Source organism: Musca domestica, unplaced genomic scaffold, assembly GCF_030504385.1.
Source record: "Musca domestica strain aabys unplaced genomic scaffold, Musca_domestica.polishedcontigs.V.1.1 15, whole genome shotgun sequence".
Lineage (NCBI taxonomy): Eukaryota > Metazoa > Arthropoda > Insecta > Diptera > Muscidae > Musca > Musca domestica.
The window spans coordinates 11,718,917-11,860,522 of NW_026712207.1; the positions used below are offsets into that span (position 1 = coordinate 11,718,917).

The window sequence follows — 141,606 nt, forward strand, 5'->3', positions numbered from 1 at the left end:
TATTTTTCTGCAAATAGTTTTTTTTTCCTTCAGTTCTGCTTCTTATATTGAGACATGTGTGGCCACTGGAGGCGTATGAAAGTTCAATGTATTGGAAAAAGGTTTACTATCACAATTTTATTTGTTTTTACTAGTTCCACCCATTTAGCACTTCATTACCAAGGATACGTACCGCATGTCCAACACTTCTCGGCAGAGGCCTTAAGGGCAATACGAGCGTGTGTGTGCTGGTTGGGGTGTGAAATGTTTCGGTTCTGCCAAGGCCTTTGAAGTTGACCCATATTAAAACTTAAGTAAATTCCTAAAAATTTAGAAATACAATTTTTGGGAAGATGATGATGCTTGTAGAATGAAATTGTAGTTGAAATATAATAAATGCTTTTTTTTCCTCCTACTTCCCTGCTACTTTGAGAATTGTGGAAAAAAAGTGAAAATGTTTTTTTTTTCTCCACCACCTGAGGCACTTTATCTCGTTTTCAAGAATCGGGTGGGTGGAGTGGAGTGGAGGAGGAAAGTAAAACGGAAACTTAATCATTTTTCCGGGCATGCTTACACAGCATCTTATTGACATTGACTTGTGGTGCAATGACACAACCACACCGGCCATAGGCATAGGAAGGACGACAATCATCGGGCTTTGCCATCACCATGCCCGAAAGATAAAAACGGCATTTGCCTAAATTACCACATCATCAGATTTTACATTGAGATTTGTACGAAAATACCTAGTGGTGTTGGAGGGCAACAAGTCGTCACCTAGAATTGGTTTTAACACATACGAATGGTGGTGGACACTGCTTCACTTGCTATCAGCAAAATTCTTATCGAAATGTTGCCAGTAATGGCACTGCCCGTTTGTATCCGCAAGGAAGCATCATTTAGGCAAATGATCTTAAGCGTCATTGCCAGAGATAGAAATCGCCAAGTTGATTCATTTTAAAATACCACCTCCATTGACGAGAAAGAAATCTATTACTATAACGACCGGTAGATAGTATTTAACTGTCCTCGCTCATAGCATTGAACATAATAATAGGTATTAGAGAAGAATTACATTTTACTCGTGAAGCTTGTGAGACTTTTAATACCATCCACCACACCTAGTATGGAGGGTATATTAAATTCGTCGTTCCGTTGCAATTCTGTAACCCTGTCCGTCCGTCCGCCTCTCTGTTGTAATCACGCTTGAGTCAAAACGAATAAAGATAACAAGCTATAATTTTCCACTGATCAGTCTTATGTCTTCAGGCGGGTCAAGTTCGAAGATGGGCTATATCTGTCCACGATATCGTATAGCCACCCTTTTAATGTACCCCGATATTCGGTATTTTGATGATTTTAGCCACGTTTTTCAATGGAATTGTGCAAAATTCTACATTCCACTCTTTGTGAGTAATTTACCCCTTAAAAGGGAATTGTCTATATAATCTACGATATCGTTCATACCTTATATACAGTACCTTTCAAAATTCAGTACTTTCAGGATTGTAGCCAATTTTTTCAAAGGAATTGTCTACATATCCACACAAGGAATCCTTCCGAGTACTTTACCCCCTGAAAAAGTATTGTCAATGTAGGTCCACGTTGTCGTATATCCCTCACGAAACGGTACCTCCCGATTTTCGGTATTTTGATTATTTTATCATATTTTTTTGTTTCAAATTTCGCATTTGAAGCTTGTAATAGGTATCTCACCCTATGTCAGGGTGAGATGAAAAACTGCAACCAATTTCAGACCGGTATCATTTCTAAGCCACTCGTCCGACAGCTGTTAAAATTATTCCAGTGAGAGCTCATTATATTGTTTACAAGCGTACAAAAGCATTTTGGTGAGAATTTTCCAGAAAAAAAAAAGTTATTCGTGATGGAATTCAAGCGTGATAATGTGATTTCTTTAAATTTGGCTGGAAAACCACAGGTGGCTATTGTTAGAGAACTTCAGCATTTAAATACGAATTAATCTTTTGTGGCTCGTAGCATCGCTTGTAACCGTGATACTGGCAGCGTAGCCCGACGTCAAGAAAGTGGACGAAAGAAAACAGCAACATCAGCAGAAATGGTTCGTAAAGTAAAGAAGCGACTTGATCGAAATGCGCGTCGCAGCGGCCGAAAAATGGCTCGCGAGCTGAACATATCGCAATATTCCAATCGGCAAATATTGAAAAATGAGCTTGGGGTAAAGCCATTAAAATTCCAAAAAGTGCAAGAACTTACACAGAAAGAAAATAGACTCAAAAGAACTAAAGAGTAGATTCGCTTGGTCGAAAGTGGTGAACTGCCTAATATGGTTTTCTCCGTCTCCGATGAGAAAACATTCGTTGTCCAGCAGTTTGTAAACAAACAAAATGATCGTGTTTACTTGCCAAAGAGGTCAGCTGACAATGTGCACCTTCGGTTGGCCACCAGAACACAAGCGCAGGCCATGGTGATGGTGTGGGTCGCCATAACAGCCGATGGTCGCTCTCCGCTCGTATTAATCGACCGTGGCATTAGAATAAATGCCTAATATTATTGTGAAAATATTCTAGAGGGTGTATTAAAGCCTTGGGCACAAACATTTTGACCGCAGACCTTGGACATTCCAACAGGTCTCAGGACTATACTCGGTTCAAATTTAGATATAGCTCTCATATATATTTGCAACCGATTCCGAATTCAGTCTACAAGAAAGTACATCAAATCGATTCAGATATAAGGTACAGATATAACTATAGATGTTACATATAAGTTGCATCCGATTCGGGGGTTTGGGTCCCTCGCATGCGTAATATGCACTGACTGATATTTGGTAACAGATAACTTCTGGAGCTCAAAAATACCTCTGTCACATTTTCGACATCGGATCAGATTAGAATTAACTCCCATATGCATATTTATCCGATGTAAGTTTTATTGTGCACTTAATTGCTAGTATCAGCCCAAATGCAATGAATTTTGGCACTTCGGACAGAATACAGCCTAAGAACAAGTGCTTCAAATTTGGGGAAAATCGGTTCAGATGTAGCTATAGCTCCATCGCATTCATAATAGGCACTACACAAGAATGATATTGGGTACCAGATATCAGATACACCTCTAAATATACCTCTGCCAAATATTATCAAGATCGATTCCGATTTGGATATAGCTCCTATATATATCGTTATCCTATTTCATGTTTATGTATGACAAAAAATTTAACATCAGCCCAAATTAAATATATTTTTTCATATTCAACCGAATTTTACCATTTGATGATACTCGGTCCGGTATACCTATTGCTAAAATAAATATTTTTTAATATCATCATTATCGAAGTCAATTTTATTTTATTTTTGGTATGTAGTTGCTACGATCTACTTCACATAAATTCCCAATATATATTTTATTCGTTATGAGAGCTCTACTAAAAACGCATGTATGTGTAGGGTATTATAAAGTCGGCCTTTTTTGAACTTTCCTTACTGGTTTTTGACATAATCTTATGATATTCTCTGGAATGAACTTCTGCACATTTATGAGAAGTTCTTCTGATCTTCTACGGAAATATTTTCTGGTGTTCTCCGAGAAGACCGCTTCTAAAAAAAACTTTCTTCAACTTCTCGTTCTGTATCAAAAACCGTACTTTATACAAAGCAATGAAAAATATTAAAAACAAAACTTACAAATATTTCGTGTTCATTGCCAAAAAATTCACCACATTAAAGCGTTTGCGATCTGTTTAGTATATGTAGGTGTTCAGTTTGGAACACAAACCATAAAAAGAAAACAAGGGCACTTAACTGTAACAAATTGTAAAACAAGTAGCAGACATTACCACTTGGCATCATGCCTTCGTCATGTTCATAATGATGATTATATACGTACATATATTTGAATGGAATGGAGGGAAGATTTTATGTGTGTTGGAGGTTAAAAAAAAATAAATAAACCTGGTATGGGGGAGAGAGGAAGCTATGTTGCTCTCCCTTACATTTCACCCTGAATGGGGGGATGGTTTGTTGCGACCAAATGTGTTAATATGTCTACGTTCGTCCTCTTAAAACAGTTATATATTTATGTTATACGTATTTCACCATAACATTTGTAACAAACGCAGCGATAAACATTAAAGACGGCACATTTATGGGCCATCATCTTGCGTTATGCCTCGATGATATGATGTTTGAGTATTATGCCTAATTTATGACTGACAAACAAGAAAAAAAAAACAACAACAAACTTCTTAAGGCAAGCAGCGTGTATGCATACACCTGTTATGTTTGACGACTTTTAGACTTAGTCACAATGTCTATATTATGAAGAATCATTACATATTTTATGTTTAAATAAACTCTTGGATAGATTTACTTTAGAAAAAGCCAAAACGGTATTTAAATAGTGTCTAAGGCTAAATAGTGTTATATATGCTACTTACCTATATAAAACTACTAGCTGAACCCGGCGTGCTTCGCTACTCCTTTCGATTTATAAATATTGGTTGGTTTAAAGAAAAATAAACAAAACAAATTCAAAAAGTAAGAAAATGTAATTATTGAAATACTTTAATGCACAAACAAACAAATAGCTCGGTCTTTTAACGCGCGAACATGCCTGGAACAGCTGACCATGAGAAAAGCAGGAACATGCTAAATTTAGTCCACATACACGATGAGTTTGTCCTTCGGATTTATTAATTTCATAGCAAATGCCAAGCGTGCAGGAAACTTCAACCTTTTGAAGCTGAGTGGTATTTCTGTTGCAATTAGTGAATTCGAGGTAGCAACATACTTCCCCGTGAAAATCGTATTAAATTGTTGTGTAGTTTTTTTACTGTTAGGCTAATACAGGCGTTGTGGATCAATGCTTCTTAATAAAATCACATCGCAATCTGAAACGATTTCAAAATAATTTGACAAAATTTACTTTTGTACCAAATTCCGCCAGACCTTCACTATTTCATTGAAATTGGAGGTACATACATACCGTGTTCGGAGAATCAAATATGTCAAATCGGCCGAGAATATATATGAGAGCTATATCCAAATCTTAACAGATTTTTAATTAATTTCACAAATTTATTATTGTAACCAAATTCCGCCACACATTCTAAATTTCATTGGACATACATATCGTATTTGGTACATAACATACATGAGATCGACTGAAAAATATATATGGGAGATATAACCAAACCTCAACCGAATTCAATATAATTTGGCAAATTTATTTTTCTGCCAAATTTAGTCACTCATGCCGAATTTCATTGGAATCGAACATACATATCGTGTTTGGTGCATTAAATATGTGAAATCGGCCGAAAATATATATGGGAGCTATATCCAAATCTGAACCGATTTCAATATAATTTGACCATTTTTTTTTTTTTTTTTTTCTAATAAAATCCCATCACACATTTCAAATTTCATTGGAATCGAACATGCATATCGTGTTTGGTGCATCAAATAAACGAAATCGGTCAAAAATATATATGGGAACTATATCCAAATCTAAACCGATTCAGGAAATAAATTTGTTAGACAAATTCCATTACACGTTCCAAATTTCATTGGGATTGGGGATACATATCTTGTTTGGTGCATCAAATGCTTGAAATCAACCGAAAATATATATAGGAGCTATATCGAAATCTGAACGGATTTCAATATAATTTAGCAAATTCCAAATTCCTTTCCACATACCAAATTTGGAGACTGTATCTGCAATCGATCAATAGATTTGTGCATATATCAAATTTAAAATTTTGGGAAGTACCTCCGATTCTGATGCTGTATCTCCAATTCCAAGTGGAATTTCATAAAATAATATAACCTATGTTACTTTCAGGCGATGTTGTAGTGTACTTGGAAATTTTCATTATAATCTGTTCAGCGATTTCCATATATTATAAACAAACAAACATACAAACATTTTCCTCTTTTCTAGATATAGAAGAAGACTAGCTGACCCCTTCCACGTTGCTGGCCCGACGCTTTAGTTTGTAATAACCACATTTAATTCATATAATATTTCAGGTTTAATAGACCTATACTTGGTTCGATAATTATGGCTTGCAACTGAAAACAATCAAACAGTTCCTTGTAGACTTTTCATCCAATTATCGCAAGGGCACAATAGTCAAGATGTATTCTTAATACATAACTGTTATAAGAATATCATCAGGGGTATTAGCTCTGTGAGGTAGCTCTTTCTCCTCATGAATTAGTTTTGGGCTCCTGGTCCCCCATGGCTACGTCGTTGAAACACTCCATATTAAAGAGACATATTAATTTTACTATTCAGATTTTGAAACACCGAAATCTTCGTACGAAGATGTTGTATATTCTTGATCAGAGTAAAATTCTATGTTGATTTACTTGTTTAAAATTCGCAATACAAATTTAACGTGAGTAAAATTTGACGGCATCGTCCAGTACCGGGAATATTAAAAAATGTCCCCAAATACCAAATTTTAGATTTCCATTTCAATAGCTTCCCCAATAACAAAATTTAGGACTTTTTAGTACTTTTCATAGTTTCTTTATGAAATTCAGCAAAAGTAACACCAATGCTAAATTTCCGATTTCAATTTCTGATAATGCCAAATTTCTGATTTCAAGAACCCAACTCCAAATTTTGCTCCATTTAGCATTTTTCGAATCCTTGTAGAACTCATTTTTGGAACTACGTCTTTATTTTAACCATATCCACCAGAAGTGAGACCAATAGCAACATTTAAAATTTCCAACTCTATTCGTTCACCCAAAACCAAATTCCGTACCACTTAGTACAATTCTTACACTCAGTACATATTTCCAAAACCACCTCCTTATATTAAACATACTTCCAAACTTATCTCTTATACCAAATTTAGCTCAATTCGTTCACTTAATACCAAATGGTACCAAATTTATTGTTTTCTAAATTTCTAAAATCTAATTGGTATGTCTAGTACACCCCATCAGCGATCCTCGTTTCAAATGTCCGAATTGTAACCTAATACCATGGATTAATTTTTAAGCACTCGTTTGAATTTCCAAAAGCCCCTCACCTGTTCACACCAACATTAACCGTCATGCAAAAGTTTTTAGGTTGTCCAAATTTTTTAGTAAGAATTGGAGATTTTTCCACTTGGAAAAGTATTTAAAGCAATATCACGCGAAATTCTTTATTAAATAAAAACTTTTAATTTTTCCAATTTGTCAACTTTTTTGTAAGACTTTCTAGAAATTTTATTTCGTGGAAACCTTTCCACTGCAAGTATAAACAACTAAAGGGAACATTTGACTCAAATGGGTCCATCCGATCTCAATTAATAAGTTGCTGTATATATTTCAAACCATTTCTTAATATATACATTTCATAAAGTAGGCGTGGCATCACTTTCTGAGTCGATTTATACATGCCAGTCCGTCTGTCCATGTATTTTTGAATTTGAATGGAAATCGAGTTTTTTATCCGATTGGGATAAAATTTTCCAAACAATATTTGTTTGGCTCAAGGATATAGATCCCATATATATCTTCAATATTAGCCCAAATAACCTGCATTTTGGCACATCCGACCGTATTCAGTCAAGAAGCAAGTACATCAAATTTTGTGAGAATCGGTTCAGATATAGTTAGAGCTCCCATATATATATATATATGTGTCATCTAATTTGAGGTTTTAAGCCCCCTTACATTCCTAATATGCACTCCACAAGAATGATATTTGATACCATATATCAGATACATCCCACAAATACCTCTGTCAAATTTTATCGAGATTAGATCAAGTTTGGATATAGCTCCCATATATATTTTTCCGATATCAGGTTTCTTGTGCACCAAATGGCTAATATCAGCCCAAATGGACTGTACTTTAGCGCTTCCCACGATCAAGTGCTTCAAATTTTGGTGAAAATCGATTTAGATATAGCAATAGCTCCCATATATGTTTTATCCGATTTGGTATTGAAGTCCTTCACATGCGTTATATAATGTTGTAATATAAAAAGTCATATAATGTACTATAATTTGGTATTAGAGATACAAATTTTTTTGTAACTGAAGCTCTACTAAATACGAATAATGGTGAAAGGTATCATATATTCGCTCACACCCCGATGTTCGACCTTTCCTTACTGGTTTTAATGTTGTCATTATTCAAAATGTTAACCAAAAAGAGTGGAGTAATATTTAGGATAATATTTTTAATCTTGCAGTTGCTGAGCCTTTCGAAAGTCAGGCTGAATTTCGCTTCAAGTCTTTAAAGTCCTCCTTCAGAAAAAATATCTGTTTGTAACGAAACGTATTTATCTTATAAGTAAACTTATTGAATGGGACGATTGTACACAGAGTCCTAGTACTATATACACATTTTCTAGCTGTTCAGGTCCTCAGCAAAATATCACTCAGAGGGTTAGAAAATATTTACTTAAATAACCGCTGGATCGTTCACAAACTTTCTGCACCCAAGATCTTAAAAATAGTAGAATTCGGACGTAAGATAATTATTTTAATGTGGTAAGCATTTTAGACTATTATTTGGATGGATACATTAAGTGGCCATATATGTCTCCTCCTTTCTTATTTTTATACCCTCAGCCATATGGCTACAGAGGGTATATATCATTTGATACGGTCAAAACGTGCCTAGTCGAAATAACGGTTTTAGACCCTAGGTCTCTTTGGACCAAATCCGTTTCAGAACATTTGGAGTCGATCTACCAATGTCCGTCCGTCCGTCTGTCTGTCTGTCTGGCTGGCTGGTGCGCACGATAACTCTCGAAGGGAGTAGCCGATTTGATTCAAACTTAGTACATCATAATATTTTTGTCAAACTTAGATCGAGTTCGGAGATGGGCAATATCGGTCCACTCCTTCTGGTACCTCCCACACAAAATGTCAAAATTTTCAAAGAAAATCATTTGTTGCACAGAAAGAATAAGGATAATCCGATTTTGCTCCAACTTTGCATATACTAATATTTGCGTCCGAGCTAAGTTAAGTCTAAAAATAGACAATATCGGTCCACTCCATGAAGTACCTCCCCCACAAATGGTCAAAATTTTGAATAATTACAACTCTCATAAAATTTGATGTAAGAGCCCGATTGTCTTCAAATTTCACACAACCCAATATTTATATTAACCCAAGGTCTGGTGTTAAGAAGGACAATATCGGTCCACACCTTCTGGTACCTCCCCCACAAAAGGTCGAAATTTTCAAAAAATATATTTTATTATGCACAGAAAGAGAAAAGATAATCCGATTTTGCTCGAACTTTGCACATCCTAATATTTATGTTAGTGCTAAGTCCGGTGTGAAAATGGACAATACCGGTCCACTCCATCAAATACCTCCCCCACAAATGGTTAAAATTTTGAATAATTATAATGTTGTGTTAGAATCCGATTGTCTTAAAATTTCACACATTTCAATATTTTTTTTAAATCTAAGATCTGGTGTTAAGATAGAATATATCTGCCCACTCCTTCTGGTATCTCCCCCACAAGGGGTCAAAGTTTTGAATAACCAAGATATCAGGTTCTCTTTATATTTCACACATCCCATTATTTCCACTAACAAAAGATCCGTTGTGAAGATGGGATATATCGATTTGATCAATCTAACCAGAAGTCAAAAGATTTTAAAATAATCGAACATTGGCTGAGGGTATACATCTGTCGGCAAAACCGACCGAAACTTTTTAACTTGTTTTAATATATTCCCATTTATCATATACACATACATACATACATATATTTCGTCAATGAATTGCAACTTTGCATTAGAAAACTCAATAACATAAAAAATTCAACTGCACAAAAATACCCTTTGGGATGGGTATGCCCATTGTTTATTCAAGTGTTCAATTTACAAAATTGACTTTTGGCATTTTACTACATTTTAGTTCCGCACACTCACACTAACCTACACTCACATAGTTTATAATGCAAATCACTCAAGTGGAACTAAAATACTGCAATAGACTTTCGCAGTAATGAGCTTTGAATGAACATGTTCACCCACGCATAATAAACATACATAGATATATATATATTTTTTTTTTATTTTATACTAAATTTAATTGATTCCAAATAAATTTTAATGAAAAATTGCTCATGTTTAGTGCTAATGGCGTGTTCGTTTTATTTAACATTCTAATATTGTGGAGCAATAAAATTAAAACTATTATCAACAATATGTGTGTGTGTGTGTGTGATATAAATAGGGCAAGCAGTAATGTTTAATTGGGTGATGTGAAATTTCCAACAAAGTGGTATTGTAATAATATACTTTTATTTTCCAATGAAATTGGAAATTCCGTGTTGGGTGCTGTAGTAGAAAGGGAATACATGGAAAACACGAACACTCTATTCTAAAAAAAAAACTTGATTTAGGTGAATATTTGTATCAGACTAAGGTCAGGTATAGAAATAGACAAAAAGGGCACACTTTTTCTGATACCTCCCCAAAATCGGTCAAAATTCATTGTCCGGTTTAATAAAAAATAGGCGGCTTCCAATGTTTCTTTCAAAACAAGATGTAGAGTAAAGATAGAACATACAGGATGAGATGAAAAAACTGTAACCAACTTCAGACTGCTGTCATTTCTAAGCCACTTGTCCGACAGCTGTTAAAATTATTCCAGTGAAAGCTCATTAAATTGTTTACAAGCGTACAAAAGCATTTTGGTGAGAATTTTCCAGGAAAAAAGTTATGCGTGATGTAATTCAAGGGTGATAGTGTGATTTCTTTATATTTGACTGGAAAACCACAAGTGGCTATCGTTAGAGCACTCCAGCATTTGAATGTTACCGTGATACTGGTCAAGGAAGTGGACTGAAGAAAACAGCAACATCAGCAAAAATGGTTCGAAAAGTAAAGCAGCGACTTGATCGAAACCCGCGTCGCAGTGGCCGAAAAATGGCTCGTGAGCTAAACATCTCGTAATAGTCCATCCGGCAAATACTAAAAAATGAGGTGGGGGTACAGCCATTGAAATACCAAAAAGTGCAAGAACTTACACCGCAACAGAAAGACAGATAGACTCAAAAGAGCTAAAGAGTTGCTTCGCTTGGCCGAAAGTGGTGAACTGCCGAATTTGGTTTTCTCCGATGAGAAAACGTTCGTTGTCCAGCAGTTTGTAAACAAACAAAATGATCGTGTTTTCTTGCCAAAGAGGTCAGCTGAAAATGTGCACCTTCGGTTGGCCACCAGAACTCAAGCGCCGGCCATGGTGACGGTGTGAACCGCCATAACAGCCGATTGTCGCTCTCCGCTCGTATTAATCGATAGTGGCATCAGAATAAATGTCAAATATTGTCGCGAAAATATTCTGGAGGGTGTATTAAAGCCTTGGGCACGCCTTGGCGCACTCCAACAGGACTCAGCACCATCGCACTCAGCACGCACCACCCATAGTTACAAAATGAGGTTCCTCTTTTCATTTCCAGAACACAATGGCCGCCAAAATCTCGAATGCAAATCCATTGGACTATTATGTCTAGAGTATTTTGGAAAGCAAAATTGGCACTACAACGTGCGGGCAGCATGTAACGGTTTGATTGGGCGTTTGAAGGCCATAATTCGTGTCAAAGGTGATCAATTCGAACAAATCTAAACTTATTCTAAAATTGGATGATATTTCCGACCTTTTTTTTAATTTCATTCAATAAAATTAAAAAAGAAAAAAAAAACAAGTAAAAAAGCTGTAAATTTGGCCGGGCCGAACTTCAAATACCCTCCATCATTTGAAACAAATTTTGTAATTTTCTCAAAAAAGTAAATTCCGTTAAAAATTCTGTTAAAATCTTAAAAAATATTTAATGTGGCCGTATATTAGGATCTATACGAGGCCGTGGACCTGTGTAGGCAACTTTTGTCGTAAGATTTTACAAAATTCAAATGCGAAACTTGAAAAAAATCTGTTTATAACGTAGCTAAAATCATCAAAATACCGTATATCGGGAGGTACCGGTATATGGGGGCTATACGAAGACGTGGACCTGCACGGACAATTTTCTTCATTTCGTTCGGAAGCTAGAGTGATTTCCATAGACGGATAGAGGGACAGACGGCGCTAAATCGACATAGGATTTTATACTGATAGTGGGGTCTAAAATGTATATTTCTAGGTGTTACAAACGGAATGACAAACTTAATATACACTCCATACTATGGTAGATAGTATAAAAATGTCAAAATTATGGTGTTTGACTTTGTTGGAGTTTTTTTATCTCACCCTGTATATACTTTATGGGATCTACAACGAATGATTAGGGATATTACAAATGGAATGACAAAGTTAATATGCCCCCCTTTCCAAAGTGGAGGGTATAAAAAAATAAAATTTACTGATGGAATGAATTGAGTTCAACGATTAAAAAAGCAGCAAAGTCCGGCTGGGCCGATGTCGCTAAAATCATCAAAATACCGAATATCTGAAGGTACGGTTATATGTGGGCTATACCAAAACGGAGACCTGCATGGCCCATTTACGAACTTAACCTGCCTATTACTAAACTATGCATGCATGCAAAATTTAAGCCTTCTATCTCAATTCGTTCGACAGACGGACAGACAAACAGACGGTCATCGCTAGATCGTCTTAGAATTTTATGCTGATCCAGAATGTAAATATACTGTGTAGGGCATATTATGAACATTTCGAGGAGTTACAAACGGAATAATATACTCTCCATAAAATAATGGAGGGTATTATAAAAAAATCAGAATTAAATAAGAGAAGTACTGAATATTTACTAATATTTTACTATTGTCCTATCACAAACAGTGTGTATTAAATGTATTTCACTCTTTGTAAATCTAAAATCTATAAAAAAAATCCTGACCATCAGCCCAATGGCAGTCCATTAGTCACTACTACCAACAGAAGTTGTGGGTTGGTTAGAGTATATCGAAGAATTTCCTTTCCTGAGTAAAAAGTATATACATTCGCACACATACACTGATAGTATAACGTGTTTTATGCAATTCCTCCTCCTCCCACCTCCACCCCCCACTCACAAAAATAAAATCTTAATGAATCTGTCTTTGTAAAGTCAAATTGCACAGATGCACTTAGTTCAAGGTTCGCTAAAAGGCAAATGCGTGCCAGCCAGTTTGTGTGTGAATGAACGTGTGTTTGTGTGCGAATATAAAAGGCAAATGAGTTAATGGACAACGAACATTCCTCTGCACTTCCACTACTGCCCTTGGCATGTCATGTCATGGCAGCAGCAGCGGCAGCTAGAGAGAGAAAAAACAGTGTTGCAAAAGCAGCTATTAAATATGTAAAAACGGTTTTAATTAAGGTTGTCAAAACCATAAACAGGAGTTACTTTAAGACAGCCAACAAAATGAAAAGCAACTAAAGAACATGACATGAATTAATACGATAGGAGGATCAAGTAATAACAGGCCAAGGAAATCACTTGGAAAGACGGCGGAAAAAATAAAGTGTTTTTTAGTCACTACTTGCACGTCTTTATCACGTAACTGAGATGTGGTGCAAAAAATTTTGATTTACCTACTTCTGAATTCTATACCCTCCACCATAATATGGAGGGTATATTAAGTTTGTGATTCCGTTTGTAACACCTCCAAATATACATTTTAGACCCCACGAAGTATATTTATTCTTGATCAGCCTAAAATTCTATGTCTATCCGTCTGTCCATCTGTGGAAATCACTCTAGCTTCCGAACGAAATGAAGTAGATTGATAACATTTTACTCAAATGTATATTATGTCTGCAGGACTTTTGGTATTGAAAATGGGCCATGTAGATCCACGTCTTCGTATAGGCCCCATATAACGGTACCTCCCGATATTCGGTATTTTGATGATTTTTGCGACATTATTTAGCGGAACTGTTTCAAAATTAGTATTTGAAATTCGTAATGACTACTATAACCTATTACAGAAAATTGTCTGTGCAGGTCCACGTCTTCGTATAGCCCCATATAACGATACCTCCCGATATTCGGTATTTTGATCATTTTAGCGACATTAGTTACCGGAACTATTTCAAATTTGGTATTTAAAGTTCGTAATGACTACTACAACCTATGACAGAAAATTGTCTGTGTAGGCCCACGTCTTTGTATAGCCCTCATATAACAGTACCTCCCGATATTCGGTATTTTGATTATTTTAGAGACATTATTTGCCGGAACTATTTCATATTTGGTATTTGAAGTTCGTAATGACTACTACAACCTATGGCAGAAAATTGGCTGTGCAGGTCAACGTCTTCGTATAGCCCCGATATAACGGTACCCCCCGATATTCGGTATTTTGATGATTTCAGCGATATTATTTACCGGAATTGTTTCAAATTTGGTATTTGAACTTTGTATTGGATACTACAGCCTAAGGCAGAAAATTATCTGTGCAGGTCCACGTCTTCGTATAGCCCCCATATAACGACACCTCCCGATATTCGGTATTTTAATGATTTTAGCGATATTATTAACCGGAACTGTTTCAATATTGGTATTTGAAGGTCGTAATGGATACTAAGACAGAAAATGAGTCATATAGATCCACGTCTTCGTTTAGCCCCCATATAACGGAACCTCCCGATATTGGGCATTTTGATTATTTTAGAGACATTATTCACCGGAACTTATTCAAATTTGGTATTTAAAGTTCGAAATGACTGCTACAACCTGTGACAGAAAATTGTCCGTTTAGGTTTACGTCTTCGTATAGCCCCCATATAACGGTACCTCCCGATATTCGGTATTTTGATGATTTTAGCGTAATTATTAACCGGAATCGTTTCAAATTACGCATTTAGAGTTCGTGATGGGAACTACAGTCTGTGACAGAAAAGTGTCTATGCAGGTCCAGGTCTTCGTATTGGCCCCATATATCAGTACCTCCCTATATTCGGTATTTTGACGATTTTAGGTACAATACCCACCGAAATAGTTTGAGATGTCGTATTTGAAGTTCTTAATGGATATTGCAGCCTGTGACAGAAAATTGTCTATGCTGGTCCAGGTCTTCGCATAGCTCCGATATAACGGTACCTCCCTACATACGACATTTTGATGATTTTAGCTACATTATTCACCGTTTATTTCAAGTTTCGAATTTGAATATGGTAATGGCTTATGACAAAGTTACCTACGCAAGTTCATAGCTCCATTCGGCATTTTTAAGATTTTAATAGAATTTTTAACGGATTTTATTGTTTTTGAGAATTGCCAAATTTGTTCCAAATGGTGGAGCGTATTCAAAGTTCGGCCCGGCCGAACTTACAGCCTTTTTTTTTTTGGGAAAAAGCAAAATAAACTCCCTCTCCGAGCTGTTTTAATTAAAATTTGTTAATTTATTACATGTAATCGAATGTATGAATCAAAAGCATACATAAATATTTCATACAATTTCACATTTGATTTATACCAATCAGCAGCTGGTTGGCAGCAGCAGCGGTGGCGTCAGTAGACAACTGAGCAAAAGATAACATAAAAGGATATCCCCCAAAACGAAATACTTTTCAATTATCATATTGAAAATGTTTCGAAACAATTTTCACACTCAGCTAACGAAAATTCAATTAACTTAAATAAATATTCGACAGATATACATTTTTAATTTGCAATGTAAATAATGAAATCTTCGTCATCGTACATTTGTTTTGTTGGAGTGTATGTGTGTGTGTGTGAGAATGCATGTGTAGCATACAAGTGAAATGTAATTGCTTGATGTGTGTGTGTGTGTGAAATCCCAAAATACAATTTTATACAAATGTTCATACATTGTTTCAATATGTATCCACTGTAATTATTGAGAGAGGGGGATGCATTGCCCCCCCACACCCATCCTCTTTCAAATCCCATTTAGATAACGGAAAAGGAACATTTCGAACAACAATAAAAATAGAGTCTCTGGACAAATTTGTTACATTTGCAAAAATAAAAACTGCATTCTTTAAAAAAAAAGTCACATTTTCCCAGAATATAAATACTTAATTGCATATGAATTGTTTTTCGTTTGCAAAGAGAATTTCAAATGTGTTTCACAATCGTTTTTGCTTTATTTTGTTGTTGCAAAATCGTCAGGCGAAATCCCATTATTGTTGTTTTTATAAAAACAACGTTTGTTTATGAGTGGAGAACGATGGTAATGTTTACCAGGGGGTAAGGCAGGGAATACCTAGGTTTCGGAAAGAGCCACCAATCCTCATCAGTTCCCTTGTTTCTTGTCTGGGATATTCTCCCCAGAAGTTATTTAAAAAAAAAATAACTTCTATGACAAAAAACATTTTTTACCCAAGTGACGAGATCGTAAGCTCAATAGAAGATTTTCCAAAAGAATTTTAGTTTTATGTAATTCTTTTGTTCCTCTTCTATTGAGCTTACGATCTCGTCACTTGGGTAAAAAATGTTTTTTGTCATAGAAGTTATTTTTTAAATAACTTCTGGGGAGAATATCCCAGACAAGAAACAAGGGAACTGATGAGGATTGGTGGCTCTTTCCGAAACCTAGGTATTCCCTGCCTTACCCCCTGGTAAACATTACCATCGTTCTCCACTCATAAACAAACGTTGTTTTTATAAAAACAACAATAATGGGATTTCGCCTGACGATTTTGCAACAACAAAATACTATGGTATCCCAAACAAGCAAGCCAAACTCTGTTTTTGCTTTATTTTATTTTGAATAAATAAATTATGCCATTAACCAAATATTGAGTTGTATTAAATATTGTGAATAATTTACTTGTTTGTATCAGTAGAGATTAATATTTTTTTTAAATATAATGGACAACACTACTTCGATTCTACTGCATCAAAAAAGCGATATTAAAATATTATTACTAATAAAATTAGAATCATAAAAAAACAATGCTTAAATGAGAATCCACCACAACGAAAATATATATAATTATAATAAATTTTCAAATAATTTTATAAATAAATACTATAAAGAGGATTCTTCTTTTGTAATATGTTGGCTTTGATTTTAATATGTTGACATTAAATGTACCATGGCCAGCCTTCTGAAAATTTCAATGGAAAGCATTTCTTTTTGTTTTTCTCGAAGATTCTATCGAATTTAGACCCGACTTTTTAGAAGTGAAAAAAAGTTGAATACTTAATGCCCCGATTTTTATATCAATCTCCCATGAAATAAAAGCAAACTTACCAATTACGCCCTTAGGACCAAATATATATTAAGGCAATCAGTAAAAATACCTAAATTCCGGCAGATATATGGACCTACTACGACGAGTCTCACCAAAGCCAATTATTTGGCCCTTCAAACTACTTATATCAGGGATACCATTATATGAGGGATATAACAAACGTGGACTTGTAAGGAATATTAATTGCAGTGGGGATGAATACCTGCTAAGAATACTAAAAAGAAAACCACCAGAAATCGAAGAAATCGGAGATTCTTAATTGTGCCAATCTAGCTTGATCGCTAGATCACGGTGGCGCTAAAGTAATCCTTCTATAAGAAAATATTATCAATTTTAAGATTGGCCTCTAAATTACAACCAAAAAAAACATCAGAAGTCTACTTTTGACATGTATACAGGGTGAGATGAAAAACCTGCAACTAACTTCAGACTGCTGTCATTTCTAATCCACTCCTCCGGCAGCTGTTAACATTATTCCAGTGACAGCTCATCACATTGTTTACAAGCGTACTTTGGTGAGAATTTTCCAGAAAAACATTTTTTCGTGATGGAATTCAAGCGTGATAGTGTGATTTCTTTGTATTTGGCTGGAAAACCACAATTAGCTAACGTTAGAGCACTTCAGTATTTAAATTTAAATAAATCTTTTGTGTCTCCTACCATCGCTCTTTACCGTGATAGCGTAGCCCGACGATAAGGAAGTGGACGGAAGAAAACAGCAACATCAGCAGAAATGTTTCGAAAAGTAAAGAAGCGAATTCATCGACACCCGCGTCTTATTGGCCGAAAAATGGCTCGTGAGCTGAACATATCGCAATATTCCATTTAGCAAATATTGAAATTGAGCTCGGGGTAAAGCCATTGAAATTCAAAAAAGTGCGAGAACTTACACCGCAACAGAAAGAAAGTAGACTCAAAAGAGCTAAAGAGTTGCTTCGCTTGGTCGAAAGTGGTGAACTGCCGAATTTGGTTTTCTCCGATGAGAGAACATTCGTTGTCCAGCAGTTTGTAAACAAGCAAAATGACCGTGTTGACTTGCCAAAGAGGTCAGCTAAAAATGTGCACCTTCGGTTGGTCACCAGAACTCAAGCGCCGGCTATGGTGATGGTGTAGGCCGCCATAACAGCCGATGGTCGCTCTTCGACTTTCTTTGAACAATTTTAGGACCTGTATTGATAAACCTCTTAAAAAAATTTTAATTCCAAAATTATGGGGGATGTACCAGAAAAATTGACCGATCTCTACTATCTTTATAACAGAACTTGTGTTAGTAGAAATAATGGGATGTGTGAAATATGAAGAGATCCGGATGTTTATTTCATATTTAATATTCGTTTTGGTTATTCAAAACTTTGACCCTTTGTGGGGGAGTTACCAGAATTAATGGTCGGATCTGTACCATCTTCATAAAAGATATTGTGTTGATGGAAATATTGAGATTTTTAAAGTCTGAATGGAATGGATGTTAACTTCGCCTTTATGAGCTTCATGGATATTGAAAATGTTGACCCTTTGTGAGGCAGGTACCAGAAGGAATGGACCGATATATTCCATCTTCAAACCAGACCTTGGGATAAAAAAAAAAATATTTTGATGAGTGTAATTTGAAGACAATCGGACACTTACATCACATTTTATAAAAGTTATAATTATTCAAAATGTTTCGCATCGCTGATGAAAATATTAGGATTCACAAAGTTGGGAAAAAGTAGGATTATCCTTTCTCTTTCTGTGCAGTGAATTATTTTCTTTGAAAATTTTGATATTTTGTGTGGGGGTACCAGAAAGAGTGGACCGATATTGCCGAACTTGATCTACATTTATTAATAATATTACGATGTACCAAGTTATGATCAAATCGAGAGTTATCGTGCGTACCAGCTAGACAGACGGATGGACGGACATCGCTAGATTGACTACAAATGTCCTGAAACGGATTTGGCCCAAAGAGACCTGGGGTCTAAAACCGTTATTTCTCTAGCCATATGGCTGAGTGTATAAAAAATTGTTCATTGAAATAGCAGTGTGCAGACAATTTTATTAAATTGTTTAAACCCCAGAAATCGCTGTCTTTACTCAAATACAGGCATTCTCTCCAGAAATCGTAGAGATCGCAGTCTTTAAATTACCTTTCAAAATACCAAAAGTTACTAAAAGGCAGGCGGATATCATTTATTCGATACAGAATTTTAAGCCGGATATGATATAATGTACTTTGTCAGTTTCTGATAGATTACACTGTGCAATAAAATTATTTTTTTTTCCAAATTACCAAAAAACAGTAAATTAGGTCGAGCCGAACTTTGAATACCCTCCAGCATTTGAACGAAATTTGGAATTCTTAAAACAATATTATGAAAAATATGGATAAAATCACAAAAATACCGAATGTAGGGAGTTACAGTTATATTGGAGTCTGTACGAAGACGTGGACCTGCATAGTCAAGCTTTGTCATATGTCATTACAATATCAAAATAGAAAACTTGAAAAAATTCGGGTGAATAATGTCGCTAAAACCATCGAAATACCGAATATAGTGGGGTACCGTTACATGGGACCTATACGAAGACATGAACCTGTAATACGAAATATGAAACAATTCCGGTGAATAATGTCGTTAAAATCATCAGAATACGTAATGCAGGGAGATAGAGTTATATGGGGCCTATACGAGAACGTAGACCTGCATAGTGAATTTTCTGTCACAAGCTGTATCACCCTTTATGAACTGCAAATACGAAACTTAAAGCAATTCCGGAGAATGATGTTGCAAAAATCTTAAAAATACCCAATATAGGGAGATATCATTATGTGGAGGCTATACGAACACCTGGACTTGTATAGTCAATTTTATGTCACAATTCCGGTGAATAATACCGCTAAAATTTTCAAAATACCGGGAGGTATTGTTGTAACAAACACACATTTGAGTACAATGTTTTTCCTTCGGAAGCTAGAGTTATTTCCACAGACGGCTAGACAGACCGACATCGCTAAATCAACATAGAATTTTATGCTCATCAAAAGTGTATATACTCTGTGGGATCTACTTAATGTTTTTGGCAATTTAACTCTAAATTCGAAATAAGCATCGTACTCTCCCAAAATATTTTTATTAACCCAAGGACTGGTGAAAACGGAATATGTTGGACCACTCCTTGTGGTACCTCCCCCACAGAAGGGTCAACATTTTGAATAACCACGAAGCTCGTAAAACGCGAACACTTGGTACACCCCAATATTTCTATCAATACAAAATCTGGTGTGAAGATGAAATTTATCTGTCCACTCCTCATTGTATCTTCCCCACACATTGTATATGCGAAATACACATCCTATTCTCTTAAAATTTCACACTACCCAATATTTTTTACGAACGCAAGATTCGGTGTGAAGATGGATATCGGAGATGTCTTTCCTACAAACGGTCACACTATTCACTATATATCACATAATTTTCAAAACTTGGTATATTTGAATATTTCTCCCAACCTGAGATCTGATATGAATATGCAATTCATCGGTCCAATCGCTTCTATTCCTTTCCACACAAAACAACAAAATTATTCGCATTGAATTGAAAATGTATGTAATGTGTCCATTCCTTTAAAATTCTTTATAGCACGAAGGTTCATCTTCCTTTAAAGGTCACCACTTGAGGCATTTTTTATTCTGGCCATCATTAAATAGAAACGAGTTGTTCTTATTTCATCCAGAGCAAAGCAACATTTCCATTTGTATTTTTTGCTACCACAAAAGGATTATAGCCTTAGAAGGTATTTAACACCGAAATGCAAGAAAACCATAAACATTTCAAAGGATTTAACACCCAAAGAATTTTTAACAAAAAAACACACATTTTTTTCTCAACCAGACAGCCTAGGAGGCAAAAAATCCTTAGAAACAGGGTTTCCTTGAAATGAAGAAGGAACAATAATAATAAATGTAAAATGTTTCTTTGCTTTCCGTTGTGGTTTTTAGAGAATGGAGGAAGGAACAAATGAAATCGTTAACAATATGAACATAATGTGATGGTCCAAAAATAGACGAGGTTCAATGGAAATTAAACAAAAAAAAAAACTTTTGTAGATTTATCTTAATATTTCTCGCCTGCTCTCAGTCATCGGATGGAGGATAAATTATGGATTTTCTATTTAAAACTCTTCGAAAAAATCTTGATTTTTTCACGATTCAAACACAAATTTATTAACTTAACTTATTTATTCACTCTTTTCCAAGAAAAAAATTCAAAATTATTCCTAAAACAAGTAAGCAAATGCTACAGTCGAGCGGAGCCGACCGTTGAATATCCTACAACACTATAATAAAATACAGTTTATATAGGCCAGATACTCGAAAGAATTCCACAAGATATTGTGACAAATAATAAAAGAAAACCATCAGGTTTTCGAATAATGGAAACTTGAACTAATTTGCTCATTTCCAATTTATTGGTAGATGTTGCACGTAAATGGTCTTCCTAGATCTGGAACCAATATTTCCCAAAGACCTATAATCTCTCAGAAGTGGCAAAAGATTAACATTTATTATTGGTTTTTGACTAAAACGCATTTATATGAGATACAGACATTTGACTATATTCTTCAACAAAATCAGCGTTAACGAAATAGTCAGAAGTGCGTCCTTCCTCTATTTGTGATTTCTCCAAAAAGTCACTGGAATGGACATTTTCGTATTTTGTCTACAAAAGTTGGCAAACTATTTCGCACATTGAATATTTTTGGATGGCCATCCAAAACTGCTTGGCTTTTTGCAATGCGCGTAACCCCCATTCTAATGTGCGTGAGGATCGGGCAATAATTACAACCTGCTGACAATTTTGCAGTTTTTTGGTCCATTTCAACCCCTAAATATATGGCGATCATCTTCAAAAAAAATAGGCTTCTATTCTGATCCTCATCTTATCCCCATGCAAAATTTCGTAAGGATCGGGCCATAAATGCGATCTCTATATGATATCCTGATATCCTAACTACTTAGTTTTGTTAGCTGTAGAAATATTACCAAATGTTTAATTCAAAATGAAAATATGCCAAAAATATGACAAAATTAAAGAAAATATGAGAAAATTTTACAAAATCAATATTTTCATCTTTAGAGAGATATTTTTATGCGATTTTTTAGACGTTTTTTCTTTCCTGCCAAGAGGCCATTCTGAATTAATGAGAACTGTCGAAATCAGTTCAGCCGTTCTCGACAAATAAGAGATCTTTCAATCATATCTTCTTTGATAGACATATATATCGCATATATATTGCTATATATCCGATTTGTTGGATGTTAACACCAATGTAAAGATCAGAAGTAACCTTGTCGTGGTTTTGTGATTTCGCCGGGATTTAAAATATTCGCGGTTTAATGAAAAATTTTGAATTTTTTCAACACAAAAGATATGGTCTATTTTACCCGCTAAATATTATCCGATGATCACCCAAATTGGTAGGTTTCTTCCCAGCCCTAAACTCTAGCTACATGCGTAATTCCGCGTCGATTGGTCTATAATTGCGACCTGTAGAGCAACTGCAAAATCAGGAATTTTTTCAGTTTTTGGTCCATTTCAACCCCTAAATATTATGCGATCATCTCCAAAAGAAATAGGGTTCTATTCTGGCCTTAACCCCACCTACATTCTAAATTTCGTAAAGATCGGGCCAGATCCATATGTACTTTCATATATGGGAAACCAATATTTCGAGGTGTTACATAAATTCTGGCCCAATCAAACTTATAATACCCCCAACACATAGTGTTGTAGGGTATAAAAATGAAAATGTCTCCCATTATTAATTATAGGTTAACTTAAAACTGCAGAGACAACAATGAAACAACTCTAAAACTTTCCATTATTTAATTTGCAACTTTTTTACGTTTGTTTTTTAGTTCCATGACAAACATCTTGCGGCATCAGGAAAATGTTCTTCGAGATGCGTTCACAAGCACTTGACACAACATAAAATTAAGACTTCTTTTCTCGCAATTTCACAGACAACTTTCTCTCCCTCATTTCAGTGCCTTGGCGTACTCTTTAATTTCTCAAGTGGCTTAATGGTTGCAAACTTTGTTTGATAGTTTTGGTTGGGAAGGCGGTGCTCGTGGTCTGCAGGCGTGAAACTTGGGTTTCTGGTTTATTGCAACTAATAATTAGAGTTGTATTTATTCGTAATGTACTAAGTACAGGGTTGCCCATATTCGACGGACCCATCTGGCAACGCCATAACTTTTGACAGAGATGTCACATCGCTTAATGACATACCGCGTTTGGAGCGTCAGTCCAAGCAGATTTTTACCATGAATCGCCACGCGAGCCCTCTGAAGTATTTGAAATTTACATTCAACAGAAGAAGTCAATTGTGAAAAAAAAATGTTATAAGTGCGCCTTCTGAGAACACCTTTAAGCGTTTATACGAAAAATTTTCGACTGGTAAGGCTCTTTCTAATCCGAAGAGGCTACATAAAAGTCGACCAAGGCGATCGGCCGAAAATATCGCTGCCGTACAAGCCAGTGTTGAGAGGACCCCAAGAACATCCCAAAAACGCCGTTCTCAGCAGTTGGGCATGGCTCGGTCCACTTTACAACGGATTATTCGCATTGATTTGCATTTGTTCCCGTACAAAATTCAATTGACGCAAAGAATGTTGCCTGCGGACAAGCCTCATCGATTGGAATGGGCCCAAAGGTCCGTCGAATATGGCAACCCTGTATGTATGTATTAAATTTTTTAATATTAAAATTTTTTGTTTTAGGTATATTGTCAATTTTCGGGATTTAACGATTACATATATTTAGTGAAAAATAACCTCATTTCAGAATAACTATTATTTTTTAATTGCTTACTTATAAAAAGTAGGAATATGATTTAGCTTGTACTTGCTTTTATAGTTCAATTTTCAGTTTAGTTCATGGAGAGAAAATAAGTTAAAATGTTTCAATCGGTTTTGCCAACAGATGTATAACCTCAGTCAATGTTCGATTATTTAAATATATTTTGACTTCCGTTATGATTATTCAAAGTGTTGACCGTCTATGGAGTAGGTACCGAAGGAATAGGAAAATGTTGTCAATTTTATATCGGACCTAAATAAATATGATATTGCGACATGCCAGGTATGGACTATTTCTCCTTCACTTTATATCAGAAATGTGATAATTTTTATAATATTCTGAAAATGTGCGTGAGATATAATCGATTGAATTATTCGATCTTCATACTTCATCTAATGCAGATAAAGATATTGGTGTGGTATCATAAATTCTATATTAATCTCAGGTTTCTGTTTGAGAAAAATATTTAGATATAGCAGGTTGTAAAGAATCGCTGACATTTTTCGCAAGCTATTGATAATCATGACCCTTTTTGAGTGAGGTACCAGAAGAGATTCGCAGATATATCATCTTCACAACAGATCTTGTATTAGCAAAAATGTTTGCAATTGGAAGAGAGTTGGATGCTTATTTTGCTTTCTTTGAGTGTTTTGTTCTTCAAAATCTTGAACCCTATGTGGGGGAGGTACCAGAAGAATATGTTCGATCTCTACCATCTTTACAACAGATCTTGTGTTGATGGAAATGTTAAGAGGTACCACGTATGAATGGAATCGGATGCCTTTTTTGTGAGTTTTATGGATATTCAATATGTTGACCCCATGTGGGGGAGGTACTTGATGGAGTAGACCAATACGTGTCATCTTCACAGCAGATCTTGTTTTAGCATAAATAATGGGATGTGTGAAATATGAAGATAACCTTATGTTTATTTCGGATTTTAAAAACGTTTTAGTTATTCAAAACTTTGACTATTTGTGGGGGAGGTACCAGAAATAATGGTCCGATCTCTACCGTCTTCATAACAGATCCTGTGTTGATGGAAATACTCAGATGTGCCAAGTTTAAATGGCATCGGATGTTAATTTCGCGTTTTATGAGCTCAATGGGTATTCAAAATTTCGACCTTTTGTTTGGGAGGTACCAGAAGGAGTGGACCGATATATTCCGTGTTACTACCAGATCTTACTAGTAGGATGTGTGAAATTTGAAGACAATCTGACTCCTACATCATATTTTATAAGAGTTATAATTATTAAAAATTTTGACCCATTGTGATAGAGGCACTTGATAGAGTGGACCGACATATCTATTTTTGCACCTGACCTAAAAGTGACGCAAATATTAGGATTTGAAAAGTTAGAGCAAAATTAAATTAATGCTTCTTTTTCTGTACAGATTTTTTATTTATTTATAATTTATTTATTTATTTATTTTTTTTTTTTTTGAAAAATTTGACCTCTGGGGGAGAAGGAGTGGACTGACATATTCCATCTTATCACCAGACCTTGGGCTAATAAAATTATTGGGATGTGCAAAATTTGAAGACAATCGGACTCTTACATCACATCTTATGAGAGTTGCAATTATTTAAAATGTTGACCCTTTGTGGGAGAGGTACTTGATAGAGTAGATCGATTTTGTCCATTTCCGCACCAGACCTAGCACTGACGCATATACAAGGATATGCATAATTGGAGCAAAATCGTGTAATCGTTTCTCTTTCTGTCCAAAAAAATATATATTTTTGAAAATGTCGACCTTTTGTGGGGGAGGTGCCAGAAGGAGGGGACCGATATATTCCATCTTAACACCAGACTTTGGATTAATATAAATATAGGGATGTGCGAAATTTGAAGGCAATCGGACTCTTACATCAGATTTTATGAGAGTTGTAATTATTTTGACCATTTGTGGGGGAGGTATTTAATGGAGTGGACCGATATTGTCCATATTCACACCTGATCTAGCACTGACGCAAATATTAGGATTCGCTGAGTTAGAGCAAAATCTGACTATCCTCTTTTTCTGTGCAAAAAAAATAAATAAAAAAATGTCGACCAGAAGGAGTTGACCTATATTGCCTATCTTCGAACTCTATCTAAGTTTGACGAAAATATTACGATGTACCAAGCTTAAACCAAATCGGATACTCCCTTCGAGAGTTATCGTGCGTCCGCCAGACAGACAGACGGACGGGGGAGGTACCAGAAGGAGTTGACCTATATTGCCCATCTCCGAACTCGATCTAAGGTTGACAAAAATTTTATCAAATGAATGTTTTGGTAGAAAATGTGAAAGACAAGCAAAAAAGGGAAAATTTTTTTATATTATTTTCATATCCATTAATTACTAGATTAAATAATTTGCAGGTATTGTTGTGCCATCAAGGTTTCTACAAACTACATGGTCATTTCACGTTTACTTTACAATATTTCTACATTCCAGTGTTTGCCACCGCTTTCAAAGAGAAAATTTATGAAAAACCAACCACACTGCACTCATATCGCCAATTGCTATAAAATATGAAATTAAATTTAATATAAATCTATTTTGCGTTAAAATAAATAAAACTCACATGACGTTAAGAAAAACACTCAAACTGTTGTTTGTTTGCACCATATCATTTTAAAACCCAAGAACACTTATGACAGATTTCAGCCGCAGTAACTATATATTTGGCTTATGTGTGACAGGAAGCACAACAAAGGGATTACTTGCGACATTTTACACGATTTTGCGGTACGTGAGCTACCCATAAACAGCCACAAAAGTTATATTAAAATTGAACAGGAAACTGGAAACAAATTTTATGCCTTTACATTCGCTTTGTCGCATGGGAAAATAGTTGAAATGTTGTAAATCCCCTTTGATTTATTTCTCATTATTAACCAAAGGAGATATAAGTCAAAATAATGTGGACAATTTCCGCATTTACTTGAAATAAAATTTTGTGGACAACTCAGAGAGAGGGAGAGAGAGAGAAGTAGAAAAGGTTTCTTATTAACACCCACAACTGTTTTTTTTTTTTTTTTTTCTTAACAAAATCTACGATTTAAGAAATACGATGATATCTGACTTGAAAGAAATTACATTATATATTAGTTGGCAGAAGGAAACAGGAAGTGCAGGCAGAAGGAAACAAGATACACCCATAGGTTTTTGAGGATCTGCATGCAATCTCATTATGAGTCGAATCTCATTATGATGACCGTCCGTCTGTCCATGTATATTTGTAAACAAAGTACAGGTCCAGGCGAAATTTTGCACAAATAATTCGTTTGACCCTAGGACGAACCCTATTGAAATTAGAAATAAATGGTCAAAATTTAGATATAGCTCCCATATATATTTCCAACCGATTTCAGGTTAATTGTGCACCAAATGGCCCATATCAGTACAAAATACCTGAATTTTGGAACATCCAACCAAATTGAATCTAGAAGCCAGTACATCAACTTTGGTGAAAATACGCTTCATCAGATCATTAGATTTGGGGTTTTAAACCCCACATATTCGTAATATGTACTGCACAACAATGACCTCTTGTACCAGATAAATTATGGAGCTCGAAAATAACTCTCTCAAATTTTATCGAGATCAGCTCAGATTTGGATATAGCTTCCATATATCTTCAACCGATTTCGGATTAATTATACATCAAATCGCCAATATCAGCCCAAATTAGCTGAATTTTGGCACATCCGACCGTCAAATTTGGTGAAAAAGTTTCAGGTATAGCTAAAGGTCCCATATATATGTTTCATCCGATTTGAAGTTTTATGTTTCTCACATTCGTAATATGTACTCCACAAGAATAATATTTGGTACCAGATATCTTATAGAGCAGGGAAATACATTTGCCAAAATTACAGGATGAGAGAAAAAAACTGCAACCAACTTCAGACTGCTGTCATTTCTAAGCCAATCGCGCTACAGCTGTTAAAATAATTCCAGTGACAGCCCATTATATTGTTTACAAGCGTACAAAAGCATTTTGGCGAGCATTTTCCAGAAAAAAAGTTATTCGTGATGGAATTCAAGCGTGATAGTGTGATCTCTTTATATTTAGCTGGAAAACCACAAGTGGCTATTGTTAGAGAACTCCAGCAGTTCAATGTGAATAAATCTTTTGTGTCTCATACCATCGCTCGTTACCGTGATACTGGTAGCGTAGCCCGACGTCAAGGAAGTGGACGGAAGAAAACAGCAGCCGAAATCAGCGTTGCAGTGGCTGAAAAATGGATTGCGAGCTGAACACATCGCAATATTTCAATCGGCAAATATTGGAAAATGAACTCGGGCTAAAGCCATTGAAATTCCAAATTGTGCAAGAACTTACACCGCAACAAAAAGAAAATAGACCCAAAAGAGTTAAAGAGTTGCTTCGCTTGGGCGAAAGTGGTGAACTGCCGAATTTGGTTTTCTCCGATGAGAAAACATTCGTTGTCAAGCAGTTTTTAAACAAACACAATGATCGTGTTTACTTGTCAAAGAGGTCAGTTGAAAATGTGCACCTACGGTCTGACACCAGAACTCAACCGCCGGCCATGGTGATGGTGTGAGCTGCCAAACAGCCGATGGCGATCGATTAATCGACAGTGTCATCAGAATATTATGACGAAAATATTCTGGAGGGTGTGTTAAAGCCTTGGAGGTACAAATATTTTGGCCGCAGACCTTGGACATTCCAACAGGACTCAGCACCATCCAGGATTGGTTACAAAATGAGGTTCCTCGCTTTATTTCCAGCACACAATGGCCACCAAAATCTGCGGATACCAATCCTCTGAACTATTGTGTCTTGAGTATTTTTGAAAACAAGGTTGGCACTAAAAATACCAAAGTGTCGATCACCTCAAGCAAGCGCTTCACCGGGAATGGGCCAAAATACCGCAGAGCAACATTCGGTCAGCGTCTGACGGTTTCATTGACCGTTTGTAGGCCATAATTCGTGCCAAAAGAAACCAATTTAAATAAATCTAAACACATTCTAGAATTTGACGCTATTTCCGACATTTTTTGTTCTCATTCAACAAAATTACAAAAAAAACTTAAAAATTATTGCATTTGACTTCATCATGGCTCATATCAGCCCAAATGAAGTGCACTTCGGACATGAGTTACCATTTGGCGAAACTTGGCTCCGAAGTATATTTTTTTAATATAATCCTTCTCGAAGTGATGGCATGCACTCCATAACAGTTTTGTTTGGTATAAAAGATAAAAATGTCTTCCTCAAATTTTTGCGAAAATCGATTCGGAATTTTATATGCCTCCAATATAATAGTTTACTCTGAAAACAAATTACAACTTTTCTAAAGCCAAATGTTGATAGGTGGTATGATCTACTTAAAATAAATTATTTTGTTCGGGAGCTCTACTAAATATGCATAGTGGGGTAGGATATCATATAGACGGCCCCGCCCGACTTTTGACTTTTCCCTAACTGCTTTTTACTTGATTTCATATTACAAAAACATCCAATCTAATATTTCCATGTCCTGCAATTTAAGTAAAGAAGGTCGTGAACAAATTTTACTATTAACATAAATATATGTTTAATCTTCGCATTCAAATCGAGCTGAAAACAAACATAAATATTGGCTTACCACTCACTCAACACCCTTGCAGAGCGTCATATCAAGCGTTCCAAGATAAAAATGTTCTTAACCTGTTGACAAAACATGGCACGTCAACAGACAAATGCAAATGTGGGGTAGCTTTAATCCACATAATTTTCCCATAATGTAGACACTCTTGAGAAGGGTTGGAAGTATCCTGCATTCATGTGCATAATGGCATTTTATTTTCCAACATAGGGAAAGGTAACGAAAAACAGTAGACGAGTGTTATTAGAACAGGCCTTTTACTTGTAGTACCATTTATGGAACACCTATAACTGGTGGCGTAATTTTTCAATTCAGTTTTGAAAATTGTACAATTTGTTTTGGAAACAAAAAAATAAATTTAAATACCGTTTTGATTAAGGATACATGAAAATACCATATGGTTAGTTATTTTCCTGGACCTAGACCTTAATTTCAATATTATGCATTAATTACAAGCATTTCTATAGGCTACCATTAATCACTTTAAAAATTCAAAAAAATAACCTCTTCTTAATACTATTTAAATTTTGAAATGCCTACCAAAGGACTCGCTTCTTGCAATTCATTTCATTTCAATGAAAAACAAAAAAAGAACTAGTCACTCACCCCTCAGCTTCGGCTATCGTACGCAGAATTTTTCATTTCCTTGAGTGCCACCTCAAACGCAATCTTCGCTTCAAGGTATTAACTTTCCTATCCTGTAAGAGACAGTAAGTGCAATTTGCAGATTTTTTGATTCCAATAAAAGACGCAAAGATAGAAACACAGCAGCAATGGCAGCAATAAATGAAAGAGGATAGTTCGTAGGTTGCAGCTCAATGGAGCGCTCCATGTCGATTATGTTTGCAAATGTCATGCCAAGTTTTGCCCACGCTGTCAATATTAACAACGTTCAGGCATTTTAGAAAAATGACAAACAAAGCCGGAGCATGGATGTTTACTATCGACTGGGCTCGGTCTGATGTTAAAGATGGTGGGAAAGTTGTGAAAGCGATTTGCAGAATGACACTATTTGACTAGCATTCACTCAAATGTCAGGTGAACAAGAGTTAGTGACTGACAAATTGAGACTTTCGAACGGCATGTGACACTTATTAGACATCATATCAATTAGTGTGTGAAGTGTCCAATGCACGATGGATACAGTTTTTGGATGCTTAGATTTAACAGCAGCTCAAAAACCATAAAGTCTTAGTACGAGTGTTACTTTTGCATCCTCCTTGTACAAAGAATGCAATATCAGTTGTGGCACAAAACTTCTAGAGTCAAACGCCATAATTTTTACATTTTTTTTAATTTTATTGAATGAAATTGAATGTCGGAAATAGCATAAAATTTTAGAATAAATTTAGATTTGTTCGACTTGGTCACCTTTGGCACGAAATATGGGCTTCAAACGGCCATGAAACCGTCACACGCTGCCCGAATGTTGCTCTGCGGTATTTTGGACCATTCCCGGCGAAGCGCTTGATTGAGGTGATCGACACTTTGGTATTTATACCCTACACCACATAGTGGTAAGGGTATTATGTCTTTGTGCATTTGTTTGTAACATGGAGAAGGAAGCGAGATAGTTACTTTTGAGGATCTCCATAAAATCACTTTCTAAGTTGATTTATGCATGTCAGTCCGTCTGACCGTCCGTCCGTCCGTCCGTCTGTGCATGTATTTTTGTGAACAAAATGCAGATCGCAATTATTATCAGATTGAGATGAAATTATCCAAATTTTGGCCCAAGGACGAACCCTATTGAAAGTGGAGATAATCGGTAAAAATTTAGATATAGCTATATATCTTCGTCGATTTGCTTTTTATTGTGTACCAAACGTGTAATATCAGCCCGAATTGTATGGAATTTTGCACATATACCCAAATTAAGCCTGAAAATAAGTGTGCCAAATTTGATCGAAATCGGTTCAGATATAGCTATAGCTCCCATACATATTGTTCATCCGATTTATTATTTTTGTCCTCCACAGCCGTTATATGCACTTTGTAACCACAATATTTGGGGAAATATATATCAAATGCATCTCAGAAATACCTTTGTTAAATTTAATCGAGGTCGGTTCAGATTTGGATATAGCTCCCATATATAACTTCGTCCGATTTACTTTTATTGTGCACCAAACGTCTAATATTTGCCCAAATTGGATGACCGAATTGAGTCTAGAAGCTAGTATGTCAAATTTGGTGAAGATCGGTTCAGATATAGCTATAGCTCCCATATATATTTTTCATCCGATTTGTTGTATTTATTACCCAGAGCCGTAATATGCACTCCGTAACAACGATATTCAGGGAAATATATCAAATACAGCTTAGAAATATCTTTGCCAAATTTTATCGAGATCGGTTCAGATTTCATTTTTATCTTTATCTGATTTCTCATCGGAGACTCAGAAAACCAAATTCGGCAGTTCACCACTTTCGGCCAAGCGAAGCAACTCTTTAGCTCTTTTGAGTCTAATTTCTTTCTGTTGCGGTGAAAGTTCTTGCACTTTTGGAATTTCAATGGTTTTGTCCCGAGCCTGTTTTTAAATATTTGCCGAATGGAATATTGCGATATATTCAGCTCACGAGCCATTTTTGGGCCACTGCAACCAAGGTTTGATAAAAGTCTAATTATGCCTCATATTTGGACTAAATATCGAGCGCACCAGCCAGCTAGACGGCCGGATATGGTTAAATCTGTTCAAAAAGTCCTGGAACGGATTCGTCCAAAGAGACATGGGTCTTAACCCTTATTTCGATAATGCTCAGATTCACCGTTTCCAATGAGAGCACCTCTGCAGCCATAATGTGCAGATCACCGACGCAGCCAGAAATACCTTTCAAAACATTTTCGGGAAGACCCATCTCACAAAAATAGATTTTTAATAAAAATTGTCTTAAATGATGTAAAACAGACCGGGACCACGCCTTGGCTGCGTCGCGACGTGTCGTTGGTTAAGAGTATAAGAAGGGTATGGCATAGAAAAAATCAGTGCTTTTATTAGATTTATTACAATCTTTATCCGCATTTATGAGTAAATAAAAGGCTGTCCAAAGATAACGTCTGTTTTTCAATATTTTGAACAAGTCAAGAACAATTCTGACTGATTTAATTTCAATTTGAATTTAGAGGATTTCCACCACTGATGATTTGCCGTTTTGAAATATTTTAATATAATATTTTCTTTTTACATAAGATTTTGAAAATCCAAAATTTCGTCGAAAATCTATTATTTTGGAAAAAAAATATTCATGTTACAGTGCAATAGCAAAGCGTATTTCCCACTCGCAATAAGAAAATAATTTCCCATCTCTTTATATTTATTATTGCCCAGTTGGTGGTAGCCAAATGCTATGGCTAGACAATAAACTTGCCGTGGTATTAAATTCCCCTTTGTGGTACTTTTGCCTTTGTTGTTGCAGTCATAATCATATTTTTTCCTTTTGACATCTTCAATTATTTTGTAGACAATATAAATTGCTTTCACCGTTAAGAGCTAAGTGGTGAATATTATTCGCTTTCATTTTTTTGGGGAGATTTTATGAAGATTACAGAGAACAATTGTTTTTTTTTTTTTTTGGCAAAGGTAACATGAGCTGGGAACATGGAACTCAAAGGAGAAGAAGCTTCGGTTTTCCTTTTAAATGGATACATTAAAATATGAAATATGGCAAAGCAAAAGGAAGAAAGAAATTGTTGGTCCACTTACTGAAGAACATTTAAATGCCTCACTCATTGGCAGAATCATTAACATTCTTTGTGGTTTTTAATGGTATTCGGCACACTTCAGTTGCACAAACACACACACACACACTCACGTACGCTCGCACACACCAAAGTATTTCCAATAGGAATGCACTTCATGTGCGTTGACCCAAAAAAAAAAAATCCAACCACAAGTGACCCCCGAATTTGGTTGATGTTGTTGCTCTTCTTGTCTGTTTGGTCAATGTATACGAAATGTGAGCAATAAAATCTGCCAGTCAAGGCTGGGTATAGTGTTCGAGCATAAATCCTTAATGGGTTTTTGCAACTTAATAATTACGTTTGGCTTTTTTAAGGATCTTGCCTTGTAACTACAATCGCGTTTTATTTTCATTTGTATGGGGGTTTTCGGTTTTCCTTGCAATGGCATACAAAATATATGTATAGGTACATAAATAAAGGTGGATTTTAATTTTCACATTAAATACTTGTGCAATGATTAATTGTGAACATAATTGGAATATAGATGGAATATTTTAAGACCAAAGAACCCCACTAATTTGGGAATGCAAGGTGTCTAATTTTCCTCTTCTTAGTTTAGAAATGTTCGTAATAAACAGATTATAACCAAATTAGAACTAAATGGCGTTAAATGAATTGCTGCAGTATTAAATGGGGTTAATTGGATTCTAATAAGGCTCTGATTAATTTCGTTTATTACCTCACAATTGATGGCGATTCCTTGTAACGGAATGTAAACAAAGCTTTGTGAAATTTCAAGATTTTCAAATAATATTCCATGAAACTCAAAACCTTGTAATTGTGGGAGCTCCAAAATAAAATTCCAAGAACTTAATTAAAAATCAAATCGGTTGTTTACGTGAACCTGGGATGTACCTTTATATGGGGGCCAGTTTCTAAAGGTAATGGCCCATAGGTAGCTAGCCATTATGGCATGACATATTTGGTGACATATCGTAAAAGGATGGCAGAGCAGCACCTGCATCGCCGTCGTTTACCCTTATTATTTGACACTAAAAAAACTGCAACCAACTTCAGACTGCTGTCATTTCTAAGCTACTCGTCCGACAGCTGCTAAAATTATTCCAGTGACAGCTCATTATATTGTTTAGAAGCGTACAAAATCATTTTGGTGACAATTTTCCAGAAAATAAGTTATTCGTGATGGAATTCAAGCGTGATAATATGATTTTTTTATATTTGTCTGGAAAACCACAAGTGGCTATGGTTAGAGCACTTCAGCATTTAAATATGAATACATCTTTTGTGTCTCGTACGATCGCTCGTTACCGTGGTCCTGGTAGCGTAACCCGACGTCAAGGAAGTAGACGAAAAAAACATGTCACGGTTAAATGGATGGGCCGCCATAAGATCCGATGGTCGTTCTCCGCTTGTATTAATCGACAGTGGCATCAGAATAAATTCCGAATATTATCGTGAAAATATTCTGGAGGGTGTATTAAAGCCTTGGGCACGCGAACATTTTGGCCGCAGACCTCGGACATTCCAACAGGACTGAGCACCATCGCACTCAGCACGCGGCACAAATGAGGTTCCTCGCTTCATTTCCAGCGCATAATAGCCACCAAAATCTCCGGATGCCAATCCGATGTACTATTGTTTCTGGAGTATTTTGCAAAGCAAGGTTGGCACTAAAAATACCAAAGTGTCGATCACCTCAAGCAAGCGCTTCGCCGCAGATGGTATCATTGGCCGTTTGAAGGCCATAATTCGTGCCAAAGGTGACCAATTCGAACAAATCTAAACTTATTCTTAAATTTTATGTTATTTTTGTCATATTTTGCTTGCATTCAATAAAATTAAAAAAAGATAAAAATTATGGCGTTTGACTTTGTTGCAGTTTTTTTATCTCACACTGTATGTGCGCTATAGGAAAACGTGGATCTATATATACTATATTCCGCCACCGGATCTAGAACCCATTATGAACTACAAATACCAAGTTTTAGGCAAATCCGTGGGAAAAAATCGTCAAAATACTGAATATCGTGAGGTACCGTTATGTGGGGACTATACAAAAACGTGAACATATACAAACAATGTTTCGCCACCTGAGCTAGAACCCATTGTGACCAACAAATACCAATTTTTAGACAAATCCGTTGAAAAATGTGGCAAAATTCATCAAAATAATGAATATCGGGAGGTATCTTCCTAGACACAATACAAATTGTTCTGCCGAATTTTGAAGCTCTTCGTGAAATAATGTGGGCTGTATCGTGATTAAAAGAGACAGACACACAGACGAATAGATAGACATACATTGTTAAATCGACTTAGATTTTTATGCTGATTATGAATATATATATTTTATGGGGTCTACGACGAATATTTAGGGATGTTACAAACGGAATGACAAAATGGATAAAAATCGATTTTGGAAATTTTGGCAACATTGATGTCAATATGTTCTTGACATATAATGAAAATATGGGTTCGTTTCCTTTGGTGACTTATATAAAAATTTGAGGAAAAATATTTTTGTCTTTGACGTCATTCATCAAAAGTGATGGTTTATAGGGGATTTTTTCATAACCCCACATAAAGTGCAGTTTTAAACCTAAAATTAGTTTTAGATATATGAATTCCTATCGTTTAGACTATTGATATATTCCAGGTCCTATAGTAGAATTTTATGACAAATAATTCCAAGAAATCTTAATCTGAAAATGTTGAAAATAGTGAAAAGGGAAATCGTGATCTGTCTATTTAAGTCACTTTGCGATACAAACTTTCAAAACGCCGATATATGCATGGTACAATGAATTCAAGGTAGGGCAGAACTACCATATTATTTCAATTTTTTTATTTTCTTGGCTTAATATGTCATCTTTATTTGTTTATGTATGTGTTTTCTTTTCAATAATAAAAAAATTGTTCAGAAAATATTCAAATTCGGGTGTTTTCAAAATGTTTATTTCAACGTATGCATCTACAAAATCTAGGGTTTTTGTAGCGAAATAATCCTATAGAGATATGTAGTACATGATTTTGAAAAGAAGTTTTGACCTTTCATTCAGTTATCGCGTTTTTCAATTATTTATTCAAAACAAATGCAACAAGTTGTTTGATTTTTTATTGTTTTGATACTAATTCTGACATTACAAGCCAAACAGGTAGACCTCTATACTTGCAATTTTTTCAAAGTTGACCTACCTTCTCTTCATTGTACCATGGATATATGTGTCTTTTATTTTTAACTTCACTTTCAGAATCAGCTGATTTTTTCTATAATTGTTTATATATTTATTTTCTTTTTTCCCCCTTAATACCGATTTCAAAAGAAATCCAAAAGTCTCCATCAGCTTTAAATTTTCTTAGTTTTTGGGTAAGCTTAAAATAAGGTTCCTAGAAAATTGTTGGCCTGAGAAAGTAGTAAACCGATTTGGAATGAGGATGTTGCGAGGATATTCGCCGCAACATTTTAGATGTTTATTATTATCATTCCGTTTTTATTTTGGCATATAAACTAGAATAAAATGTTGTATTTTTAATTTAATGTAAAAAACAAAAAAAAACACCAATTGGCTGACATTTAAAATATAACACGTCATCATTATCACTATTGTACGCAATGCTGTTGAATGACGTTAACACATCCATTGCCATCATCCGATTTGAATTTTCAATTCAATTAAATGTTAGTATGTGGTAGTAAAACATAAAAAGCTATTAACCCTTAAAAACCCTGGTAAAGTTTTCTTTAGATTACAATTTAATTTTAATGAAAATGACAAAGATACCAAAAAAAAAATTATAAAAATATAACATCATTTATAGTCAAGCATTATCTGTTGTTGATTTCATATAAAGTTGTTTAAGGGTTAAACGGAGGCATTTAAACAATGATTTTCCAAAGAATTGCCTGAACTTTAAACAATGACGACATCAGCAATTGTTGAGAAATTCATTAACAAAAAAATAATGTTATTAAATTTGCATTCTTCCCACGCATTTATCGAGGCAAACGGCAATTTAAAACAGTGATATAACTTAAATGTGGATAACATATATACAGATGTGAGTACTCAAGTTTTGAAATAGTTGATTTAAATCGAAAGGGTCTAGTAAAATGCAAAACACACACAAATTAATCCTGTGCGAAAAAATGGCGTATCAGTAATCAATGTCTACTTTGTAAAGGTTCCACCGTAAATATTAATGCTTTTATAAAATGCAATCAATAGGTGCTAATTTAAATCACTTCTAACAGTTAAATAATATATTTCAATATAAATCAACAATATTTTTTTTTTCTAGAAAACAATCACATAGTTATTTTAATTTCCAAGTTAATTAAGAAAAGTTAATTAAATATTGTTGAACATTAAATGTTAATTGCAAACCAAATTTTCCCATTGTATAAATATTGGAGAGGTTGGAAGTTCATTCACTAATTTCAATTCAGGGATTAGAGTCATTTGAAAAATATATTTTATTTATTTAAATAAATAAAACATATTAACACCAGTAAGGAAAAATAAATAAAATACCGAATATATGTAGGTACCGTTATATGGAGGCTAAAAAAATATATATCTCATTTCCGATACTAAACATTCTAGATAAAATACAAATTATTCTGCCAATAATGTATCGGCTGTATCGTGATTTCAACAGACAGACGGACATCCCTTTATCGACATAGATTTTTATGCTGATCCTGAATATATATATATACTTCATGGAGTCTAAAAGAATATTCAGGGATGTTACTAATGGCATGACAAAGTTAACATACCCTCCTTTTCAAGGTGGAGGTCATAAAAATTTGGAATAAAACATATTAAGCAAGTTAAAAAGCAGCTACGGTCGTCCAAACTTTTAATACCTTCATCATTTGAAAAGAAATTGAAAATGTTCAAAAAATCCGAAAACTACTACTTAAATAAAAACTGTTATATTGGGACTATACAACGACGTGGAACTGCATACGAAATTTTTTGTCATAGGAGGTAGTACCCACTACGAACTTTAAATACGAAATTTGTTACAATTATTGTGAATAATGTTGCAAAATTCATAAAAATACCAAATATAGGGAGGTACCGTCATATCGGGGCTATACGAAGACGTGTAGTAACCGTTAAGATTTTCTAATATGAAATTTGAAAAGATTCCGGTGAATAATGTTGCTGAAATCATCTAAATATCGAATATCGGCAGGTACCATTATATGGGGCCACACGAAGATGTGGACCTGCATACAAAATTTTTTTTCATAGGCTGTTGTGCCCACTACGAACTTTAAGTACGAAATTTGAAATAATTTCGGCAAATAATGTCGCTAAATCATCAAAATACCGAATACCTGGGGTATCGTTATATGGGGGCTCTACGAAAACGTAGACCGACATGGCCCATTTAGGAACTTAACCTGCCTTCTGGTAAATTATGCATGTGAGAAAAATTGTAGCCTTCTATATAAATTCGTTCGAAAGAAAGCGTGACTACAACAGACGGACAGACAGACGGACATCGCTAGATCGTCTTGATATTTCACGCTGATCCGGAATATATTATACTTTGTAGGGTCTATTATGAATATTTGGAGAAGTCACAGAATGGTGGAGGGTGTAAAAAGCTGAAAACTAGAAAAATTATCTGAGAAATGAAAAATAGTTTTTAAAATCAATCTAAAAACCAGGGAAAGTCATTTTTTAAGAAGTAAAAGCCAATTCAATTTTTGGGCTGAGAAAGTAGTAAACCCATTTGGAATGAGGATGTATTGATCTTTTAATAAAACCTAACAAAGAAAACCTGCTAAAACGCCGAACAGTCTCTATGTAAGGAGTTATAGCCAATAAAATGTTTTGTTTCATTTTCAAAAAAAAATTAAATAAAAAAAAAATTTTAAAAAATATGCAACAAGCGAACTTTGCAACTAAATTCACACTCCAACCATACCTACATGGTCATATAACAACTTAACAAATGTTTGTGGATTATTTTTGGCGAACTTGTTTTATTTATTTATCTGTGTGAGTCACATAATATGCAATCATAAATTTGTATTAAAATTGTATTGGTATAATAACAATTTATTAAAAGCTTTTTTTGCAATTCAGAGATTTATTTATTAAATGATAGTTTATAGTCTCAGGATAATAAATGTAGCAAATTGTTTAATTCATGGAGAGTTCGGAAATAAATTTAAATTCTATTTAAGGGCGCAATGAAAAAAAATGAATGAATGTATGCAATATTCTACCAAATATTAATGATTTATCGTTGTTAATATTAAAGGAATAAAATTTAAAATATGACGACTATTCCGATACATAAAAACATATTTTCGGATTTGCTGACAGCATTTTATCCCAAGCCTACGATTATAAGAAGCCCGGCCATTACTCCAAAAATGATTTTAAAACTTATGCCAATCAATAACATATATCGTGCCTTTCAAACATTTTTGGGCTTTATGTGCGTCATGTGTTCAGAATACAGTTATCAAAAGAACTTAAATTTAACCATATTTGAGAGAGGTACCAGAAGAAGTGGAGCTACAGGTGTGACGATCTAAGTTACAGCGGACATAACCACCAAAAATATTTTGAAAGTTATGTCCGCCTTTGAAATTCGCAGAAATTTTTTTTTGGAATCGATCTGACCGCCTATCAATCTGTTTATTTGGTATTCACTCTCGAATGAAGTATCCAGTTTATTTTCAACTTGGCAGATCATAATATCTTTATAAAATGTAGATCGAGATTGTAATGTTTGTCCATGGAATCGTGGAATTTTATAATATTTGTCACAACCGTGATAACAAAAATTTTGTACTATTTTAATACATTTTTGACAATCCTCCTGCTACGTAAATTCAATATTTTGAGAAACATTCTTTCAATATTTTTCTAAACAAAATCTCAAATTTTTTTAAAAATAATTTTACGAAGTCATACACGAATCTTTATGACGATTTCTAAAAGATTTCGATCCAAAAAAATTTTTATTATTTTTTGAAGAACCTCTGACCACAATATCTTAGATTCCTTGCCTTGAATGGCCGTAAAAACGGTGGGGCCAAAATTTTTTTCTTTCGTTTTTGAGAAATACTACTATGTCATTATCCATGGATTTTTTAATATTTGTCAAAACCTCCACGTTAAATATGTTGGATTATTTCGAAATAATATGTCAAGCTACACTTAAAATATTCTGAAATGTCTTTATGGACATAAGTCGTGGATTTTCAAGATCATTTTTGAACTGTATTATTGAGATTTTTTACGAAGTATTTGTAAGTAAACTTTTTTCTATTATCCTAGATTCTAAAAAAATACGTAAAAAATCATAAACTACTCATGAAAAGCTTGTTTAAGGACAATTCGAATAAAACTTTCAGGTATTTACAAAAACTGTTTGAAGGACATGCGTCCAAAAATTATGCGTATATCGCAATATATTGAAGGACCATCAATAATAAATCGTGTTTTTTAGGGAAATATTTTTGTAGGAACCACGTGCATTTTGTAATCATAAGACTAGCGTCTATACAGGGTTGGATAAAAAACTGCAACAAAGTCAAAGGCCATAATTTTTTCTTTTTTTTAATTTATTGAATGAAGCAAAAAATGTCGGTAATAGCATCACATTTTAGAAAAGTTCATTGGTCACTTTTGGCACGAATTATGACCTTAAAACGGCCAATGAAACCGTCACACCCTGTCCTAATGTTGCTCTGAGGTATTTTGGCCCATTTCCGGCGACGAGCTTGCTTGGGGTGACCGACACTTTGGTATTTTTTGGTGCCAACCTTGCTTTCCAAAATATAACGTGCCCAAGGCTTTAATACACCCTCCAGAATATTTTCGTAATAATATTCGGCATTTATCCTGATGAATTGTGGATTTAAAGTAAGATTTTCTGAAGAGCCTATATCTGAACATGCAATCGGAAATTGTACATTTTTACGAGTTTTTATTTTTGATTTTTTCAGGAATGTACAATAACTATATAACTATTAATTTTTAATCAAAATTAAATTTGTTTAAAGAATATTTTAAAAAATAGTTTTTTTAATGGGGGGTTCCAGAAATAGTAGGCATTCAATGCATGCTTGATATAAATTATTATGTTGGTCAAAGTTTGAACTAATTATTACCCGATACTTTATTCGATTACGAATACTTCCTTCTATAGTCAATGTGCGTGACGGCCAGGCTCACGAATGCACTTCCCAAATTTCCTGAACAGGATTACGCCTATGGGTCGTAAAACCGTTACTTCTTTATTGCAGATTTCGACCCAAAAATATTTAGCTTCTACTCAAAAATTCTATCCAAAAGTTTTATTATACATATATGATTAAATGTATATATTATTTCTCCAATTTGTCTTTATGACTTCATTAAATACATTATTTAAATTATTTTAGTTATCCATCGAACTATGCAATCCTTTTTAGTTTTTTACGCCATTTTTTTTAACTCCAGCTCGTTAGTAGATCTCTTATTTTACTAAAAACCAATGACCATTTCATCAAAAAGTAATTTCCCACTTTTACTACCTATCATCATCCAGGAGTCTTTATGTAAATGTGTACTATATTATATTTCATTTGGACTCTGCAAAATTAATAACACATATGACAACAAAAACTATTGAATTTAAATTCCTTTTGAATATTTATAAAACAATTACTGATTATTCTGGGAAATGAAATCCCTCGAAAGAGAAATTAAAATTTATTTATTTTACATTCATTAAAAAACGCATGGAAGACATGGGTGTAATTTGTAAAATTTATGACATTTTTCGAAAGGGATTAACAAAGATGTTCATATGTATATGTATATGCTCCCAATTTAATTTTTGAAAAGGGAACCGCAACAACCCAAAATTGACAGCTTGCTTGGTAGGAGTTGTAGGCTTAGAAAGGGTATTTGACTAACTTATTGTAAAAACGAAAGCTTGCAGCTTGATTTGTTATGAGTTGTAAACTTTGGTAGGCTTTCTGGCTAATTTATTGTAAAAGCGAAAGATTTATGCAAATTTAATTATGATATCATATCCACAAACTGTCACCAGTAAGCTGTCATTTAAAAGTTGAACTAAATACGAAAAAAGTCAAAAATTTCAAACATTATGAAGGTATTGTTAGTAAATTCTTCTTTCGAAATCGTCACGCCTTCCAACCTATTGTTGTGTTGTAGGGTATCACATGATCGGCCTCGTACGACTATAGCCGTATGCTTACTTGTTTTCTGATCATTTAAAAAAATTCTAGACAGCTGTCTTGGAATTTTTAAATTATCAATTTTTTGTCCAATCTCCAATACTTGTCTTTTCCAAATAATTTCTTAAAAAAAATTAAAATTTTCTACACCATTCTTTGCTAGGATGCCTTAAATTTTCATTGTCACAGAACGTAGAACGCTACAAAAAAATTGCGCCATAAAACGAGTTCTGGTAATAATATTTTGTTGATAAGACTAAAGCTGTTGACAATGTTTAAAACATAAATTGCCGCACAATAAACTTAGGGCACGATACTCGCTTGTCTGTGAACGCCAGTGCATGAACTTTTCACTTTTTGTTCATAAAAGTGGTGGTGGTGAGGCAAAAAAGCGTAGCGCACAAAAAAACCCAAATCCGCGGAGTGACAATACGTTAGCCGGGAAAAGGAAAATAAAAGTTAGGAAATTATGTAAATTTAAGTGTTTTTTAACAGGCATGCCCACGCCCAATTGAAGATGAGCCAAACCGAAAGTACCCCGGCCGGCAACAATGGTGGTGTGGCCATAAAAATATGACACGAATGTCATCAGGACCAGAAAAAAAATTTGGATTGGACTTTTTATACCCCGCACGTGAAGAGGATAATGTTTTTGTGTTTTTTTTTTTTTTTTTTTTTTTTTTTGCATAATACAGTGACAAAATAAGTTGAATCCAAAATGTTTGATATTTTCCTGTTCATTGTTCGAAGAATTGTTTGATGGCATGGTGGGCGTATGAGCATTAGTATTTCTTTGGAATTGATAAACCATACGCCCCAATGTACAGCCTTACAGATCACAGTGAATGTAAGCCCAATCTTTTAAATCCGTAGTATATCCATGGAAAAACAAGTAAAAATATTTATAGAAGACTACAAGGTAGGAAACTTAAATGGAAAATCAGCCAAAGACATATTTTTTTATAAAAATGTTATTAACATTAAAAATAAATCCAAACAAATTTTTCTAAAGAAGCGTAAGAAAATTTAATTAAAAATCAGAAAAAGACACGCTTTTGTGTAAAAAAGTAAAAATTCTAAAAATAATTCCTATTAATTTTTACAAGGAAGAGATTCTTAAAATGTACCATAAGAAATACCACAATTATCCTTAAATTTAGTTTTATATTTAAAAATGTATTTAACAATTAAAATAATCACCTTTAAGGCTTTATTATAAGGAACCTGGTGTGTTAGTTTTAACACAATTCTTAAAAACAAAACAAAAATCTTAACAAAGTCAAAGCAAATAAAGGACGGCCACTACAAACACCACACATTTTTCTCTCACAGCCCTGTGACCAGCACAAAAAATATATTTATATACATATTTATTTTGTACATAAACGCGCCATAACAAAACATAAACATGTAGACAACTTATTTTTTTGGTAGCCTGCGTGCGTAACACTTGTGGGATCATCATCTGCATTAAAACTGTGGGGAATATTTTAATAGCTTCCTGTGCAAATAAACTTTATTAACATTTAAAAGAGCAATTATCTTTATTTAAGTAGTCCAGACGGACTTTGAGGCAAAAACAAAAAATGTTTGTCGATTATACGCACACGTCTAAGAAAAAAGTCCTTGTTCCTCTAACAGTCATTTGACAGGGGCAATGTAAAAATGTAGGACGTTTAAATCTTGACAAAATTTATTTAAATATTATACTTAAAGAACTACCAGGATTTGTTGAAATTTTAAATTATAAGTTTCTACACTAATAAATAATCGTTGTTTTTAAAGCACCTGACTATTTTGCAAAAACATTCTAAATTCTTTTCTTCTATGAGTTTAACAATGCTGGCTAAATATTATCTTTAACATTACAATTTTCAAAAATTTATCGCAATTGAGACCCTTTGTTTGGTAAAAAAAAATACCATGATAAAAACTTATTACTTTACTCTGCCAGAGAAAAGATCCATGATATTTAAAAAATAATTTTTATTAACGAATCCACGACTTTTTGACCAGAACATTCTTAGATAAGAGCAAACTTACGTTTTTTATAAAATCCATATTCCTAAAAAAATCACGATTTTTGTTATGGATTTCCTTATTTTTTTTTTTTTTTTTTTCAAATGCATCTTCAAGAATTTCTTTACCAATTTCTTTAATTCAAAAAAATAAAAAAATGTCAAAATAACATTTTCTGTTCAGGAGTTCATCGAGAGGTCTATGAAGATATCTTTTACAAAATCCACAATAAAAAACCTTGAAATAAAAAATTTGGTCAGAATGTCCATTACATTTTTAGCAACTAATTAATTTAATTTTTCGCAAAATATACAATTGTTTAAAAAGGTGGTCACAAACATTATACAAAAAATCTCAAAATCATCACTAGTTTTTGGTCAGATGATTCTTGAGAAAATATTTTAACAAAAAACAAGATTTTTATTCAGAAGGAAAATATTTTAAAAATCCCCTATTTTTCTCGGGAAGTCCCTGAGCAATCTTCTCACAATTTCCCAGATTTTAACTCAAAAATTCGTCAAAAAATTGTTGTCAAAAAGTCCGCATTTTTTTTTTTTTTTTTTTTTGAAATGTCCTTAAAATCAAACGCTTTTGTTTCAAAAAAACTTACAAATTTCAATATTTATAGTTCACGATTTTCAGTTTTAAAGTCATTGATGTTTAAAACAATACATGAATACAAAAATATTTTCCAAGAATTGTTCCAAACTATACACGAAATTTTAAATTTACTCGAACTTTTTATCTAAAGAAATCTCCGATTTTGTCAGAAAAATGGTTATAAATATCGACGATTTTTAGCCAAAAAGTTCAGATTTTGTAAGTACCTTCTTTTGTCCACGAATACTTTGAGAAAATATTCTAAAAAAATCAAAGGTTTTTGGTCAAATGGTTCTTTAAAAGTGCCCAAAAAAGGGCGATTTTTGGGCACCTTCTCTTAGAAGGCCGTCTTTTGGTCATAAAGTCCTAAAAATAAGATATTCGGTCAAAAAGACCCTAAAAGACTATTTTCAAAAAATTCAGTTTTTTATCAAAAAAAAAAAAAAAAATCCCGATTATCGGTCAGGAAAAAGTAGAAAAAGTTGTAACAAATTTAAAAAAAAAAAAAAATAAGATTTTTGGTTACAGGATCTATATTTTTGATATTTTTGGATTTAGGATATGTGTTAAAATTGTGATGACTTAAAAATTAATGGTTGTATGGAAGCTATACCAAAACTCTGACCTATATAGCCTATTTTTAATACCAAAAGTTCTACTGATATATAACCATCTGAGTGAAATTACATCAAACTACTTCTTTTTCTTCGCTAAATCGACATAAGATTTTATGCTGATAAAGAATATATACTAAAATGTATATTCTTATATATTACAAACGGAATCTAACCCTCCATATTATGGTGAAGGATATACAAAATTTATAATTTTTGATCAGAAAAAATCTTATATAATTAACTACTTTTGCTGTCGTTAAACAGATATTCCTAAAAAAGCTCGATTTAATTTTTAAAAGGTGATTTTCGATTTCGCCGATTTTTATTTATTTATTTATTAATTTTATTTATTTATTTTTTTTTTTTTTTTGTTATGTGTCTTTGAAAAATGTCCATCGGAATTCATGACTACTATATATACCAATCTTTAGCCAAATATTAAAAAAAAAAACACACAATCATCCACTACTTATTATCCGGAGATTTACTTACTGCAAACACTCTCTTAATTTCAGGCAATCTTCAAACAATGTTCTTCAACAATCCAAGATTTTTTGGGAAACGTTCCTTAAAGAACATTTTTAAATTCTAGAATCTTCTACAAATTGCTTCACGACTTTACAAAATCCATGACTTTATAGCAATAAGACCTATAACATTTTCTCTCTGAAATTAAATTCTTACATTTCTTTTAAAAAGTCCATAAAGCACCATGACTTTATTGGGAATTCCGATATACATTTTTTTGGAAAGATATATTCCATTTCGGGTCGAGATTTTCCTCAAAAAAAAAAAAAAAAATATACAAGCCCGAACATTTCTTAGCCGAGAAGTTAATCAAACAATCCATAATTTGACTACGATTTATAAATGGGAAGACCGAACTCGAAAAATTATTTTAAAAATTTACCTTAAATAAAAAACTAAGTTCATTAACAATTCTAAGTCAGCAAGTGCGAAAAACATCTACGATACTCATGATAGTTTCAGATTTTGACAAACGTTTAAGGATGCGTAAAAATTGGACCTATTGGAGGATCTGATGGCACCATACGAGATTAGTATTTTTTCAAAATCTTCCACTGTCGTTGGGAGGTAGCAGAAAAAAATAATTTATCAAATCTTGATATAAAAGTGATCGAAATATTATAACCAAGGATTTTCAATATAGCAGAGAAGGTATCAGATGGATTAGATTGATATTTAACATTTCCCACGTGATCTAATATTAATAAGATTATTTGCCGGTCTGAAGTTAAAGAACTATTTTTATTCAATATAAAATAAATATTTGAAACTCTTGATCCCTCGACGCTGTTTTTTTCTTTGGTTTTTTAATTTATTTTTTGTTCGAAATCTTATAAATCTTGAAATAAAATAAAAAACTAACCTTTAAGAAAACTATTAAAAACTATTAGTGTTGTTGGACAGATACGGGTTGAATAGTGGAAAACCTGCTCACAAATATTTTTTACACATTGTTGCACATCACCAAAAAAACAATACTGCCAAAAGGAATGGCAACATACATAGATATTGTAGCTCCAACGATTTGCCAAGTTGTTGAAATATGAAAAGGATATGCCGAGTGGACCATATCATGCCACAAACACACACACACGTTGTTCATCGCTGAATGTAAGTGGATACCGCCAAAAAGACTTCAACATCGTGAGGGAAATATGATGATTTGTATTGGCCCGAGGATAACGAATAAAAAAAGGATATAAACTTCAGAGATGTTACAGAATCTGCTGAAATTGCCTGCGGTCATGTATGTTTGTGTGTTTGTTTATCTGCTAAAGTGGAACAAAGAAAATATCTATGATATTCACAGAGAACAAAAACAACTAGAAAAGACAAGGATACATGGTTATGCTTCTGATGATGATAAATAATTGTATTCACATATACATATGGAAAACATATATAACGAACTGACAAAAGACAAGGCATGCTGAGCAACAATAAAAAAATCAGAGCAGAAGAATAAATATTTATATAACCATAAAATGAAATTAAATCAAAGCATAAGCATAAGCAAGTCTGAATGAATTGTTTTCTGGTTTTTTTGTTCATCCTTAGGGGTGGATGCAATGAAATAGTTTTGTTGTTATTGTAAAAATAATTGCAATTAAAACACGGCAAAATACATATTAACAAAAGGATATTCGTGAGCTCCTGCAACATTTTCCTTTGCACAACCAGATTTTTATGTTTTTATAAAAAGTCTATATCTAATTTTACGACCACTTATTTAAATTTCGGTTTTCCGCAATTGTAAAATTTAAAGGAGAAATTTGAATCACATTATATTCCAATTGTTTTTTATATCCTCCACCTTGGAAAGGAGGGTTTATTAACTTTTTCATTCCGTTTGTAACACCCCTAAATATTCGTCGTAGACCTCATAAAGTATATATATTCATAATCAGCATAAAATTCTATGTCGATTTAACGATGTCCGTATGTCTGCCCGTCTGTCTGTTTGTTGAAATCACGATACATCCCACATTATTTGACGTGGAGCGTCAAAATTTTGCAGAAAATTTTGTATTGTATCTAGGATGGTTGGTATTGAAAATGGGATATATCGGTCCACGTTAACGGTAGCTCACGATATTCGGTATTTTGATGATTTTTGCCACATTTTTCCACGGATTTATCTGAAAATTGATAATTGTAGTTGAATATTGACCGTAATGGATTCTAGCTCGTATGGCGAAACATTGTATGGTATAGCCCCCCATATAACGGTACCTCCCAATATTCGGTATTTTGATGATTTTTGCCACATTTTTTCACAGATTTGTCTAAAAATTGGTATTTGTAGGTCATATTTGCTATATCTCCCATATATTGGTACCTACCGATATTTGGTGTTTTGATAATTTTTGCCATATTTTTAACGGATTCGTCCAGAAACTGGTATTTGTAGTTCATAATGGGTTCTAGCGCTTGTGGCGAAACATTGTATGTATAGGTTCACGTTTTATTATAGCCCCCACGGTACCTGCCGATTTTCAATATTTTGATGATTTTTGCACAAATTTTTCCAAGTATTTATGTAAGAATTGTTATTTGTATTTCTTATTGGGTTCAAGCTCGGTGGCAGAACATTAACCTTATACACTGCACTCCATCAATGACTCTCATTCCAAATTTCAGAATTCCAGCACCATCGGTTCATCACAATTCCAATTTGTGCCAAATTTAGTACCATTTAGTACATATAAGTACGAATTTCCAAAGCTTCCTACATACCTCCAGTAATCCCAAATCCATTTTAGGATTCCACCCCTGTTGGTTCGCCCAAATACAAATTGTACTTTATTTAGTACATTTTAGTACATATAAGTAGAAATTTCCAAAGCTACCTACCTATCCCAATCCTACACTTTAATAGTTATCTTATTGCCAATTTTCAGGATACCAGTTCTATTGGTTCACACAAATCCAAATTGTACCAAATTTAGTACCATTAAGTACACCTAAGTACAAATTTTCATAACTAGCTACATCGCACAGTCCAATAGAATTTTTTTTTTCAAATTTCAGTATTCCAACGCTACCGGTTCACCCAAAATTTAAATTGTACCAAATTGAGTTCTATTTAGAACACATAAGTGCAAATTTCGAAAACTTCCTCCATATCCCAATCCTACACTCCGCTAGTAATGTTAATTTCAAATTTCAGGATTTCAGCTCCATCCTTTCCTTTAAATTCAAATTGTGCTAAATTTAGTACCGTTTAGTACTTATCGTAGGCATGAGTACACACTTCAAAAAATACCTCCTTACATCGGTCATACTGCACAACCTTAAATCCCATTCCAAATTTCAGTTCTTAGCTCTAACCATTCCCATGATGCGAAATGGTACTAAATATAGTACATTTTAGTACTTTTTGTACACTTATAGTGAGGATTTTAAAAAATCTTGCAATACATCTAGCCTACACTCCACCAGTGCCACCCAATCCAAATTTTAAAGTGCTAGCTCTACAGCTTTCTCAAATACAAAGGGTAGAAATGTTAATTCCAAATTTCATGACTCCACCTTAGGGTAAAGGAAACATTAGAACCCATTATGACCCAAAAATACCAATTTTTAGACATATTCGGAAGGTACCGCTATATGGAGATATACAAAAACGTGAACCTATACATACAATGTTTCGCCAACGGAGCTGGAACCCATCAGGACACTCAAATACCAATTTTTAGATAACTCCGCGAAGAAATGTGCTAAAATCATCTAAACAATGTTTCGCCACCGCAGCCAGAACCCATTATGACCAACAAATACCATTTTTTAGACAAATCTATGAAAAAATGTGGCAAAAATCATCAAAATATCGAATATCGGGAGGTAGCGTTATATGGAGACTAGACCAAAACGTCGACCGATATATCTCATTTTCAATACCAACCATCCTAGACACAATACAAATTGTTCTGCTAAATTTTGACGCTCTACGTCAAATAATATGGGGCGTATCGTGATTTCAACAGACAGACGGACATCGTTAAATCGACTTAGAATTTTATGCTGATTATGAATATATGTATTCTATGGGGTCTACAACGAATATTTAGGGATGTTACAAACGGAATGACAACGTTAATATGCCCTCCTTTCCAAGGTGGAGGTATAAAAATTATGGCGTTTTACCTTGTTGCAGTTTTGTATCTCACCCTGTAGATATGTTTTTCTTTGAGCCAGTTGATACATACTCACTTGTTTAGTATTACAAACATACATAACTGCATAATTTTAATCAAATGCATATAATAATCATATTCAAAAGTATCCCTTTTACGAAAAGTTTGCTAACTTCAAGCTTTTCGACGTTTTCGTAATAAATGGCCACCCACTTTCCTACAATCGTATGTGAAGAGAGAGAAAGTAAGTGTTGGAATTCTAAGAATACATCCACTTGTACCATTTTCACATTTATATATTTTAGCATGCATGAATGTAACAAAAAGATACGAAAGTAAAATTTCATTGCATTTATGGAAGATGCGCTTTGAAACGAATTCCATTTAAATTTGCTCATCAAAGCTGTTTCTTCTTTTTCCTTTTTTTTTTGTGAAAATCTGTTTACAAGAAATTGCCTTGCAATTTACTTTAAATGATGTGCAATTCTCTAATGTGAATTATATGTGCATTTGCACATATGTATATGTTTTCACAAATACATAGATGTATCTACAGTACATACAATTTCTAGAGAAAATACACATTAAGAGGAATATGTTCTAGGTTCGTTGCATTGCACACATAAAACTAGAATAACACGATATTTATATGTATCAGTTTCACACATACACATTAACACTTCAATAAATGTAAATGGAAACAAAATAATTAAATTATCATCTTCAAAGAAAATAATTTATTGAATAAAGTTACACATGTGAATATATCTTCCGAAAATTTAAAGTGTTGATCTCAATTTCAATACAAACTGCACCAGGATACATTGTTTAATCAGAAATTATTGTTTATTAACCTCTTGCATTGGATTCATGTTTAATTAAAATGTATTTTAATTCATGCACATTCAGCATGTCAGTAATCTAATATTTTTAGGATAATCATACCCTGAGGAAGTATAAATTTTAAGAAAGTGTTTGGTAAGCCTTCACAATTATAATTATAGATTTCATCAAATGATTGTCTATTCTCAGTCTATGATTGTATGGATATGTGCGTCAAATGCCAATATTAAGTTACCATGCCTACACTCCATAAATTTGTAAAATATATCAAATCTATGTGAATTCCCAGAATTGGGCCGGAAGGGTCAGTGCACCAAAGGTCAGTACACCAAAGCCCAAAGATTTTCAAGGATTTGATTTCAATTTTACAAAACATTTATGTATAAGGAATGGGAGAGATATACCAAAAATGTAGAAATATATTGATGTATAATATTTGATCAATTCCGTAACTGTCTTCTATTTTTGGTGCCGAAATAAGTTGACCGATGAAGTCCATGTTGAAAATTAAGCTGATTTGTTCCAAAAATTTGTTAAATTTTTAATTCTATGTCAGGGAGATCCAATAAAAATTATTATATAACATGAAAAAAATTGCGGGTCGATTGAAGTAATCCCTACGAAAGTTACAGCGCATATATAACACTCAAACAGATATGTGACCTAATATCACGAAAATAGATATTCCAAAACCTGAATCCACATTCAAAAATTTGTACGAGATTTCAAAATATTAAATTAAAACATTAAAAGTACTGACAACACTTTGCGACAAGTTTCGAGTCATGCTCTGATGAGGTTGGGAGTGGAGTATTCGTTTAGTAGATCAAAAATCTCAAAACGGTTTTGGGATCCAAGACCAAACTATTTTCAGGACATTGACTATACACAAAGGACCTCAAACATTTTGCTCTATACCTCGCAAAATGCAAGATAAAGATAAATTAAATTTGATACAGAACTTTGGGTTACACGTACATTCATTTGTACAAAATATGAGTCATGCCGGTCCTCTTTTTTTTTGTATCGACCCACCCCTTCCCCCCTGTAGGGGATATACAGGTCTGAAATGTTCTTTTGTTTACATTTTTGCCATATTTTTCAATTTACTTGTGCACATTTTAGTAATTTAAGTCTTAAATAACAAGTAAACAACTCTTAAAAAAAGTACCCGTATAGGTCCGCGTTTTGGTATAAACCTCATATGAAGGAATCCCATGATTTCAACTATTTCAGAAAACTTCTTGTCAATTTCGGTCAATATTTCTTAGCAGAGCTCATATAAAAATACCTACTTATTCTATGTATTTCAAAAGTCTCGACCCAATTACGTTGGAGGTATAGAATTTTTATACCCTACAACACTATGTGTTGTGGGTTATTATAAGTTTGATTGGACCAAAAATTATGTAACCCCTCGGACCAAAAATTATGTAACACCTTGGTCTCCGACATAGGAAACTATATATGGATCTTCCTATCTCCCCGAGTTGAGTCGATCTAGCTTTGTATGTCCGTCCGTCTGTCTGTACAAGTTAATTTGTAATCACGCTACAGGCCCAATTCTCACGAAATTGAAAATGTAGGTGGAGCTAGGGTCAGAATAGAAGTCTATTGTTTTTGGAGCTGATCGCAAATAATAAAAAAAATTGTGGCTCTACAGGCCACAATTACAATTTTAGCGGGTAAAACAAACCACAACTTTTATGTCAAAAATACGAAAATTTCCACTGAACCGCGAATATTTTTAATCCTGGCAAAATAACAAATACATTTAAAGATCGCATCTGACGTAAAAGAAATATATCTCATTCATTCCGCTTATAAGTAAAGAACCCCTGGGCCTGGATTCGTGTTCCATGAAAATATGGAATAAAAAAATATATTCTTTATAGAATTTTTCATTTGACATTTCTTTCCTTTATAAAAGCTTTCATTTCACATTTTCACAGAACAAAAATTGAGGCCACTGGACAGATTTTCACAATTCTCAGCAATTCGGAATGGCCTTTTCCCAGAAAAGGAAATACTATTAGAAAATCACGTAAAAATATGACAATACAAAATGGAATATTTTTTGTTAAATTGATTCAATTTTTGTCATATTTTTTATCGCATGCGATTTTTTCTTAAAAAATTTTGAAATTAAATTTTCTACAGTTTTTCTACATCCTGCAACACTATGTTTGAGGGTATTATGTGCAGGTCGTAATTATCGTCCGATCCTCATGAAATTTTACATGGTTTGGGATAGGGTTAGAATTAAAGGCTATTATTTTTGAAGATGTACATTTTGGGGTTCAAACCAAACCAAACTGGACCAAAAACTAAACATTTTCGTGATTTTGCAGTCTCTCTACAGGCCACAATTGAAAACGAATCGACACGGAATTTGCGTGAGAAGAGAGTTAAGGAAGAAGTCCAGCATTTTGGATAGCCATTAGACTATATTTAGCTGTAAAATGTGCAATTGTTTTGAATACCTAACAACACGACAGAGTGCGTAAATATTGGGAAAATGTTTCCGATCAAAAAGGTAAGGCTAACATCTGGGCAGGGCTCTATGACATCATTTCAAAAACGAAATCTGCTAAAATGGATTTGGACATAAGGGGACTTCCAACAAATTGTAGTGTTTGTACGGTATCACATGGTCGGCCCCGCACGGCCATAGCCTTTGCTTATTTTGAAAATTTCAAAAACTATATCTTATCAAAAATTGACACCAAAGCTACTTCCCCGTGCATTATCTGGTTCAAATCAAAAAATGTATAAAATACCGGGCCAAACTTTAAATACCCTCCACTATTCTGAAGCAACTTAAAAAATTTCCAAAATAAAAATCCGTCGAAAAAAAGTTTACCCGTTATATTTTTTACTTTACGAATACGTGGTCCTGCATATGTATTTTTTTTTTTTTTTTCGTAGCCTTTATGACCTTTAAATAAGAAATTGGAAACAATTCCGGCAAAAAACGTAGTTAATATCATGAAACTAGAAACATAATGCCGCTAATATCATCAAAATATTGAATAAAGGGAGTTGCCCTTATATGTGGGCTATACGAAAATGTGAACCTGCATACGTAATTTTGGTCACAGGCTGTAGTACCCATTACCATTTTTAAATACGAAATTTTTAACAAGTCCGGAAAACAAGTAGCTAAAATCATCAAAATACCGGATATAGGGAGGTACCGCTTTATGGGTGCTATACGATATAGTGGACCTATATAGACAAATATCTTCCAGGGAGTAAAGTACTCACAAAGAATTTTTTTTGTAGAATTCAGGTTTCTACCGAAAGACCTTGTTTAAAAAAAAAAAAATAAAATTTTTACGTAGAGACTATTTGTGTTCAAAACGAAAATACTCCAGTTTATTGATGCGAAAAAACCCTATTTTTAAAATTCCAATAATGAAATAATTATTCCGGATTTAATCCTAAATTACTTCTTTATTTCATATTCACTCAGATTTAAATAAAATATATAAAACATATTACCCTTTGATACTACTTGATGCTTCTCAAATCACAATAAAATAATTTACTCACATTACTATCAACTACCCTTCACCAACGTCATTTACATATCCAACATGCCAAATATCAATAGGCTAAACACAAAGCCTACCCATATATCAAAAATGCTTAACAACTAATCATATGTCTATGTTAAATGCGCAGTGTCGTTGATATGCTTCCTAAGACAGCTATTTTTTCCGTCACAAACAACCAATTAGATTTATGCTTATTTCCATGGATAGGCCATGTGCAATATTGTTATGATATTAGGCTGTGTTTTACATTTTTCTCTACTTTTCTTTTTGGTACTTCGTCGGTATGATTTCTTTGTAAATTTTACTCTAAGATTTTGAGTGCCTACTATAAAGCAAAATGCAATGCAATAACACATTGTAAAGAGCATTTGCTTTCTACACATGCGCAGAAAACAGTCACTCTCTCATGCTCTGTTTGTTAGACCGGTAATGTATTTGTTACTGTTACATCTAGGTCTTAAGGTAGGTCATGATTAAAAATGTTAACAGAAGAACTTAACGAAAAAATGTTATCTAGCATTGAGTGTTAAGTAACATAGTCTACATTTCATTCAAATATAAGGAAGATTTAATAAATCACAAATATTTCAACTGTTAGTACTACGAGAGGCAGTAGTTGTCATAATGATGTTAGTTCGCAGCATTGGTGTCTTGAATTGATTAGTTAATGATTAAATAATTAAATTAATAATTAATTATTGTGTTTTAAAGAAATTCGAAATGTAATTGTAAAAATTGAAATGGAGATTTGCACAACTTCTTCGCTTCACAACTTCCACCGATATTTTAATCATTCTGTCTTTCATATAGAAAAAATTTGCAATCACTCACCACTATTTCAAAATATTGAAAAAAATGGTAAAAAATTAAAAAAAATGTATTAAAAGCCAACAAATAAAAATTTTTAAATTAATTTCGGAAATCTTCATTTTTTGGAAAAATCGTTGTGGGACTACATCAGCTCTTATTGCAACTAATCTGCTCCTGTTGAAATTGTACTTTTGTCACTGTTGTTTTATCTGATCAGTCGTTGCGTAGCTGATAAGGCAAGCTGATGAAATACCTGATCAGATGTAGTAGCAACAGATCAGCTCGTGTTTCAACTGATCACCTGCCAAAGTATCTAAAATAACCTCTCGGAACTTATTCCTAGTTTAAAATACAGGCTGAGTTAAAAAAAAACTGCAATAAAGACAAACGCCATATTTTTTACATTTTTTTAGATGAAAGCAAAAAATGTCGGAAATTGCATCAAATTTTAGAATCAGCTTAGATTTGTTCGAATTGGTCACCTTTGACACGAATTTAATACACCCCCAGAATATTTTCGCGATAATATTCGGCATTTATTGTGATCCAACGGTCGATTAATACGAGCGGAGAGCGACCATCAGCTGTTATGGCGGCCCACATGGCCACTTGAGTTCTGGTGGCCAACCGAATGTGCACATTTAATCACAACAGACCTCTTTGGCAAGTAAACACTATAATTTTGTTTGTTTACAAACTGCTGAACAACGAATTTTTTCTCATCTCTCAGCGAAGAAAACCAAATTCGGCAGTTGACCACTTTCGGCCCAGCGGAGCAACTCTTTAGCTCTTTTGAGTCTATTCTTTTTCTGTTGCGGTGTAAGTTCTTGCACTTTTTGGAATTTCATAGGTTTTACCCCGAACTCATTTTTAATATTTGCCGAATGGAATATTGCGATATGTTCAGCTCACTCGCCATTTTTCGGCCACTGCAATACGGGTTTCGGTCAAGTCGCTTCTTTACTTTTCGAATCATTTCTACTGTTGTTGCTTTTTTCTTCCGCCCACTTCCTTGACGTAGCCCTACGATACCAGCATCACGGTAACGAGCGATGGTACGAGACACAAAAGAATAGTCCAGATTGAAATGCTGGAGTGCTCTAACGATAGCCATTTGTGGTTTTCCAGCCAAATATAAAAAAATCACACTATCACGCTTCAATTCCATCACGAATAACTTTTTTTCGGGAAAATTCTTACCAAAATGCTTTTATACGCTTTTAAACAATATAATGAGCTGGAATAATTTTAACAGCTGCCGGACGAGTGGCATAGAAATGACATGAAAGTTGGTTGCAGTTTTTTCATCTCACCTTGTATACCCTCTCTAGCCATATGGCTGCCGGTATAGAAATATTTTGAAAATTTACATACGAAATTATTTAGCTACGAATCTCTATATGCTATTTTTCTGCCAAATTTATTTTTTTTACATAGCCTAAAGTTTTAAAACTTAGAACTTCTCTTTTACATTTTTTTTAATTTATTATTAACAGTTCACACAAAATTTAAAATAAGTTTTGTCTGTAAATCATAACTTATGATTGTTTAGTGAACAGAATCATCATGCAAATATTGTTCAATAGAGGTCCAGGGTTTGGCCCACGTACAGAAGTTTGCGACAGTTTTTATATTTTGAAAGTAGAAACCTATTTTTAATTCAGGGAAAGGATAACACTTTCTTGCCTCCATATTTCCGTAAAAACAAAATTATTAAATTGTATCAATGGAAACCCTGAAATAATTGCCCCTCCAGCAAGAATTGGTTCTAATCACCCCAAATAGAATATCTTGTATTTAATTCCTGTCCATGTTAACAATCCATATCATTACCATTTGCCACAACATCTCATTTGTATTCAAAACCACTTCGGTATGAAACCCAGTTATTTTGTGATATCAATGCCATCATCATTTACATTTTACTACGGCCATCCATGTTCTTTCGCAACTGGACTCTCAGAACTGTTAGTCGGGGCAAGGCAACAATTAAGAAATCTCAACATTTCTACAAAATTACAGGTTATGTTCTTAAGAAAACAAATAAACAAGTTGGCAAAACAAAAGTTAATTGAAATGTTGTTTGGGGGGTAGATGGGAATGAGTGTTTCGAACAACACGATGTTGGAAGTAGCGACTAGCTCTTTGAAGAGAGACGGAGGAAGTTATTATAAGGTTATCCTAGCTGTGCCTAATTCTATACTTTTTGAGGGAGGATGGTTTGACCCTCCCAAATGAAAACGAAATTTGTGACCGAGTCTATTATCGTTTAGTTTGGTTTTAATCGCCATCGGAGGAGGCCTTGGCTCGACAAAGAGCACAAGGCCCAAGTGAATGTGATACATGTGTCGTGATACTGTAATTAGCAGACCAGTGTTTCAAACTTGCTGTATGTAGCAAGTCCAGAAAGATAATTTGGCCATGACTCTTGAATCTAATAATGAAATATAATAGAGCAATAATATTTGAGGGAAAGTTAAAATGTTTTTAAGTTCGGCTGAGGCGACATTTCAATGGCCTTAACACTTAGGAATAACAATTGCTAAGACAAAATTGATATTACTTAAAAAATAAGCTGATAAAATGACTAAAATTTAAAAATGTAACAGAGCAATTGAATTATTTTGTATTTAACACACAACATAGCGATGAATATTAAGTACATAATTCGTAAAATTAAAAGATTTTCCAAAAAAAAAAAAAATCCGAAACAAAGTTAAAAATAAGCCAGGCCAGAATGTGACTTTTATAGAAAAATTATGTATGATGTGATAAATCCGGAGATCTTCTTATAGAAGATCAAAAAAAAAAAGTAAATCTTCTTAAAGGCGATCAATAGGTTTTAAAAAAATAAAAAATTTATTCTTATACAAATACAAAAAGTCGTCCAATATTGTCCATTTTCGTACCTGACCTAAGTCTTATCTAAAGTATTTGTACGGTGCTCCAAGTTTGAACAATTGTTCATTTTGAGATTTGTATTTTTTCACAGAATTTTTAAATGTTGTCAGAGAAGTATCAAATGGAGTAGAACGAACTAAGACTGAAAAACATTACCACTCAGATGCTAATCTCGAGAGTTATCAAGCTCACAGACAGGCATTTTTGTCGTAACGAATGATGCTCGTAAGTTCTATATGGCTGAAGATATGATGAGCTGCGAGTACATATTAGGCGATTTCTTGATGCACTTCAGGAGTATCATCGAAGTTGTTAAAACAATTAGTAAATCTTCTTAAAGACGATCAATAGATTTTTTTTTAAGTAAAAAGTTACTTTTATTATACGATTTCTTAAGGAATACATTTCACTATGCGGTTCACTTCATAAGGAAACAGCAGCGGACCTCAATAAAAACGTTTAGATAAGATCGGAATGTTGTCTTGGAACAGATCAACAGATCTTTTCAGATAGATCACTAGATCTGATCAGAGAAAATCGGAAGTTTTTCTAAGATAAGATTAGAAGATCATTTATGAGATAATAATTAGATCTTTTCAGAGGAGATTAGTGTATCATTTAAGACTAGAACCATATTTCTTCTCAGAGAAGATCAGTGTATCTCCTAAGAGAATATCAGTCGATTTATAAGAGATAATAACTAGAATTTCTCAGAGAAAATTATTGAAGAATATATTAAACTTCTTGTTATCTCAGCGAAAATGTGGGAGAACCTAGAAGACATATTTATCTTCTCTGAGAAGATCTACTTATTTTCTCTTCCTTTCTAAGAGAAACTATAGATCTCCTTAGGGAATAGTATTAACTAGTAGATCTTCCTAGTTAAAACTATTAGATCTTCTGAGAGGCTTATCTTTTTTAATAAAATGTGAAAGAATCTGCCACAATAACTCCCGAAGGGAGTATCGAATTTGGTTCAAACTTGGAGTATAGTTATATTTTTACCAAAGGATATTATTCAAACTTAACTCACAGTAATATTTGGATGAGACTTTATTCAGATGCGAAAATTGTAAACATTAGTCCATTGCTTCTTGAACATTTCTTCAAAAGATCAAAAAATTGAAAAATAAAATATCTCGTTAAATGTGAACAAATTTCCGGTTTTCATAAAACTTAGAACTTTCCATTATATTTTCGGTCTGCTCTTTTTCTGGTACTTTCCCAAAAAATGTTTAAAAAAATAAAAATCTCATATTGAGCGAAGAAGTGCCTATTATCGTTCAAACTTAGCCCATAATAATATTTGGACAAGAATTGTTCAGGGCCAAAATAACCAATATTGGTCAGCGCAGCCTTGTATTCTCCCCATACAAGGTCAACATTTTGAAAAATGAAATAAGTCTCTTAAGATTGGAAATCACTGTCAAGTTTTCTGCAAATGTTGAACACTCCAATATTTTTGACCACGTCAGAGAAAGTAGAAAAATGGAACCGGTCTACTTTTTCTTGTACCTTGCACGCAGAAGCTAAGAATCAAATTCCCGATAAAGTATTAAGTATTACAGAAGTAGGTAAGTGGATAAATTTATAGCAGACATAGGTCAGTAACGAACATTTTCTTCAAACTCCACACATCAAAATTTTCTGTCATTAACAATTATACCTACTCTAAAAATGACCGATCCATCCCCATGAAAATGGATAATATCTGCATGCTCCTTCCTAAACACATTTTGAATAGCCTTAACCAGGCTAATAAGTCGCCTATTTTCTTCGAACGTTCAAATTTTAAAATTTTAATCCGGCTCTTGCAATTGGATGCATAGGTACCTCTATCTGGTACCTACCATACAAATATTCAATATTTTCTAAAAATAGTCAAATAGCCCATATACTGAGCAGGTAGTACCGGATGAAGACCATGTATCATAATACTTTAATAAAAGTATCGCAGCAAAGGCAACAAGAGTAAACGATTTCAGGAGTTGAGTATCTCACAAAGCTTCTCAATCTGTCGTTAGCCACCCTAGTAGTTCCCGATGCCTGGAAAATGGGCAGGGTGGTGCCGATACTGAAGCCAGGCAAGGATGCCAGGAAAAGTGATTCATACAGGCCGATATCACTTTTGTCACCAGTAGCAAAGACGCTTGAGCGCAACGCCTCCGGCCAAATTTGAAACGTTGGATAGTAAACTACATGTGTGGACGCCAATCGTACGTGGAATTCAGAACCAAAAAGTCGAGCATCCGTAGAGTTTATTTTAATTTCTATTGAAAACACTAACCCCAAGGTGGGGTGATATCTCCGGAACTGTTTAACCTCTACCTTTCGACATTCCACGCCCTCCAAACGGCATAGAGATTATAACGTACGCAGATGATTGCACGCTTGTGGCGTCCGGACCCATTTGCAACATTTCGAAATAGTAGTCGGAGCCCCAAAAAGCATATATATTCTTGATCAGAATAAAATTATATGGCGATTTAGCGACGTTTGTCTGTCTGTGGAAATCACGATAGAGTCCATATTATTTAATCTAGAGCTTTAAAATTTTAAAATTTGCCAGCTGATTGGTATTGAAAATCAGTTATATATTCTTGATCAGGATAAAATTCTATATCGATTTAGCGCTGTCCGTCCGTCTGTCCGGCTGTGGAAATCACTCTAGCTTCCGAATGAAATGAAGTAGATTGATAAAATCTTACTCAAATGTATATTATGTCTACAGGACTTTTGGTATTGAAAATGGGCCATGTAGGTCCCCTTTTTGGTATAGGTCCCATATAACGGTACTTCCATAATTTCGATATTTTTATGATTTAAGCCACATTATTCACCGGAAATGTTTCAAATTTGGTATTTGATGTTCGTAATGGATACTACAGCCTGTGAGAGAAAATTGTTCGTGCAGGTCTACGCCTTCGTATAGCCCCCATATAACGGCACCTCCCGATATTTGGGATTTTGATGATTTAAGCAATATTACTCACCGGAATTGGCTCAAGTTTGGTATTTGAAGTTCGTAATGGATATTACAGCATATTACAGAAAATTGTCTGTGTAGGTCCACGTTTTGGTATAGCCCCAATATAATGGTACCTCCCTATATTCGGTATTTTTATGATTTTAGCTACATTATTCACCGATTTTGTTTAGATTTTGTTTAGTTTTGTAATGACTTATTACAAAAGTTACCTATGCAGGCCCACGTCGTAGTATAAACCCTAATATAACGGCTACATTCGGTGTTTTTAACATTTAAACAGAATTTTGTTTTTTTTTTTTTTTTTTTTTGAAAATTGCCAAATTCGGGGACCGCATTCAAAGCTCGCCCCGGCCGAACTTACATCTTTTTTTCCTTACTTTTTGATTCGTTACCTGATAGTCTAAAATTGAAGAAAACTGTATTCATTCTATGCAGACTATGGAATTTGTTTCCAGATGCCTCAAACAGAGTGAAAAATCAGATATACCCACCATTTTATGGTAGACGTCTCAGAAAACCACAACGTCACACAAACATAACCGCAAAGGACACCACCAACAAAGCAACAACTGAAAGCCCTTGATTATAACAGCTCAACGAAAAAAAAAACAACAACAACCATTTCAAAAACAAACAAATAAAATGTCCTCCATTCAATTATTATTTCTATTCTTATATTGATGTCCTTAAGTCCTTATTTCTTCTAGATTGTCCTTAATGTTGTTATTTCTTGTATTGTTGTTGTTGGTGTTTTTTATTTTTCTTGGCTCTTCCTCTTCAATTATTTCTTGAAACAGATAAGCCTAAAATGACATTTGACCGAGAAACATTGGTTGTGAAAGCCATGCCGCAGTGATGAGCAACACATTAGTAACCCATTAGAGGGAAAATACAGAAAAAAAAAAATACAAGAAATGAACTTTGAACAGTATTTTCTCGACATTACAGATACAATACTCAATAATATTTCACTGAATGGAAGACATGGCCAAGTAAGATGTCCCTTGTTGCCAGTGAGGGTATAAATAAAAAAATTGTGCCTGGCAACTTTAAAGGGCAAACCGAATATAACTGAAGTGTAAAAATACAAATAATAAAAAGGAGGTTACAATTGGCATTTAAGGAGTATTTACAATACTAACCCAGGACAAAAAAGGAACCATCATAAAACTCTAAATTTTGCCTTTTTATGCTTATTCTTACTGCTATCTTAGGGAACCGAAAAACTCCAATGCTTAACTCAATGTAATTACAACCCACCACCATCACCGACCACCACCAATTCCACTTTATTACAAATCAACTGACAAACCCAATATTTCCCCGAACCACACAGGAAGAGGCCAACAAATAATTGTGACATTTCTATGAACTTGAGTTGGTGGGTGGATGGTTGGTAGGACATCGTGTGGTTGCAGACAACAAAAACACTTAACTGTAACAAATTGTAGAACAAGTAACAAAATTGCCATTTGGCATCGTGCCTTAGCAAATGTTCAGAGCTGTGATTGCTGTTAGACGGCATGTTCTGTGTGCCGTTAAGGTTCAAAGGAACATTGCAATGAAATGAAGGTGACATGGGGTCACAACAGCCATATCCTGGGTGCCACACAAAGAGATACTTTGCTGTGTTAAATTTGTAATTTATTAATCATTACATTTACAACAAATCGCAATGACATCAACGGCATCGTTATATATTTTTATTATGCTTGTATTATGACCAAATTATACCATCTTCAGTGGTTTTCTTGGTCTATGGTGGCGTATGATAAATATTGAATGTTGTGGTTGGTAATCATCATACGCAACATGGTGTTATTTTGAATAAAAAATGGCATGACTTACAACAGAATAAAATATTCTGTTATGTTAAATGCATAACCTCTGCTATAAGCAAAAAATATAATTTGAAGGTATAAGCTTGAAATGTTCTTCCAATTCCCCATGATTTATAGATATGTATATTATAGATCAGGGTAAATTTCTTCTGCGTTTTAAACAAACCCACATACAGAAGACAATATTTAGGATTGTTCACGTTTCAGGACGACCAGATATTTTAACTGACCCGGTCTAGCCGACCCATATTAGGTATTTCAATGCTTCTAACCCTATTTCAACTTTATTTTTTAGAAACTCAACAGGTAATTTTGTTTGCAAACGTTTTTATAAAAAACTACATTGCACCACATCCTTAACATAACGATAGGGTGGGGGTCCGGTCCCCTCCGATATGACTAATTTTCTTTTTATATACATTTATGTATGCGTGCCATAAGCATTTTGAAAGCCCTAACCTATTCTGACTATTTTCCCTAAGTACGAGTGCTACTCACAATGAACATAAACTGAAGAAGTAAAAAATCACCTACATTCAACCTGGCCGATCTTTTAATACCCTCCACCATTTGGAAGGAACTTGGAAAAAAAAACTCGTTATATGGGGGCTATACGAAGACATGGATCTGCATATATAATTCTCTATCATAGGTTCAAGTATCTATTACGTACATCAAATACGTAATGTGAAAAATTTCCTGTGAATAACATCGCTAAAATGATCAAAATACCGAATATCGGAAGATGTCGGGGCTAGGCGAAGACGTAACCTTCCATACAAATGATTGTCATAGACTGTATTACCCCTTACGAACTTCAAATATGAAATTTAAATAATACAGAATATGGGGATATACAGTTATATAGGGGCTATACGAAGACGTGGACCTGCATAAGTAATTTTCTATCATAAGTTGTAGTACCCATTGAGACCTTCACATACAAATAATTTAAAATACCGAAAAAGGACCGTTATATGTGAGGCATACGAAGACGTGCACCTGCATACGCAATTTTTCGTCATAGGCTGTAGTATCCATTTATATCTGCCAATACGAAATTCGAAACAACTCCGGTTTTATAGCTAAAATCATAGAAATGGCGAATATTAAGAGCGGCGACGTGGCCGACATGACCCATTTCCGAGCCTACTGCCAAATTTACATCTAAATTCGTTCGTGACAGATAGACAGACATCGTGTGTGATAAAATGTTGTTTCAAACTTGGTGTTTAATATTCGTAATGGCTACTACAGCATGTGACAGAAAATTGTCGGTGAAGGTCCGCGTCTTCATATAGCCCCCGTATAACGGTACCTCCCGATACTCGGTAATTTGATGGTTTTAGTGACGTTATTCACCGGAATTGTTTCAAATTGGGTATTTCAAATTTGTAATGGATACTACAGCCTAAAACAGACAATTGTGTGTGTAGGTCCACGTTTTCATATAGCCCCAATATAACGGTACCTCCAGATATTCGGTATTTTGATGATTTTAGCGGTCCCCGTCTTCGTATAGCCCCACATAACGGTACCTCCCGATATTCGGTATTTTGATAATATTAGCGACATTATTAACGAGAAGTGTTTTAAATTTGGTATTTAAAGTTAGTAATGAATACCACAGAAAAGTGTCTGTGCAGATTCTCGTCTTTGTATAGCCCCCATATAACGGTACCTTCCTATATTCGGTATTTTGATGATTTTGGCGACATTATTAATTGGAATTGTTTGAAATTTGGTATTTAACGTTCGTAATGGCTACTGCACGGAACGGAAAATTGTCTGTGCAGCCCCACATTTTGGTATAGCCCCCATATAATAGTACCTCCCTATATTGATGATTTTAGCTACATTATTCACCGAAGTTTTTTTCAAGTTTCGCATTTGAATATTTTTTTAATGGCTTATGACAAAAATTGCCTATGTAGGCCCATGTCGTCGTTTAGACCCTAATATGATGGCAACATTTGATATTTATAAGATTTTAACAGAAATTTTAACGCATTTTATTTTTTTAATATTGCCAAATTCGTTTCAAATCGTGGAGAGTATTCAAAGTTCGGCCCGACTGAACTTACAATATTTTCACTTGTTTTTATTTGCAATATTGGCAACGACACTATATGCCTAAAATGTATAGGAATACAAAAATTCAAAATCCGAAAATTTCCCTAAGTGTTGAGAAGGGGGAATTTCCCCTCCTCTAATTTGATTACTTTGCAATGAAAACTTTGAAAACGCCGATACACATGTCTATTTTTATCTCTTATTTCATATTCTGCAGGATTGTCCCTGTAATTAATGGAAAAAATGAAGACGGTTGATTGGCACGCACAAAACGTGCTCGTGCTGAATTTACAGTGTTGCCAAAAATATAGTAGCTAAAAAATTGCTCTTTACAACATTTTGAGTAAAGACATGCGGGACTTGTCCCAACTACTTGAATTTTTCCACCGATTTCTGTATTGCGTTCCGACAAGATGTCCATGTGCGTCCAATGGGCAGATTCAACATGGGTCGTCCGAAGGAGTAGGGCAATGTTGTCAATTGCATATCTGATATAAATATAACAACGTGCCAGATTTAGAATATATGGATTGCTTGCTTCATTTTATGAGATATTTGAAAATATTTGGAAAATTTTGAAACGAGGGTGAAGTACCAGATATAGAAAGCCGAAGTATTCCACTTTATCTTAGACAGCTAAAAGCATTAGCATGTGCCAAATTTAAAGAAAATCTAATCTTTCCAATTTATTCAAAATTTTAATCTTTTGTGGGGGTGGTACTAAAAGGAGTGGGCCAATAAATTTCATATTCACATCAGAATTCTGGTTTAGAGAAATATTTAGATTTACCAAGTTTGAAAAGTATCGCTGTCTTGTTTCGCAAAAATAAGTATTGCGAAAAATAAGTATTGAAAATTGTGACCCTTTGTGGAGGAGGTACCGGAAGGGGTGGACCCATATCCACCAGCTTATCACCAAATCTTGCAGAAGAAACAATATTGGGATAAGCAAAGTTTAGAACGAAACAGAGACTCATTACGTTTTATGAAGGTTTTCTTCTTCAAAATTTCCCCTCTTTGTTTGGGGGTGCCAGAAGGAGTGAACCGATATTGCACGTTTAAGTTCGTCAATAATATTATCATGTCCCAAGTTTCGGATACACCCTTCGAGATTTATCGCGCTCACCAACTATTAGGACAGACAAACATACAGAAACGCAGATGGACACCCCTAACTTGACTCCAAATGTCCTGAAACGGATTTGGTCCACAGGGACCAAGAATCTGAAGCCGTTTATTCGATACCCTCGAACCCTGTGACTGAGGGTATAAAAATGGAAATGGAAAAAATTATTCCAACCGCTCTTAAAGTTATTAATACTTCTCTTGTGCATATTTAAAATTGAACCTTTGATCCCGCCGACCACTGCTACTTAGTTCTTATATAATTTTTTCTTATTTTTTTAATATGCAAAAGAACAACAATAGTACAGTAAAAGAAGAGAATGAATTCGAATCGATTCCAAGTAAGTTATTCCAACCCAATAACGATGAAAAGAGAAAGAGAGAGGGATAAAACAACCATAAACACGAATATATCAAAGGACACGGAACGTAAAAGAAAAACACAATAGTGGTTTTATTGCAATGGTTTTATAAAAAAATTTCATAAATTCAATATTTTGCATATATTTCCCCGAAGTAGCATAACACACAACGAAATGTTTCTTTTGTTCTTCTCAAGCTCGCTCTCTGTGCTTTTGTTTTATTTTATTTCATAATATTTTATTTTGTGTGTGTGTGTGCATTATTTATTATTCATATACAAATATAGGATAGGATAATTCTCTCTGCCACATGGCACGTTCTGTTTTGGGCCTTATGATGCTAAGGGGAAATTTAAAACTCCAAATGCATTAGTATGGATCGACCGTTCCAGATATTAGTATATATATATATTTTTTTTTTCTGTTGTGCAAGAAACTACTTGGCATAGGATTTTTTTTGAAGAGAATAGACCAGTGGTGTAGCTACAATCTTTTAGAGCTGAAAGAAAACAAATAAGAGCACAATACAATGAGACAAAGAAAACTGCAACCAACTTCAAATTTCATTTCTAAGCCACTCATCCGATAGCTGTTAAAATTATTCCAGTGACAGCTCATTATATTCTTTACAGGCGTACAAAAGCATTTTGGTGAGAATTTTCCAGAGAAAAAGTTATTCGTGATCCATTTCAAGCGTAATAGTGTAATTTCTTTATATTGGGCTGGAAACCTCCTAGTGGCTATCGTTAGAGCACTCCAGCATTTAAATGTAAATAAATCTTTTGTGTCTTGTACCATCGCTCGTTAACGTGATACTGGTTGTGTAGCCCGACGTCAAGGAATTGGATGGAAGAAAACAGCAACATCGGCGGAAATGGTTCAAAAATAACGAAGCGATTTTATTGAATCCCGCGTCGCAGTGGCCGAAAAATGGCTCATAAGCTGAACATATCGAAATATTCCATTTGACAAATATTGAAAAATGAGCTCGGGGTAAAGCCCTTGAAATTCCAAATAATGCAAGAATTTACACCGTATCTGGAAGAAAATAGACTCAAAAGAGCTAAAGAGTTGCTTCGCTTGGCCGAATGTGGTGCACTGCCGAATTTGGGTATCTCCGATGAGAAAACATTCGTTGTCCAGCAGATTGTAAACAAACAAAATGATCGTGCTTACTTGCCAAAGAAGTCAGCTGAAAATGTGAACCTTTGGTTGGCCACCAGAACTCAAGCGCCGTCCATGGTGATGGTGTGGGCTGCCATATCAGGCAAAGCTTTGGATGCAACTACCGTGAGTGCGATGGTGGACAATTTGCTCTGTAGAGCCCAAGCAAAATCCAAGACCAGACCTTGAACGTTGTAGCTAGCAGAAACGTTGAAAACTCCGCTCGACCGTGGCATCAGAATAAATGCCGAATATTACGGCGAAAATATTCTGGAGGGCGTATTAACAACAGGAACTCAGCACTCGTCACCCAAGAATGGTTACAAAATGAGGTTCCTCACTTTATTTCCAGCGCTCAATGGCACCCAAAATCTCCGGATACCAATCCGTTGGACCATTGTGTCTGGAGTATTTTGGAAAGCAAGGTTGGCACTAAAAATACCAAAGTGTCGATCACCTCAAGCAAGCGATTCGCCGAGAATAGGCCAAACTACCGCAGAGCAACATTCGGGCAACGTGTAAGGGTTTCATTGACCGTTTGATGGCCATAATTCGTGTCAAAGGTGACCAATTCGAACCAAATTTATATTTATTCTAAAATTTCATGCTATTTCCGACATTTTTATACCGCCCACTATAGTATGGGGGGTATATTAAGTTTGTCATTCCGTTTGTCACACCTCGAAATATACATTTTAGACCCCATAAAGTGTCTATATTCTTAATCAGCATAAAATTCTATATCTATTTATCAATGTCCGTCCGTTTGTCCGTCTATCCGTCTGTGGAAATCACTCTACCTTCCGAACGAAATGAAGTAGGTTGATAAAATTTTACTCAAATGTGTATTATGTCTGCAGGACTTTTGGTATTGAAAATAAGCCATGTAGGTCTACGTCTTCGTGTAGGCCCCATATAACAGTACCCCCGATATTCGGTATTTTGATGATTTTAGCGGAATTGTTTCACAATTCGCATTTGAAGTTCTTAATGAATACTACAGCCTATGACAGAAAATTGTCTGTGTAGGCTTATGACAAAAGTTGCGTATGCAGGTCCACGTCGTCTTATAGACCTTAACATACGGCTACATTTGGTATTTTTAGGATTTTAACAGAATTTTTAACGGATTTTATTTTTTTGAAAATTTTTAAATTTGTACCGAACTTGCAGCTTTCATTCAATAAAATTAAAGAAAGTAAATAAAAACTATGGCGTTTGACCTTGTTACAGTTTTTTATCTCACCCTGTATATGGAGAACATTTCAACGATTTCTCTCGAATGTGGTAAATTTTCATAAATATTTGTCTTGCCCCTCCATTGCTGTCCCTCTACGCCACTGATTTATGTTTAGTGCTATATTTGTCCATAATTGAGAGTTTATTTGTTTAAGAGCCATTGAGAGCCCTTTCCATTTTTTTTTTTCATAAATATTTAACAAATGCCCACAAACATTGAGTGATTCTTAGCATTGAATAAAAATATTACAAAACAAAGAGGAAACAAAAAAAAAAAACATCTACAACAAACAAATTTACAAATAAGCCGACCGACCGACCAAACAAAGAGAATAACATTAGCAAATATTACAAAAAAGGGAATAACAAAAAACGATTAACATATTTGAAATGGATATAAATCGCCCGGTTTTTCCAACGAAACAGCAACGACGGCTTTGTTAAACTTTCAACGGAAAGTAAATGTGAAAAAAAAAGAAATGGAAAGAACAGAGGAAATCCCTAAAATAAAGAACAAACATGAAATTTGAAATATTCACAATGGTATTTATTTGCAAATGTTCTTACCTCATTTTATTCGGTTGTTGTTCTTGTTAGTGTTGTTGTTATCGGCATTGTTAATGTTGTTGTTGTAGTTGTATATTGTTGCCACATTCGATGATGCATAATCTCCAGGGATAAGATAAGGCCACTGACCAAGATACCAAACATCAGAACCAAAAGAGCAGATGTAAATGTTTGCATATCAACCTGGGGGGGGGGGGATATTTAATGGCCGGATTTGTTTGTAAATATTTATGGATAACACACTGAAGACACATATTATCAAAGAAATTAGCAAATATTTGCTTGTTATCACCACCATATGCACATCGTCTAGATTGTCAGGAATATGATAACTTATAAATAATATTATGAAGGTAGTTCATATCTTGAACAAAGCATCACGTTAAAACACAATTTTAACTTTCGACCCTAAAATAGGTCGAAAGTTGTTTTTTATTTTATTTGAACTATTAAATAAGTAAAAGATGTCGAAAACGTAGAAACGTCAGGCCAATAAAAAAAATTGTAAACACAATACACATCTAGAAGTCGGCAAGCAAGCTTAAAATTGGAAAATACGAAGAGTTCAGAATTTAATAAAAGGTAAAAGTAGGAAGTTTTATAAGTAAACATAACTTTTTCTTTTGAAAATGATATATAGAAAGAACTACTCCATCCTGTTGAAACTGTTTTTGCCAATATTCTTTGATTTTTGTGAACAAAAAAAATCGTTCAACATGATCTGATAACTTAGCGGCCATTCCTTGATCATTTTCGAAGGAAAATGTCCCTATTTTGTCTCAGGACCAAAGTCAAAGTTGGACGATATTGATCTGCAATGTTATCTCTCAAAATGGTAATCAATTGGCCACGGAGATCTTATGATTTAAAACCTAACAACTTTTTGTGATTTTACACTTTGTGTAAATCCAAGAACTGAAAGGTGGAATTCATGAGGCTGTCGGGAACATAGACCAGCCGCTATTCAATTTGATTATGGAAAATACAGGGTTGCCCATATTCGACGGACCTTTGGGCCCTTTGGGCCCATTCCAATCGACGAGGTTTGTCCGCAGGCAACATTCTTTGTGTCAATTGAATTTCGTACGGGAACAAATGCAAATCAATCCGAATAATCCGTTGTAAAGTGGACCGAACCATGCCCAACGGCGTTTTTGGGATGTTCTTGGGGACCTCTCAACACTGGCTCGTACGGCAGCGATATTCTCGGCCGATCGCCTTGGTCGACTTTTATATGGCCTCTTCGGATTAGAAAGAGCCTTACCAGTCGAAAATTTTTCGTATAAACGCTTAGTGGTGTCCTTAGAAGGCGCACTTCTCACATTTTTTAAAACCACATTGAGTTTTCACAATTGTCTTCTTCTGTTGAATGTAAATTTCAACTATTTCAGAGTGCTCGCGAGGCGTGTATTGATTCATGGTAAAAATCTGCTTGGACTGACGCTTCAAACGCGGTATGTCATTAAGCGATGTAACATCTCTGTCAAAAGTTATGGCGTTGCCAGATGGGTCCGTCGAATATGGGCAACCCTGTATGTGTAATATAGAAGCTATACGAAAATATGACCTATAAAGATAATTATCTATCGAAGAATACAGTACCTAATGTCAATACCAAATACCAGCTTTTAAATAATATACGAAGACGTGCACCTGTACAAGGAATTTAACGATCTCCAAGTATCAAATTTGAAACCATTCCGGTTGAAAATGTGGCACAAATCATCGAAATACGGAATATCAGTTGGTATCGATCGTTATATGGGGACTACACGAAGATGAGAACCTGTACAGGCAATTTTCTGTCATAGGAAGCAGAACCTATTACGAACTCCAAACACAAAATTTGAAACAATTCAATTTAAAAGTGTGACACAAACCATCAAAATTCCGATTATATGGAGGTACAGTTATATGGGTACTATACCACAACTTAGACATATATATAAAGTTCTCTGCAATGATGTTTCCTACATCCTGATTTCCTACAAACTCTCAATTTACTGCAAATTTGGTTCGAAATTGTAACTAAAACGCCCAAAATAACTTAAATCTGGCGGTACAGTTGTATGGCGACTATTCCAAAACGTGAACCTATATGGCTCATTATACCCAGTGTCAAATGGCTACAGAGGGTATATATCACTTGATATAGCCAAAACGTGCCTCATCAAAATAACGGTTTTAGACCCTGGGTCTCTTTGGAGACCAAATGTGCGTTTCAGGACATTTGGAGTCGATCTAGGGATATCCGTCCATCTGTTTGTCCGTCGGTCTGTCTGGCTGGTGCTCACGATAACTCTCGAAGGGAGTAATTGATTATGTCCAAACTTGGTGCATCAAGATATTATTGTCAAATTTAGATCGAGTTCGGAGATGGGCAACATCGGACCACTGCTTCTGGTACTTTCCAACAACAGGTCCAAAATTTTCAGAGAGAAAAATTTATGTGATAAAAAGAAAAAGAATCATTCGATTTTGTTCAAACTTTACAAATCCAAATATTTTACCAGGGGTTGGTCAGGTGCGAAAATGGACAATAACGGCCCACTCAAGTACCTACCCCACAAAAGGTCAAAATAATAATAATAATAACTCTTATAAAATTTGAAATAAGAGTCTGATTGTCTTCAAATTTTACACATCGCAACATTTTAATTGACACAAAATATGGTGGAAGGTTGGATATATCGATTCGTTGGTACGTTCCTCAGAATGGGTCAAAATTTTGAATAACCATGAGGCTCGTAAAAGGGGAAATAAGCGTCCGATTCCTTTCAAAATCGGCACATTTAAATATTCCCATCAACTCAGGATATTTTGTGAAAATGGTAGATATCGACCCACTTCTTCTAATACCTCACCACAAAGGGTCAAAATTGTAAATAATCAAAACGAAAAAAAATCCAAAACTAGCATCCGATTAATTCTAGGTTTCACGCATTCTAATATTTCCACTAATACAAGATCTGGTATGGAGATGGAATATATCGGTTCACTTCTTTTGGTACATTCAACCCCCATCCCCAACAAGGGGTCAACATTTCAAATAATTATAACCTATACAACATGCGAAACAAGTGCGCGATCAAACTTTCATTTAACCACTCTGAGTAAACTTTTAACTAACAATTATTCTTATAGAATTATAAATACATTTTCGATATTCTTTAAATTTTGCACATCCCAATATTTTTTATCAGTATAACGTGAAGTAGAATAATTTGGTCCACTGCATCTGGTACATTGAGGTCATTTGAACATTTTCCAAAAATTATCACATATCTCATATAATGTGGCGTTTCCACTGCACTTGATTCGCTCTCTATTCGTTGTTTGACCCTTAACTATGAAAAAACTACTTAATTCTTCACACAAAATTTCCTGAGCGAACACTCATATTTGTACATTGTTCAAATCAAATCACTCTCAGAACAACGAAAAAATGTGTCCCATTACTAACAAATGAGAGCATTTATCGAAAAAATAAATTATGACATTTAAAAATTGAAAATAGAAAAATTTAATGAAATTTTGATCATTTTTGGGAAGACTGAAAATTATGAATGAAAACTACAATGTTGAATAGCGTATGTACATTCAAACGAAAGTAAATTTTGTTTTCTCTCTCATCCGAGGTACGCATTTTGTCCACGAGTTGAAATTTCCACAGGAAACTGGAAACAAAAGAGGCAATACTTTCAAAATGTTTGTATCGGCAGAAAAAATATTTGACAAGTGTCTCTCCAGCAAAATTAAAAAAACAGAAAAATACAAAAATATGTTAAAAATGTCAACATTTACACAAAAAGTTGAAAACGTGAATGAAAATTATAAAATTAATGATATAATAAAACTTTGGGAGAAAAACAATCATTTCTTCTACTCATATTACTGAGAATTTAATGTATTTTAGTATAAATTAAAATTAAAATCAACAAACAAAATTTTTGAAAAAATTAATTATTTTACTATGAATTACGAATCGTGCCGTATGAACGGGTTAATTCGTGTACCTAATTCTGAGAGCGAACAACGTTGTTCGGTTTTCAATGGAAACATGCTATAAAGTAGAGGTAGTAATCGATATTGGTCAGATTTGATACCTTGTATTTATATCAGACTTACGTCAGATACAAAATTGACAATATTGGCCGACCCTTTTGGTACCTCCCTCATAAAGAGTCAAAAGTATGAATGAATAAAAACAGACATTGGCTGTTTTTAACTTGTTTTCAATACCAAATGTCCAGCTTTCAATCATATTTTGAAAAAGGTTGTCCAAATTAACACTCGTATAATGATATTGCCGAAGACACTACATACCTAAACTGTAAGAACTTTAAGAAATCTTAATCCGACGTATTCCAAAAATGTGGTTATGGGGAGAACTTGCCCCCTTTGTATTGGTTACTTTGCTATGTGAACTTTGATACACATGTCTTCTATTTTGTCTCTACTTTCTGCTGGATTTTTCCTGTAGATATCTATTTATGTATAATTTTTAAATACCTACCCGTAGATCATCCGTGTGCAATTGCTTGACACAACGTGGTCTGGGGGAATGCCAAATTTTGTGCTCATAATCCATAAGACCAACCTCGGTGACACGTCTTAAGCTGAAATTGAAAATATTTATAACGAATGATCAATAAATTCTAATCATAACACAAACTTGCCCATATGTTATAGGTTTACGCAGTGGTGAACCCTTCTGAACAATGCTAACCATTTTCTGGGGTGGAAATAGCTGGATCTCCGTTAAATCGCAAATTTCCTTTTCGGTAAATGTATCGGCCATGATTTTATAGGCCGTGGCAACATCAACGTGAAAGGCAAAATCTAAAACTCGATTTTCAATTTCTTATGAATTTGTAAATGGTTTGAGTATACTCACGTCCTTTTTTGATTTTAGCCACCCCATACTCGGGTTCATACCAATTGGAGGCCTCATTGGTCTTTGCATGGGCACCCGTCTCATGGCTATGTAAAATATCACGATAGGCCTTGGCCTTCTGGGCCTCAGTCATGGGAATAATGGATGTGGGTAGAACAACATTATCGGGAGGGGCATCCACAAACCCTGTACCATCTGCTGTCGGCATGCTGGTTACCTTTTTGGCATACAACTCCTGGGCATCGGGGTCTTTGGTACGCTAAATTAAGAATTTTCGTAAAAATATCTAAAATATTTTTTTTCTAATTTTTAAATAACTAAAAATCAAAGAATTATAAAAATCTGAAATTCGACCTTCATTTTTAAATTATTTCAAATGTAAATTTAATAAAATTGACTTCGAAGTCTTTTTATACCGTACAACACTATGTGTTGGGGTATTATAAGTTTGATTGGGCCAAAAATTATGTAACACCACGAAATATTGATTTCCCACATAGGAAAGTATATATGGATCTTCCTATCTCGCCGAGCTGAGTCGATCTAGCTATGTATGTCCGTCCGTCCGTCTGCCCATGTTAATTTGTAATCACTCTACAGGTCGCAATTATGGTCCGATCTTCACGAAATTTAAAATGGAGGTGGGGCTAGGGTCAGAATAGAACCCTATTTCTTTTGGTGATAATCGCATAATATTTAGGGGTTGAAATGGACCAAAAACTGAAAAAATTCCTGATTTTGCACTTGCTCTACAGGTCGCAATTATTGACCAATCGACGCGGAATTTCGCATGTAGGTAGAGGTTAGGGCTGGCCAGAAGCCTACCCATTTGGGTGGTCATCGGATAATATTTAGCGGGTAAAATAGACCATATCTTTTTTGTTGAAAAAATTCAAAAATTTTCATTAAACCGCGAATATTTTAAATCCCGGCGAAATCACAAAGCCATGACAAGGTTACTTCTGATCTTTACATTGATGTTAACATCCAACAAAACGGATATATAGCAAAATATGTGCGATGTATATGTTTATCAAAGAAGATATGCTTGAAAAATCTCTTATATGTCGAGAACGGCTGAACTGATTTCGACAGTTCTCATTAATTCAGAATGGCCTCTTGGCAGGAAACATAAAACATCTAAAAAATCGCATAAAAATAACTCTCTAAAGATGAAAATATTGATTTTGTAAAATTTTCTCATATTTTTTCCATTTTGTCATATTTTTGGCATATTTTCATTTTGAATTAAACATTTGGTAATATTTCTACAGCTAAAAAAAACTGAGTAGTTAGGATATCAGGATATCATATATAGATCGCATTTATGGCCCGATCCTTACGAAATTTTGCATGGAGATAAGATGAGGGTCAGAATAAAGGCCTATTCTTTTTGGAGATGATCGCCATATATTTAGGGGTTGAAATGGACCAAAAAACTGCAAAATTGGCAGCAGGTCGTAATTATAGGGGTTACTGGGCATTGCAAAAGCCAAGCAGTTTTGGATGGCCATCCAAAAATATTCAATGTGTGAAATAGATTGCCAACTTTTATAGACAAAATACGAAAATGTCCATTCCAGTGACTTTTTGGAGAATTCACAAATACAGGAAAGACGCACTTCTGACTATTTCGTTAAAGCTGATTTCGTTGAAGAATATAGTAAAATGGCTGTATCTCATATAGATGCGTTTCAGTCAAAAAACAATAATAAATATTAATCTTTTGCCACTTCTTAGAGATTATAGGTCTTTGGGAAATATTGGTTCTAGATCTAGGAAGACCACTTACATGCAACATCTACCAATAAATTGGAAATGAGCAAATGAGTTTAAGTTGCTATTATCCGAAAATTAGAGAACGAAACCTGATGATTTTCTTTTATCATTTGTCACAATATCTTGTGGAATTCTTTCGAGTATCTCGCCTATATAAACTGTATCGTTTATTATAGTGTTGTAGGGTATTCAACGGTCGGCCCCGCTCGACTGTAGCCTTTGCTTACTTGTTTTCTTTTTGTGTTTCACTTATTTAATTTTTATATTTTCGATATTTCATCTTCCGTCAATTAAATAACAACAAAAATAAAGATCTTGAAGATCTTAAATTTGAGATATTATTTAAAATATATTATTTTTTCTTACCAAAAAATAATCCCTGTTGTAGACAATATCCTCTATGCCAATTTCCAAAGATGAATGTATCAGATCCCGTAAAGTCCTTATGGTCTTGGGTTTCTCCATTAGCAATGTGCCCACAATACTGGCCGAATAGAACTGATAAATGGCAAATGAAAATAGCAACGAAGTTGTTACAATACAGCGACCAGAAAATGAGCGAGTTGAGAATGTTAAACCTTTTCCGAAGATACACAATTAAAATTTAATTTATTTTTAAGTAAATCCCACAAAATCTTACCCTGCTGACATATGGAACCCACATAAAACAAAATCGACTCCAAAAACATTCCCACACGTTGTGTGGCCGAATTATCATCTCTAATGTCATAGCCACAAAGTAAACCACCCCAGCGAACCAGACGCTTTTTGAAACTGCCATGGGGGAATGATTTGGTAGGTATGACTGCTGTTTTTGTAAAAATGATTTATTTTCATAAATCTTCAACCTTTAATAGAAATTAACTTAGTTATATATTACCTGATACTGGTCTGCCATCAGTTTCCAGTGTTGTCAGTAGCCACAAGAGTAGAATTGTAGCCACGCCACAGCCAGCCAGCAATATCCAGACATCATTCGAGAAGGGTTGCAAAAATACAATGCGATCCTTTTTAGTGCTGCGTGGATGTCGAAATATGAAACAAGGTCTGCAAGTAAGGACACGAAATAAATTCTCCGATATCATATGGGCAGATGAAAATATTTCATTTTATTGATACACTTTTTTGGCTATACCAAAACACCTATTTTGTAAATTAATTGTATTTAAATCATAAAAATTAATTCAAAAATATTTGTATTGTAAAGAATTGAAAATTGGAAAATTATTTAATTTCTCTCTTGTCGACCAGGAATTCCATCGGAATAATATCTTGTAGAGAATATATTATTCCGAAAAGATATTATTCCGAAAATTATTTTTTTTTATCCGGAGGTTGTTTTTGTATCATATTTTTATCATCTTTTGTATAAAGTAGTATTTATCCATGAAAGCAAACGAATGAATTGCGGATAAAAACTCAGTGAAGACTATGGAGAGCAATTTTCAGGAAATTTTAGTGGATGAAATTACTGGTCGACAAGAGAGAAATTAAATAATTTTCAAATGTTCAATTCTTTGCAACACAAATATTTTTGATAATTGTAAGTTTGTAAATGTTAGTCATATTTCCAAACGCGAAATAATACCATAATTCACAGCATTCTCATGGAAAAAATAGGTTCCCTGCGAAGTTTCAAATCGTTTAAATATTTTACTTCCGAATTATCATTCCTCGAGTCTATATCTGTCCAGGTTTTTCAGCCCCAAATAATGATACATTCCTATTTTGAGTATCTTAGAGATTTTGATGGGATTTATATTTTACTGCCCAGAAAAAGAAAGCATAATCCAATTTTGGTAAAACTTTGCAAAATCCTAGTATTTGCATCAGTACTAAGTCATGTGCAAAAAATGGAAAATATAGGTCTACTCCATCGAGGACCTACCCCACAAGGGGTCAAAATTTTGAAAAATTATAATTTTTATAAAATGGAATGTAAGAGTCCAATTGTCCTCAAACTACACACATCACAATATTTTTTATAACCCTAGGTCTGGCGAAAATATTGAATATATCGGTTCACTCTTTCTGGTAGCTCCCCCACAGAGATCAAAATTTTGAATATTCATGAACCTCATAAAACGCAAAATAGGCATCGGATTCCATTTAAACTTGGCACATCTCAATATTTCCATCGACATAAGATTTGTTATGAAGGTAGCAGAGATCGGAGTATGCTTTCTGGTACTTCCCCCACAAAGGGTCAACGTTTTGAATAATCAAAAGGATCATCAAGTCCGAATGAAGCATCCGATTCTGTTCAAATTTCACACATCACAGTATTTTTATTAACCCAAGGTCGGGGTCTGAGTTGGGATATATCGGTCCAGTACTTCTGGTACCTCCACTACAAAGGGTCAAAATTTTGAATATCCATGAAGCTTATAAAACACGAAATTGACATCCGATTCCATTCAGACTTAGCACATCTCAATATAACTGTCAACACAAAATCTGTTATAAAGATGGTAGAGATCCTACCATTCCTTCTGGTACTTTCACCTCTAAGTTTGGCAATAATACACTAAATTTGGATCAAACCACCAAGACATACGGACGGACGTTCGGACACCTCTAGATCGACTCCAAATGTCCTGAAACGAATTTGGTCGAAAGATCTTTGGATATAAAACCGTTATCAAATGATATTCACCCTCTGCAGCCAAATCAATAGTGGCATCTTGTTTTGAAAATCAATACACAAGCCTTCCGCGGGTAGAACCCCGAACTTCTCGCACCTTTCAGTCAGACTCTAACCCTGTCACCATCCCAACGAAAGATGTGCTTAGAGGTATAAAATCTACATACTGCTTCAATGTCATTCATTCAGCTCGTTTGACTGCAAAACTGATTGCTCAACACATGTCGAAAACCGGGAGAATACTTCTTGTTTCCAAATCATAAAATCTACACACCAAGAAAGCTTTTGTAGCCCAATATTTCTGTCATACTCCCAAATTACTTTTTTAAACAACTTCGTCTGGTTGATCACCAATATGTCTTTTGCAGATGGGAGTAGCACCTAAAATATGTCCTTTTTAAGTTTCAAGTGTTGTCAATTTTCTTCACAAAATAAAAACCTAAAACTTGAGGCCAAAAAGCCTACCACCAATCATCCCTATGCATTGGGCGCCACCTTCAAAAAATCATTATATCTTCAATAAACTTAATGAGATGGAAGTTTTACATATTTTGGTCCGATTTCAATTTTACTGTGCGCCATGTAATGTGTAATAATATTCGTTCAAATTCTATCGAATCCAACCCCAAAGAAGTACTTAACATTTTGTGAAAATCGGTTCAGAAATAGCTATAGCTCTTATATGTATATATATATATATATATGTTTCATCCGATTTGGGGTTTAAGTCCCAGACATTCATAATATGCAACAGTGATATTTGAAACCAGATATACCCTTGAAATACCTCTGCCAAATTATATCAAGATCGGTTCAGATTTGGATACTGCTTCCATGTATATCTTTATCTTTATCCGATTTGAAGTATATTGTGCTCTATATGCCCAATATCAGCCCAAATAGAGTGAATTCTGGCACATCTGACCTAATTCATCCAAGAGGCAAGGGGTGAAAATCGGTTCAGATATAGCTATTGCTCCCATATATATGTTTTATCCACATTCGTAATACGCACTCCACAAAATTGATGTTTGGTACCAAATGTGAGATACAGCTCAGAATTACCTCTGCCAAATTTTACCGAGATCGGTTCAGATTTGGATGTATCTCCCTTATATATCTTCATTCGAGTTCAAATATATTTTTTGCCAAATGTGTAATATCAGCCCAAATAGGATGCATTTTGGCAGAGATTACCTAATTTAGTCTAAAATCAAGTGTGTCCAATATAGCTATAGCCCCCATATATATGTTTCACCCTCTACTCCTCTCCTTAGTGATTTTTTAGCTTTTAAGTCTCATAAGATTTTCTTTTAATGCATTTCTCTTTCAAAATCTACACAACCTCAACACTCGGCATTTCAACTTACCTTGCCACCCAAGTTCTTGTGGTATAATCAATCACTTTGGCACGTTCAATGCGAAAGAATATGGGTGATCCACCAATATCCGCTTGCTTTCGGACCAATGCACCAATCATGCCATCAAATTTGCCATTCTTCAGGTAACCCCAGGTGGCGGTTTTGGACAAAACGAAACTGCATATCAAAAGAAAGAGAAAACGAGAACAAAAACAATATTGCTTGAACATAATAAATGATTTGTTTAGCTCCCGACTGGAATAACGAACACAGGCATGTGCAGCCAAGGTGGAACCGACCACCAGAAGAAGCCAGCCACAACATTCAAGGGTCATTTAATGCAATATCGATGAGATGTCTCACCCGGGGAGCATTGCATTTTTAATATCCTCTTAAAGCAAGTAGGTGGTTGAATGTCTGGAAGATCTTTGCCAAAAGAAAAAAAGCAACAGCAATCACTAGGACGAACATTGGCAGGCAAACAGTGGGGAAGTAATAGTTTTGCCGGGTGGAAAATCTATTTGTGGTTTTGAGAATTTTCTTTTTTTTGTGTTTTCCACCACACAAAAGGTGCTTATAACGAAAGGTAAGGATAGGTGAGAGAACACATTCAACAAAAAAAAAATACAAAGTATTTCAGGTGAAAATTATAATTGATGACTTTTAAATTGAGGTTTTTGTTGTTGCACTCTTCCACTTCAGACATCATCATGCATGTATGAACGATGTGCGAATGTGTGTGTGTGCTGAACAAGATAAATGAATTCATGAATGAAAATTTCTACACATTGAATTATTCAATACGATTCTGATTCGATATAATGCAATTGAAATGTCGATTTTATGGTGGAGAGAAAGCAAAACAAACAGAAAACAAACAAAGAAAAAACCTCAAAACTTACCTGAAATTGAATAAATCTCGAACATGTGATAATAATGCGAAATTAAAGCGATTCATTGAATCCAAATGGGTATCGATGTGACTGATTAAATATTCATGCAATGAATTTGAACCGTTTTTATGAGTTACCTACAAAAAAGAGGGGTTTTATTAAATATGAGCATGATTTATCTGGTTGGTTTCATAATTACCACAACCAGGCAGCGTATACGAGCCAAGTGCATATTTAATCTGCGCATTATGAACGATGATCCTTTGTACCAATCGGCTAATTCCAAACCTTGACTGGCAGAAAATTCACCAATTTCTGAAGTATTTAATTTGCCACCATACTGACGTCCAGGACTCCTATAAATGTGAGAATAAGTGGTTAATATTTCTAAATTCGGATTTGAACTTAATCAGTATTTCCGGAAAATTTTACACATTTCTGGTAAGAGTTTTCTTAATAAGAACAAGTAAAAAGCAATAAGTTCGGCCGGGCCGAACTTTGAATACCCTCCACGATTTGGAACAAATTAAGAAATTTAAAAGAAAATAAAATCCATTAAAAATTCTGTTAAAATGTACAATATTCCGAAGATCGGAAGGTCCCGATATATGGGGAATATACGATATTGTGGACCTATATAGACAAATCTGTTTCTGGGGGTAAAGTACTCACAAAGAACTCCTTATGCAGAATTTCAAACAATTCCGCTGAAAAATGTGGCTATAATCATGAAAATGCCGAATATCATGGGGGGGGGTGTCGTTATATGGGGGCTATACGATATCGTAGACCTACATAGACAATTCACTTCAAGTGGATAAAGTACTCACAAAGAACTCCTTATGTGGAATTTTAGACAATTCCGTTGAAAAATGTGTCTAAAATCATCAAAATACCGAATATCGGGGGGCACCGTTATAGGTGGGCTATACTATATCGCGGACCTGTATAGACTATTCTCTTCCAGAAGGTAAAGTGCTCATAAAGAGCTTCTTGTGCAGAATTTCAGATAATTCCGTTGAAGAATGTGGCTAAAATCATCAAAATACCGAATATCAGGGAGTACCGTTATATGGGGGCTATACTATATCGTGGACCTATATATACAATCTTTTTCAGAGGGTAAAGTACCCACAAAGAACTCCTTGTGCAGAATTTCAGATAATTCCGTTGAAAAATGTGGCTAAAATCATCAAAATATCGAATATCGGAGGGTAACGTTATATGGGGGCTATACGATATCATGAACCGATATAGCCCATCTTCGAACTTGACCAGCCTGCAGACAAAAGGCAGAACGAAGGGACGGACGGTCAGGGCTAAATCGTCTTAGAATTTAACGCTTATCAAGAATATATATTCTTTGTTGGGTCCAAAATTATTATTTCGATGAGTTACAAACGGAATGACGAACTTAATATACCCTCCATACCATGTATGCTGGAGGGTATAAAAATTAAGTTGGAAATAGGAAAGATTTTAAAAAGTTGGTAAAATATGAATCAATTATGTGCTTGCTATTGACATGAATAGGTGACTTATAGTATGGTTGTCGAAAATCCGTATTATAAGAATAAGAAAACCGTTTGCAACAGGTGGCGCAAAAGTAAACTTCCGATGTTTTTTGGCTGTAATTATTTTATTTTTTTTACATCAAGTCGGGAACGTGATGTCATGTAAATGGTCGCGGCCACAGTTTATTGTCATTTGAGTCCTATTTATGGCATTTTGCATCACTTTGGCCAAAAGTTCCGGCTATAGGTCCTCTTAAAGCGTAGTGTCTTTAAGAACTGAAAGAGTCTGAGGCTTGTTGCCACGAACCCGCGATCATTGCCTTGTAGCGCTTACCATTCACAGTTCCAAAAATGTTCTTTGAGCGGGTGTAATGGAACTTCGTGGGTTACACACGGATTTTCAGTGCCCGAGAAGCGTTAATTTAGCTTATTTACGTACCCGCTAAGATGGAAATGAAAAATCATCTTCTTCTTGGTGGTGATTAAGGATGGCTTGAGTCTACGTTAGACGCGATTGGCTGCCAACAGCTAAGAGCTTATGCATTATATGGACTTTGTGCGAAAGCATTGATGATGCTTTCTTGTACCAAAATTCGCTGTATAGACCGTCGACTGAAACAGAATTTGCGTGGCAAGTCGTTTGGCCGATGTCGACGGCACTTCAATGACATCCTCGGCTAAAGCAGCAATATACAGGGTGTGATAAAAAACTGCAACAAAGTCCAACGCCATAATTCTCACATTTTTTTCTTCGTTTTTTGAATGAAAGCAAAAAATGTCGGAAATAGCATCAACTTTTACAATAAGTTTAGATTTGTTCGAATTGGTCACCTTTGACACGAGTTTGGCCCTCAAACGGCCAGTGAAACCATCACACGCTGCCCGAATGTTGCCCTGCGGTATTTTGGCCCCTTCCGGCGAAGCGCTTGCTTGAGGTGATCGACACTTTGGTATTTTTTAGTGCCAACCTTGCTTTCCAAAATACTCCAGACACAATAGTCCAACGGATTGGTATCCGGAGATTTTGGTGGCCATTGTGCGCTGCAAATGCAACGTGGAACCTCATTTTGTAACCATTCTTGGGTGCCGCGATGCCGAGTGCGATGGTGCTGAGTCCTGTTGGAATGTCCAAGATTTGAGGCCAAAATGTTTGCGTGCCCAAGGCTTTAATACACCCTCTAGAATATTCGGCATTTATTCTGATGCCACGGTCGATTAATACGAGCGGAGAGCAACCATCGGCTCTTATGGCGGCCCACACCATCATCATGGCCGGCGCATGAGTTCTGCTGACCAACCGAAGGTGCACATTATCAGCTGACCTGAGTTAGCTGACGATCAGTTTATTGCTTTACAAACTGCTGGACAACTAAAGTTTTCTCATCGGAGAACACCAAATTGGGCAGTTCACATCATTCGGCCATGCGAAGTAACTTTTTAGTTCTTTTGAGTCTTTTCTGTTGCCGTGTAAGTTCTTGCACTTTTTGAAATTTCAATGGATTTACCCCGAGCTCATTTTTCAATATTCGCTGAATGGAATATTGCGATATGTTCAGCTCTCGAGTTATTTTTCGGGTTTCCGGTTTCGATCAAGTCACGTCTTTATTTTTCGCACCATTTCTGCTGATGTTGCTGTTTCCTCCGTCCACTTCCTTGACGTCGACATCGGGCTACGCTACCAGTATCACGGTAACGAGCGATGGTACGAGACACAAAAGATTTATTCACATTTAAATGGTGGAGTGCTCTAACGATAGCCACTTGTGATCTTCCTGCCAAATATAAAGAAATCCACTATCACGCTTGAATTCCGTCACGAATAATTTATTTTCTGGAAAATTCTAACTAAAATTCTTTTGTACGCTTGTAAACAATTGAATGAGCTGTCACTGGAATAATTTTAACAGCTGTCGGACGAGTGGCTAGAAATGACAGCAGTCTGAAGATGGTTGCAGTTTTTTCATCTCACCCTACATTGAGTATACATTTTAGGCCTAGAAGCTATGTATCGAGATGTTACAAACTTTTTGGCCCAATAACTATACCCTGCTTTATTATTATGGTGGATCACTCAACTCACATAAATACAACAGGTGAAGACAAATATACCCCCCTTTATCTTTATTTCATCACCACACTCTGGATAATAGCTAAAAGGAGCATCAATATCTTGAGACAGCGACATGCCTTTCAACTTTTTACTATGTAAACATTTTGGTTAACAAGAATCTCAATTGCAAAATACGTGTGTATGTGTTGTGTTCTGTTTGGTTCTAGCGTTTCATTGTTCTCTTTCCCGGTAATCAATCGATTATTCCACACCACCCCTAGACAATGATGTGTACAGGAATATGCCTAGACCAACACGCCAACAACTTACCAAACATCGTAGAGGAGGTAGTAGTAATCCATCTTTTCAAGTGTTTCATAGTCTACACCAGCCGCAGGGGTGGAGGAGGGGGTGGCATCATTATTTTCCACCACCGACGGCATGACAATAGATTGAGATTTACTCTTCGAGGTGGTGTCAGAATCAGCTACAGCAACAGGAACAGTTGCCGTAGTTGTTGATTCAGTAGCAATAGTGGTTGTTGTTGTTGCTTTTGCCTCTGCAACTGGTGTTGTTAGCGTAATGCTACGCACACGTCTCTTTGCCAATATTAACTCGGTATTTATATTGATGTTGAGTTTTTCCAGAAAATTTTCAATATTCTCCATATCTCCAGCAGCAGCAGCAACATCATCATCGTCGTTTGTGTTTCTTGCCCTCGTTCCCGTTGCCGTACCCGTTTCCGTCTTGCTGTCACTGTTCATCTTGTTTTTCATATCATCATCCGCATCATTGATTCCAGTTTGTCCATTAAATGTATAATCCTCCATCAACAGCCAGTGATACAAGGAGTTAAAAAGAGCTTTATTGGAGGCCTGATGATAATGTTGTAAACATTCCAACCCAACCCAGTCCAGTTCAGACCAAGCCAGACCAATCCAGACCATTTCCAAACCAATGATAGTCATCGTCCATCGAACGGTTGGACGGATGGATGGATGGATAGATGGTATTGGGCGACATCGAGAACAGCATCATACAAATATAATGTCGTTGCATTGATCCATCCAGACACGTAATAGAGTAAAACAAACAGAAAAAGAAGGGAAGAAAAAAAATGGAAGGAAAGCGTTAAAGCATTGCATTATCGGATACAAACATCATTAGTACGCTTTTGATAACTATTTGCGAATTTAAAGGCATAACAGAAATGACAGGAAGACATTGAATGCATGGACATCTCGGGAACAGATTCATTCATTCATTAGTGTAACTGCAATTAAGATTCTGACAAGTTTTAAAGTTGTTAATGAATTTCCAGGAACCATTAACAACGTTTGAGAAATTTATTAAAACAAGTAAAAAGACATTGAGTTTAGACAGGCCGAAAATATGGATTCAGATATTCAATATTCCGCCACTGGAGCTAGAACCCATTATGACCTACGAATACCAATTTTTAGACAAAATCGTGGTAAAGTGTGCAAAACTCATTAAACTACCGAATATCGGGAGGTACCTTTATATGGGGGCTATACGAAAACGTGGACCTACACCTACAATTCTCTAGAGCTGGAAATCATCACGAACTACAAATACCAATTTTTAGAAAAATTGGTGGAAATATGTAGCTTAAACTATCAAAATACCAAATATCAGGAGGTACCGTTATATGGGGCTATGCGAAACAGTGGACCGCTATATCTCATATTCAATACCAAACATCCTAGATATAATGCAAACTACTCTGCCAAATTTTGATTTCAACAGCCATACGGGCAAATGGACTAAATCGACTTCGAATTTCATGCTGATCATAAATATATATACTTTATGGGGTCCATGACGAATATTAAGAGGTGTTACAAACGGAATAACAATTATAATGTACCCTCCTTTCCAACTTGAAGGGTGTAAAATGCGTTAACATTTTTATAAATATTTTTTGTGATGGATTTTAGATATTGCATTTTAGGTATTGGATTCTTTAAAGGAGTTGTGGCAATCTAGTCCCATCAAACGAACAAGTTCCTTATCTAATTCCGTGGACTCCGATAAAAATCTACGTATGAGCATTATGACACATATGAAAACACTCATACGTACAGACACTAGTGTACAGAAATAGGAAATAGATTGAATAAATATCAGACAACATTGGCACGCAATTGGGAGTTATGATCCCGTAACATTTGAATGCCAAACGTTTACGAATATTTTCCTAAATATTGTCGATCTGAACTCAGAGAGTCCTTTCAGGAAACTGTTTAACCTCTCCAAAGTTTTAACAACTAAGCAAAGGCTATAGTCGTGCGGAACCGACCATGTGATACCCTACAACACTACAATATCTTAGAAGCCCCTTTATGTCCACATCCGTTTTTTAAATTATGTCACGGAGCACTGCCCAAATATTACCCTTTTTTGACCAGGGACATTTGCCCAATATTTACGCATTCTGTCGTGCTGTTAGTAGTTGTGGTCCATTTTACAGCTAAATATAATCCAATAGTCGTCCCAAATGCTAGAATTTCTCCCTGTCCTTAACTGTCTTCTCAGGCGTGTCGATTGGCTTCAATTGCATGATCAGGAGATTTTTTCTGTTTTTGGTTCATTTCAACCCCTAAATATATTGCGGACATCTTTGAAAACAATAAGCCTAGCCCTTCTAAGCCTAACCCTACCCTTGTGAACATTTTCGTGAGAATTTTTTGGAAATAGCATAAAATTTTAGAATAAGTTTAGATTTGTTCGAATTGGTCACCTTTGGCACGAATTATGGCCTTCAAACGGCCAATGAAACCATCACAAGGTGACCAAATATTGCTCTGCGGTATTTTGGCCCATTCCTGGCTAAGCGCTTGCTTGAGGTGATCGACACTCTGATATTTTTTAGTGCCAGCCTTGCTTTTCAAAATATTCCGGACACAATAGTCCAATGGATTGGTATCCGGAGATTTTGGTGGTCATTGCCCTCTGGAAATGAACGAGGAACCTCACTTTGTAACCATTCTTGAGTGGCGCGTACTGAGTGCGATGGTGCAAAGTCCTGTTGGAATGTCCAAGCTCTGCGATAATATTAGTCATTTATTCTGCTGCCATTGTAGATTAATACCAGTGGAGAGCGGCCATCGGCTGTTATGGCGGTCCACACCATCACCATGGCCGGCGCTTGATTTCTGGTGGCCAACCGAAGGTGCACATTTTCAGCTGACCTCTTCATTTTGTTTGTTTACAAACTGCTGGACAACGAGTGTTTTCTCATCGAAGAAAACCAAATTCGGCAGTTCACCACTTTCGGCCAGGCCAAGCAACTTTTTAGCTATAAATATATTTTCTTTCTGTTGCGGTGTAAGTTCTTGCACTAATTGGAATTTCAATGGCTTTATCCCGAGTTCAGCTCACGAGCCGTTTTTCGGCCACTGCGACGCCGGTTTCGATCAAGTCGCTTCTTTACTTTTAGAAACATTTCTGCTGATGTTGCTGTTTTCTTCCGTCTACTTCCTTGACGTCGGGCTACGCTACAAAAAATTTATTCTCATTTAAATGCTGGAGTGCTCTAACAATAGCCACATGTGCTTTTCCAGCCAAATATAAAGAAATCACACTATCGCGCTCGAATTCCATCACGAATAATTTTTTTTTTTCTGGAAAATTCTCACCAAAATGCTTTTGTACGCTTGTAAACGATATAATGGGCTATCAGTGGAATAATTTTAACACATCTCGGACGAGTAGCTTAGAAATGACAGCAGTCTGAACTTGCTTCCAGTTTTTTCATCTCACCCTCTGTATATAAACCCTATCTCATAAAATGTGAAGCAAGTAGTCGATAGGGTTAAAATATAGTAGTTGTAATATTTTTATCTGACTTAGGTCAAATACGTAATGGATCCTCCCCCATAAAGGGTCAACAGTGTAAACAATCATAACTCAAGGCTGAGGGTATACATCGGTTGGCAAAACCGACGCTCAAAAAATTTAATAAACATCCGATTCTCATGAAATTTAACACATCCTAATATTTTTATATTTAGTAAAAATTTTAGGATGTGTGAAATTTGGTCGCAATTCTCAATACTTATGTCTCTCATAACTTTCGAAAGAAGTCAGTGATGCTTTCAAACTTGATATACCTAAAAACTAGAGATCTGATCTGAATATTATATCCAGACAACTCATTCTGGAATCCGACCAACTCTATCTGGTACCTTTGATTATCATTTATTAGCATAAGACTGGAAATAAGTGTTTTTTCTTTAAAATTTCCACATGCCATTTTTTATTAGTGCTAGATGAAGTGGAATATCTCGATCCGCTATATATAGTACCTCACACCTATCTCATAAAATGTGAAGGAAGTAGTCGGTATGGTTCAAATCTGGGACATTGTAATATTTATATCAGACTTAGGTCAGATACATAACGCAAGCTGCAAAGCAGATGTAAACCCTATCTGTCGACAAACCCGACTGAAACTTTTTGAATTTTTTTTTTTACACAATTCTTGATTTTTTGTGGGGGAGGTGTCAGAAAGAACGAACCGATATATTTAATGTCCACTCCTGCTTTAATATAGTTGAATATACTGGGATATGCTAGGTTTAAAGATAACTACTATATAGAATGGGCTTCTCTTAGCCCTTAGGTATCCCAAATTGTTTGCCAGGTTTCTTATTACATCTATGATGTGCTTATGAAATCGATCGGTTAAATCGATTCTAAGATATTAATACATAATTTTGAAATTTAAAATTTGAGTAAATGATACAAATTTACAATATGTGCGGGATTTTCACTTACCATTTCCAAAAGTTTACGGCTTGCCTCACCACATGCCAGATCGACGACAACAAGTTGCGAATAATATTCAGGACGTAAAATTTGATCCAACCAATTAGTGTTCGATAACGAGTTGCGTGAATTGGGACCTCCAACATTTCGTGTATTTGTTCTCTCAAAACGGCCTCTTTGATTAGCGGGACCTGAATCTGTTCTCTTCTTCGGTATCAAATGATCAATTTGTATTATTTTCAAAATTAGACCTCTATTATCTGATTCTAATTTATCAAGCGATTTCCCTCCTGTAAACAATTGATCCAATAACTGCGCCGTTTCTTTTTTACGTTCCATAAGATTCCTATATGACTCCTTGGGACTCCCATCTCTATTATGATTACCTGTCACTTGACATGTAAACAAATTGATGCGACTCATTTTTTTGTGCGTCAAAGCAAATTGACGTATCAATTTTGCCTGAAACTGTGTTTTCGATTCGTTGGCTTTTGTGTTTTGATTTATGCCATTTTTGTTTTCATTTTCATTCATGACATTTTCCACATTGCTATAGCATTCCATGTCATTTATATTGTCCTGGCAGTCAACGGTGATTTTTGGCTCCCCATGGACATTATTATTGTTCTCTTTTAATTGATCCTTGACCATAGCAATATCATCAAGCTTCTCGGTTGGTGATAATAAATTCTTGGGGTTTTGTTGCCGCTCTTCTTGGGGAGTGCTTTGCTCATTTCGCCGCTGCTGCCGCTGCTGTTGAATGTCTTTGACCACAACAACATTTTGCAATAATTTATTATTAAGATTCTCATTAATATTGTCATAAATCAAAGAATTATTATTTCTCTCTTCATTCTTGATAGCATCGGTAGCAGCAGTGGTCATCTGAGATATGGTGGATCTTTTTGTATTGGCATTTCTTGGCTTCTCCTCCTGTTCCCCCCCTCCTGTGCCATTGGCATTCAACTCAACACCATCGATAGCAGCATATGTTGCCGCTGATGTCCCATAAACACCATGTTGCCATTTTAATGTCAATATTAATATTAAAAACAGCAGCATCAGCAGTTTTATTTTGTTATTAAAATATTTATGCATTGTTTGCAACATCATAAATTTAAACGAGTCCTCCTCGTCACAAGTCACGTTTCACGGTTATTTAAAGAATTCTCTTGGCTTTGTTTATGACCTGTTTCTGGCCATTCGCCTCAATGTTGTGCCTGCAACTGAACGGCTTTTATGGTTTCTTCATCAATTTAAAAAGAGACCGGATCTCCACCAAAAAAAAAAAAAAAAAACAGAAAAAGGAAAAGGAAGCGTTTCCTACACCATGTTTTTTATACCCTCCATCATACAATGGAGGGTATATTAAATTTGTCATTATGTTTGTAACTCCTCGAAATACTCGTGCCAGACTCAACAAATTATAAATATTCTTGATCAGCGTAAAATTCTAGGTCGATTTAGCTATGTCCTTCTGTCTGTCCGTCCGTATTTCTGTTGTAAGCTATCTTTCGAACAAATTGAGATAGAAGAATTTTGCACACATATTTATTTTCTAGTAGGAAGGTTAAGTTCATAAATGGGACATGTAGGTCCACGTTTTCATATAGCCCCCATATAACGGTTCCTCCCTATATTCGGTATTTTGATGATTTTAGCGACATTATTCACCGGAATTATTTCAAATTTGGTACTTGAAGTTCGTAATGGATACTACATCCTACGACAGAAAATTGTGTGTGCAGGTTCACGTCTTCTTATAGCCTCCATATAACGGTTCCTCCCGATATTCGGTATTTTGATGATTTTAGCGACATTATTCACCGGAATTATTTCAAATTTGGTACTTGAAGTTCGTAATGGATACTACATCCTACGACAGAAAATTGTGTGTGCAGGTTCACGTCTTCTTATAGCCTCCATATAACGGTTCCTCCCGATATTCGATATTTTGATGATTTTAGCGACATTATTCACCGGAATTGTTTCAAATTTTGTATTTGAAGTTCGAAATGAATACTACAGCCTAAGACAGAAAATTGTCTGTGCAGGTCAACGTTTTCACATAGCCCCCATAAAACGGTACCTCCCGATATTCGGTATTTTGATGACTTCAACGACATTATTCACCGGAAATGTTTCAAATTTGGTATTTGAAGTTCGAAAAGGATATTACATCCTATGACAGAAAATTGTCTGTGCAGGTCCACGTCTTCATATAACGGTACCTCCCAATATTCGGTATTTTTATGATTTTAGCGACATTATTCACCGGAATTGTTTCAAATTTGGTATTTGAAGTTCGAAATGGATACTGCACCCTAAGACAGAAAATTGTCTGTGCAGGTCCAGGTCTTCGTATAGACCCCATATATCAGTACCTCCCTATATTCGGTATTTTGACGATTTTATGTACAATAGTCACCGAATTGTTTGAGATATCGTATTTGAACTTCGTATTGGATGCTACAGCCTGTGACAGAAAATTGTCTATGCAGGTCCAGGTCTTCGTCTAGCTCCGATATAACGGTACCTCCCTATATACGGTATTTTTATGATTTTAGCTACATTATTCAACGTTTATTTCAAGTTTCAAATTTGAATATAGTAATGGCTTATGACGAACAAAGCCTATGTAGGTCCACGGCGTATAGACCCCAATATAACGGATATATTCGGTATTTTAACAATTTTAACAGAATTTTTTAAGGATTTTATTTTTTGAAAATTTTAAAATTCATTCCAAATGGTGGAGGGTATTCAAAGTTCGACCCGGCCGAACTTACTGTTTTTTAACTTGTTTTTTTTTCATGTCTTTCCTGTCACAACACATTGACAGAAATGTCACTGGAAGTAATGCCAAGTTATCGCTGTCCGTTTTTAAAGCATAATTGAAAATTTTGCATAATAAATATTGCCATTGATGATGGTGACTGCTTTCCTTCCGCTGTGTTCTCACAGGAAGGCAGCATATCATCATGACACGATACAACAAGGCAATTTGTTAGAGCTTTGTAGCGTTTCCAAGATACCCCTCCCCCTATCACCATCCGTCTCTCATGTTGTAAGAAGACCTTAATAATTCCCTTTTTCTTCCAACATACCCCCCCCCCCTCTCTATCCCATGTTATTTAAAGACCTTACCAATTCCCTTTTTCCATCCAACAACATTCTGTGATTTATTATTCCCCCCCATTATCGACATTTTGATTATGACATTATAAATCAACAATCTTAAATTCAATTGAATTGAATTGAATTTCATTGACCATTTTATTGCAGGAAAATGTCAACTTGTTTTCTTTTCGCTTTTTCCATTCTTTTCTGGTGTAACAAAATTCCAATATCATAATCTGTGACAGCCTGTCACAATGTCATTGAAGCCCATATTAAAATTGCATTAAACTTGAACAATGCACCAGAGTTTTGGACAATTTTGTTGTGAATGTGAACCATTTGCCGGGAAGAGGAACATATACATAGATAAGCACTAGAGTGAAATAGAGTAAAATAATGTGATGGTGGTAATAAAATATTAAAAAGCATAGGATTTTAGTCATCCTGATGGACAGGTTCTTTTGTGTGCAACATATGAGCACAAAGTCATAAAGAACACCTTTTATGTATAGAAGATATTCTCGATGAATTTTATACCCACATTACACCCACAATTTATTTTATTTTAAGAATACATTGCAGGCACATTTTATGCAAAAAAATCTCTCTTAAAAAAGATATATAAGAGAATTTTATACAGAGAAGGCCGCTTTAAATTTACCATACACAAAAAGTCACCTACTGGTTTTCCTTCCACAGATTTATGCAGATAAACTGTGTTCTAAATGAAAGAACTTCTCCACAATAAAGTCCTTTAAATGACCTTTGAAAGATTTCTGTCTATGCTTAAAATTTTCAAAAGTTATATAAGCAGAGGTCCAACTTTTTAAGATTTTCCATACAGAGAAAACTTTCCTCTTCAATTTCATCCGGAAAAGAGCTACAAAATGACTTCTGTAGAGAAAAACGTTTGAAAAAGAACTCTCTTCGATGAAGAGCTTGAACAAATTTTCTGAACGAAGATGACCTTCAATAGATCTTCATAAAATCTTCTAAATATTTCATACATGCATTGAATATCTGGCAAAAATATATCCTAAAATACTTCAGAACAAAAAAAATACATCCTAAAGGCCATTCAAGGTTTTAAAGGAAATACTTTTTAAAAGTCTTTTGAACTAAAAAAAATCGTTGAGAAGTAGAAGACTTATCCCGGGCGGAGAAAACCTTCTCGTATCTCCTAGGTCGAGAAGTAATTTTCTAGGTCTGGGCTGAGGGAACCTTCTCGAGGTATTTTATACGGAAATTTTGGATGGCATTCTCAATGTCTTTTTGTGAAGAATATTTCATGAATGACCTTCTCGAGGACTTCTATTCGTAGGGAACTTCTAGACGTCTTTTTGGCGGATAATACCTTGTCGAGGTCTTCTAGGCAGAGAGTACTTTTTCTTGGACTTCTCGAGGTCTTCTAGGAGTAGGAGGACTTCTCGACGTATTCTAGGTAGAAAATACCTTTGGAAAATATTTGTTGGATAACCTTCTCGAGGTTAATGTTTCTGGAACCTTCCCGAGACCTTCTATGCGGAAAAGACTACTACTCAAGTTATTCTAGGAGGAGAAAACCTTTTCTAGGTCTTCTCGAGGTTTTCTATACGTAGAATATCTGATCTGGGTCTTCTAGGTGCATATGATCTTTTCTAAGTCTTCTAGATGGAGGAGACCTTTTTGGTTTTCTCGAGATCTTCTAGGTACATAAGACCTACTCCAGATCGTTTAGGCGGAGAAGCCATTCTTGACATATTCTTCTAAAAGAAGACTTTCCCTTGGTCTTCCACGCAGAGAAGACATTATTTTTTTGTGAAAATATTACTTAGATGACCTTCTCGAGGATTTCTATGCGTAGAGGACTTCTAGGCTTCTTCTGGGTGAAGAAGACCTTTTCGAAGTCAACTTTGCGGTCTTTTCAAGGTCTTCTAAGCGGAGAAGACCCATTCTAGGCCTTCTCGACGACTTCTGTGTGGACAAGACCTTCTCAAGAACTGCCGTACAAACAAAACCTTCTCGAGGTCTTCCGTACGAAGAAGTGCTTCTCCAGGTCTTCCGCTTCTCAAAGTCTTCTACGTGGAAATGAACTTCAGATGTCTTCAGTACGAAGAAGTGTCTCTCATACGGAATAGACCTTTATACTAGGACCTATAGACCTTCCATACGGAACAGACTTTTTTCTTGGTGAATAATACCATCTCAAGGATTTCCGTACGAAGACCTTATCGAGGACTTTCGGTCAAAGAAGACATTCTCCAGGTCTTCCGTACGCTTCTCGTAGTCTTCTGCGGAGAAAGGAACTTCAGATGTCATAGGGGGAGTTCTTCTAGAGGTCTTTCATACGGAATAGACCTTTTAAGGGCCTTCTCTACAGAGAAAAAGTTTTGACGGACTTCTCTAAAGAAAATATCTTCCAAAGTTTACGAAGAATACCTTCTGGGGGCGGAAAGCACTTCTGGAGGAAAATTAATATTAATAATCATATATTTAATAATCATATATTTAATATTGTCTTCTATAGACGGAACACCTTCTTAAGTCTTCTATTTCGCAAAGATATTCGAAAGGTTTTCTCTGTAGTGAAGAAAATCTTAATTGTTCTATATAGAAAATATTTTCTAACAGGTATCCATATAGAAAAAAAAACACCCTAAAGTCTTCTTTTCCGAGATAACCTTCGATAGGTATTTCATATGGAAAGTAAGAAAAAAATATTTCCATTTTAAGAAGGCTTTTGTATAGACAAAACATTCAAAAAGTCCGCTGCATATATAAAAACCCCTTAAAAGTCTACAGAGAAGACCAAGAAATCGGATGTCAACGCAGATTCTCTAAGCACGGAAGACCTTACAAAGTTCCTCTAAAACATATGACCCTCTAAATGTCCTCTATATAGAATAATGTTTTTAAGGCTCTCCTAAATACAGCAAACTTTCAATCGTATCTTCAAGGAAAATCTTCGAAAGATCTACTGTCCAGAAAATACCTTCAACACCTCTTCAAGATGACCTTAAAAATTGTCTATACAGAGAAGACCTGTAGAAGATTTCGAAACTAATTTTAATACGTTCAGTGAATAACATACTTTCTGCAAAATGTCCATAGTCCTAAGGCTTCTTTGATATAATATTTCTTTGGAAATCATGCTTTCACTTACCGGAAACCATATCTAGATTTAAGCTACATGAAATATTTCCCAAAATCGTTTTTTTTATTTTTAAATGGCTTCTTTATAATTGTCAATACAAATTTACAATTAATTACGATTTAATGTGATTTTTTTGTACTCCAAATTTTAACATAAATATATCATACGAATGAAGTAAATTTCATTATTTATTTTCAACATCAAAAAACGAATCAAGTTTAAAAAACAATATCATATAATTACGAGTACAATAATCAATTTAAAAAAAAATGCACATAAAAAATAAAAAATATGGCAGTTACATATTCTACCCATAAATATGTTTGTATCTACCGAATACATGTAATCATTAATGCGAGTTTGAGCCTGGTACGCTGATGATTGTTCTTTATTTTTCAATACAAACGGTACACTTGGGAAATCAACTGTTTTTCCCCCCAATAAGTTATCACTGTTGCCGTGTAAATGTATCGATATGTGTGTGTGAGTTAAAAAATGGAAGGTCTCAAAGCGACCGCAAATGAATGTAGGAACATTGAAATGTTTTCAATGCTCATTTGTTGTCGGTCTAAATTATTGTGAAATTCAATAAGCAGACGCAGAAGTGCCAATCAGTTAAGGCTCTTTTTTTCAAATTCTCCAGTTTTCCAAGGCCTCTTTTCATGCGAACTGAAAACTTCACTATTTTAATTCAATTTGCGTATCATCTATCTAAGAACTCCCCTCCCTCTTCTTGTGGCCAATTTGCACAATACTTCTTCAGAGAAAAAAGGCTACGCATATGTGTATCATCTCTAGAGACTACATCCAAATTTGCTGCCTTAACCTACCTTAAACCGAATAGAACCCCACAGGCTTGCAAAGGACAAAAGAAATTTACACTTCAATTGTGATAATCCTTTGCTATGTGTAGGGGGGCGGGGGAATAACGAACGGTGGTGAAATTTCCCCAAAGCTTTTCTGGTTATTAACAATTACCCACAATAAGAGATAGGATACGGACACATAATCGGCATTACAATTGAATTGAAACACACAAGCCGCCTGGCAGTGCGAATCGCTCTGAGGCAACGTAGAAACCAACGTCGACAATAAAAGTTCGCTCAACTCCCCGAAGGTGTCATAACAAACAAATAAAACAAATTGTTTTGTAAACAATTTATACATACGAAGAATTGCTTTATAGCTACATCGGTGTCCTTGGGAACAGTGTTATGCAAATGTTTGCAATGATTACTGATATCATGTCGGTGTTGGTTGCATATCGTGGATGTTTCACGCAAAAAGGGTTTTAATTTAAGAAAGGATTTGAAAGGTTATATGACGAATTTAAAGTTTACATCTTCTTATTAGTATAGGGTTCTTCTATTGAGGTAATTATTCCGAATTTTTACCATTTATGGAGGGTACTCAATATACTTGTAACCTATAAAAAACCTGTAACTTATCAAAAAGTCTATGAAGAAAATCAGCTCTTGAGTAGCCTAAAAATGTCTCGTAATTTCTATAAATAATTAAGATGGACCATGTTTTTATATATTAGACTAATATTGACGCTCCTCCCGATTTTAAGTATTTTCATGGCCTTCTGGTCAGAAATTTCTTAGAAGTTGGTCAAGTTTTTGATAAGGCTTTCAAAAAAAAAAAAAATAAATAAATAATTTACTCTGAGATTTACAGTGAATTTATGTAACTTTCAAGCGTCAACTCAAGAAAAAAATTTCCAAGAAAATATTTTGGAGCATTTTTTTTTTTTTTGTTGTAAACTGTTACTTTTGAGGATCTCCATAGCATCACTTTCTGAGTAGATTTATGCATGTCAGTCCGTATGTCCATGTATTTTTGTGAACAAAATGCGTGTAGCATTTATTATCCGCTTAAGATGAGATTTTCCAAACAATTTTTATTTTGCCCATGGACGAACCCTATTGAAATTGGTGAGAATCGGTTAAAATTTAGATATAGCTCCTATATATATATATATATATATATATATATATATATATATATATTCGACAGATTTCGGTTTTTTTTGCGCATCAAAGGTCCATATTAGCCCAAATGATCTTAATTTTGGCACATTCGACCGAACTCAGAATAGAAGCAAATACATCAAATTTTGAAAACCGGCTCAGATATAGCAATAGCTCCCGTATACAGCGTGAGATGAAAAAACCGCAACCAACTTTTGACTGCTGTCATTTCTAAGCCACTCCAAAATTATTCCAGTGACAGCTCATTTTATTGTTTACAAGCGTTCACAAGCATTCTGGAGGTTTTTTTATTCGTGACAGAATTCAAGCGTGATAATGTTACTCCTTAAGTGTGGCTGGAAAACCAAAAATGGCTATCGTTAGAGCACTCTAGCATTTAAATGTGAATAAATCTTTTGTGTCTCGTACCATCGCACTTTACCATGATACTGGTAGTGTAGGTCGACGTCAAGGAAGTGGACAGAAGAAAACAGTAACATTAGCTGAAACGGTTCGAAAAGTACAGAAGCTACTTGATCGAAACCCTCGTCGCATTGGCCGAAAAATGGCTCGTGAGCTTAACATATCGCAATATTCCATTCGGCAAATTTTGGAAAACGAGCTCGGGGTAAAACCATTAGAAAAAAATAGACCCAAACGAGCTAAAGAGTTGCTTCGCATTGCCCGAAAGTGGTGAACTGCCGAATTAGGTTTTCTCCGATGAAAAAACAATCGATGTCCAGCAGTTTGTTAACAAACAAAATGATTGTGTTTACTTGCCAAAGAGGTCAGCTGAAAATGTGCACCTACGGTTGGAAACCAGAACTCGTATTAATCGATCGTGGCATCAGAATAAATGCCGAATATTATCTCGAAAATATTCTGGAGGCTGGATTAAAGCCTTGGGCACGCAAACATTTTGTCCGCAGACCTTGGACATTTCAACAAGACCCACCCAAGAATGGTTACAAAATGAGGTTTTAGTATAGCACCTGTATAACGCTACCCCAAGATATTCGATATTTCCAGGATTTTCGCGACATTATGCACCAGAATTGCGTCAAATTTGCGTATTTGAAGTTCGTAATGGGTACTACAACCTATGTATAGCCTCCATCCCCTTATTCGGAATTTTGATGATATTCGCGACAATATTCACCGGAATTGTACTTATCCAGCGCCACGTCTTCATATAGCCTCCATATAAAGGTTTTCATTTGAGCAGTATTTTTCTACGATATTTTTTTTAATTTTTCAAATTCCTTCCGACTGGTGGAGGGTATAAAAGTTCACGCTAGAGTCAAAACGAATTAAGATACGAATCTAAAATTTTGCACAGATCAGGCAGGTCAAGTTCGAAGTTGGGCTGTATGGGTCCATGATATCGTATAGTCCCCATACAAAGGTACTCCCGATATTCGGTATTTTGATAATTTTTGCCACATTCTTCAGTAGAATTATCTGAAATTGTCTACACAAGATATTCTTTGTGAGCACTTCAACCCCTGAAAGAGAATTATGTATATTAGTCTACGATACCGTATTTTCCCCATAAAACGGTACCTCCCGCTATTCGATATTTTGATGATTTTAGGAATTTTTTAATCGGAATTGTTTCATATTTCGTATTTGAAGTTCCTAATAGGTACTACAGTCTATGACTGAAAATTGCTCATGCAGGTCTTCTATAATATACCAAAAAGTTTTAATAAATTTTGGCCGAAATCGGTCCAGATTTGTTTATACCTCCCATATATACATATTTGGTATTTTGATAATTTTTGCAAAATTTTTTTCACGGATTTGTCTAAAAATTTCAATTTTTAGGTCATAATGGGTTCTAGCTTCGGTAGTGAAATGTATGTATGTATAGGTCCACGTTTTTGTATAGCCCCCATATAACGTACCTCTCTATATTCGGTATTTTGATGATCTTTGCCAGATTTTTCCAGGGATTTAGGTCATAATGAGTTCTAGCTTTGGTGGTGGAACATAGGGCCAAAATTAACAGTCTATGACTGAAAATTGCTCATGCAGGTCTTCTATAATATACCAAAAAGTTTTAATAAATTTTGGCCGAAATCGGTCCAGATTTGTATATACCTCCCATATATATATTTGGTATTTTGATAATTTTTGCAAATTTTTTTTTTCACGGATTTGTCTAAAAATTTCAATTTTTAGGTCATAATGGGTTCTAGCTTCGGTAGTGAAATGTATGTATGTATAGGTCCACGTTTTTGTATAGCCCCCATATAACGTACCTCTCTATATTCGGTATTTTGATGATCTTTGCCAGATTTTTCCAGGGATTTAGGTCATAATGAGTTCTAGCTTTGGTGGTGGAACATAGGGCCAAAATTAACCAAGGATAAAAAAATTATTATTTATTTGAAAACAAAACGAACCATTTCTTATGATCGCATATGATTAGTATATACATAACAAGTAAAAAAGGTGTAAGTTCGGCCGTGCCGAACTTTGAATACCCTCCACCATTTGGAACGAATTTGTCAATTCTCAGAAACAATTAAATCCGTTAAAAATTCTGTTAAAATCTTAAAAACACCGAATGTAGCTGTCATATTAGGGTCTATACGACGACATGGACCTGTAAAGGTAAAATTTGTCATAAGCAATTACAATATTCAAATGCGAAAATTAAAAAAAATCGGTAATGATGTAGATAAAATACCGAATATCGGGAGGTACCGTATGGGGGCTCTAGGAAGACGTGGACCTGCACAGACAATTTACTATCTTAGGCTGTACTTTTCATTACGAACTTCAAAAACCAAATTTGAAACAATTCCGGTGAAAAATGACGCTAAAACCATCAAAATATCAAATATCGGGAAGTACCATCATATGGGGGCTCCAAGAAGACGTGGACCTGCACATATAATTTTCTGTCTTAGGCTGTAGTATTCATTACGAACTTCAAAATTTCCAAATTTGAAACAATTCCGATGAAAAATGTTGCTATAATTATAAAAATACGGAATATTGGGAGGTACCGTTATATGGGGGCTATACCAAATCGTGGACCTACATTTTCAATACCAAAAGTCCTGCAGACATAGCATACATTTGAGTAAAATTTTGTCAATCTACTTCAATTCGTTCGAAAACTAGAGTGATTTCCACCGACGGATAGACGGACGGACATAACTAAATCGACTTAGAATTTTATGCTGATCAACAATATATATACCTTGTGGGGTCTAAAATGTGTATTTCGACAATGACAAACTTAATATACCCTCCATACTATGATGGAGGGTATAAAAACGTATGTAAATGGTCATAGGATACCATCTTACTTATTTTTAATCTACTTATTTAAATTACATGATTTAATCGAATTATTTTATAATTAGCATTAATTCGACATGTAATCTTTTTCCTATTGAAGTTGTGTGGGAATACAACAGAAAAAGGAACCAAGGAACTACAGAAAATGAAATGGGGAAACAAAAAAGTAGATTTTTAATTAGCATTTTATCCGAGCTAATTCCAATGGATGTTAAATAGAAAATGCGATATTCAATACAAAGGTTGGGTGTATTGAAATAATTTCAAATACATTGACAAAACTCACACCACTAAATAACAAAAATTGTCCCAGAAAGCTAACTAACTTGTCAACTGATTGGTTCTGTTCATACCTTATGTATCCTTACATTTTGGTCAATTCAATGCTTTCCAAACATATCTCCGAACATCACATATATTTCTCTTCACCACAAACTATTGTCCGGTATTAATGCCGTAACAAACAAAAACACAACCTTTAAATAATTAAAATAAAAACAGAATTCATCATTCATCCCTGGGCAGGACCATTAAATCTCCAAGTCTTAGCGAAACTTTGTGGCCATATTAAGTAACATTTACCAAACATTTACGTTGTCAGTCCTTATGTTGCCACAAAATGTTTTCAGAATTTTCTAAATAGAACAAAAAAAAAAACAATCCCCAACAACTTCTGTTGAGCCCGGTATGTTTTCTCATATCCCAGCTTAACCCCAAAGGCCTGTTTCCAATTCCATGAAAAGAAATATAATTTTTCATTTCATGCCAGTAGTTTGTGTCACTTTTTATGATTGTGTGTGTGTGTTTGCCATTTTCAAAAGCTTGTTATTATTGCCCACATTACTAAAACTCAAAATGTGGCTATTATACCAGAAATGTCTTGCCACACCCACACACACACTCACATACACAGAGTAAGGATCCCCAAAAAGGATTATTGCATCAAAATGTATTTAACACAAAAATATGTAAAAACCATAAACATTTTTTGGGGATTTAACACTCCTGGCATTTTAAGCAAAAAGGCCTTTCTAACCAGACAGCTTACCAACCCGAACAACCAACCGAACCAACAGCAACAAACACTGCCACAAAAGATTTTCTTTTCACAAATGAAAAGACATTTTAACAAATGTAAGATTTTTGGCAACTCTCCCCCCTCTCGTAACCCCTTTGAATGTGTCACTTTTTTCCAATTGCAAGGAACATAATAGAGACTGCTTGAAATCGGAAAAACGAAGTTAGGTGTTATGAATTATGAAAGACTCTGTGAAATTGTTAGGGAATGTGTCAATCCAATGGGTTTATCCACTTTCGATTGAACGTCATATAATCCAAAGTAGAAAGCACAGGCTTTTTTAAGGAACACTGCATTTAAGTTGATCATGGTGTACAGTTCTATTAACTTATTTCGACAAGTTTTAATTATTAAAAAAAAATTAAAAAAATGTTTATTGTAATTTTTATACCCTCCACCTTGAAACATCCCTTAATATTCATCGTAGACCTCATAAAGTATATATATTCAAAGTCAGCATAAAACTCTAACTATGTCCGTATATCTGCCTGTTGAGATCAGGCAGTCAATCATCAACATTTAGGAGAACAATTTGTATTGCGTCAAGGATGGTTGGTATTGAAAATGAGATGTATCGGTCCACGTTTTGGTACAGTCTCCATATAACGGTACCTTTTGATATTCGGTATTTTGATGATTTTTGCCACATTTTTCCACGGATTTGTCTAAAAATTGGTATTTGTAGGAAGGGTTCTACCTCGTGAAGGTCCACTTTGTTTTATAGCCCCACATAACGGTACCTCCCCATATTCGGTTTTTAATGATTTTTGCCACATTTTCCTACGAATTTGTCTTGGCATTTGTGGGTCATAATGGGTTCCACCTCGTATGGCGAATCATTGTATGTATAGGTCCACATTTTGGTATGGCACCCATATAACGGCACCTCCCGATATTCGGTGTCTTGATTATTTTTGCAACATTTTTTAACTGATTTGTCCAGAAATTGGTATTTGTAGTTCTAAATGGTTATTTTCAGTTGATAATGGCGTCTAATCTGGTGGCTGAACATTTTCTTATAGCGCCCATATAGCAGTACCCACCGATATTCGGTATTTTGATAATGGTAGTCACACGCACACACAGAGCCGAAAATACAATGACTTTTTTAACCATGTGCATGGTTAATTTTTTCATGGTAAATGTTTGAGATTACAAACACAAAATAACGTTATATGAGGTCAAATGTAGATGAAAAATAGTTTAATTAACGTTGTATAAGGTTGTTGTTTTTTGAGAGAGACGGAAAAATGTGAGAGATACATAAAAATTTAAAGAGCCTTCGGCTCTGTTGTGGTCAACAATTTTGAACTGCTTTGTGTTTGACGAAGTTCAATATTACAATATACGAAGTTGCAACGAATGTGACTGTCATATTCCTCCTCCTCCTCTTTATCGAATCTCTTTCTGTGGTCTGAATATGTGTAAGAAAGATCAAATAGACAATCACTTCTTTAGTTGGTGTTGAATAGTGCAAGGGAGTAGTGCACGTGCTCGTGGGAATAGTGCTTGGTATAAAGGTAAGTAAAAGCTGGTGAAATTAACAAATATATTTGATTGTAATTTGTATTTGTTTTAATAGAAAACCCTGATACTATTTCAACATAGTAATGTGTTATTGCTATATTCAAATTGTATCAGATTTGTCTATCAAATAAACTATAAATTACAATAAAGCAACAAAAATAACGGTAATACATGAAAAAACAAGCAACAACAACGTATATGCAGCGACAAGCAAAAATGAGGAGAGAAATAATGTGTGAGTGTTTATTCATACATATGTGTTCTTTTTGTCTTTGCTTGTGGCTGCTACGACGTACATTAGCGTATGCATTTGTCACCAAATGTACGCTGTTGTTGAAGCGACAGTGTTCATATTTATGTATATCTTTTTGTTTTTTCTTCTCAGTTGTTTTTTTCTCTGGTGTCTTTTTTTTTTGGGTGCTCGTGCGTACATTTTTGGTAAGTTGTGACAATACTATTTGCTTTTATTAACTACTAGTTTCTTCTTCTGTTTTTGCAGTCGGTGTTTGGCGTTTTGTAGTTATTTTCACAATGGCTGAGGAATATAATTTAAAATCACTCGGTAAGGCGTTAAAAAATAAAATGTATATTAAACATATATCTTTCTTTACCAGCCCTCCCTTAAATATACATACAATTTGTAATGGAAATACATATTTTAGAAATATGCGGTATTAATAAATAAATAATAAATAAACTTGTAAAAATTACATTTTTCTTGTTTTATTCAAACAAAGGTTAATTTATTATTAAAAATTATCATATGAACTGTTTAGACAAACTGACTATGAAATGTTATTATTAACAATTCTCATGGTTACAAAAATTTAACAGTGCATTGTTAAAACAACAATTTTTTTCAATATCAAAAATTTTCGTGGTTAAAAAAGTCAATCATGGAATAGCTAAATTAACGATGATTATTTTTAAATACCAGTCAACAAGAAAATGTTTAAATTAACCTTACATAACGTAGACTCCAAATCATGTTTATTTATGGTTAAGCTAACCTTGTATAAGGTTAATTTTGTTCTCTGTGCATAACTGTTTCAAATATGTCATTTTAGAAGATTTGATAGATGACGATCCTTAAAGTATAAAATTATCCATATAAGTTCCCCTTTTGGTATGGCCCCATACAACGACCTCACTCACGTCATGGCTTTTAAATAAGTTTAAGTGCATTATACAAACGGTCTTAATGGTATATGAAGTTTAAAGTGAAACACACTTGAATTCAGTTACTTTAATATAAAAAAGTTTCCTTTACCCTAAGTGGAGGGTATTAAAAGTTGGGCCCGGCCGAATTATAAATTGTAAATTAACAATAATAGAAAAAAATATATATATTATAGGAAGTGAAAAATATGACATCTAGTTTCATTTTTGAAGACTTTTAAATGTTGGCTGTCCACACCACTCAATTCCGACAAGTTAGAAAATATCTGTTGATGTAGGATAATTTATGAATGAATATTTATACTCATTATATGGCCAGGAAGTTCTTAATAACATTAATGGTGTGGGTACATAAGCATCTTGAAATATTTGCATGGCATATTTTCAGACATATCATAAAAGGATGCCAGAGCCACACTTAAATCCTGCCGCCATTTGTATACCCTCCACCGTAGTATGAAGGGTACATTAAGTTTATCATTTGTAACACCTCGAAATATACATTTTAGACCCAACAAAGTAAATATAGGGTGAGATAAAAAAAACCGCAACAAAGTCAAACGCCATAATTTTTAATTTTTTTTTTTTTTTTAAATTTTATTGAATGAAAGCTAAAAATGTCGGAAATTGCATCAAATTTTAGAATAAGTTTAGATTTGTTCGAATTGGTCACCTTTGGCACTAATTATGGCCAATGGAATCGTCACACGCTGCCCCAATTTCGCTCTGCGGTATTTTGGCCCATTCCCGGCGAAGCGTTTGCTTGAGGTGATCGACACTTGGGTAGTTTTTAGTGTTTTTAGTGTAAAATGCTCCAGACATAATAATCCAACGGGTTGGTATTCGGAGATTTTGGTGGCCATTTTGCGCTGGAAATGAAGTGAGGAACCTCATTTTGTAACCATTCTTGGGTGGCGCGTACTGAGTGCGAGAGTGGTGAGTCCGATTGGAATGTCCAAGGTTTGCGGCCGAAATGTTTTCGTGCTCTCCAGAATATTTTTGCGATAATATTCAGCATTTATTCTGTTGCCACGGTAGATTAATACGAGCGAAGAGCGACCATTGGCTGTTATGTCGGTCCACACCATCACCATGGCCGGTGTTTGAGTTCTGGTGGCCAACCGAAAGTGCATATTTTCAGCTGACCTCTTTGGCAAGTAAACACCATCATTTTGTATACAAACTGCTGAAAACGAATGTTTTCTCGTCGGAGAAAACCAAATTCGGCAGTTCAACTCTTCCGGCCAAGCGAAGCAACTCTTTAGCTATTTTGAGTCTATTTTCTTTCTGTTGCGGTGTAAGTTCTTGCACTTTTTGGAATTTCAATGGCCGAATGCAATATTGCGATATGTTCAGCTCCCGAGCCATTTTCGGCCACTGACACGCGGGTTTCGATCAAGTCGCTTCTTTACTTTTCGAACCATTTCTGCTGATGTTGCTGTTTTCTTCCGTCCACTCCCTTGACGTCGACGTCGGGCTACGCTGCCAGTATCACGGTAAGGAGCGATATTTCGAGACACAAAAGATTTATTCACATTTAAATGCTGGAGTGCTCTAACGATATCCACTTGTCTTTTTCCAGCCAAATATAAAGAAAATCACACTAGAGAGAATTCTATCAAAAGCGTGAGAATTCCCTCACGAATAATTTTTTTTCTGGAAAATTCTCACCAAAATGCTTTTGTGCGCTTGTAAACAATATAATGAGCTGTCATTGGAATAATTTTAACAGGTGTCGGACGAATGGCTTAGAAATGACAGCAGTCTGAAGTTGGTTGCAGTTTTTTCATCTCACCCTGCTCCTATTTTCCTATATATCCGATTTGTTGGCTATTAGTATCACTTTAATGGTCAGAAGTGACCTTTTAATGTATTTGTGATTTGGCTGGGATTAAAAATAATCGCGGTTTAGTGAAAATTTTCGAATTTTTTATTACATAAGAGTTATGATTTATTTCACCAGCAAAATATTGCGCCGTCCCCCATTGGAAGGTCTCTGCCCAATCCTAAACTCTAACTCCATGTTAATTTCCGCGACGATTGGTTCATAATTGTGGTCTATAGAACAACTTCAAAATCAAAAAACTTTTCTGTTTTTGGTCCATTTAAACCCATCAGTATTTTGCGATTATCTCCGAAAATAATATGCTTCTATTCTGACCCTAATCTCACCTCCATTTTCAATTTCGTAAGGATCGGGCCATAATTGCGGCATGTAGCGTGATTACAAATTAATATGGACAGACGGACGGACGGACATACATACATAGCTAAATCGACTCAGCTATAGTTTCCTATGTCGAGGACCAATATTTCGAGGTGTTCCATAATTGTTGGCCCAATCAAACTTATAACACATAACACAACACATAGTGTTGTAGGGTATAAATAGGAATTCCAAACAAACATTTCTTAATTCTATGAAATTGTTCAAGTAAGCTGACAATGTCTGAAATTTCACTCGCAATTCAAAGAAATGACCAACAATTGATTGGCTTCGCACAATTGAACAAATATGACATTTGCCCAAATCTAAATCGAAAGGATTGTAATATGCCTACTTCGTATTGATTAGATTCCAAATGATATTTCCATACACATACTCCAAATATGTGACAACAACTGTGTTTATGGATTGCCAGGATTTATGTTCATTCCTCGTTTATTTCGGTTATGATTTTTGGTCTCGCAATTGTTATTATGGGTCTTTTTATGTTCATTGTTATTGTTGCTGATGATTTTTTTTTATTATTGCGGAATAATATGATTGTGATTTTTTTTCATTCTTTTTGAGATGTAGAAAAAAATGACATATAAACCAAGGACAGAAAAATGGTTGGTCATTTGTAACATGAAATTGTATCAGAAATTTTGCCAGGACGAATTTTCATTAAATAGAAACCAAAATACTTGATTACAAATTGCTAGTAAAATTCGAAATAGCAAAGCTATTCTGTGTGCAATTTTAAATAAAATTTTAATTTAAACTTTTCGGATCCCATCGGATTGAAAATCTAGTTTAGTCTTTAAATGCGTAGTATCGCTCCTCGCGGGATATATCTCAGTTGTTGCGTACCACATAATACGGCGCTATTGTCGGGTTCCAACCAGCTCAGCCGGGCACCGTTTAAGGTGTGAATTCCCAACTCCTGGTGCTGATGGGAGCAGGGTTGGCAATTCACCTCTAGATCGGTGGCACGGCAGAGGCTGAACATATAGCAATATTCCATTCGGCAAATATTGAAAATGAGCTCGGGGTAAAGCCAATGAAATTCCAAAAAGTGCAAGATCTTACACCGCAATAGGAAGAAAATAGACTCAAAAGAGCTAAAGAGTTGCTTCGCATTGCCCGAAAGTGGTGAACTGCCGAATTTGGTTTTCTCCTATGAGAAAACATTCGTTGTCCAGCAGTTAGTAAACAAACAAAATGATCGTGTTTACTTACCAAAGAGGTCAGCTGAAAATGTGCACCTTCGGTTGACCACCAGAACTCAAGCGCCGGCCATGGTGATGGTGTGGGCTGCCATAACAGCCGATGGTGGCTCTCTGCTCGTATTAGAAGACCGTCGACCATCAGAATAAATGAATGAATGAAAATATTTTAGCGAAAAAAATCTCGAGGGTGTATTAAAGCCTTGGGCACGCAAACATTTTGGTCGCAAACCTTGAACATTCCAACATTACTCGCACCATCGCACTCAGCACACGCCACCCAAGAATGGTTACAAAATGAGGTTCCTCGCTTAATTTCCAGCGCACAATGGCCACCAAAATCTCCGGATACCAATCCGTTGGACTATTGCGTCTGGAGTATTTTGGAAAGCATGGTTGGCACTAAAAAATACCAAAGTGTCGATCACCTCAAGCAAGCGCTTCGCCGGGAATGGGCTTACATACGGCAGAGCAACATTCGGGCAGTGTATGACGGTTTCATTGGCCGTTTGAAGGCCATAATTCGTGCCAAAGGTGACTAATTCGAACAAATCTAAACTTATTTTAAAGTTTGATGTTATAGCCGACATTTTTTGCTTTCATTCAATAAAAAAATGTAGAAATTATGGCGATTGACATTGTTGCAGTTTTTTTTTTTTTTGTCTCACCCTGCATAAAAACTATAAAATACTTTAAACGGAAAGGGGGGTTACTCAAAATAGTGGACCTATTTTAAAATTTCTTTTTCGAGGACAATTACTACTACTACCCTCAAATTACAAAAGATTACCTTTGAAATTCCTAATATTGCATCTATATCGATTCTTGTCTTCAGAAAGAGTATATATCAGATTAGAAATATTTTTTCGATTTTGGTTTTTGCCTGACTCGTTTTAAAAGATAAATTAATGGTACGAATTTAAAAATTAGAGTCCCCCAATATTCTTGGAATAGGTGGTGCTATAATATTGCCACAGCTGTTAGCATACAATTTACATACTTGATGGATATACAATACTGTTCCGGCTACTCAAAACATCTTTTGAAACCCAATAAAATTTGGATCCATTGTTTATTTGTAACTAATGTTTTCTTTTATTTTTTCAAATACAATATTTTCTTTCAACGCAATCCTAACATATTCAACCTAAATGATCCCAGTCCGGACGACAACAAAAGGCAAAGCGATTGTCATAAAATTATGCAAATATCGATTTCTCTTTCTTCAATTCGTTCACATGTTGATTTAACCATTTACAATAGAATTTGCATATTTTTTTTTTGGACCACACCAAGGATGAATCACATTTGCATTTTCACATTTATTTCCACACACACCAAAAAAATTTGGGATCTTCTTCGAATACAATATTTCGGAAATATCGAAATAAAATGTTCAATTTTTATTCCATTGGTCAATATGTAATTCTAGGATATAAAGATATGGCTTCAGAAAAATAATATCGATGTTATGAGGAAATGGAGGGAGTATGTTTACATTTCTATGTGAGCAGAAAATATGGTGCTAATATTTATTATACCCTACAACACTATGTGTTGGGGGTATTATAAGTTTGATTGGGCCAAAAATTATGTAACACCTCGAAATATTGGTTTCCCACATATGAAAGTATATATGGATCTTCCTAGCTCGCCGAGCTGAGTCGATCTAGCTATGTATGTCCGTCCGTCCGTCTGTCCGTCTGTCCATATTAATTTGTAATCACTCTACAGGTCGCAATTATGGCCCGATCTTCACGAAATTTAGAATGTAGGTGGGGCTTGGACCAGAATAGAACCCTATTGCTTTTGGAGATGATCGCCAAATGTTTAGGGAAATTTCGCGTGTAGATAGAGTTTAGGGCGGGGAAGAAGCCTACTAATTTGGGTGGTCATCGGATAATATTGAGTGGGTAAAATATACCCTATATTTTGTGTTGAAAAAAATCAAATTTTTTCATTAAACCGCGAATATTTTAAATCCCGGCGAAATCGCAAAGCCATCACAAGGTTACTTCTGACCTTTACATTGGTGTTATTATCCAACAAATCGGATATATAGCAAAATATGTGCGATATATATGTCTATCAAAGATGATATGCTTGAAAGATATCTTATATGTCGAGAACGGCTGAACTGATTTCGACAGTTCTCATTAATTCAGAATGGCCTCTTGGCAGGAAAGAAAAAATGTCTAAAAAAATCGCATAAAAATATCTCTCTAAGATGAAAATATTGATTTTTGTTAAATTTTTTCATATTTTTTCAATTTTGTCATATTTTTGGCATATTTTTATTTTGAATTAAACATTTAGTAATATTTCTACAGCTAACAAAACTAAGTAGTTAGAATATCAGAATATCATGTACAGATCTCATTTATGGCCCGATCCTTATGAAATTTTGCATGGGGATAAGATGAGGGTCAGAAGAGAAGCCTACTCTTTTTGGAGATGATCGCCATATATTTAGGGGTTGAAATGGACCAAAAAACTGCAAAATTGTCAGCAGGTCGTAATTATCGCCCGATCCTCACGCACATTTGAATGGGGGTTACCTCACATCGCAAAACCAAGCAGTTTCGGATGGCCATCCAAAAATATTCAATGTGTGAAGGAGTTTGCCAACTTTTATAGACAAAATACGAAAATGTCCATTCCAGTGACTTTTTGGAGAATTCACAAATACAGGAAAGACGCACTTCCGACTATTTCGTTTACGCTGATTTCGTTGTAGAATACCGTCAAATGTCTGTATCTCATATAGATGCGTTTCAGTCAAAAACCAATAATAAATTTTAATCTTTTGCCACATCTGAGAGGTTATAGGTCTTTGGGAAATATTGGTTCCAGATCTAGGAAGACCATTTACGTGCAACATCTACCAATAAATTGGAAATGAGCAAATTAGTTTAAGTTGCTATTATTCGAAAATTAGAGAACTAAACCTGATGGTTTTCTGTTATTATTTGTCACAATATCTTGTGGAATTCTGTCGAGTATTTCGCCTATATAAACTGTATGGTTTATTATAGTGTTGTAGGGTATTCAACGGTCGGCCCCGCTCGACTGTAGCCTTTGCTTACTTGTTTTTTAAATAACAAACGTTGCTTTACTTATAAATCTCATGAGTGACATGAAAGCAGCTACTTATAGCAACACGAAGAAATATCAAGGGTCAAGAGAAGTTGATAAGGTAACAGACCACACATATCCCGTAGTTTTACATTAGAAAAATATGAGTTCCTCTCCATAGAAGAACATGAACATGCTTCTCGAAAAAATACCTCGGGACTTCTCTATAAAAGGCCATGAAGTCTTCTCGAGAAGATGGCTACGAAGTCTTGTCTCTCTCAATAGAAAATAATTAGGCCTTCTTCTATAAAAGATCATGTGGTCTTTTTTTGTCGAAGGCCATGATTACTTCTCGTACAGAAGAAGGTCTTCGCCCTCATGACTTCACTATTATATCTTCTCCCATAAAAGACTCGACCATGAGATTTTATTTAAGAGAAAGTCGTGAAGTCTTCTTCCATGGAAGACCATAAGATCTTCTTCCATAGAAGACCGTAAGGTCTTCTTCCATACGAAACCATACGGTTTTCCTCCATAGAAGAACATATGGTCTTCTTTAATAGAAGACCATGAGGTCTTCTTCAATAGAAGACCATGAGGTCTTCTTCATTAGAAGACCATGAGGTCTTCTTCAATAGAAGACCATATGACATTCTTCAATTGAAGACCATATGGCATTTTTCAATAGAAGACCATATGGCATTCTTCAATAGAAGGTCTTCTTCTTATATAGGAGACCATATTATCTTCTTCCATAGAAGACCCTGTGGTCTTCCTTCATAGAAGACCATAAGCTCTTCTTCCATTGAAAACCATATGCTCTTCTTCAATAGAAGAAAATGAGGTCTTCTTCAATAGAAGACCATGCGGTCTTTTTCAATAGGAGACCATGAGGTCTTCTTCTATAGAAGACCTTGGGGTCTTCTTCTATAGAAGACCTTGAGGTCTTCTTCTATAGAAGACCTTGTAGTCTTATTCAATAGAAGACCATGTGGTCTTCTTATATACAAGACCAGAAGGTTTTCTTCCATATAAGTCCCTGAGGTCTTCTTCCATAGAAGACCATGAGGTCTTCTGGCATAGAAGACCATGAGGTCTTCTCTCTTAAAAAGGCCATGAGGTCTTCTTCCACAGAAGACAATGAGGTTTTCTTCAATAGAAGACAACGGAGTCTTCTCCCAAAGGTCTTCTTCAAAGAAAACCATGAGGTCCTCTAGATCAGACGACCAGGAGGTCTTCTTTAAGAGAGAAAATCATCAGGACTTCTTCTATAGAAAATTCAGAAGTATTCTTCTACGAACAACCATGTGGAGAACCACGAGGTCTTCATATTGAGGACTTCTTCGAAAGAATAAGGAATCAAAAGCTGATTAAAGGTTGTCGTTCTTCTCGTATAGAAAACCATGAAGTCTTCCATCATAGAAGACCATGAAGGTTTCTTCTTCTCTTCTCTCTAAGAAGGCCAAAAAATATTCTTGTATGGAAAATTATGATGCATCATCCTATAGAAGACCAAGAGGTCGACATCGGAGACTATCAGGTCCCTTTTGTATAGATAAAGACCATGATAATCCTTGCTATAGAAGACAATGTAGTCATTTTATTAAATCTGTCACGAATTCTTCTCATAGACCATGAAATAATTTACTACAGAAGTCGATCAGGTTTTCACCAGCTTTTGATTCCTTAGCTCGATTTTCCCCTTAGCTCGAATTGCCGCTTTTCAAAATGTTCAATAAATATTTATTTCAGTTTAACTTTTGTCGAAGATGTCAAGCCTTTTCCTGGCTACAATGTGCGGATTCAAACAAACCCACAAGTTGAAGTTCATGTGGTCTGGGAAATTTCTAGGCAGCTAGACACCTGGCCATTGAAAATTTGAAGCACTTCCCCATCACTTCACTCCGTTGTTAAATCAAGCCTTCCAACTCTGCCCATGTACGCACTCAATCAAATGGCAGTTCAATAGCATGTTGGTGTTATCAAAATGTCAAATGCACTTATTTGACAGTTTACAAATCCCTGGCTTAACACGGGAACGATATACCACCACCACACACACACACCGGCACACGCACACAGACAGACATCACAAAATACACATTTAAACTTTAGACGTAATATTAACGTACTTATTGGGTACGATCAGGGCTGAAAGGATAGGGATATGCTTCCTTGCTGGCTGGCTGCCGTTGCTGTTGCTGCTGCTTCAACAGTTTACTGCCGCTGCAGTTTATCCTTGACAATAAGAGATGACTATGGCAAGGAAGCTGACGACTACTTGTATTACAATGATGATATCTTGCAGATACAAACACCAAGTTTTCGGTCTTCAGATAATGCTACGCTTCATTCGCAGTCGCTTGCTCCTTGGTTGCCACACTCATTCGCACCGTGACTGTGTGAGCAGGAGCTCCAACATTACTACTGAATGTGGTTATTCACCTTGGTAATTTGTATGCGACATGTTCAACTTTAAAATCCATTTTATGACTTTTACGTTCAGGTGATTGCACGCATTTAAGGATTTGTCACAAATACCCGATGGGGGTAGGAGGAAGGCGAGGGGAAACAAATAAAATATTTCTTAAGTTAAAGCTGCTGGTAATAATGGTTGCAATGAACGTGTGGCATTTACAAAAGGATTCAGATATGTCCCTTCTCTCTCTCGGAAAATATAAAGGACAAAACGCTTTGTCTGGTCATTACACAGTCACACTCACACACATGCACATGTGCGTAGTACCCATCCATGAGAAGGTATCCTTCGCACCACAATGATGCAGCAGTAAGCCAATCGACTTCATTACAAACCACAATTACCCATTGACATGGCCAGCAATGACAGCCGGAGATTAAACAAATGCTTTATGAATGGTTCGGTCCTTGGATGTTAGCATATTTGGAGCGTAAGGTGGGCGGAGGAGTGACAAGTGAGGTAGAATTATGAGAACATTGAAGATAATGAATGGACAATAGTCACTTAATTGGGAATTTGGACCATTGCTCAAAACAGATTCCCATTTAGAGAATGAGTCATAAATATGATTTTCATATTTTCAGGCTGTGCTTTTGACATTAATGGGGATGATGTGTTAATTGAATGCAGGTAGGAGTGATTTTTCAGAAAATGAATGGTTATTCGGAGACAGTGGGTGTTCTTCTTCTGGAAGATATAATTTGAAATAAAAATGGACATTTTGTCCGCAGTTTAAAGGCTTTACTATATAACGAATATTGAACATCTTCTTCCATACAAAACAATGAGCTCTTCTTCCATACAAAACAATGAGCTCTTCTTCTATACAAAGAATATACAGGGTGAGATGAAAAAACCGCAACCAACAAGACTGCTGTCATTACTAAGCCACTCGTCCGACAGCTATTAAAATTATTCCAGTGACAGCTCATTATATTATTAACAAGCGTACAAAAGCATTTTGGTGAGAATTTTCCAGAAAAAAAATTTATTCGTGATGGAATTCAAGCGTGATAGTGTGATTTTTTTTATATTTGGCTGGAAAACCATAAGTGGCTATCGTTAGAACATTCCAGCATTTAAATGTGAATAAATCTTTTGTGTATCGTGCCATCGTTCATTACCGTGATATTGGTAGCGTAACCCGACGTCAAGGAAGTGGACGAGAATGCAGCACCATCAGCAGATATGGTTCGAAAAGTAAAGAAGCGACTTGATCGAAACCCGTGGCTCGTGAGTAAAGAAACGACTTGATCGTAACCCGCGTCGCAGTGGCCGAAAAATGTCTCGTGAGCTGAACATATCGCAATATTCTATTTAGCAAATATTGAAAAATGAGATCGGGGTAGAGCCATTGAAATTCCGAAAAGTGCAAGAACTTACACCGCAGTTTACTCAAAACAGCTAAAGAGTTGCTTTGCTTGGCCGAAAGTGGCAAATTGCCGAATTTGATTTTCTCCGATGAGAAAACATTCGTTGTCCAGCAGTAAACAAACAAAATGATCGTGTTTAATTGCCAAAGAGGTCAGCTGAAAATGTGCCCCAGAACTCAAGCGCTGGCCATGGTGATGGTGTGGGCCACCATAACAGCCGATGATCGCTCTCCGCTGGTATTAGAATAAATGCTGAAAATTATCGCGAAAATGTTCTGGATGGTATATTAAAGCCTTGGGCACCCAAATATTTTGGCCGCATACCGCGGACATTCCAACTGGATTCAGCACGCGTCACCCAATAATGGTTCCAAAATGAGGTTCCTATCTTCATATCCAGCGCATAATGGCCACCAAAATCTCCGGATACCAATCCGTTCGACTATTGTGTCTAGAGTATTTTGGAAAACAAGGTTGACACTAAAAAATACCAAAGTGTCAATCACCTCAAGCACCAAAATACCGCAGAGCAACAGAGTTACAAATGCGGTCTGGTTTGTTGCACCGTCTTATTGCAAAAACATGTCATCCAAGTCTCTTGCGTTTTGAGCAAAAAAATTAATATAATCTGACGGTAGCACTGGCCATTCACATTTACGTTACGATTCGCAGCATATTGGAATGAGTTCGGCCCAATAATACCACCAGCTTATAAACCACACAGGTGCCCCATTGCTGCGAACGGCGACGAATCGATAATTGAGGGTCATCTTTTAGACAGACCGATTCTACTGCGATAATGTCTTCAGTTTAGACTTAATAGCCGGATAAAAACACTTCAGTAGGTCCATTACACTGACCATAAAATAGAAGAAGTGTGCGAGGAATATTTTTAACAGAGCACGCATTTTAAAAATAAAATTAAATTATTTGCAAGCATCGTTTGCTTGTAATACGATTTATGGTTAATTTATAGACCAACCTGAAGATGTTTGACAGTGAAGCAAAACACGAATAAAATCACTCTTTATAAAAAAAATTGGTGAGTCATCAAAAACTTTTTCATTCATTTCATGAAATTATTATTATTATTATTATTATTATTATTATTATTATTATATTATTATTATTATTATTATATTATTATTATTATTATTATTATTCTATTATTATATTATTATTATTATTATTCTTATTATTATTATTATTATTATTATTATTATTATTATATTATTATATTATTATTATTATTATTATTATTATTATTATTTTTTTTTATGGTTAATTTATAGACCAACCTGAAGATGTTTGACAGTGAAGCAAAACACGAATAAAATCACTCTTTATAAAAAAAAAATTGGTGAGTCATCAAAAACTTTTTCATTCATTTCATGAAATTTATTATTATTATTATTATTATTATTATTATTATATTATTATTATTATTATATATTATTATTATATTATTATTATTATTATTATTATTATTATTATTATTATTATTATTATCTTATTATTATATATATTATTATTATTATTATTATTATTATTATTATTATTATTATTATTATTATTATTATTATTATTATTATTATTATTATTATTATTATTATTATTATTATTATTATTATTATTATTATTATTATATTATTATTATTATTATATTATTATTATTATTATTATTATTATTATATTATTATTATTATTATTATTATTATTATTATATTATTATTATTATTATTATTATTATTATATTATTATTATTATTATTATTATTATTATTATTATTATTATTATTATTATTATTATTATTATTATTATTGTTATTATTATTATTATTATTATTATTATTATTATTATTATTATTATATTATTATTATTATTATTATTATTATTATTATTATTATTATTATTATTATTTTATTCCCTACAACACTATGTGTGGGGGGTATTATAAGTTTGATTGGGCCAAAATTATGTAAAACCTCGAAATATTATTATCCGACATCGGAAACTATATATGGATCTCGCCGAACTGAGTCGATCTAACTATGTATGGCCGTCTGGCTATTTATCCGTATGTCCATGTTAATTTGCATTCACTCTACTGGTCGCAATTATGGCCCAATCCTCACAAAATTGAATATGGAGTTGGGCTAGGTTCAGAATAGAAGCTTATTGTTATTTAGGGATCGAAATGGACCAAAACCAGAAAAAATCCTGATTTTGCAGTTGCAAGTATAGACCAATATATAGATGAGGCTAGAGTATAGGGCTGGTCAGAGGCCTAACATTATCTTTATTCATCGGACAATATTTAGCGGTTAAAATAGACTATAACATTTTTGTAAAAAATACTAAAATTTCCACTAAAACTCGAATTTCACCGCAAAATGCAAATAGATCAAAAATTAAGACTCTCCTGATATTGCATTGGAAGAACAGGTCACAATTAAAAGCCAATCGACACGAAATTTTGCATGGGGTTAGGGTTCAGGACAGCACAGAAATGTAGCATTTTGGACCACCCTTGGACCGCCATTTTTTAGGGAAATTGTTTTGAATATTTATCAGCACGACATAGTGTGTAAATATAAGAAAATTACCCTCGGTAAAAAACCGAAGGTATCATTTGTGCATTTGTTCTATTAACCAACTTAAATATGTTTGGACCTGAGGAGGTTTTCCAATATATTATGGTGTTGTAGGGTATAACATGGTGTCACGAATAAAATCACTCTTTATAAAAAATTAGTGTGTCATCAAAAACTTTTTCATTTTGTGCAATTTTTTTCAGCAATTTTTTATTTATTTATTAATTTATTTACTTATTTATTTTCTTTTTTTTGAGAAACTATTAAGTCTTGTTAATTTTTTGTATTTTATATAATTTTGTAATTCAAATATCGTCAGAAAACACATTTGCTTTGGGTGCGCGGATTTTTTTTTTTAATAAGGGAAACAATGTGTAATGAATCTATACCACAATTTTAGGAGATTTACAGCAGATTGCTCCTTTTCTTACAACATTTTTTTTCTCTTCTTCCCTTTAATAGAATTCTATTACACATTTTCCTTCCTGCGTTCAATTTCCTTGCGAGCAATCACATTTGCGAAGACAAATTATCCTTTTTACAGAAATTTCATTGCGTTACAATTTTTTTTCTCTACATCTTTCCCTTTCAGTTCATTTGAAAAATTGAACGAATTTTTGAAAGTGAGACAGAGGAAATACACTAAAAATGACTGCAATAATTTTCCAAGAACAAGACGAGCTTTCAAAGGATATGTATTCAAATGGCTGTCCAAATGTATACATGCACACATATATATATGTATGTGTTATATATGTGTGTGTGTGAATGAATGCCTTCGTGCTGAACGTCTTGTCGGGGACATTTTTATTCAATTAGAAATTAATTGCAAAACTTTGACAATCAAATGCACGGCAGTCAATACTCTTCGTTTCACGGGAAGCAATGAATTATGGATTTAATGGAAATTAAATGGTCTCATATGATTTCGAATTCTACTAGCAGCAGCAACAGCAGCAGCAGTCTTGATGTTCTGATGAAAGAGATCCTTTTTGTTGATAATGAATGGCATTTGAGGCCAAGGAAAGAATTTAAAAGAATAATTCTTCGAAAATAAATCAATGGCATATTAAAAGGGAATTGTTAGAATTTGGATGGAGGTGTGGGCAAATTTGCAGTAATATGCCTATGTGTATCAAAGCTATATTGAAACCTGGTGTATGATGCGCCTTAGAATTGCGAAAAATGGTAATAGAAAAGGATATCCTTTATGTTTTTGAACACAAAAAAAAAAATTTGCAATGGCACACACGTTTCTTGCGAAAGATGGAAACTAGTTTTCCAGGACTGACATTAAATTCGTTAAAATCTAGCAGTATGCAAACTACACACTGTTGAACCCAAAAAAAAAAAAAAAACATAAAACTTATTTTACTAACTTCAACAAAATACATGAGTATCATTTTGCAAGAACTTTTTGCATAAATGGCGCATTAGAGATAAGGATATAATTTAGATTATCATTTTTACATAGAGCAATAATTAAATAGCCAAACTTTCCAACAAGCCATTATTTTAATAATTATTAGTTTACAAGTGGAGAAAAAAACATATTCTTCCTCTTTCAAGCTAAACTGAGTCGAGATATATTTTTGGCGAAAAAAAAACTGAAAGGAAATAATTATGCCCAAAATAGTCAGGTTCGTAAGTCCTTGACTTTAGCTGGATTATAAGCACACACATCCTTTTAATGGGCATATAAAGCTAAATAAATTTTGTCCGCATATACGAAGGGTTTATCCTTCGGATTAATTAATTTCATAGCAAATGTCAAGCATGCAGAAAACTTCCATCTTTAGAAGTTGAGTGGAATTTCTGTTGCAATTAGAGAATTCGAAGTAGCAACATACTTCCCGTAATAATCGTATCCTCAATAAAATATCCCAATCTGAACCGATTTCAATATAATTTGACAAAATTTACTATAACACCAAATTCCGTCACACTTTCCATACTTCATTGAAATTGGTGCGTCAAATACGTGAAATTATTATTGTCCAAACCTCAACAGATGTCAATATCATATGGCAATTTTTTTTAATTTGGGTACCAGATTTCGTCTCTCTGTCTGAATTTCTTTGGAATTGGACATACATATCGCGTTGGGTGCATCAAATATGTGAAATCGGCCGAAAATATATGTGGGAGCTATGTACAAATCTGAACCGATTTTAATATAATTTCACAAATTTATTTTTGTAGCAAATGTAGTCACGCATGCCGAATTTCATTGGAATCGAACATACATATCGTGTTTGCTGCATCAAATATACGAAATCGGCCGAAAATATATGTGGGAGCTATGTACAAATCTGAACCGATTTCAATAAAATTTGGAAAGTTTATTTGCGTACCAAATTTAGGAACTCATGTCGAATTTCATTGAACTAGGACATATGTATCATGTTATGTGCATCAAATACGTGAAATCGGCCGAAAATATATATGGGAGCTACATCCAAATCTGAACCGATTTCAATATAATTTGGCAAAATTTATTTTTGTTTCAGATTTCGTTACGCATTCCAAATTTGAACGCTGTATCTTCGATCAGTAGTTATGTGCATATAAAATCTAAATTTTTGAGAGGTATAGCGATTCTGATGCTATATCTGCAGTTCGAAGTGGAATTTCAAAAAAAAAATATAGCCTATGTTACTTTCAGGCGATATTGTAGTATACTTGGAAATTTTCAAGAAAATCTGTTCAACGGTTTTCGAGTCCATAAATTACAAACAAACATACAAACATTTTCCTCTTTTATAGATATAGATATGGGATATAATCTTTTATTACTGAAATTTGCGAAGTTTGAAGAAAATTGGAAAGTGAATTTTATACCCTCCATCAGAGTAGGTATATTAAATTTGTCATTCCATTTCTAAGACATTGGAATATAAATTTTAGACTCCACAAAGTATGCATATTCTTGATCGGCATAAAATTCTAAGTTGATTTAGCGATGTCTGTTGGCCTGTGAAAATCGCTCTGGCCACCGAACGAAATAAAGTAGGTTTGTAAAATTTTACTCAGATATATTACATGCCAGCAGGATTTTGGGTATTGAAAGTAGGCCAAGTTTAGGTATAACCCTCATATAACTGCACCGCCAAATTTAAGGTATTTCGGCGGTTTTAATCCGAAGTTGCTGGCACTTTGTATTTTCAGCAAATAGGCAGTATGCTTGCTATATTTATAGGTCCAAGTTTTGGTATACAGGGTGAGATAAAAAACTGCAAAAAATAAAAACGACATAAATTTTAATATTTTTAATACATAGTTCGAATTTGACGTTAAATTAGAGTAGACGTTTTCCTCTAAGACAAATTTAATATCCCTGAAGATGATTGTCGATGACAATCGAAATATTGGATATAATAATTAAAAAAAAGGAGATAACTAAATAAAATTGTTTTATTGACCTTCAGCCGAACTATCATCAAACACATTAAATTCTACCAGGTCAACAATAAATATCAACATTAATTTTTAATATCTTTTTTTTTAATTTTATTGAATGATAGCAAAAGTTTCGGAAGTTGCATCAAATTTTAGAATAAGTTTAGATTTTGTTCGAATTGGTCACCTTTGGCACGAATTAGGGCCTTCAAACGGCCAATGAAACCGTCACACGCGGCCCGAATGTTGTTCTGCGGTATTTTGGCACATTCCCAGCGAAGCGCTTACTTATAGTAAGCACACTTAGGTATTTTTTAGTGCCAACCTTGCTTTCCAAAATACTCCAGACACAATAGTCCAACGGATTGGTATCAGGATATTTTGGTGGCCATTGTGAGCTAGAAATGATGCGAAGAACCTCATTTTGTAACAATTCTTGGGTGGCGCGTGCATTTTCAGCTGACCTCAAATAAAGAAATCACACCATCATGCTTGAATTCCATTACGAATAACTTTTTTTCAGGAAAATTCTCATCAACATGCATTTGTACGCTTGTAAACAATATAATGAGCTGTCACTGGAATAATTTTAATCTGAAGTTGGTTACAGTTTTTTCATCTCACCCTGCAGAGATAAACTGTGGTTTTTTGGTTGCACTTTTTACTAAAGTCTATCCCTTTTTAGGTACGAGAAGCAGAAGCCCAAGTTTGATATAAATATTATCACGGAACAAGTCAGGGTTATATCGGATATTCGATTCTTTTGATATGATATATAAGAGAGTAGTGAGAATCAACGGCCAAATGAAACCAGACCAGTCTTGATGTTCAGTCTTATCACACGGCTGGGTTTTTGGAAATTCGTACTAAACGGGTACGAAAAGTACCACAAATTGTATTGGACAAACGGAATGATATAGAATTCTGAAATTTAAAATGAGAGTTACTGATGAAGTGCAGGATAGATGTACCAAAGGGTTTTCGGCAATTCCAAATTAAAGATTACCTAAAGTTCTAAAACGGCACCAAACTTCTAAAATTGTACCACTTGATATTATGTCAACGGGGAGAGCTAAAAATTTGGAATGAGAATCAAGGCTGGAAATTAAGTTTTATATATGAAGGTGGTCTTGGAAATGTTACTAATTACATGCTAGTAAGACCATTCCACAATGGACCCACATCCAATTTTTATATTCGAGACAATTTCAACGTCTCCATATGTACACTCTAAAAAACAGCAATGATTATAATGTTTCAGAATTCAAGCTCTATTTATTGACTCAACAAAAGTTTAGTAAATTATAGAACGCATATCCAAAACCAGTTCAGATACCTATTGTGATGTTCACATAAAATTTGAGGAAATTTTTCATTAATACACATTTTCAAAACTACCTCTTAATGCCTATCACTTCACCCCCATTTAGTAACACTTAGTAATTTTCGTACAAATATAAAACGCATTTCCAAACCATCTCAACTTTCAAATCTCAAATAGAGTGTCTGTCTATGCCCTCACAAAATACCAAGTATTGTACCATTTAGTACTCTTCGTACAGTTATATTTCACATTTCCGTCTACGCTATATATGAACAGTGATCCTAATACCAAATTTTTAAAATTCATGCACTATTTGTTCCCCAAACAGAACCAAATATAGTACTATTTAGCAATTGTAGTACACATTTCCAAATCCACCCTTTCTCACATACCTTATACCAACAGTGACCCCAATACAAAATTTCATAATTCCAGCTTCAGCTCTTCCTGATTCCTCACTTATAATTCAGTACTATTTTGTACCAGTTAATTGCATTAGTGTACTTAGCATTAGGCTTTACAGATCACTCAACAACGATTCCATAAAAAACCCATCTTCAATTCACCCCTCCATATGACCCACTAAGTTTCTAAATTCTTGTTCTTAGCGATCGCTCATGAAAGATGATGTAGCATTTTTTACCTTTAAATTTTTTTTTACGAATCCCCAACCACACTAGGCCAAGTGCTTCCACAGACAACCTTTTAAAGTTCCAGCTTATACTATTATTATTCCTTGAAGCTCTTCTCTTACCCTGAGTGTGCGAAGTTGCGAAAGTCCCGCCGAATTTCACAACTCTACACAAAAAGTTCTAGCTCTTATCGATCGACCAGTAACAATGTTGTACAATGTTTAAATTTTTAGTACAAATCATGTCCCCTTTTCAACGAGTGAGTCTAAAACTTAAAAAAATAATCAGTTTTAGCCTCAAAAAAGCTCACTTTGATAAACACGACTCCATTGAAGTCGCCTGCAAACCATCCTTCAACAGCAGCTACAACAAACATGTCTTCCAACCACTTCAAACTCGATTACGTCGTTGCTGAGAACTCATGTAAATTATTAAATAGTTCAGAAAGTTTATCTAACGAATTAGGTGGCGGACGAAGTTGAATGTTACAACAGCAACAAACAACAACAAGAACATTAACAACCATAATAGATAAATGTGCGAGAGTGATTGTTATTAAACTAAACGTAATCACGAGCGCAAAAGTGAAGTGGTTATAACTTCAGCCAGCGATTGTGGGCAACAACACAAAAGAAAAGTTTCGTATTTTAATTACTTTTTTGTCGACGGTAGTTGTTTTTGATGTTGGTGCTTGTGGTGGTTGTGTAGATTATAAGTGTAGTAGTGTTAGGGCTTGAGATTGTGGAGTGTGTTTGCACACCCAATTGACACATAATTTACATTTTGCCATACTTTAATCTTTGGTAATTTGGGCGAACAACTTTTTCACTTTTAGCCTTTTGGTATGTGCACTTTGAAAATTGGGGGAGGTACTGTGTAAAACAATTGTATTTGTATTAATAAAAGAGTAAGGCGATCAAAAAAATGCAGGGCAAAACGGTTGAAGATAGAATCTTGAAATTTGGCCAGATGGTCCCTCTCAGTTCGGAGGTGTAAAATAAAGCGGAATTTTTGAAACTTCATACGTTTCGAGTACAAAAAATACCCAAATCGGAAAGAGATTGTGTGAAATAACGTGAGATTTTTAAACTTGTTATATGAAGCGTACAAAAATACTAAACGGTAGAGCGTTGGTATAAATCAGAAATGTCGTACAATCTAAAAATTGTACATCTGTTTAACGTTCGATGAGATAAATCTAGATTTTTGGAAATTAAGACATTGAGGGCACGATTGATATTGAGTGATGGGAAAGAGCTGGAACCCTCAATATTTGTGCATGTGTTTCTGCGTAATAAACCTAATTTTATGGAAAGTGGTAAAAATGTACTTAACAAACAATATTTACAAAAAAATTTACCATTGGATCCAATGTTATGTGTTTTATCTATATGTATATAAAAGAAAGTCGTGTTAGATACACTATTCATTGCTCAAGGACGGCTTTACCCATGTGGCTGAAAATTTGCGAGGAGCTAGCTTGGAGCCGCGAAATGGACATAAGGTACTATTTATTCCACAGGTGTACTAAAAGATGCTTAAAATGTAATTCATTGTATTGGTCAAACGAAGATAAAATTCTAAAATATCTGCGATTTGGGAGATTTATCTCTACATCAGATAGAATCCTGAAATTTGGTATAATATTCACTGATGGAGTGTAGGATAGATGCACTAAAGTTTTTTTTTTTAATTAGCAATAAAATTGTGCTAAAAGTACTAAAAGGCACAATACCAATATGGTGCTTTTTAGTAGTTTTAGTACAAGTTTTGTTCGAATTTCAAAAATCCTTTAGTGCATCTATCCTAACCCCATCAGCGACCATTAAACCAAATTTCTGGATTCTATCTGATGTAAGGATAAACATACTAAAATGTTCCAAAAGTACTTGTGGAACTAAATTTGGTATATGAGGAAGCGATAAAGCTGGAAATCTGAAACTTGGCATTTGGGTCACTTTTTGTGGGGCGAGGTTGATATATGGAGGTGGATTTTGAAAAACGCACCAAAAAGTAGGAAAAGTGGTGAATTGATGAACCAAAGGTTTTTATGGAAATTCGAAAAATAAGTTTAGCTAAAGTACTAAAAGGCAATAAATTTGGATAAAGGTAAGATAAGAATTTTAGCCTAAAAACCAAGTCAATGAAGTAGGATTGATACAAGGAGGTACTTTCGAAAATGTGTATTAAGGAAATTGTACTAAATGGTACAAAATTTGAGTTCGGTCGGGGCGAACTTCTAATAGCCTCCACTATTGTATAAAGAAAACATTGATATGAATCTGTCATATGGGGGCCATACCAAAACTGGACAAATACCATTTTTTAGAGTAATCCGTAAAATAATGCTGCGAAAATTATCAAAATGCCGAATATCGAGAGGTACCGTTATATGGGGGCTTTACGAAAACTTGGGGACTATAGCTTACATATATATGTCTGAATCGATTTGATGTTTAAGTCCCTCACATTCGTAATATGCACTCCACAAGAATGATACTTGGCACCTGATATCAGATACAGCCCAGAAATACCTTTGCCAAACTTTATCAAGATCGGTTCAAATATAGATATAGCTCCCAGCTATCTTCAACCGATTTCGAGTTAATTGTGCACAAAAAGGCCAATATCAATCCAAATGACTGGAATTTTGCCAAATCCAACCAAATTTAGCCTGCCAGCAAGTACATCAAATTTTGGAGAAAATCGGTTCGATTTGGTGTTTTAGTCCCTCACATTCGAAATATGTACTCCACAAGAATGATATTTGGTACCAGATATCAGATGTATCTGCCAAATTTTATCAAGATCGGTTAAGATTTGTACATAACTCCCATATATATCTTCATCCGATTTCGGGTTAATTGTGCGCCGAATGACAAATATCAGTCCAAATGATCTGAATTTTGCTATCAGATATAGCTATAGTCCCATATAAATGTTTTATCCGATTTGGTGCTAAAGACCCTCACATGCCATATATACACTCCAAAACAATGATATTTGATACCGGACACCAGATACAGCTCGAAAATACCTCTGCCAAATGTTATGAAGATCGGTTCCGATTTATTTATACCTTCGATATACATATTCATTCGATTTAACGGTTATTGTCCACCATATATGTAATATCAGCCCAAATTGGATAGATTTTCATACCTTGGAAAGGAGGATATATTATCTTTGTCATATTCCCTAAAAATTCGTGGTCGTATATATATTCATAATCATCATAAAATTCTAAGTCGATCTAACGATGTCCGTCTGTCTGGGTCTCTGTCCGTCTGGTGAAATCACGATATAGCCAATTTTTTTTTGACGTAGAGTTTTAAAATTTGGCATTTAGTACTGTGTCCAGGATCGTGGGTATTGAAAATGAGATATATCAGTCTAAGTTTTGATATAGCCGCCCCCATATAACGTTATCTAACTATAATCGGCATTTTGAAGATTTTTGCCACATTTTTAAACGGATTTGTCTAAAAATTGGAATTTGTATGTCATAATGGGCTCTAGCTCCGATAGCGAAGCATGGTATGTATAGGTCTACTTTTTTGTATAGCCCCCATAAAATTGTGCCTCCCGATATTCTATATTTTGATTATTTTTGCCATATTTTTGTACGGATTTGTCCAAAAATTGGTATTTGTAGTTTAAAGTGGAACCCGTTTGAATTCAGATACTCTTATACGAAAATGTTTTCTTTACCCAAAGGTGGAGGGCATCAAAAGTTCGGCCCGGCCGAACATAATGTTTTTTTACGTGTTTCATATTCATCCAGTTTTTTTCATTTGATGAAACTCGGTCAGGTATGTCTTTTGCTCCAATAAATATTTTTTTAATATAATCCTTATCGAATTCATGTCACGCAATATACAACAATATTATTTGCTATCAGAGGTACAGAAACCTCTGTCAAATTTGTTGAAAATCTATTCAGAGTTGGATATAGTTCCCAAATTGTGACTACTCTAAAGTCATGATTGGCATTAAAATAAAGCTCATGGTTGGTATGATCTACTTCACATGAATTCGTAATGTAAACATTACGATGATTACACAAGCACAGCGTTAATCCTTTACTAACTACTTACATCACATAAGCATGCAACTAACTGAAGTTCCAAAATTGTTCTGACAAAACGTAAAAATAACTACGGTTGCAATATTTGCCCACTCAATGTATTTTTGCTCACATGTCATTTAATCTTCTAAAGCGTTAAAATTAATCCCTTAGTTTTGTTTCAAGTCACATATAAGTCTCAAAAAAAATGGCTCACAACTCCAATGGATTTTTTCTGAATCTACTAGAGGAAAATATGTTTGCGGATTTAAAAGTGTGATCAGCTTTTTCGCAATATTTGTTGTACATCTTACATAAAAAAATATTTTATTTATCATTTATTTTTTTTTTTTTTTTGTTAAAAATTAATTATATATTTAAATATTGATAAGAAACGTGTTTCAAAACTAGACTTTTGTTCTTCTGTTTGAAACACCGACACTCCATTAGGTGTTTATTTTTGGTGGCTGGAAAGTTGTGTGTCCATTTTTAATATCCATACGTATGTTAAGTTTCCGAACCGAAATTCCCCATAGTTATATCTATATCAAATCCCCCCCTCCAATTCCACCCCGAACAAATAATTGTTAAAAAAAAGTATTTCGTTGTGCATTAATATCTTTTTGCTCCATTGGTTCTTCATTTCCACATCCTTTCTATTTGTAGCACACACATACTATGTTAATGTGTATGGGTTTATGCGAAAAGGATTCACTGGCTTGGGGCCAACATGCATGACAGCGAGCTTTTATTTTATTATTTTTTTTTTAACCATATTCGAAGAATAAATTGAATTTATTTGCATGATTTGGCATATTTCCAGAATATTTTGTTTTCATTTTTAGATCAGAGAAAATATTTACAATTTTTAATAATTATTAAAAAGAAAATTATTTATGTATTTCTTTGAAGTTCTCCATATCTGTATTGATATATTTTTTTTATTATTCTTTCAGTTTTTCTTCACATTTGCCTTGGGATTAAAAACATAGAACAAACTCATGGTAAGGATAACATAATATTTCTCAATGCTAAAGTAATATGATTTTTTGTAATTAATACCAATAAACGTTACAATTTACTACTATTACATTCATTGAAGACAATGGGCGGGTGAATGATATAATACGCAAACTTAATAGCAATCATACGCATATGGCCATTATGAACATAAACAAGTAGAAATGCTGTAAGTTCGGCCGGGCCGAACTTTGAATACCCTCCACCATTTGAAACGAATTTGGCAATTCTCAAAAACCATAAAATCCGTTAAAAATTCTGTTAAAATCTTAAAAATACCGAATGTAGCTGTTATATTAGAGTCGACGTCATGAACCTGCATAGGTAACATATGTCATAAGCCATTACAATATACAAATGCGAAACTTAAAAAATCGGTTATATGTCGATAAAATCATAAAAATACCGAATATCGGGATGTACCGTTATATGGGGGCTCTACGAAGACGTGGACCTGCAAAGACAATTTTCCATTATCCATAACGAACTTCAAATACCAAATTTGAAACAATTCTTGTGAAAAATGTCTCTAAAATCATTAAAATACCGAATATTGGGAGGTACCGTTATATGGGGGCTATACGAAGACGTGGACCTGCACAGACAAGTTTCTGTCTTAGGCTGTTGTATCCATTACGAACTTTAAATACCAAATTTGAAACAACTCCAGTGAATAAATTCGCTAAAATCATCAAAATACCGAATATCGGGAGTTACTGTTATATATGGGGGCTATACCAAAACGTCGACCTACATAGCCCATTTTCAATACCAAAAGGCCTGCAGACATAACATACATTTGAGTAAAACTTTATCAATCTACTTCAATTCATTCGAAAGCTAGAGTGATTTCAACAGACGGACAGACGGACAGACATAGCTAAATCGACATAGAATTTTATGCCGATAAAGAATATATATACTTTGTGGGGTCCAAAATGTATATTTCGAGGTGTTACAAACGGAATGACAAACTTAATAACCTCTATACTATGGTGGAGGAAGAATGGTAATAATTTTTGTAAAATATTTGAATATCGAAATATCTCATCTTGTGGCCTTCTGTTACATTTTGAAAGAAAATGACGAAGAAGACATCCTCAAAATATTCGTGATTCGATTTGACTGAAAACATGACATTTCTAAATCAAAATCTACCGATTTCTAAAATGTATACTGATTAATTACTCCCAGACATGGCTAAGCCTGTAATCATAAGTTCTTCTATGATGACCATGCATAGATCCTTCTCAACTAGGCGTATCTTAAGGACCAATAGAGCCACAGATTAATCAGCCACAAACTATGCGCCTATGTTTTCGGAGAGAATGTGAATTTTGCCGATAAACACACTGGTGTAATCGATTTCGTTCACAACGTTGAAATGTTAGTCTCAGACCCACCATACAGCACACCGACTCATATTTGGCGAGCTTAGTAAGTCTATGTGAGTCTGCCCGTCAGTCTATGTAAAATTGTAATTACTCTTACGAAATATTGCATTAGGTCAGGGTTAGGGCCAAAATGTGGGTCAACATTTTTTCCTACCCATCATTTATAGTATGGAAGGATTAAACACAGCATTTCTTATGAACCGATCTACTCGAAATTTTGCAGAATCCTAGATAGAAAAATTAAAAATTAGCCCATTCAACTTTTTTTTTTTTTTTTTTGATAATGAAAGGCTTTTCCTAATATTTACATTGAAATATCGAATCGGTTGAAACATATGAATCTATGTTTGGACCACACATAGCAGACTGTTATTCGTTACATAAATTTATTGTCCAAAAGAAATTGCAGGAAGTGAGAAAATTTCTTGGACACTGGGAGTGGTGCTGGGAAAAGGGGTTCCTATTTTCTTTAAAAAAAAAGATACAGATGTATGAACGGATCAATCACCATTCACCTCTTCGTCATCCACAGACCCTTAACATCGTCTATTTATGTTTTCCTTAACATAATTTTTAGCCCCACTCCTTCCAGAGGCGAGAGATGTTAATTCAATTCAAATTATAACAGATATTGTGTTGATGGAAATATTGAGATGTGCCAAGTCTGAATGGCGTCGGATGTTAATTTTGCGTTTTATAAGCTTCATGTTTATTCAAAATGTTTGTGGAGGAGGTACCAGAAGGAATGGTCCGATCTCTACCATCTTTATTACAGATCTTATGTTGAGGGAAATATTGAGATTTGCCAAGTCTGAATGGAATCGTATGTTAATTTCGCGTTTTATAAGCTACATGGATATTTAAAATGTTGACCCTTTGTGGGGGAGGTACCAGAAGGAGTGCACCGATATATTCCATTTTCACACCAGACCTTGGATTTAAAAAATCTATTGTGATGTGTGAAATATAAACCGGATGCTTACTTCGGATTTTATGGTCGCAAAGTCTGAATGGCGTCGGATGTTAATTTCGCGTTTTATAAGCTTCATGTATATTCAAAATGTTGGTCCTTTGTGGGGGAGGTACCAGAAGGAGTGCGCCGATATATTCCATTTTCACACCAGACCTTGGGTTAGTAAAACTATTGTGATGTGTGAAATATGAACCGGATGCTTACTTCGAATTTTGTGGTTGTTTTGGTTATCCCAAACTTTGATCCTTTGTGGTGGAGGTACCAGAAGGGAGGGTCCGATCTCTACCATCTTTATAACAGATCTTATGTTGATGGAAATTTTGAGATGTGCCAAGTCTGAATGGCACATCGTAAGTTATTTCGCTTTTAAGGAGCTTCATGTATATTGAAAATTTTGACCCTTTATGGGGGAGGTACCAGAAACAGTGAACAGATATATTCCATCTTCAAACCAGACCTTGGGTAATAAAATATTCTGATGTATGTAATTTGAAGTCCATCGAAGACTCTTACATCACATTTTAAAAGAGATTTTATTCAAAATTTTAAACCTTTTGTGGGGAAGGTACTTGATGGATTATCCATTTTCGCACCTGACCTAGCATTTACGCAAATATTAGGATCTGTGCAGTAAATTATTTTTTTGAAAATGTTGACATTTTGTGGGTGATACCAGAAGGAGTGGACCAATATTGCCCATCTCCGAACTCGATGTAAGTTTGACAATAGGCTTTAATTCTGACCCTAACCCTACTGCCTTGCAAAATTTCGTAAGGATCGGACGATAATTACGATCTGTATCGAGATTACAAATTAAGATGGACAGACGGACGGACATAGCTAGATCGACTCAGCTATAGTTTCCTATGTCGGAGACCAATATTTCGAAAAAAAAAAAACCTTGTCTACCTTTAGCTTTATCATCTCCATGCTGTGGTAAAGGGCATACCCCACAAAGTATATATGTTCTTGATCAGCATAAAATTCAATGTTCTTTTAGCCTTGTCTGTCCGTCTCTGGAAATCAACATAGTTTCAGAACGAAGTGAAGTAGATTGATCCAATTTTACTCAGATTTGTTTTAGACCTGCAGGACCCTTGGTATTGCAAAGGGTCCACGTTTATAAAGGTCCACGTTTTGTATATATAATATAACCCCCTGTACAGACAGATTTAAGTTTTAATTTCAAATATATTTTTCTGTATATTGGGAGTGAGTGGGAATAGTAGGGAAACCACTTTGCAGAGAACTGTATCCATAGATCCAAATTATGGTGTACATCCCATGTTACTGTACCTCCATATATTCGGTATTTTGATGATTTGCGTCCAAGTTTTCACCGTAATGATATTTAGAGTTCGTGGTGGGTATTACTTCATAGGACAGACAATTTCCTGTAAAAATCCAAGCCTTCGTATGGCCCCCATATAACGGTACCTCCCAATATTCGGTATTCTAATGATTTTAGCTATATTTTTTAGCAGAATTATCTCAAACTTGGTGTTTGGAGTTCTTAATAGGCATCAGCTTCTGTGGAACATAATTGGCTGTAGAGATCATGTATGTCTATCTGTACCTCCAGATAATCCGTATTTTGGCGATTTGTTTCCCACTTTTCATCGAAACTGTTTCAAATTTGGTATTTGGAGTTTATAGAGAGGTACTAACCCCTCTGACAGAAAAATGCCCATATTGGTCCACATTTTCGTATAGACCTCACAGAACTGTATATCTTTGTATTCCACAGTTTTTTAAAAGAATTTGTTCAAATTCGGAATTTGGAGTTCGCAGTGAACACTGCTTTCAATATTCGTTATTTTTAGCTAAACTTTTCAAGAAAGTTATGTCAAAATTGGTATCTGCCCTTACTGGCAGATAATTGGTTCTAGAGAACAACATTTTTGTATAGGCCCATAAAACTGTAACAAGTGATATTTGAAATTTTGTAAAATGATGGCGGCATTTTTCAACGGTTTTTACTTTTTATTTTTCAAGTTCCTTCCCAATGGTGGAGGACATTAAAAGTTTGACCTGGCAGAACTTAGATGCTATTTTATTTTCTTTTTTTTTTTCAATTTTTTACATGTGTATAGGAGATAGATAAAGTTCGAATTTGATCGAATCCTTGACATAGAAATCAACAACATGTCAATCTACATCTACATATATACGCCGAAAGTTCAATTTTACTAAGTTCTCCAGTTCTCATTTTTAAATCTAAAACTATTGCATACTTTGTCCTCACCTTAAGATTGTTTTAAAGTAGCCCCTGCAAAATCTGCTGACTCAGAAGAACTCCGTTTACAATCACCCAATGTGCACTTGACCCAAGCTCCCTCACACCATTTCCATCCTTAGCTGTGATTGATAACATGTCCACTCTCTCTCTCTGGCTAAGGTTCGCATATTAGGTACCATAAATCTTTTCACGGCCATTAAGCTTGACAGGAAAGATTTGTAGAAGCAAATTAGAATGATATGGGGAGAGACAAAAAACAAAATACAACTATCTTCCAAAAACAAACAAACATTCAATTCTAAGACAAAAAAGGAAAAAAACATTTACTAAACTAACCATATTTTGCTCCCCACTTTTGATATCTCTATCACTGACTGGGTTTTTTTCTCTGGGGGACATCAAATCTGTGGGAATACAATTTGGCCAGGCAGATATTTTCATATATATGTGTGTATGTATGTATTTAAACACAATTGTAATTTGCTGTGTAAACTTTTATGTTGAAATTTTAATTTAATCATGTCCTCCAAGCTTCTCTTTTTTTTTCTCCCTGGGTTGGGAATGCGGAAAAGTGAAAAGTTTGCAGGTAACGGCTGCACTAACTGCAGCTGACAAAAGTTTCAGGAAAATGGAAAATTCGTTCGCCAAATAAAAAAGAATAGTACATTTATCTATGCGAATTTCGCCTGCAGGCGAACAGAACGGAACGGAAAAGTCTGGGGCGAAGGTTAAATGGGCCAACAATGTTTTCAAACGCATTTACACCTTGTTGATCTTTGATGGTGCACAAAGTATTTTTGTGCTACTTAGCATACAATCCTCCACCACCTCTGTGTAATGTCCTTATTGCCGCCATCAGTACCTTTATATAACGTAAGGTAACATAACATGGTTTTTTTCTGTTTGGAGATGAAGAAAAAACGAAAAAAGGAAGCTGAGGAAATCCTTATTCTTTAACGCTGCTGAAGAGCCCCGAAAGCTCTGAAGACACCAAACACAACAGCTTGGTTGGCGGTTAAAGTGCTGCACACTGTTGGGGATACGTATGTACGATGTGCAAGTGCGCTTCACATAAGTGCATTAAGGAGGCAAAATTGTACTCATGGGGATGTGTATGAGAGGGTGAGTATGTCTGTGTGTCTGTGAATTGGTGTGTATGCAAATAATTTAACCCAGTGAACATTTTCAGTCGAATTGTCTTTGAAATGGGATCGTGAAATATTTATGAGATTTTTTTAATGTAAATGGGTTTTATGAGCCGCGTTTTTTGGGAATTCGAACTAAAATAGTGCAAACGAAAGAAGATGGTACGAAGTATTTTACCAATGGTATTAATACCTTTAAAATTGGCTCCGATTTACATCTTAGACTGATGTGTCATTTAGAATGAAATTTGGCACATGCGACTGATATAGCTATAGCTCTCATACACAGGGCGAGATAAAAAAATAACTGCAACCAACTTCAGACTGCCATCATTTTTAAGCCAGTCCTCCGACAGCTCTTAAAATGATTCAATTGACAGTTCATTATATTGTTTGCAAGCACACAAAAGCATTTTGGTAAGAATTTTCCAGAAAAAAACTTATTCGTGATGGAATACAAGCGAGATATTTGGCTGGAAAACCACAAGTGGCTATCGTTAGAGCACTCCAGCATTTAAATGTGAATAAATTTTTGTGTCTCGTACCATCGTCGTTACCGTGACATTGGTAGCCCGACGTCAAGGAAGTGGACGGAAGAAAACAGCAACATCAACAGAAATAGTTCGAAAAGTAAAGAAGCGACTTGATCGGAACCCGCGTCGCAGTGGCCGAAAAATGGCTTGTGAGCTGAATATATCGCAATATTCCATTCGGCAAATATTGAAAAATGAGCTCGGGGTAAAGCCATTGAAATTCCAAAAAGTGCAAGAACTTACACGGCAACAGAAAGAAAATAGACTGAAAAGAGCTAAAGAGTAGCTTCGCTTGGCCGAAAGTGGTGAACTGCCAAATTTGGTTTTCTCCGATGAGAAAACATTCGTTGGGCAGCAGTTAGTTAAAAAACAAAATGATCGCGTTTGCTTGCCAAAGAGGTCAGCATGAAATGTGCACCTTCGGTTGGCCAACAGAACTCAAGCGCCGGCCATGGTGAAGGTGTGGGCCGCCAAAACAGCCGATGATGGCTTTATTGGACGTTTGAAGACCATAATTCGTGCTAAACATGACCCATTCGAACAAATGTAAACTTATTCTAAAATTTGATTTTGATGAGTTTGTTGCAGTTTTTATCTCACCCAGTATATCTTCAACTGATTTCGGGTTAATTGTGCACCAAATGACCAATACCAGTCCAAGTCCGACCGAATTCATTCCAGAAGCAAGTACACATCGGTTAAGATATAGGTACAGCTCCCATATATATGCTTCATCCGATTTGCTGTTTCACTTTCGTAATATGCATCCCATAAGACCAGATATCAGATACAGCCCAGAAATACCGCTGCCAAAATTTATCAAAATTGGATCAGATTTGGATATAGCTTCCATATATATATTTTTAACCGATATCAGGTATATTATGCACCAAATGGCTAATATAAGCCCAAATGAAGTGGGTCTTGGCTACTTCGACTGAATTCATTCTAGAAACAAGTACTTCAAATAGTTGGAAAATAAGATTCAGATTTGTATATACCTTCGATATATATATATATTTATCCGATTTTACGCTTATTGTCCACTATATATGTAATATCAGCCCCAATTGGATATTTTTTATATTCAACCTAATTTTTCCATTTGGTAAAATTCTGCCCGGCAAACTATTACTCCAACTATAAACTCCAATAAATATTTTTGAACATAATTCTTATCGAAGCCATATGATGCACTATAAAGCAATGTTATTTGGTACTAGAGGTACAAAACCTCCGTCCAATTTGATGAAAATCTATCTATTGTGACTACTCCAAAGCCATATTGGTGTGATCTACTTGTGATTTTTTTTACTGGAGTTCTACTACTATCATATAGTCGGCTCCGCCGACTTTTGACCTTTCCTTACTGGTTATACTTAGGTTTGATGACCTAATCAAAATCGCACTAAAAGAATACGACAAGTACAAAAGTGGAGAAAAAACTTTAACATCTGAAATTGGTTTTGGAATCGCATTCCTTTGCTTATGAAAAACGTATTTGTCTGTCTACAGATGGCCTTTAAAACACTTCTTTTTCATTAGTAAATCATTAGTAGTTTTTTCTTGTTTACACCTCACCAAATTGTTACCTGGGTTTTGCTACCCATCAACACGAACAGAGGTAATTTGAAGGAAAGTTCTGCACATGTTGCATAACCAAATGGCATAATTTCCATTTTGTAGCTTAAAGGGTTAACTTATGCAGGAATATGAATAGAGATTTACATAAAAGCATCTGCTTAAGCGAGCATCGTTGATTATTTCGCATAAAATGTCAATGGGAGTGCACGAGATATTACATCAGGTGTCTATGAATTTGGGTAATCAGGTATTTATGAAGACACACATACATATAAATATTTACCAACACATTTAAGATGTTTTGATAATTACTTAAGTGATTTGTATGGAGTCTTCCTTAGGGGCATTATAGAATTGTGAATTTGTTAAAATTAATTTTACATTTTGGGGAAAAATTTAATGATCTCAAATGGCTAAAAAATCGTCCTAAAATCTTCCAAAAAATTTTGATTGACTTCGATTTATTTAAGAAAAAATTTGAATTTTCTGAATTTTCTAAGATCTGCACATAACCTTGATTTTTGTAAAATAGGTCCATCCAGGGCTAGAAGCTTGAACTTGTATGACATTTTTGTTAAGGGTCATCCAGTGATACTCTAATGTGATAATTTGATCACATTCATTAGTCAGAACACATCACTGCACCCATTGTATCAATAGCAACCACAACAACGGCAACAGCAAGGGCACAAGAACATGCGACGACAGCGTAAATCAACCTCGCCAGATTCGTTGATCGCGCAGTGGCCAATTTAGTTTTCGGGAATGTACCGTTCGTTCGATTGTAGTGTTCGATTTGGATTACGATGAACCAAGACAGGGGGTTTGTAAAAGGGTAGTTAGTGATTTTCTGAATCTTTTTCTGTCCTTCTACCAACAGAATCTTTAGGTTTGAGTACCTTGTTTCCACTGGCTCTCATTAAGTTGAGTGGTCGTAATTCATTTACACTGGAGGCTTCGGTTCGTTTCAGGGGTGTCAGTTTTTTTCTATAATATTTTGGATTTGTCAATGACAGTGCTTAATTCTGCTACCACTTTTTCAATATTTTAGATTTTGTGCATATCTCACAGTTGAACCTAGTATTTACATCCAAAATAGAAAAATGCGGAATTTTCTTTGATTCGCCAACAAAATCGCAAAATATTCTATAATGCGCCGAAAAATCTCCATAACTAAAATGAAGTCGCCGAGCGCTTGAAAAATCGCCATATATAACAGCCCTGGTTTTGTGTTCCGCAGGAGATTGGGATTACTGTTCGACAGGAGCTTTGGCTCGCCATATCTAAAATGGAGTCGCAAAACGCATTGGAAAATCGTCACGTTTGGCGAGAAATTGATCCGAGGCGAAATGATTCCGATTCCCTTCGAATACCCGATCCCCTTCCAATCGTAGGCTACTCACATTTATATACTATCAAGGACCTTATCTTCTTAAAAAATGGAGGTACGTATACGAAGATGTAGATTACGAACATCAAATACGAAATTATGGGGCTTTACGAAAATGTGGCCCGACATGGCCATTCGTGTGATTTTCCTACATTTTATTTTATTTTTCTGCCAAAAGGACATTATGAATTGGTGAGAATTGTGAAAATCGGGAGCCACAAGTATATGTTCCTTATTATTTTTTCAATGACCTTCCACCGTCATGAAAATACGTGTATTTGGAAGAAAACTATCAAGATTATCCGGTGCTACAAACGTCCTATTTTAGAAGCATATTTAGGAAACTAACCGATTTCCGTGTTCTTGGGGAAATTTATTTATTTATTTATTTTATTTTATTTTTTGAAAGACTTCCCGTAAATTAGGATATACCGAATCCGTAAACACGGACCTATTTCAGAAAACTATAGGGTTTCTGGACCCGTAAAATTTCGGTTTTTGCCGAAAAAATCGACGAATCATCGAGAGTGACAAATGGACGTTTCTAAGGAACATTTTTCCAAGGAATTTCCAGTGCCTTAAAAGTATTCCATCTCCAATGCAGATCTTGTGTTAGTAGAAATAATGGGATGTGTGAAATATGAAGAGAATCGGATGCTTATTTCGGACTTTATAGTCGTTTAGTTTATTCAGAATTTTGACTCTTCGTGGGGGAGGTAGCAGAATGAATGTTCCGATCTCTACTATCTTTATAACAGATCTTGTGTTGATAGAAATATTGAGATGTGCCAAGTCTGAATGGAATAGAATGTTCATTTCGCCTCGGATCAAAATTTTGACCCGTTGTGAGGGAGGTACCAAAAGTAGTGGACCTATATGTTCCATCTTCACAACCAATCTTGGATTACTAAACACATTGTGTTGTATGTAATTTTAAAATAATCGGTATTTTACATCCTTCCGGTAAATGCCTTGATAAGGATTTTGATCAAAGAATCTCAAACTGTTACTTCGATTAGGCACGTTTTGGCAGTATCAAATAATACATACCCTCTTAGCCATATGACTGAGGGTATAAAAATAATTTATTAATGTTGTAAAATTTTGATTCTTTGAGAGGAAGGCATGAAAATAAAGACAGAACTGTCTTTTCACGGTCAGATGAAATATTACGACATGAAAAAAATCGGACAAATCGGGAATTGACTTTGTATGAGATTTTTAATTTTTCAAGATGACTACGCCTGGTCGTAGGCCAATTTTATATCAAAAATATATTTATTGACGATAAGGCTTTTGGATTATTGCCCTTTGGGTCTCGTCCTTTCACCCACGTGGAATTTCCCAACCCCTAAAATCATGAAATTGTTCCATAATCGTTCTGGAACCACAATTTATTTGCCTACAAATTCTGCGACTTAGTCCACTCTGAATCGTTAGCTAATCTCCAAATAATATTCAATATCCATCTTTGTCCCGAATGGGCATCACTCATTCCAACTCTTCAACTCGAAAAAAGATATTTATTTGTCGATTTGTACCATTAGTGGATACAAATCGCAAAACCTCAAGCGAATAAATATTACGGCCAATTTGTATATGTTCTTTCCTATGGGTTGTTTTTTTTTTTTTGTTTGTTTTGCTTTCGAATAATAACAAAAAAAAAACAAGAACAACAACAACAACAACATCATTCCCATTGAGAATTGTAAACAGTTTTCTTTGATGTAAAAGCCATCATGTCCTGGAAATAAGCCAAATCATGCAAATGTATTCAATTAACCATAGAATATGGCTACAAAGCCTCGGATGGCATTGGCTCTAGGCCAACACATGTTTATCCGATATAAACTCTTTTGTAAGAGGGGCCAAGCGAACAACAACAGCAAAAAACACAACTCAAACGAATGAACCAAAAATGAAGCAAAAAACACACATTTTCAAAGAAAGTGGCAGCCAAGCAAAAAGTTATTGGATGATTGGATATTTATTCTATTTCCTTGTTAAGCATGGCCTCATGGCATGCGGATGTATGTGTTCTTTGCTTGGATATATTGGCCATATGTAAATACTGTAACACACATATGTAAACATGTATCTCCCACCCATATATTGTTACATTTTTAAAGTCATAAATCAATTCCTGATCTGAACTCAGGGGGAGGCTGAGTTACAATGCCAACCTAAATGGCCTTAGTCAAATGATGCTAATTTCAAATTTCATCCACGTTCATTTTTTTAAACATAAATAAAATATAAATTTGAAACTCTTTGGCTTTTAAAACATTGCCGCAGTGCATTGGCGTAGCTCATCCAGATACAAGCGATTAGTAAGGCAAGCAAGTAGTCCATCCACGCCAATGTCCTCCACATTGAAGAAAAGCTACTGAGCCTCAAAATATGTCTTTAGTTTTCCCTTACTATCCAGGCCCTACCTCCTTCATTTAGAAGACGTTCAGGAATCTTGTTGTGCTTTTTTCAGAAAATGGTTATTGATATATTAGAAGACCCGCCTTAACATTTAAGCCAACACATTTGCCTTCCATCTTTACGGGCAGTTGACTCCATGCATATCAATATCATTGAAATGGTTTTACAAACTACTGGCACAACAATCTTTTAGACACTCACAGCTTCTCATGCCAAGATAACCCACTCCACTCCCTTTCTGAAAAAAATACATTTAGCCAACTTGTAGTAATAAAATACAAGACAGAACGACGGACAGACAGACAGACACATTCAACACTCCATACATACTAAGTAGCCACCGAAAACAAACATATGCATGGCAATATTTCCACCCACATCATTACAGGGAGCGTTTGCTTTTTTTTGTAACCTGAAGCAGTCAGACCAGGCAGTCAGACAACCCACACGACCATACAATTATTTTGCCCTCGCAACTAACTGAAGTTAAAACGGGTAGCAAAAGAATATGTTTTACTCGGAGTATTTAGGTTAACACGTAGTTTTTGTAACGAAGATCCGCAATGAGGTGGGTTGATATTCCGAGTATTTAAAATCACTTATCATATCTTGCTTGAGATATGGTTATGGGGTTGTCTTACAACAAAAAAATGTATTTAATAAAAACAAAAAAAATTTTGCAGAGGACCTTCTTGTCCCCCTTCTTTCCGTATTCTATAAGAAGACATTCCGGTTTTCTATCTGTCTTCTATATGAAACCCTTCTTGTCTCCTATACGAAGACCATCGGTCATCTATAAGAAGACCTTCCCGGACTTTTATAAGGAGACCCTTCCGGTCTTCTATAAGAAAATCTTCTGGTCTTCTATAAGAAAATCTTCTGGTCTTCTATAAGAAGACCTTCTCGGTCCCCTATGAGAAGACCTTCTCGGTCTCCTATGAGAAGACCTTCACGTCTTCCATGAGAAGACCTTCCGGTCTTCTCTACGAAGAACTTCCGTTCTTCTATACGAAGAACTTCCGGTCTTCTATACGAAGAACTTCGGGTCTTCTATACGAAGACCTTCCGGTCTTCTATACGAAGACTTTCCGGTATTCTATACGAAGAACTTCCGGTCTTACCTTTTCTCTTCTATGAGCAGATCTTCAGCTATTCTATGAGCAGATCTTCCCGTCCTCTAAGAGAAGATCTTCCCGTCCCCTAAGAGAAGATCTTTCCGTCCTCTAAGAGAAGACCTTCCAGTCTTCTATGAGAAGACCTTCCAGTCTTCTATGAGAAGACCTTCCAGTCTTCTATGAGAAGACCTTTCAGTCTTCTATGAGACGACCTTTCAGTCTTCTATACGAAGACCTTCCTGGTCTTCTATGAGAAGACCTTTCCGGTCTAATATAAGAAGACTTT

The 141,606-nt window shown here is 34.9% G+C and overlaps 1 protein-coding gene and 1 long non-coding RNA gene across 4 annotated transcripts; one reads left to right on the forward strand and one right to left on the reverse strand.

The window, feature by feature from the left end:
- Positions 1 to 69,378: 69,378 nt before the first annotated feature.
- Positions 69,379 to 91,038, reverse strand: LOC101898959 (uncharacterized). 3 transcript variants are annotated; one of them, XM_059119657.1, is made up of 13 exons: positions 89,808 to 91,038; positions 85,335 to 85,879; positions 81,640 to 81,796; positions 81,450 to 81,577; positions 80,557 to 80,724; positions 77,423 to 77,589; positions 77,183 to 77,347; positions 76,909 to 77,120; positions 74,764 to 75,022; positions 74,546 to 74,708; positions 74,383 to 74,485; positions 69,867 to 70,049; positions 69,379 to 69,800 (listed from the first exon to the last, which is right to left on the reverse strand). In XM_059119657.1, the coding sequence occupies exons 1-12, from the start codon at positions 90,909 to 90,911 to the stop codon at positions 69,873 to 69,875; spliced, it is 3,348 nt and encodes a 1,115-aa protein (XP_058975640.1). In that variant the 5' UTR covers positions 90,912 to 91,038; the 3' UTR covers positions 69,379 to 69,800; positions 69,867 to 69,872. The 3 variants fall into 3 exon arrangements, with proteins under 3 accessions (XP_058975640.1, XP_058975639.1, XP_058975641.1); XM_059119656.1 differs by having other exon boundaries at positions 77,183 to 77,350; positions 89,808 to 91,037; XM_059119658.1 differs by lacking the exons at positions 69,379 to 69,800; positions 69,867 to 70,049 and adding an exon at positions 73,366 to 73,543 and having other exon boundaries at positions 77,183 to 77,350.
- Positions 91,039 to 103,626: 12,588 nt separating this feature from the next.
- On the forward strand, positions 103,627 to 104,654 carry LOC131801197 (uncharacterized). The gene is made up of 3 exons (XR_009341732.1): positions 103,627 to 103,937; positions 104,330 to 104,382; positions 104,444 to 104,654. It is a non-coding gene; the product is annotated as an uncharacterized LOC131801197 (long non-coding RNA).
- The last annotated feature ends 36,952 nt before the right edge of the window (positions 104,655 to 141,606 follow it).

What these genes read in the sequence shown, in the direction of transcription:
- LOC101898959 (XM_059119656.1), bottom strand. Translation starts at nt 90,911, where the DNA reads ATGATGTTGCAAACAATGCATAAATATTTTAATAACAAAATAAAACTG. An exon ending in GCCGTAAACTTTTGGAAATG is followed by an intron (nt 85,880 to 89,807) that starts GTAAGTGAAAAT and finishes CATTATCATCAG; the next exon opens with GCCTCCAATAAAGCTCTTTT. An exon ending in TGATGGCAGACCAGTATCAG is followed by an intron (nt 77,351 to 77,422) that starts GTAATATATAAC and finishes TTACAAAAACAG; the next exon opens with CAGTCATACCTACCAAATCA.